The sequence below is a fragment of the Monodelphis domestica genome, chromosome 2, assembly GCF_027887165.1.
Source record: "Monodelphis domestica isolate mMonDom1 chromosome 2, mMonDom1.pri, whole genome shotgun sequence".
Taxonomy (NCBI): Eukaryota; Metazoa; Chordata; class Mammalia; order Didelphimorphia; family Didelphidae; genus Monodelphis; species Monodelphis domestica.
Genome location: NC_077228.1, coordinates 134,584,818 through 134,728,996, shown reverse-complemented (window position 1 = coordinate 134,728,996; position 144,179 = coordinate 134,584,818). Strand labels below are relative to the sequence as shown.

The window sequence follows — 144,179 nt, the reverse complement described above, 5'->3', positions numbered from 1 at the left end:
TTAGAGCATTTTTTTATGTACCTACATATAGCTTTGATTTCTTCTTCCAAAAACTGTTCATATATTTTACCTATTTATCAGTTGAAAGATGACTCTTATTCTTGTAAATTTTACAAAGTTCTCTCTATATTTTCAACATGAGACCTCTATAAGACTTTGAAAAAATTTCCCCAAATTTTCTGTTTTCTTTCTAATTTTGGCAACATCTGTTTTATTTAATCAGAAAATGTCTAATTTAATGTACTTGAAATTATTCATTTTTTATCTCATAGTGCTCTTCATCTCTTGTTTACTCACAAATTCCTCTCCTATCCATAAACCTAATAGGTAATATTTTCCCTGTTCTAGTAGTAGTAGTAGTAGTAGTCTCTCGGTAACTGAGAATGACGATTGTCTTTGTGCATTATCATCTATTGATGTACCCTCATGTGGCTTTGGAGTCCAAAGGCTGAGGCGCACAGTTTGTGGCACATGGAGCATGGGACGCCAGTTGTTACGGGAGGTGCGGTTGTGGCCTGGTGTCAGCATTCACGCGCAGCAGCAAGACGTCGACGTCGCTCATCTTCAAAGGTGGTAGCAGCATGGTGAATGTGGGTTCGCCAGCTGCTTCTATCAGAGGCAGCGAGTTCTAGTTGCTTTGGTGTAATGCCAGCCCACTTCAAGTTTGACTTTAGCTGATCCTTGAATCTTTTCTTTGGTCGGCCTTGTTTCCTGAGTCCAGCTGACAGCTCACCATAGAATACCTGTCTTGGTATTCGCTGTGGGTCCATGCGGATGACGTGTCCCGACCATCATAGCTGGGTTTTGAGGACCAGGACTTCGATGCTGGTGGAGTTGGCTCTGTCGAGGACTTCCTGGTTGGTGATTCGGTCCTGCCATCGGATCCTCATGATTGACCGGAGGGAGCGTTGGTGGAATTGCTCCAGCTGTTCATGTGCTTCCGGTACCGTGTCCATGTCTCGCAACCGTACAGGAGCGAGCTGAGGAACACTGCGTTATACACTTTGAGTTTTGTCGCAGTGCTTACACCGCTGTGTTGGAGGACTTTGGAGTGCAGCCACTCGAGTGCCTGGCTGGCCTTTTGGATCCTGGCATTAATCTCGTGGTCTAGGGACCCGTCGTTGGCGATGGTGCTGCCCAGGTACTTGAAAGTGTTGATATTAGAAAGCTGCATGCTGTCGATTGTAATGCATGGCTGGTTGGTTGGCCTCCCTGGTGCAGGTTGGAACAGCACCTCTGTTTTGCTGAGGCTGATAGTCAGGCCAAACAGTTTTGTTGTGGTAGAGAACCTATCCACAATGATTTGGAGATGATTTTCTTGGTGGGCCATGAGAGCACAGTCATCTGCAAAGAGAGCTTCCAGGATGAGTCTCTCTGTTGTCTTTGTTTTTGCAGTCAGGCGGCGAAGGTCGAATAGTGAGCCATCCAGTTGGTATTTGATATAGACGCCCAGGTCTAGATCCATCACAGTATGTCATAATACTTGGGTGAAAAATAGGTTGAATAGTACCGGAGTGAGGACACAGCCTTGTTTCACACCATTGGAGATGGTGAAGTGATCGGAAGTCTCTCCACCAGATAGGACTTCCCCTGTCATGTCAACATGAAAGAGCTGGATCAGTTTGACGAATTTTGCTGGGCAACCGAGCTTGCTAAGGATCACCCTCAATGCATCCCTGTTTACTGTGTCAAACACCTTCATCAAGTCTATGAAGACAATGTAGAGACTTGGGTTCTGCTCAAGGCATTTTTCCTGCATTTGCCTCACCGTGAAGACCATGTCGATGGTGCTGCGATCTGGTCAGAAGCCACATTGTGATTCAGGCAGGTTCTGCTCTGAAACAGATGACAGGAGTCTGTTGAGTATAACACGGGCGAGGATCTTTCCAGCAGTGGAGAGTAGTGAGATGCCTCTGTAGTTGTCACAGGCTGCTCGTGAGCCTTTGTTCTTGTATAGGGCTACGATGGAGGCATCTCTGAGTTCTGGGGGCATGTCTTTCTCTTCCCATATGCTGGTCAGCACTATGTGGAATGCCTGGAGCGCCTTTCCATTTAAGGCCTTGTACACCTTGGTTGGGATCCCATCTTTACCCGGGTGCCTTGCCTGCACTCATTTGTTGAATGGCTTTTTGGACTTCCTCTATTGAAGGAGGGACATCAAGTTGTTCAATGGTGAGGTTTTGGGGGATCTGGTCAAGGGTGCTTTGGTCGACTGAAGAAGGTTGGTTGAGAAGCTGACTGAAGTGTTCTTTCCACCTGTTGCTGATGCCTTTTTTATCTTTTATGAGAGTGTCACTGTCAGAGGATAGTAAGGGGGCGGTGGTGGGTTTTAATGGCCCATAGACAGTCTTGAGGGCACTGAAAAATTGTAGTCCCTGTTCTAATTTACTTATAACATCCCCTTTTATGTCTACATCATGTATTCCTTTTGATATTATTTTAGTGAATGGTACAAGATAATTGATTTCTGCTAAACTACTTTCCAGGTGTTCTAGCAATTTTTACCAAATAGTGATTTTTTTATCTCAATAGCCTGCCTATAACCTCTTAATTGCCTGGTCTAATGAGTTTTTCTCATTCCTCACCTTTCTTGATCTTTCTTCAGGATTAGACATTTGAAACCACCCTCTCCTGTTTGATCCTCTCTTCTCTCTGATTTTTTTGTGGCATTAATGAGTCTCTCTTGGTTCTCCTCAGTGCAGGTCTGACCATATCACTCCTCTTTCCAATAAATTCCAATGACTCCCTATCACCCTTAGGATCAAATGTAAGCTCTTTTGTTTTTCATTTAAAATATAGAGATACCTTGACACTCCAGTTAATTCATTCCTTGGCCAAGCTTATAATTCAGTTTGCTCATGTGTCAAATCAAAATTCCCCATTTAAATTAATAAAAATGCAATTAATCCATTCCAGCCCCCAAAAACCACATGATTTTTTTGTTTTATATGCTTTTAAATACAAAATGTACTTTATAAATAACAAATAAATATATTTATAGATAATAAGAAAGAATGTAAAGAAATAAACTTGCTTATGAAATGTTATTTAACTACAAGGACAGGCAAAGATGCTGATAGAGACGGTTTTCATTTGGTGCACTCTCAACTTAATATAATTTACTCTTTACGCATGTAATGCTATAATTTAAATGCAAAATTGACCGTATACATTACTTATGATATATAACTTTATTGCTAAACTTAATAGCTATTTTTTAAATTTACTTAATTATCATCATTTTCTTCATTGAATTTTGGCTATTTTGCCACACTTTCCTCTATTTCACTTAAAGGCTGTTTCAACAAAAACCTTTCCATGGAAGTTTGTTTCTTCCTCCCTTTCAGAACATTTCCACAATGTGTGAAAAAGTTTCCTTATACAGCTCCAACCCAAAACCAGTTGCAGCTTTTTCTGGGTGTCTTTTTTTTTTAATCGCCGAACTTTATTTGGGTTGTAACTATCACACAAGCCAGCCACCTAAACCACTGTGTGACAACCCCACCCTGCTCCTTCCTTTTCAGCCCCTCCAGAGGAGACTGAGCACTCTCTCCCTTCAGGCCCCACTTCTTGTCTTCCTCTTTCTTCTCCTTTTTGCCATCCTCAGCAGCCTATAAGGCCAGGAGCCCATGGCATTCCATAGGCCTCATTGTTGGAGTCCAAGTCTGGAAGATATAACCTCTAACGACCCCTTCTGCTTCAAAATCGTACATACGATTGATGTTTTCCGATCATATTCCTTCGCCAAGTCAGAAACATGCACACCTTGCTCATGTTTTTCGATAATTTCTCGCTTTAATTTAATGGACGTCATCCTTCTCTTCTCAGCACTACGCTTGACATTTATTTTCTTAGGACCCATGGTTAAAAGTTATGAAATTTGCCCCAAAAACTGATAATAAAGACAAAAATAAAGAAGATCGCAAAAGCAATTCAATACAGATGCTCGCACAGCCAGATAAACACTGAACAAAACAAGACAGCCTCCTGTAAACCGAACTTGTGAAACCGAATGTTTGTTGGGCAGGCTCTGGTGGAAGGAGGCAGAAGCTCGTGATTCAAATATCCGCTTGTGACTTAAAGCAGAATGTCCCTATCCTGCCGGCTCATATCTCAAATTGCTTGTGGCTTAAGGTGGTCATGTATCAATGTACCACTGTATTTTATAATCTCTTCCTAGAGGTAACTTATAACCTGCCTTTTCTGGCTAATTAAATATTGCATCCCTCTACATATATTATGATTTAATTCAACTGAGTTTGCCTGGTCATCCTTGGTGCAATATTGCATTTCCTGGCCCTCAAAAAAAAAGTGCAGTTCAAAGAAATATTTTCTGATGCTTCCCCTCTCCCAATTGTTCATGCCTTCTCTCAAAGTCATCATATCTATTTGCCATAAATTTTGAATGTGTCTGTATATATATGCCTATATAACATATATATATATATATATATATATATATATCAGTATAGATAATATATATACATACACAATTCTCTCAGGGCAGGAACTGTTTCACTTTTGTCTTTGTATCCCTGTGTGAGATTTAAAATTAGGTTTGACTAAATATGAAAGTTATAAAAGTAAGATTGTGGTAGCAGTTTATAAAATTTTAACCCTTAAGTCAGAAAAACTGTTAGCTTTTATTTACAACAAGGTAAAGATATTAAAGGGAGAAACATAGGACGGAGGTAGAGAATTGTCTGGCCTACCAGCCTAAGTGCTGAAACGATGAAGTTCAGCTCATCCCCCAGCAAGGGCTCCCTCAAGTTCTGATCTCCACATGGAAGTCCTTGTGTTGTCTTCAGCCAGAAATCCACCAACACAAGCCTCTTCCTTCAGCCCAAGTCACTCACCCAGCAAGCCTCTCCCGAAGCAAATTCTCTAGCCCAGCACAGGTCCAGGAAAAATGACTGGCTCCAAGAGTCTCCCTTCTTCCTGGCTCATCAAGGCAGAGTGAATGAATGAATGCTCAGGCTGGCCTTTTTAAAGCAGCTTTCTCAATGACACTTCCTGTCGCTCCCCCACTTCACGGGAACCAATCATAGCCTCTCAATTTGCCTAGCACTGGGGGGAGGGGATAGGAGGAGAAATTGGCCTTTGGAGTGTGAGCTTTCTCTAGTAAGTGACTAGTGAACTCTCTTACTTAATGGTTAGCTAGGTTAGCTAGGTCCTTAATAGGAGTACTTTAAGTTCTTGATTTGATTAAATTAAAGGTTGCTGATTGATTATATTAAAAATAAACTAAGAGAGTCTAATTCTCTCTTCACACCTGGTATCTTGCATAGTGCCTGGCTCAGTATAGCAGCCTAATAAATGATTGTTGATTGATTGAAACAACTTTGGTGAGTATGTCTCCCTGTTTTCTGCCTTGCCTAATAATAATGGCCAACATGTTGCTGGACAAAGTTCTCTCTGTTAGTATATCTTTCTGGGAATTTTGAATATTTGGGATACATGTAGCCTTTATAAATTTTGAGGATCCTTATTCCAAATTCCACTTGAATTGGAGAATTAGTTATCCCAGAGCAAGGGTAAATATAATTCCTTTAGGGGTACCCGTAAAGGGTCAGTGGTATTATTCGAATACTAATAGGTTGAGCTTTCAATTCTGTGTATTGTCCTTATTATCTTAGCCAGTTACAATTAGTATCTTCCTTATCTCATTGATCTAGTGATTAGCATGTTAGGGTCCAGTTCTTCGCCTACCACCAAGGGAGACCCATAGACAATGCAATCAAGCAAAAGGGTCGTTTATTGACCTGGTGCACACCAGAGGGAGCTCAGCAGAAGGGTTCCGCCTGTAGCTTGTGAGTGCAGAGGTTTTTATACCCATCGCCTGCCAGTATATCATCCATCAGCATACATGGCCCACAAGTTCTTCCTGGAATCTACGGCTAGGGCATCAACACATTTACGTTCTCTACTGGGGGTCTGTTTCTCAGATGTTTCACAATGATATGTAGTACTATAACTGATCAGTTCCCTGCTTGGGCCTCCTTCATTCCCTACTTCTTTTTCTCTTAGGGGGCAGAGGGAAGGCCTGTCCGTGGGGGCAGCTTATCTCCCTCGGCCCGGGGCTCAATTGTGGCTAGGGGTTGGTACTGTTGTCAGAGGGCCAACACCTGGATGATATCCAGGCGATCTTTCACGAACTGAACAAGGTGGTTGAGAAAGCAGGGGCCAAATGTTAAGAGTAGGATAAAAATTATAAGGGGCCCTATGAGGGGCGTGACTAGGGTAGTGAGCCAAGGAGAAGAGTTAAAAAGGTGGGCGTACCAGGGGACAGCAGCTTCTTTCTCCCTCCCCCGGACTACTAGACCCTCTTGTAGCTTGCTCAGGGAGTCCCTGATAATCCCTGAACGGTTAACATAGAAGCAGCATTCTTCTCCCAAGGCTACACAGAGGTCTCCTTCCTTAAGGAAGAGGAGGTCCAGGCCTCATCGATTTTGAAGGGCAACCTCAGCTAAGGAGGCATGGGACCTCTCAAGGAAGTTAATAGAGGATTCTAGCCTAGCTATATCCTCATCAACTGCCTTACGGAGGTGGTGGTACCTCTGTGTCTGCATGGCGAGGGTGGCGATGCCCATCCCTGCCCCTGTCGCTGCTAAGAGGGTGGCTACGGTGACGGCAATAGTAACGGGTTCTGTGAATCTTAAAATTTCTCAGACTTGTTAATGTTAAAAATTCTCAGACTCTACCTTAGAATATTTGGTTAAGACCATTCCCCATTTTAAACAATGAAGGTACTTGATCAGGAATGTGAGAACTCTAACATTACTCCACCCATACTTAAGCATACTTTAGGGGAAGATAAAGTTGTAAACTCCTTTCTGAACAATGAAAAGTACTTAACTCATACTTATAGTGAGGCAAAAGCCCTTAAACTAAGTCTATTTTTAGATCTAATACAAAAAGGTGCTAAGTAACTATGAAGGTCAAATTAATCACTAAAAGGTCAGGCAACTTGCAAACTTGCAAGGGACAAGCTTAACAAAAGAGGTGTGAAGTTTTAGTCTACCCAGAGAAGTTGAGAACTAAAGAAGATGTGAATTAAGAATGGTCAGTCCTATGAAAACGTCTACTGTGATTGGTAGATGTGAAAATTTAAGGAAGGTGACAAGGGAGAAAATTCTCTTTAAAAAGAGATTAGAAAGGCCTCTGAGGAAGTCAGCTTGCCAAAGCTGGATTGGAGGGCTTGGTGGCTGAACTTAGTTGAGCTGAGGAGCTGAACTGGTGGATCTCTCTGAACACTAGAATCTTGCTTGGGACAAATCTTGTGGTGAGTGGATTAAAGATTGACTGATCTCTCTCTTAAGGCTTAAGCCTAGGCTGGCCTAGCTCTTTTCTCATTATTTCCTCTTACTTTCTCTCTCCCTTTCATTAATTCCTTAATTTGTATTAATTAAAATCTCTATAAAACCCAGCTGACTTGCGTATATTTAATATTTGGGAATTTTCCCATGGCGACCACTATATTTTTTTTAGTTTGAAACCATATTTTCACATTCACAATTTAAGGCAACTACTCTTTTAACTGTTACAGTTCTCTCTTCCATCACCTGGACGATATGCGATCCTATGTTTGAAGGAGGTCCTGATTGGTATAATAGGTCACCCAGGGGACTATAGTTGTGAGAACACAGAATTCAAGGCTGTCATTAAGGGAGGCGGGAGAAACGCAAGGCTGGAGACCAGAGCAAGAACACAGCCATCGCATCCCTTGAGGGGGGATGAGATAGTTACTTCCCAGGAGGAGGACAGTAGTCGAGCAGAGGTAGGGATCTGGGCGGCTGGAATTGCCTGCCACACAGGTGCCATTCCCAATGACTGAGGAGAAGGTCAGGCCAGGGACCAAGTCACCAGGGGACGAGTCATCCCATCGGCACTGGGATGGGCTTTCCTCTCAAGAGGTGGTATAGGAGGTATTCAGGCCAAAGGCCTCATAATAGGGTGGGGATGCAATTAGGCAAAGCCAACATCGTTCAGCAAGGTTGGGGGAGGAAGGGTTAAGGGCCAAAAAGGAGGCTTGTAGTAGGGAAAAAAGGGGGTTGTCACTTACAGGATGGTGGTGAGGGGGAACTTGGGCGGTCAGGGTGGAGAATAGGGGCTGCAAAATGGTGGTCCCTTGCGGGGAGGGAAAAATGGTGGTCTCTGCAAGGGAGGGAAGACTTTTAGGGGAAGGCGGCTTGAGGGACCTGACCGAACTGGGGTTAAGTACCAGATTGGGTCCTACCGGTATGGGTGGGGGCAAAGTGGGCTCTTTCCGAAGCATGAACAGGTCTCCCAAATGTGGCCCATCATCGTGGGATCACCACACACACACACACACACACACACACACACACACACACACACACACACACTTGGCTCACCTGAAGGTCTGGTCCAAGGCAGTGCCTTTGGCCCTTCTGTCAAGGAGTTCTGTGGTGGGGATGAGGCAGATGAGCCCCCAAATGTTAGGGTCCAATTCATTGCTCACCACCAAGGAAGACCCATAGACAATGCAATCAAGCAAAACAGTCGTTTATTGATCTGGTGAGCACCTGAGGGAGCTCAGCAGAAGAGTTCACCCTGTAGCTTGTAAGTGCAGAGGTTTTTATACCCATCGCCTGCCAGCATATCACCCGTCAGCATGCATGGCCCACAAGTTCTTCCTGGAATCTACAGCTAGGGTGTCAACACATTTACGTTCTCTGCCGGGGGTCTGTTTGTCAGATGTTCCACAATGATACGTGCTGCCATGACCAAGCCGTTCCCTGCTTGGGTCTCCTTCAAGCACAGCACCCCATTATCATTAAATCAATTAGCAAAACATAAAATAGTTGCTACAAAACATTTACTGAACTAAATTCACTTCCAAGTACAGTACAGACAAAATCATTCACTAGGCTGCAGAAACCAGCATCTCCATTGTGTATTAATGTGAATAAGAAACAATCATAGAATGCTCTGAAATCCACATGAGGGACTGAATGAGGTCAGTTACCTGTTACATAGGTATGAAAGACACCCGGCTGGAGAAAAGATTTTATTTTAAAGTGGGCTTTTGTTCTTCCAAATCACATCAATTAATTGGCAAGCATTTACTAACAATAATATAGCTAACATTTTTATGGCACTTTAAAGTTTGCAAATATATAAATATAGAGACAGAGTGTCAGGCCCCCTTCCCCACCCCACCACCCAGAATGAGGGTCATGCCTCTCCCCCCATGCCCCACTCACCCCCCTTTGCCCCACAAAGGGGAGGGAGAAAGCACTCCCATTGGGCTGCTAGGCAAAGGCATGGGTAAAGTGAGGAATGTCCTCAGCCAGTGTCAAGAGGGGGAGGGGAGTAGCCTGAGCTCTCCACTCCCCTCCAGCTCTGCTGCCTGTGAGCTGCCCACCTTACCTGTGTGTTCCCATTGGGCTGCTGGGCAAAGGGGTAGGGGATGTGAAAAAATGTCATCAGGCACTGTGGAGAAGGGGAGGGGAGCAGCTCTGCATGAGCTCTGCCTTTCTAATAAACTCTCGGGGGTGGGGTACTTAGGGGTTGGGGAGGGAGAATGGCCAGGTGCCCACAGAGAGTATTCTGCATGCCGTCTTTGGCATACTGCCATAGGTTCGCCATCACTGGCCTAAGCTTTACATCCTTTCTGTCTTGGAACTGATACTTAGTACTAATTCTAAGACAGAAGGTAAAAGTTTCCAAAAAGAACTGGTACTAAGTGGCATATACTGTGTCAAGAAGCAGGGATACAAAAAAAAATGAAACAGTCCCTGCCTCTGTGACAAGGAAATCACTTAAAAGACTGATAAATATTAATTTAAGGTCACCAAGGAATTCAGCTATGAAATTCCTAAATGAAAACTCAAGTCAGCAGTCAACTTTTTATGGAGTTTAATTACAAACAGGAGGAAGAAAGGTATTAGACAGACAGACAGAGAGAGAGAGAGAGAGAGAGAGAGAGAGAGAGAGAGAGAGAAAGGGGAGAGAAGGGAATAGGGCTTAAATACCCCCTCTGTTTAGGCTGGGCCAAAAGGCCCAAGCCCTTAGATAGCTGAGGCAAAGAAAAGAGATCACTCCCTATCACTCACGTGACCAAAATGGAGAAACAGTCTCAGGGGCCTCCACCTCCAGCTTCCTTCAGAGCCAGCATTCTCAGAGCACTACCTCTCAGAGCAAAACCTCTCCAACCACACCTTAGTCCTCAGACCCCGCTATCCTTAAGGAAAACATCCAACTTCCCTCCCCTCAGTTCTCACATCTACCAATCACTGTCCATGTCTTTCCTGTGCCAATGGTGGCTCTAGCTTAACCCCAGGACCACCCAGAGGTCTGTGGCTTTGCACATGTCTATTGAAGGTCATATTCTCAAATAATTAAATCTTGATCCTTTGCTACAGCCCTTCCTAAATCCTGTTACCCTGAGCAGGGTGGAGATTGGAATAATTAAATTTTGATCTATGCTGCAGCCCTTTCCATTGTTCAGCAAAAGGTTTCTGTCCTAAAGTAATCTTAAGAAGGGAGGAGGAGGAACCTCCCATGTCAATGGGGTTCACATTCCAATAGAGTTCCCACTATCAGTAGTAAATTTTTCAAGTATGAAATTTCCCAATGGTGAAATTTCCAACATTTATAAGTCTAAGAATTTTTAAGGTTTACACCTCTAAGGAGCTTCTATTCTATCAGAAGAAACAACATACCCATATACTAGCTTATATTTAAATAAATACAAGATGATGGAGGTGATATTTACTAGATGCTATGGAGATCAATAAAAGTTTAATGAAGAAAGTGGAGCATGAGCTGCATCTTAAAAGAAAAGAGTGTTTTTAAAAGTTGAAGGAAAATGTAACCCAGGCATGAGGCATGAGGGACAGTCAGTGCAAAGACACGGAGATAGTATATATATATATATATATATATATATTTGTTTTTTAATGTATACTAGCATTCTGTATACTCTATTCTTTTAAATTCTAAACTTAACAAACACCAAATAAATGGACAATTCCATTTGCATAATAGAACAGAAAAGACCAGCTGAACTAATCCTCTCCCCTTTTTCTCATTTTTCAAGATCAATAACTGGTTACAATAGATCACATTGGGATTATATTTATTGCATACCTTATCTTTTTTCTTATTTTTACTTTTCTTATGAATTTATATTGATTTTTATCTAGTCAGTCTGAGTGTACATATGAATTGGGGAATTTAGCTGATTTTGGAATGATCCATATCAGTTACAAATCAATTTCCTTTCTGTTAAAATAGATTCAGTTTCATTTTTTGTGATTTTATTGGATGTCAGTTATATCCAGTCATTCCCAAGTCATTTCTCAAGGAAAATATTCATGATGTAGGGGCATGAGGCTTTTGTACATTCTGAAAGTCTTTGGCTTCCATCATTCCTTATTCCTGATCCATATTTTCCAGGCTACTTCTTGCCATTCTCACTTATTCCCAGTTTTGCATTGAAGTCACTCAGTATTAAAGTATGTGATAATTTAGTTTGGAGATTCAACTATTTTGGGGAATAATTTAGTCCAAGTAGTTAGTGCTGAGAACCTGAAAGACAACAGGGAATACAAAATAGCAACTTGGAGAGAGAAGCCCCTTTTTCTTCCTCCATCTCCTATCTCCTAGAGCAGAGATGTTGAACCTTTTAAAGGAGTGCAGGGCCCCGCCCCTATTCCACCCCCAAGACTGAATGCCCATGCCTGCCCCCCCCAAGTTTTGGGTGGACTCTATCCCTCTTACCCCACACAGAGGAGGGAGAAAGCACTCCCCTTGGGCTGTTGGGCAGAGGGGTGGGTGGTGTGAAAAATTTCATCAGGCTTGGTGGAGAGCGAGAGGTGAGCAGCTGGACCCAAGTCTCTGGGGATGGGGGGAAGGCGCAGCCTTGTGCCCACAGAGGGTGTTCTGCATGCCATCCTTGGTACCCATGCCATAGGTTTGCCATCACTGTCCTAGGGAAATATTTTGAGAAAGGACTTAAAAGAGAAGAATCTCCTAAATATTGTCATAAGGGATTTCTTTCATAATATACATATTATTTTCATAATATACATATACGAATATACATTCAGCTTCTTTAAAGTCACCCCATTAGTAAAACCATGTTGGTTTTTGATGTTGCTTCATTTGACAGGCACACTATTTTGGTGATAAGAACTTTCTTTCCCAGGTCTTTAGTAGTTAAAACTGATGAGGAGAAGGCCTGGTTAGAAGCAGAGACCTGGGGATGAGATGCAACTATTCTAAGGTCTCAGGCTTATCTTCCCATCCACAGAAGTCTGTTATCAGTTGGTATTGATAGTGATAGAGATGATGAGTTGGCTTTCCTGATAGCTGCCCAGACTAGATTTGGAAGTAAGGTTAGTGATCTGGGGGACATTGCTGTTTCTAAGGCTCTAAGGTTAACCGCCTCATGGGTAGCAACTGGCCAGCAGGTGATTGATATAAATGGCAGCAAGCCTCTTTTCCACAAGGGTTGCTTCTTCTAATGATTGCTTTGGAGTTTAAGCTGGAAGCAATGCTGGTGGTCTAGGAGGCATTGCATAACATAGTCTGAACAACAGACATTATTCATCTATTTGATTTTTCCTGTGTAAATAGTTAGGCAAAATGCTTTTTTAAGTTTCAGATTTCATCCAAGAAATGTGTAGTGGTCTGGGTCACCAGCACAATGTACTTTTCAAATAGGAGTATTGCATACAGGGGTATCTAGAGAACCATACTATCTATAAGTGTGGCCCTCTTCCACACTCCCTGTTTTACCCCTTTCCCGATAGTAATCATCAGACCATTGAATAAGGTAATGTTCATTGTTATATATCTATAATGGGGGATTTAACCAATGAGTCTAGTCCCTATTAACCTGTTTAGTGTGTATCAGCATGCCTAGCTTGAGGCAATTCCCCATGTGGAAAAAGCTGAGAACCCTGCTTCTGAGAAAATTATAATGATGTGCAATGGAAATGCCTTGGAGAGAGAGACATTGGATAATGTGCAAGTGTTCTGTAACTGGTTCTGATCCACTAATCACACAATGGACAGCAGCTTCTTTGATTAACTGCAGTTGTACAATCATATCTGTGGGTGCTTTAAAAAATTTTAGTCAGCTTCAGTTTAGCCTTTTCTTGAGGGATTCACTTAGGTCTAACTCACTTACTGATGAAAGGCTATGCTTTGAGGAAAGAAGCCTTGGGGCTCTGCCACCTCAGTAAAAATATCATATGCCTCAGTTCTTTGCCTGCTTTGGGATTTGTCTCTTTGTTTAAGATGAAGGAAATTAATTTGCAGGCAGAATGACTTTATGGATTTCCAAGCTGTCCAGACAGTCCAGTAAAGTGAGTCAATCCCATGTAGGGTTTTACTTAGGGGAGGTGATATAGGAGAAAATTCCCTTTAAAAGGAGGTCAAAAAGGAGGTCTTGGAGGATTCAGCTGGGAAAAGCTGAATTGGAGGAGGCAGCTGGTCTCTCTCAAGCTGTCTCAGAAGAAGTCTCTCTGGAGATGGAGCTGGCCAAAGCTGAACTGGTGTCTCTCTGAACACTAGAATCTTGCTTGGACATATCTTGTGGTGAGTGGATAAAAGACTGACTGATCTCTCTCTTGGGGTTTTCAGCCTAGGCTGGCTCATGCTGGCCCAGGCTGGTCTAGCCCTTTTTCTCATAATTTCCTTTTTTTCTCTCTCTCCCTTTATTTAATTCCTCATTTGTATTAATTAAAATCTCTATAAAACCCAGTTGACTTGGGTATATTTCATATTTGGGAATTTTTCCCTGGCGACCACTTTATATTTTGATTTAAAACAAGACACTGTCTTGAAACCATATTTCTGCAGTCACAATTTAAGCCAAGCCACTCTTTTATCTGCTACAGTTTGTGTCTTCCACTATTTTAATTATTACAAAAATGTAATAACCCAACTCTGGAATAGGGAGCCCAGAAAGAGGACTTGCAACATATTTCTCTAGTAATATGGAATAATTTTGATGTGCATGGAAGATAGCTAGTTGGAGAAAAGCCTTTGTTTTAAGGCACTATTTTGCCTTACCAAAGTACCTTCCTATTTAGCCAACAAACAATAAATTTACCAGGATTTTGTATTTTTCTATATAATCTTTCAATTATATGGTAGGAGATATGCGATCTCTTGTGGAATATCACTGAAGAAAGCCTACCTATTTCTTATTAATGCTTTCAATAAGAAGGCCCTTGATTTTGGTGGAGATTAAAAAAAAAACCTTCTCTAGAGGAAAAAGGAGAGATTAGGTTAGTATTTGTTAATATTTTCTTAGTCACCCCCCCATTACAAATAAAATCTAAAGTTTTGTCTGTGCCTTTAGTGTCTTCAACTTCTTCAGAAACCTATGGATGTATCTCTCAGCACCATCTCAATTATGTCACATCCAAATGTCCTCTTGGCCTAAATCAACTTCATTCCCATCTTTGCACTGTGTCAATTTTTTCTTCTCTAAACAATCCGAGATTGATGTTAGAGTTCAAAAGCAGTGAATTCACTGATTTTGATGGTAAAGAGTTTGTCATTAAAAAAAAAAAAAACATTGTAAACATACATATTCACACACACATATACACACAGTTCATTTTGATTATGAAGGGACAGCTTTTTGAAGGTAGCAGAACTGAAGAGTAGAAGCTGAAATATGCCTCTACCATTAGATGGAGCTGTTCAGTTGAAGTCTGAAGAAAGTTTCTCAAAGTACAACTGCCTTCATTTTGGTTCAGTATTTCCTAGATTCTGGCAATTGCTTTGACACTGGTCTTCCTGCCTCTGTCTCTCCACACCCAAGCCATCCTTCCTCCTGTATCTTTTCCCTGTTTACATGCCTAAAATAACTTCCATCATCTCTCAAAGTCTATGTTCCTTCTTGTGAATCAAAGCTTTCTTTGATATCTCCTTTTGAGCCTTATTATACACTCTCTCCTTACAGTTTCTCCTATCTTCAAGATAATCTGAATTCACTGGTCTTTGAACATGTTAAATGTTTTCCTGCCTGTGCATGTGCTGTTTCTCCTCTGTCATACACTACCTCAAGTTGCCGCAAATCAAACCCATTCTTCAAAGTCTATTTCAAGTATTGTGATGAAGAATGAATGGTTTGCAAAAAACTGAGAGGTGCAAACATCAGGGTGAGTGATTGCCAGGAACATGTGACTCAGAGTCACATGGGAGCCTAAGGCTGGAGATCTGGGATAAGATTCTATGCGCAGCAGTCAAACATCTTTTTCTCTCCTGAAGGACCTTGGAAAACAGGTATTCTACTTCTCCAAACACCAGCTAAAAAAGGAAATCTTTGAATCTAGCTGCTAGCAGCTTGAGGAAAGGAAGATTGAAGGCATACATCCTGGCCTTTTGATTGGACTCCTTGTGTGAGATTTGGCTATTGGGGAAAATTACTGTTTAGCTTAGAAAGATAGTTTTAGATAGTTTATAAACATTAGATCCTCTTAGATTAGATTAGGTCTAGTCAGCAGATTCTTCATGAGCCTCAATTCCAAAGAATGAAGAACTGTCTCTCACAGGAAGTTCAATTTCAAGTAGAACTCCAAGTAAAACTGCCCTCAGGATGTTGTAACTCCCTTTTAAAGATATTTCTGTATATGGTGGCATAGAGGCAGCAAAAGTTGAGAACTCTGAAAATTCTTCCTTACGAATCACAAACTAAATGCTCCTAGGTGACTGAAAATCAAAACTAACAATAAGACAGAACAAAGAACCCTCATGCTGGACTCAATTTAAAAGGTATGCCCCAAAAGCCTGAATTTGAGTACACTTGGGTTTAAGGGGAATGAAGAAGGAAAGTACCAGGACCCCTTCCCCACCTACAGCGCTTAACCTCCAGCAGTAGCTGGAACTTCTGAGTGGACAAGGGTGCTGATCTGGAGGGAGCACCTTGCTGGCAAAGCAGGGCTAGGTTCAGAGCATTGAACACAGGGGTGGGTAGGCAGAGAAGAAGCATAGAGTGGGCAGCTTAGTTGCAGCAGTGGAGACACTCCATATTGTCCCTCCCCCCATGAGGTTTTGGCCTCAGGGAACATCCAGCTCTGCCACTCAGCTGGGATTAATCTCATGAAAGCTTTTAGAGGACAGGGAAGCTCAAGCTCCAACACCCCTCCCTCACAGACTGCGCTGTGAGATTTCCTGACAAATTTCCAAGGGTGAAGGCTGTGAGATTTAAAATGGTTGAGGTCTTAAACTGTAGTGATTAAAATAGGGGAAGATATAAATTCTGATAGATATAAGAGAGGGTGAGTAAATTTGACCGCAGAAATATGTTTCACTACAGTGTCTTGGGTTTTTAAATCAAATATAAGGTGGTCGCCAGGGAAATATTCCCAATTATTCAAATACCCAAGTCAATTGGGTTTTATAGAGATTTTAATTAACAATACAATGAGTAATCAAAGAAAGAGAGAGAGTAAGAAAGGAATAAGTATGAAGGGCCTCAAGCCAATATGGCCTAGACCTGAGTCTTAAAAGAGAAATCAGTCAGTTTTTTAACACTCAACACAAGTTCTGACTAAACAAGGATTCTAGTAACACCAGGCCAGCATCCTTCCTCAAAGAGTCTTCCAGCCAGAGATTGTTTCAAAGGGCCTCTCTCAAGAGCCTCCAGAGTTCCTACCCCAGAGGGACAGAGCCCCTCAGAGGAGCTCCTCAAGGAACTCTCCTTCAGAATGAGAGTCAGAAATCGTGATCCTCAATGAGATCCAAGCTCTTATTTTTAAGGGCAAAATTTCCTCTGTCACCTCCCCTAAGTCCTTACATCTACCAATCACTGTAGATGTTTCTAAAGGACCGCCCATTTTGAATTCACAGCTGAGTAGTTTTAATCTCTTTAGTAAGTCAGGAAAAAAAATGCTGCTGTGTTGACAAATTTCATTAAGAAAAAACCTCTGGATAAGTTATCACCCTTTTAGGTTTAAATAGTTTACAAGTTGCCCCACCTTTATAGGTACTTAGTATCCCATAGTGTCAATTCTAAAACAGTCATGACTCAAAGAGCTTCCTGTCCCTTCCATAAGCATGGATCAAAGTACTTTCATTGTTCTCAAGGAGCTCTCTGTCCTAAAGCAGTCCTAAGTAGGGTGGAGTAGGGATATTCCCAAGGCAAGGAGCCCCCACACTCAAGTAGAGTTCTCACCATCTGCTAGGGAATTTTTTTAAGTAGAAGATTCCCCAATGGGGGAAACCCCTAACATTCATAAGTCTAAAGAAATTTTGAGGTTTACAAGGCTGACAGAAAAGGCTGATAAAAAAATGAGAGGAGCTAAAGCTCAGGCAACTGCAGAGAGTAAAGAAGGGGATAAATATTAGCAAACAACCGAAAACGAAAAAAGAAATTACAATCAACAGCTTCTATACAGGCAATGAACAAAGAGCAAACAGAACAGAGAAGGAGGGAATGTCAAGCAAAAAAGCAGAAAACCCAGCAAATTGGATACAGGCTCTGGAAGAACTCAAAATACAATTGAAAACACAATTAAGAGAGACTGAAGACAATTGTGAAAAGAACTTAAAAAGTAAAATAAGCCATCTGGGAACAGAAAACAGTGCCTTGAAAGTCAAAATTTACCAGCTTGAAAATGAGGCAAAGGAGATGAAAGATGAGGCAAAGACGATGAAAGATGACCTCCAAAGAATTTCAGACCAGAAGGAGAAGGATGACCAAAAATCCAGGGATGAAATCCAGTCTTTAAGAACCAGAATACAACTAGAATCAAGTGACTTCACAAGGCAGCAGGACACTATAAAACAAAATCAAAAGAATGAAAAAATCGAGGAAAATATAAAGCACCTCATTCACAAAATAGAAGATTTAGAAAATCATTCCAGGAGAGACAACTTAAGAATTACTGTTTTGCCGGAAGACCATGACAAAAGAAAAAGCCTGGACCTCATCCTACAGGAAATTATCCAAGAAAACTGCCCCAATATTCTAGAACAAGAGGGAAAAATGGAGATTCAAAGAATCCACAGATCACCTCTTGTACTTAATTTCCAACTGACAATACCCAGGAATGTTATAGCCAAATTCAAGAACTATTAGACCAAGGAAAAAATATTAAAAGCTAAGAAGAAGTCATTCAGATACAATGGAACCACAGTGACGATAACACAGGATCTGGCTGCATCTACACTGAAGGACCAAAAGGCATGGAATATGATATTCCAGAAAGCAAGGGCACTAGGTCTACAATCAAGAATCAATTACCCAGCAAAATTGACTATATACTTACAGGGGAAAGTGTGGTCATTTAACAAAATAGAAGAATTCCAAGCATTTGTAAAGAAAAGACCAGACCTGAACAGAAAATTTGATGCCCAAGCACAGAACTCAAGATAATCTTCAGAAGGTAATTAAAAAAGACGGAAAAAGAAAAACAAAACAAAATTAAAAAACAAACAAAACGAAACTTTTTTTAAAGAGACCCAATAAGTTAAAATGATATGTATCCCTATAAGAAAAGAGGTCATTGGTAACTCTTAAAAATTGTTATTATCACTTGGGCAGCTAGAAGAATGACACTTAGAAGGAACAGTGACAAAATGTATAGGATGAAATGTCACAAAATGAATATGTATATAGATATATGCATGCATAAATACATATATGTGTGTGTGTGTATATATATATATATATATATATATATATATATATATATATATATACAACTAGAGCTAAAAAAGGAGGTTAATACTAAAAGAAATGGGAAAAGAAACAGAAGGGAATAAATTTATATGTCACAAAGAAGCTTATGGTGGGAGGGAGGAGAATATCAATACACTGGAAGGGTAAAGAGATTGGAGATAGGAAATACTCAACTCTTACATGCATTGAAATTGCCTCAAAGAGGAAAGAACCATCCAATCCATTGGGGCAGAGAATTGATTTGCACCCTATAGGGAAGTAGAAGGGTAACAAACAGACTGGTGGGGAGGGAAGCAGCACAGGGGAGGGAGAGGGTGGGGAGTAGTTTAAAAAGACTGTAAAGAAAATAAGGGAGGAATAAGAAGGGAGGGGGACAGAAAAGGAAGTAACATAAGGGTGGGAATTAGGGGTACTGATTAAAAACAAAACATTGGTGTAAAAGGAAATAGTGAAAGAAGAAAAGGCAGGACTAGGAGTAGAAATCAAAATGCTGGGAAATAAATAGCTGGTAATCATAACTCTGAATGTGAATGGAATGAACTCACCCATAAAACACAAGGGGATAGCAGAGCACATTATAATCCAAAACCCTACCATATGCTGTCTATAAGAAACACACATGAGTAAGGTAGATACACATAGGGTAAAAGTAAGGACGGAGCCAAGTCTATTGGGCATCAACTGATAAAAAGAGGACAGGAGTCGCAATTGTGATATCTGACAAAGCCAAAGTAAAAATAGAACTAGTTAAAAGAAATAAGGAAGGTTATTACATCCTGATAAAAGGCAGTATAGACAATGAGGAAGTATCAGTACTTAACATGTAGGAACCAAATGGAATAGCATTCAAATTTCTAAAGGAGAAACTAGTGGAGCTCAAGGATGAAATAGATAGTGTGAAGATTGGATTTAGCTATCTCCTAATTATAACAATGAAGATACTTAGTCGAACACAATCAGGAATGGATTGTGAACTTTAAGATTATGCCACCCTACTTAGTCTAACAAAATCAGGAATATCTTGTGAACTTTACATTACTCCACCCTACTTAGTCTAACAAAATCAAGAATGTCTACCCCCATACTTAAGGATTAAGTATTTAGGAGGATGGCCTATGACAGATATGGGCTAGGAAATGTCAAATCAGAAACAGCTGACAGACCCCTGGGCTGTCCTAAGGCAAGCTTAAACTACTATTGATACAGATGAGATGCAGGAAAGTGATGTAAAACTGTCTATATATTTCGCGTCACTTCCTCTCTTTGGCCTCTTTCCCAGGAGAGGTGGCTCTGGCTGATCACTTCCTGCGAGCAGGCCTGGGAGCCAGTTCAATCCTGGAACTTGAGCCTGGAGGAGCTCCCTCAGACAGCTTCCTTGAGACGGTCACATGGTGAGTGATAAGACTGACTCCCTTTTCCTTTGACTCTCCGGAGAGGCCCCCTTGGCCAAGGCCTTGAACTCCTGCCTGGCTCAGCCTAAGCCAGAGCAGTTTAAATTAACTCTTTTCCTCTCTTTCTTTCTTAATTTCTTTCCTCTATATTAATTAAAATCACCATCATAAGTTTCCAGCTGACTTGGGTATTTTATTTGGGACATCCCCTGGCGACCAATAGTTAATTTGGTTTAGGTCACAACCATAAAATTATGCTTTACAATAGAAAAATTATACTAGTGGGAGACCTGAACCTTCCTCTATCCAAACTAGATAAATCAAACCAAAAAATAAATAAGAAAGAGGTAAGAGAAGTGAATGAAATCTTAGAAAAATTAGAGTTAGTAGATATGAAGAAAAAAATATATAGGGACAGAAAGGAATACACCTTCTTTTCAGCAGCACATGGTACATTCACAAATATTGACCATGTATTAGAGCATAAAAACATTGTAAACAAGTGCAAAAGATCAGAAATAATAAATGCAACCTTCTCAGATCACAATGTAATGAAAATAATAATTAGTAAGGGTACATGGAGAGGCAAATAAAAATTAATTGGAAATTAAACAATATGATTCTCCAAAATCTGTTAAAGAACAAATCATAGAACCAATTAATAACTTCATTGAAGAAAATGACAATCCTTTCAAAATCCACAGGATGCAGCCAAAGCAGTACTCAGGGGGAAATTCATATCCTTGAGTTCATATATTAACAAATTAGTGAGGGCAGAGTTCAATGAATTGGGCATGCAAATTAAAAAACTAGAAAGTGAACAAATTAAAGATCCTCAGATGAAGACTAAATTAGAGATCCTAAAAATCAAAGGAGAAATTAATTAAATTGCAAGTCAAAGAACTATTGATTTAATAAATAAGACTAGGAGTTGGTACTTTGAAAAAACAAATAAAATAGACAAAGTACTGGTCAATCTAATTTAAAAAAGGAAAGAAGTAACCCAAATTGATAGTATCCAAGATGAAAAGGGAGACCTCACCTCTAATGAAGAGGAAATTAAGGCAATCATTAAAAATTATTATGTCTAATTATATGGCAATAAATATGGCAATCTAGGTGATATGGATGAATATTTACAAAAATATAAATTGCCTAGATTAACAGAGGAAAAAATAGATTACCTAAACAATCCCATATCAGAAAAAGAAATTGAACAAGCCATCAAAGAACTCCCTAAGAAAAAATCCCCAGGTCCAGATGGATTCACAAGTGAATTCTATCAAACATTCAAAGAACAAATAATCCCAATATTATACAAACTATTTGACAGAATAAGCAAAGAAGGAGTTCTACCAAATTCCTTTTATGACCCAAATATAGTACTGATTCCAAAGTCAGGCAGATCAAAAACAGAAGAAAAAAAACTACAGGTCAATCTCCTTAATGAATATAAATGCAAAAATCTTAAATAGAATACTAGCAAAAGACTGTAGCAAGTGATCACAAGGATTATTCATTATGATTATGTGGGATTTACACCAGGAATGCAAGGATGGTTCAATAGGAAAACCATCCACATAATTGACCATATTAACAAGCAAACCAACAAAAATCACATGATTATCTCAATAAATGCAAAAAAAGTCTATGACAAAATACAACACTCATTCCTATTGAAAACACTAGAAAGCATATGAATAGAAAGGCCTTTCCTAAAAATAATAAACAGTATATATCTAAAACCATCAGCCAACATCATCTGCAATGGGGACAAACTAGAAGCCTTCCCAATAAGATCAGGAGTGAAACAAGGATGCCCATTATCACCTCTATTATTTAACATTGTACTAGAAACACTAGCTGTATCAATTAGAGAAGAAAAAGAAATTGAAGGTATTAAAATAAACACTGAGGAGACCAAGCTATTACTATTTGCAGATGATATGATGGTCTACTTAAAAAGCCCCAGAGAATCAACCAAAAAGCTAGTGGAAATGATCAACAACTTTAGAAAAGCTGCAGGATGCAAAATAAACCACATAATTTATCAGCATTTCTATATATCTCCAACACATCTCAGTAGCAAGAATTAGAAAGAGAAATTCCATTTAAAATCACCCTAGACAAAATAAAATACTTAGGAATCTATCTGCTGAGACAAACACAGGAACTATATGAACACAACTACAAAACACTCTCCACACAATTAGAACTAGATCTAAACAATTGGAAAAACATTGACAGCTCATGGGTAGGACAAGCTAACATAATAAAAATGACAATCCTACCCAAATTGATTTACTTATTTAGTGCCATAACCATTGAACTACCAAAAAACTTTTTTTACTGAATTGGAAAAAAAAACATAACAAAGTTCATTTGGAAGAACAAAAGAGCAAGGATATCCAGGGAAATCATGAAAAAAAAATGCGAAGGAAGGAAGTCTTGCACTCCCAGATCTCAAACTATCCTTTAAAGTAGTGGTCATCAAAACAATTAGGTAATGGCTAAGAGAGAGAAAGGAGGATCAGTGGAACAGACTTGGGGTAAGTGACCTCAGCAAGACAGTCTATGACAAGCCCAAAGATCCCAGCTTTTGAGACAAAAACCCACTATTTGATAAAAACTGCTGGGAAAATTGGAAGACAGTATGGGAGAGATTAGATTTGGATCAACATCTTATACCATACACCAAGATAAACTCAGAATGGGTGAATTACTTGAATATAAAGAAGGAAATTATAAGCAAATTAGGTGAACACAGAATACTATACATGTCAGATCTTTGGGAAAGGAAAGACTTTAAAACCAAGCAAGAGCTAGGAAAAAAATCACAAAATGTAAAATCAATAATTTTGATTACATCAAATTAAAAAGTTTTTGTACAAACAAAACTAATGCATCCAAAATTAGAAGGGAAGCAACAAATTGGGAAACAATCTTCATAACAAAACCTCTGACGAAGGTCTAATTACTGAAATTTATAAAGAGCTAAACCAGTTGTACAAAAAATCAAGCCATTCTCCAATTGATAATTTGATAAATGGGCAAGGTAAATGGATAGGTAATTTTCAGTTAAAGAAATCAAAACTATTAATAAGCACATAAAAAATAATTCTAAATCTTTGTATTCAGAGAAATGCAAATCAAAACACCTCACACCTAGCAGATTGGCTAACATGACAACAAAAGAAAGTAATGAATGCTGATGGGGATGTGGCAAAATTGGGACATTATTGCATTGCTGGTGGAGTTATGAATTGATCCAACCATCATGGAGGGCAATTTGGAACTATGCCCAAAGGGCGACAAAAGACTGTCTGCCCTTTGATCCAGCCATAGCACTGCTGGGTTTGTACCCCAAAGAGATAATAAGGAAAAAGACTTGTACAAGAATATTCATAGCTGCGCTCTTTGTGGTGGCCAAAAATTGGAAAATGAGGGGATGCTCTTCAATTGGGGAATGGCTGAACAAATTGTGATATATGTTGGTGATGGAATACTATTGTGCTCAAAGGAATAATAAAGTGGAGGAATTCCATGGGGACTGGAATGACCTTCAGGAATTGATGCAGAGCGAGAGGAGCAGAACCAGGAGAACATTGTATACAGAGACCAATACACTGTGGTACAATCGAATGTAATGGACTTCTCCACTAGAGACAATACAGTGATCCTGAACAACTTGGAGGGATCTATGAGAAACAACACTATCCACAATCAGAGGAAAAATTTGTGAGTAGAAACACAGAAGAAAAACAACTACTTGAACACATGGGTCGAGGGGATGTGGCTGGGGATGTAGACTTTAAATGAACATCCTAGTGCAAACACCAACTACATGGAAATAGGTTCTGATCAAGGACACATGTAATACTCAATGAAATTGCAGGGTGTGGGAAGGGTGGGAGTAGGGGAGGAAAATAGTGTGATTATTTCTTGTAACCAAGGAATAATGTTCTTAATTGACTAAATAAATTAATTTTTAAAAAACACTTTCTTTTGTGTCAGTTCTGCTGCCTTCCCCTAATTTTATGTATACTAATAACAGTTGAAGCTTTGCTTTAGGATTGCCCAGGAGCAGTCGGTTTAATTCTGATTTGCCAGGCACTAAAGCACACATGGGTCACAGACCTCTCCCACTCAAGTGTGAATGGGGTGTTTACACCTTTGGTGATTAAATCTAAAAATGGGCAGGGGAGTTAATTTCATTTTCACAATCAGGAGAGAGTTAAATTTAATCTTTTAAAAAATCTTTTAAAGAGGAGATTTAAAAAAGGAGCAGTTCCACCAGTGTCCCTCTGTCTTTCTAGTAACTACCTCTGGTGGATGACAGTGTGACAGACCACAGAGAAGTCTCTGCGTGTCCTCTTTGGCACACATGCCATAGGTTCACCATCATGGGTCTAGACAAATGGGGTTAAGTGACTTGCCCAGGGGCACACAGCTAGGAAGTGCCTAAGTTAATATTTGAACACACATCCCTCTATCTCCAGGTTTGGTGCTCTGTTAACTGTGCCACCTAGCTGTCCCTGTACATGTCTTTTAAACATCTAAGTTCCTTATTGAACTCCCTATACATTTTATAGGAATCATTTGATATTTTTACTTCCAAATTTCCTTCCTGAGAGCTTTCCATTTCTCTGGACTGCTTTCACCCTTCAGAATTTTAGTCTAGGTGATCCCACCTCATCATTCTCTGAATGCTATGAAACCTATCCTTCTAAAAGTTATGGTATAAACAATTGTCAGTTTTCTTTTCCTCCATTCCAAATTCTAAGATGGCATAGTATTTTAATATTAAAGTTTCTATAATTTCCTCCCCGAACTAATTCCTCTTTGTTGACAAGAATCAAATCCAAAATAGAACTTTTATTTTTGGCTTTTCCATCTTTTGAAGAATGAAATTATCAAGGTAAATTGAAATAGTATTAGCTGCTCTGCTTTAGGCAATGAAAATGAACTACAGCAAGTATACTTATGAGCTTCTTACTAGACATTTTTGTACAGTCCTATTCAATCAGAAGATAATGCTCCTTGTCAGACAAAAATTGCCTCCTCCAAACCTTTTCAGAGGCTGATAATATGGAGATAAAGGAAGCTGCACTGTCAACTGACTAGTTCACTACAGATGTTTTATTTAATCTCAAAGGCATTATAACATTTATTCTTCACTAACTGATTCCTTAACCTACTCCCCACAGAAGTTATTCCAAACCTTTTCTTCTCTTCTCTCCTCAAATTTCCCCTATACACCCCTCCTTACCCTCTAAATTAAGGACCTTATATCTTACCTGATCTACAATAGAGTCCAGAAGCAACTACTGCTGGTACTCAGGGTAACTCCCTGCTTCCTGCTCTATACCTAGCCATGCATTTGTTCATTGGGTTTATTGCACTAGTATTGCCTAACTTCTCAATAAGAGATTTATTCTCCCTAGTTCTTTATTCTACCCTTGACTCAGAATTCCAAGGAAAATTCCATTTACAGAAATAGTTATAGGCTCAGTCAAAATCCAAAGTTTTCCAAGTAATTTTATTCCCCATCTCCATTTTCCAGCTTCAGCTCTGTTTGGTTTCAACTAAGCTTAGTAATTAGTATCCTTGGGCGTTCCCTCTTGCTCTCTGGACTTCTCCAATTGTTTTCAGCTTCCTTTTGTGTGTTGTCTTCCCCCTTAGAATGTAAGCATTTTGAGAGAAAGACTGTCTTACTATTTGAAACCCAACTTAGCACAATGCTTGGCACAAAGTAGGTATTTAATATTTTTGTTTATTGTTTTGATATTTAATTGAATAGGATTGAAAAGAGAAAGCTAACCAATAAGGCAATTGATAAAGATTAATTAACTAATTAAAACAGAATTCAGTAACTGCATTTAATCCAATCAGTTGGAGGGGGGGCTAATACTTAAGCCTTATTGAAACACAGGGTTTTTACAAGGCTGCCAACTATAGCCATTCTACATTTCACTAATCTTAGATACTTTCTCCTCTTGGGTTTCTTGTATCATTATTCTCTCCTAAGTCTCCTCTTACTTGACTGACTGCCCCTGTTGAGTCTTCTCTGCTGGTTCAACTTCTATATTAAATCCTCTAACCATGGTGACATCCCCAAGACTCTTATCTCTGGCCCTCTTTTGTTTTTTCTTTCTCTACAATCTCTCACTTGGCGACTTCCATCATCTCCCAATTAATTATGATCTATAATAGATGACAGAATTTTATGTCCAATCTTAGTCTCTGTCCCAAGATCCATTGCTATTAGATAAAAGCAAATACCTATTAAATATTTCAAAGTGGATATTCTGTACTCAAATCATACTCAACATGTTGAAAATAGAATTTATATCATATATTTTTGTAAAACTTATGTGGAAATTTGTTCTTAAAATAAAAAATTTTAATTAAAAAAGAGAAACCAGACTACACAAGTTAAAAAAAATTGAATTTTTTTCTCTTCTTCCAAGCTTCCTATTTCTGATGAAGGAACCATCATTCTTCCAGTTTCAAGGTTTGTAAATTCGGTATTATCTTTAACTCCTTACTTTCCTTTATCCTTAGACCCTTTTCCCAATAAGTTACAAAATCTCACTGTTTTTACCTCTACAACATCTCTCATATCCATTTCCTTCCCTCTATTCATATAACCACAACTTTAGCTCAGGCATTTTTGCATAGTGCAGTACTTGACATAATGTGGGTAACTGTGTGGAAAGAAGGTTGACTTGGCATCATAAAGACTCACGTTCAAATCCTTCCTGAGATACTCACTAATTATATTACTTTAGACAAGTCATTTAACTTCTCAGCCTCATTTTTCTTGTCTATTATATGGGATAGTAATAGCACCTACTTCTTCAGGTTATTAGAATTAATCTAAATGATAACTGAAAATTGCTTTGCAAATCTTAAAGCAATATATAAATGTTGGCTGTCATTATGAAGGCAGTTATTATTCAGTTGTTTTTCAGTCATATCTGACTCTTTTTTAGCCCCATTGGGGTTTCTTGGCAAAGATACTGGAATGGTTTGCCATTTCCTTCTCCAGCCCATTTTAAAACTGAGTAAGCTGAAGTAAAGAGGATTAAGTGACTTGTCCAGGGTCAGAGAGCTAGTAAGTGTCTGAAGTCAGATATGAATCTTCCTGACTCCAAGGTGAGGTGCCCTATCCATTGGTCTACTTAGCTACCCATTATGAAGACAGAGAAGCCAACTAAAAGTAACACAAATCCAAAGATGTGTAAAACATGTATAATCCAGATTGATTTGCTTGCCAACTCTAGGAGCATGGAGGGAAAGAGGAAAGAAGACAATTTGGATTATATAACTTCAGAAAACTTATGTGGAAATTTATTACATGTAATTGGTAAAAATAAATAAATTAAAAAAGGAGCGTAGGACAGTAAGAAATTAAGAAATGGCTATGCAGGATACCTTCCTTAAACTGAGACTTTAGGAGTGACTCTTCACTCCACCCTTCAATCAAAGGGGCAGACAGTCCTGAGTATACTGATGAAGCATTGAAGACCAAGGCCAATACAATCTTACAGGATAATGAGGTTCCTGGAGTGACTCTTAGATTGTTCCTTAGACAATTCAGGGAATAGATGAACAAATTATATTTATGAATGGTGAAAAATTACCGAACTATAATAATGAGACTATAGATGATTTGAGAAAATCCTGGGTAGTATGAACTAACACTCAGAGTGAAGTGAGCAGAGCCAGAATAATTTACATAAGGACAAAGATACTATAAAAAAATAATAAAACTTAAAGGGTGGTTAGATGGCACAATGAATAGCTAGGCGCAGGGTCGGGAGGCCCTGAGTTCAAATCCAAATTCAGATACTTCCTAGCTGTATGACCCTGGGCAAGTCAGAATTGATACTAATTCAGAAGGTAAGGGTTTTTAAAAAGAAAGAATGCTTTTTTTGTGATTTGCTATGTATGTGGGAAAGTTGCTTTGTTTTGGCACTTGAGTTAAAAAAAAAATTGAAGACCTTGTGCCCAGTAGCTATGTGGGACTACTAGAGACCTATGGAATAAATGCCACAACCAGGTGAACACAGGACTAGTGACAAAAATATGATGATATTTTTAGAACATATAAGTGGTTTTGCTGCATCAGATTTTGTCCATGTTCCCCACCTATGTCTCTTATTTATCTTTTCTATGTGTATTTACTGAGCCCATTGATAGAATATATATTTGTGGAAGACTATGCCAGAGGTTTGTTTTTTTTTAATCAATTAAATTAATTTAGAATATTTTTTCATGGTTACATGACTCATATTCTTTCCTACCCCTCCTCCTTCCCCCTTCCCATAGCCAAGGAGCAATTCAACTGAGTTTTACATGTATCATTGGTCAAGACCTGTTTCCATATTATTAATAATTGCAATAAAGTGATCATTTGGAGTCTTCCCCAATCATGTCCCCATTGAATCATGTGATCAAGGAAATGTTTTTCTTCTGCGGTTCTACTCCCACATTTCTTTCTCTGTATGTGGATAGTGTTCTTTCTCACATATAATTGTCCTGTATTGTTGCATTTCTGCTAGCAGAGAATTCCATTACATTCGATTTTGCCATAGTGTATCAGTCTCTGTGTACAATGTTCTCCGGTTGTGCTCCCTTAACTCTGCATCAATTTCTAGAGGTCTTTCCAGTTCACATGGAAATTTCTCCAGTTTATTATTCCTTTTAGCATAATAGTATTCCATCACCAAGAACCACAATTTGTTCAGCCATTTCCCAATCAAAGGGCATTCCCTCATTTTCCAATTTTTTGCCAGCACAAAGAGCAGGTATGCCAGAAGTTTATGGGGAGTTCTATTGTTAATTTTTTTACTATCCTATTCCATTAAAGATCTTTGTTTTGTGGGGCAGCTAGGTGGCTCAGTGGATTGAGAGCCAGGTCTAGAGACTAGAGGTCCTAGGTTCAAATCTGGTCCCATAGACACGTCCTAACTGTGTGACTCTGGGCAAGTCATTTAACTTCCACTGCCTTATTAAAAATAAAATCTTTGTTTTGGACTAATAGTGTTCAGGGTACTGTAGGAGTCCTTATCCATTAAAAATTCAAGTGCCTCACTTGTATTTTTCTTTAGTATTTACAGACTCAGTTCTTCACGACTTCCAGATTAGTTCTTTATCCAGTAGGCTCCAGATGCTCACTGACAATAAGAAACAAAGAACTTACTTTCTCAATATATCTCCCTCTTTTCCCAAACAAATAAATGGAAGAGGGGTGGGGGTTGAAAGGTGAGTACAGGCAATTATCCTTGTGATTTCAATCTAAATAATAAGGAAGAAAAGCAAGAGTAATTACTACCTTGAATTATCTGATTAAACTGACTTTAAGCCTGTATCTGGTTTGTTTACGAATTTCTGCGCTGACTAATGCCCGTTATTGGAGTACGACTATAAACATGAAAAAAGTAAAATATAAACTAAGGAATCAGAAGGGCACACAGAATCAAGTAATGCATGAAAGAAAACATTAGTCTCCACGTGTCTTCCAGAACACGCAAGTTCCTGTTTGACAACCAATATGCTTAAGCCATTCCAAAGGGTCCTTACATTCAGGGTACTTAAACGAAAGCCTTACAGAAGAAAAATAATTAGAATCTACTGTATGACTATGTAGTGTTGGATTTACACTCCTCCCTTGATGATTGCATTTTTATCATTCTCGATATAAAAACATTTATTATGAAGAAGGGCGAGAGCGATCACGTCTAACAGCCTGTCAGACCAATCAGGCATTTTCTAGGGCGGCTCCACCGGCGAGGACCCCAACTTCCTGTTGGAGACCTCGGCCCCTCGGTTTAGAGATTTCTTCAGACATGAAACCTCGAGTTGTGACCTATATAGACCGAAAGCTAAAAAGGCGCATTGTGCAGGTAAGACCCGTGGGCCGACCCGTTCGCTCTCGCTCCGGAACGGCCCTATGCCTCTCCGCTCCATCCATATTCCTTCAGCTCTTGTGCCTCTGGCCCCTTTGCTTCTCCGCGCACGCCCCCTTTTATTTCGGAGAGTATCGGGGCACCTTCACTTCCTCAGCTGGTCCCTCTGACACTCGTCCTGGAGATTTCACCTCTAAAGTGGGAGGGGGGAGGGGAGAAAAGAGGGGTGAGGCTGCACCACGTGGAGAGAGTACATCAGCCTGCACCCTTTCCCCCCTCCCACAGGGCCTGTGCATTCTCAAGTGGGTCACTGCCGCCCTACCGGTGATAGTAGGAAGAGAAAAGATTGAGTCAGGAAACCAGGGTCCGAGACCTCTAACTCCTCTGATTCACCCATATCTTCCTTTGTAGAATGGGGGGTGGGGGTGGGGGAATCCAGAACTTAACCCCACTTTTTTTTAAGGACACGTTCTATGCATTCCTTTTTGTCCAAGTGATGTCTCCAGTTCTTTTCCTTCACTATAATTCTTTGCTAATCTGGCTTCTGATCTCATTGTTCCAACTGTTAGATTTTCAGGGTAAGGTCTGCACACTCTGAGTGTCGTTTTTATTGTTCGTGAACTCTTATCCATCTCTTCTCAAAACACAAGCCCTTGATTGTCCCCCATTTATCATTTTTGCTCTCAAGGCCCCTTAATGCTCTTAAAGATTATTAAGGAGTCCAAAAATCTTTCATCTATTACTACAGTTTTTGGTGAAGGGGTGGCTATCTTCCTGGTCAAGGCTAAAGCTACATGTATCCTTGATCCCATTCCTTTCTGTCTTCTCCAACAGATTTCTTAAATTATCCTACTCATCTGTCTCTAATATTAATTTCTCTTCACCTATTGATTTTTTCCTACTCATACAAACATGTCTATTTTTTCTACCACTTTGAAAAAAATTAATATATATTTTTTAGACTCTAACCTATCTTAGCACTGGTTCCAATATAGGAGTGGTAGGCAATAGGGATTATGGGTCACATAGTTAGGAAGTGTCCGAGGCCAGATTTGAATTTAGGACCTCTGGAGCTCCAACTATTGAGATACCTAGCTGCCCCTTTCCCCATTACAAAACAAAACAGCACAACTATCACTAGATCCTACCATCTCTGAAAATGATTTCTCTGTATCTCTTCTCTTTCTCTGCCAAACTTCTAAAAATCCATCCATTTTTGTCATTTCTGTTTCACTCTTTTCTAAGCCCTCTTCAATCAGGCTTTTCTGGCTTCACTTCCCAGAAACAGTTCTCTCCAAAATTAGCTCTGATCTTTTAGTTCCTTTCTTTTTTTTCCCTCCACTCTTTTTGCTACATTGGACAAGAGATTGATCTGAGGCCCTCTGAAATTCTAAATTTTAGGATTCAGAGTCTATCAGAAATATTTGCAATTTTTAGTTATCTGTCAATAGTGAAAATGTGGACGGCAGATTATAAAACAATTTTAATAGCAACCTCACATTTTGTAAGGAACTTCCCAGTTTTCAACCTCCACAGAAGTTTTGCTTCAGTACATAACTGTTTGGAAGTAAAACCTGAGTCTTTCTAGGTCATTAGATATTATGTAGCATAAATTATGAATATTATAAATGAGGAAATCATTACCCAAGAAAATTAAGGAGAGAAAAGAAAGACTTGCCCAAATAAAGTCATACCATTTGGAGGTAGTCAAGACTCAGACCTAGGCCTTTAAATTCCAGGTAGTAAACACTTTATACCATGCCATATTATGATGATCCCTTATAATGTTTGTGAATTTTAATTATTGAAGGAGGATCACATGTTTCTATTTTTGAAATTTTGTGTTTTAGTATCTGAGCAGTAATGAATGTGGAAAATATGTGGACATTGGTGCCTTAGCATCCAATTTGCAAGAGATGTACAGGTAAGCAATATACAGTTAGCAAGGGAAGGAGGCACTAAGCATTTATATAGTACTTACTATGTATCAAACACTATGCTAAATTCTTTTTACAAATGATATCTCATTTGATCCTTATTGTAACCCTTTGAGGTAGATGCTATTATTACTCCTATTTTACCATGAAGGAAACTGATGTAAACAAGTGACTTTCCCAAGGTCACACAGCTAATAAGTGCCTGAGGTGGGATTTAAATTCAGGGTTTCCTGACCCCAGATCCAGTGCTCTATCCTTTGTACCACCTAGCTGTCTTGATTATCATTCTCTGCATTCTCTAGCTTTCCAACAAAATTGTAACTGATAGCAATACTCACTATCCTAATTAGTCTCTCTATCTTAAAGATTCAAGTATTTATTTTTTCCTGTAAATAATCTTTTCTTATTCTGAACTTATAAACACCAGCAAACTGAACATTTCAATATACAAAGAACAACACATAAAAACACACAAAAAAATTTTATATATGAAATTATGAAATCTATTTGTAAAGTCTTTAGCATGATACCAAGCACATGTTAGACACTATATAGTAGATGCTAGTCGTCATTGTTATTTTATTCTTTTTATTCTTATTCTTACATAAGTATGCAATAAATCCAATGTTAGTTTTTTAAAAGCCCTTAACCTTCTATATTAGAATCAATACTGTTTATTGGTTCTAAGGCAAAAGAGCTGTAAGGCATAGGCAGTGAGAGTTAAGTGAATTACCCAGGGTCACATAGCTTGGAAGGGTCTGAGGCCAGCTTTAAATCCAGGAACTCACATATCTTGGTCTAGCTCTCAAGCCACAGAGCCACCCATGTGCCTCCTCAACTGTCTTATTGGTCTTACTGAATGATTTTCTATCCCCATTTCTGCATATGACCTTTTTTCTTTTCTCTTTTGATATCATTAATTATCTCCCGTTCCCACCCCCAAACAATGCTTATACTAAAGAAATAGACTAGCAGAACAAATCCACACTAAGTCTAAGTCTGAAAACATTTATCTCCAGAGAAAGGACTTTTGGAGTCGACAGATGTGGATCAAGTGTACTATCTTTCACATCAGTGTATTTATGGTTTTATTTTGAGGTTTTGGTTTTGTTTGAGTGTGCTCTCATAATAATGACCAATATGGAAATGTGTTTTGCATAATAATAAAAATGAGATTAAATTAAAAAATAATTGAAAGAAGCTCAGAATATTAAAAGAAAGCAAGAAAGAAAATATTATCAAGACCATCACTTCTCTTTCAAATGCAGGGTCACTTACTAGCCATTTTAACTTTGGATCAGTCAAATTTAACCACTGTCTCAGTTTCCTCATATGCAAAATGAGCATAATAATAGCACCTACCTCCCAGAGTTACTATGACAATAAAATAAGATGATGTTCCTAAAGTGTTTTGTAAACCTTAAAGTTCTGTTTAAATACCAGCTATTGTTATTTTTAAGAGCATGATTCATCTTCATTGCTTCTTAAGAGTTGTTGGTCATTGTATTGATGAGCTTCGGTCATTCTTGAATCTTATGCTCATAATCCTTACATTGTATTCATGCTGCTGCTTTTTTAATGAACCTTAGACCTGGTTATATATTTTACCAGAATCACGGCCAAAGATTGTGCATTAGTCACTTTAGACTTGAACAAGTACAACTATGATTCATTTCCAATTTTACTACCTTTAACCTTATCCCTTTACAACTTGTCTGTTTTAGTCCAAGTAAAAATTCCAGCCTATGATACATTTCTCCTTTTATTTGCATTTCAGATCTTTTTATCCTTCAAACCTTGAGTGCCAACTCCTCTATAAAGCTTTCTTTGATTGCCCCAGATAAAAGTCTCTTCAAATCTTCCCAGAGTAGCACTTTGGATTTTTCCTTGGCCCCCATCCCCTTTTCTCATATTACAAACCAATATCAACATAAGTTCTTTGAAGACAGATATTTTAAAAAAAAAAAACAACTTTGTAACTTTTGTACCTTGTTTAATACTCCAAGTAGTTGGCAAGACTTTGTTAATGTTAAGTTTTCATAAGTTTTTATTGATATTATCTATTATTTATATCATCATAGCATTTCTTGCCTTCAAGAAAGGCATATTACTTTTTTAAAGGAAAAAAAAATAGTATGTTTGATTAATACATTTAAAAAGCCCCAAAACGTATGAGTAACACCTCTAGACATCTCATCTCCACTGAGAGAGATTCTTTTCATTCGTGTCATACTTGATCTCTATAATGCTGTTACATTTAATTTTGAATTTTTGAATGTGGGTTTCTTTTCATCTGCATGGTTGTAATATAAGTTATTTTATGTGTATTTGTCTCTGCTTGCTTTCCTCTGCATCAGTTTGTCTAGATCTTGCTTTTCTGGGTTCACACATCAATTTTTATACATTATATTCCATTATATTCATGTACCAGTTTGTGTTTCCAATTCTTTACAATCACAAAAAATACTATTGTAAATATGGTGTATATTATGACTTATCTTCTTGATTTTCTTGGTACATATGCTCAGTAATAGAATCTTTAGTTCAAAGGGTAATAAGGACATGTTCCTTTAATTGTGTAATCCATATTACTTTCCAAAATAGTCATACCATTTTACAAGTCCACCAACAATGCATTAATATGCCTATCATCCCCTAATCCCTCCAATATTAACTATTGCCATTTTTTGGTCATCTTTGTCCATTTGCAAGATGGGGAGATGAATTTACCTCAGAATTGTTCTGATTTGCATTTCTCTTATTAATGATTTGGAGCATTCTTTCATGTGGTTGTGAATACTTCACAGTTTTTTAAAGAATTATTTATACATGGCTTTTGCTTATCTTTTAGGGAGTAGTCATTGATCTTTTTTATTTTTATATATCTTGATTATCAAGTTAAATTTTTAAAGAATAGATCTCTTAACAATATCAATAAAGTAGTATTTAAAAAGCCCAGCAGTTTTTGGTAATCATCTATATAAGTGATGTTATACATTCACTTAATAATAGGTGCCATAATGGTCAAGTTTTACAGAATCTCTTCACAAAAGCCTTAGATGCTGTTATCTTATTTTGCATATAAGTAAACTGATGTTCAGAGAGTTTAAGTGATAGGCCTCTTGCTGCAGTCTTAAATGTACAAGGTAGAATTTAAATTTCGTACTCAACAATTCTCAATACCACTCTCATGTGAAGATTAGTTTGAACTTAAACAATAGCATATTTTCTTCAAAAATAATATTTTTATGACAACAAAGGAAAGTAATAAATGTTGGAGGAGATGTGGCAAGATTAGGAAATTAATGCATGGCTGGTGGAGTTGTGAATTGATCCAACCATTCTGCATGGCAATTTGGAACTATGCCCAAATGGTGTTAAAAGACTGCCTGCCCTTTGATCCAGCCCTATCGCTGCTGGTTTATACCCCAAAGAGATCATAAGGAAAAAGACTTGTACAAAAATATTTATAGCCACGCTCTTTGTTATGGCAAAAAATTGGAAAATGAGGGGATGGCCTTTGATTGGGGAATGACTGAAAAAATTGTGGTATCTGTTGGTGATGGAATGCTATTGTGCTGAAAGGAATAATGAACTGGAGGAATTCCATGTGAACTGGAACAACCTCCAGGAATTGATGCAGAGTGAAAGGAGCAGAACCAGGAGAACATTGTACACAAGAGACGGATATACTATAGCACAGCGGTTCTCAACCTCTCAATTTGTAGCAATGAGAATACATAATGCATATCAGGTATTTACATTCCGAATCATAACTGTAGCAATATTACAGAGAAAGGTTGAGAACCACTGCTATAGCACAATCAAATGTAATAGACTTCTCTGCTAGCAGCAATGCAATTATCCAGGACAATTTTGAGGGACTTACGAGAAAGAATGCTATTCACATCCAGAGAAAGAATTGTGGAAGTAGAAACACAGAAGAAAAACAACTACTTGATCACATGGATTGATGGGGATATGATTGGGGATGTAGACTCTTTTTTTATTATTTTTAATTGGCCAATTTCAAACATTATTCATTGAATACAAAAATAATTTTCTTTTCCTCCCTCCCCTCTCGCCACCCCTTCCATAACCGATGCACGATTCCACTGGGTATTGGGGATGTAGACTCTTAAGTGATCACCCTAATGCAAATTTTTTTTTAAACCCTTACCCTCTGCAGAAGAGTGGTAAGGACTAGGCAATGGGAGTTAAGTGACTTGCCCAGGGTCACACAGCTAGGGTATGTCCGAGGCCAGATTTGAACCTAGGACTTTCAGAGAGAGAGAGAGAGAGAGAGAGAGAGAGAGAGAGAGAGAGAGAGAGAGAGAGAGAGAGAGAGAGAGAGAGAGAGAGAGAGAGAGAGAGAGAGAGAGAGAGAGAGAGAGAGAGAGAGAGAGAGAGAGAGCTTCTGAGCCAGATAGAAATTCTAAGGCTTCACTCCAAGTCCAAGTGTCTGTCCTCTGTGTATCTCCAATCTTCATAATCAAGGAAGAGCTAAGTACCTTCATTGTTACAATCAGGGGAGAGCCAAATCCAATCTTCACAAAATTAATTAAATAAAAGTTTTCAATTAAAAAAAGAATAAGAATTTTAAGTGAAAATTGATCTCTAGTCTTCCCAAAACAATTCAATTGCTCTTATTGATCTCTAATATAGAATTTTAGAGTCTTAGTCAGAAAGGTCCTTTGAAATTATATAGTCCAATTCACTGCTTCTTAGTAATTTTACTGACATTTATCCAACTAGTTCCAGTAGACTTCCACTAAGAGTCTTGCTCAATAACAAGTTTATATTATTCTTGTAGGGCCTTGACTTTTAGAAAAATTTGGTATTGAACTGAAATTGGCTACCTTAGATTTCCATCCATTAGTTTTATTTCTGTTCCTTGAAGGTACAGTGTCTAATTTCACATACTTGAAGATGGCATTAATTTTTTCATTACATATTCTCTTTTCTATATTAAATATACTCACTTCCTTTGTTTCTCTTTTTGACTTTTAAGAAAAACCTCATTTCTTAATTTGTTGCCTTTATATGCACTCCAGTTTGTCTCAAAAATGTAGAGCCTAGAACTGAATATGATAACTCTAGATTTGGTTTGAACAGAACATAAGATGTTTACTCTGGACAGTCAGCTTCTATTAATGTTTTACAATTATTATTATTACATTTACTTGCTGGGTAACTAAGTTGCATTGTTTTATCTTAAACATTTTTATTTGGCCAATTTCAAACATTATTCATTGAATACAAAAATCATTTTCTTTTCCTTTCTCCCCTCCCGCCACCCCTCCCATAGCCGATGTGTGATTCCACTGGGTATCACATGAGTCCTTGATCCAAACCCATTTCCATGTTGTTGGTATTTGCGCTAGGATGTTCATTTAGAGTCTACATCCCCAATCATATCCCCTCAGCCCCTGTAGTCAAGCAGTTGCCTTTCTTCGGTGTTTTTGTTGCCACCATTTGTCTTCTGCTTGTGGATAGTGTTTTTTCTCATAGATCCCTGCAGGTTGTTCAGGGGCATTGCATTGACACTAATAGGGAAGTCCATTACGTTCGATTGTACCACAGTGTATCAGTCTCTGTGTACGATGTTTTCCTGGTTCTGCGCCTTTCTCTCTGCATCACTTCCTGGAGGTTGTTTCAGTCCCCATAGAATTCCTCCACTTTATTTATTAATTTTTTTTAATTTGACTTTTTTTTGTTTTTTTTCCTTTTAAACATTATTTTATTTGGTCATTTTCAAACATTATTCATTGGAAACAAAGATAATTTTCTTTTTCTCTCCCCGCCACCCCTCCCATAACCAACCTGTGATTCCTCTGGGTATCACATGTGTCCTTGATCTGAACCCATTTCCATGTTGTTGGTATTTGCATTGGAGTGTTCATTTAAAGTCTCTCCTCAGTCATATCTCCTCAACCCTTGTAGTCAAACAGTTGCCTTTCTTCATTTTTACTCCCACCATTTATCCTTTGTTTGTGGGTAGTGTTTTTTCTCCTAGATCCCTGCAGATTGTTCAGGGACATTGCATTGACACTAATGGAGAAGTCCATTACGTTCGATTGAACCACGTGTATTGGTCTCTGTACAATGTTCTCTTGGTTCTGCTCCTTTTGCTCTGCATCACTTCCTGGAGGTTGTTCCAGTCTCCATGGAATTCTTCCACTTTATTATTCCTTTTAGCACAATAGTATTCCATCACCAACATATACCACAATTTGTTCAGCCATTCCTCAATTGAAGGGCATCCCCTCATTTTCCAATTTTTTGCCACCACAAAGAGTGCAGCTATGAATATTTTTGTTCATGTCTTTTTCCTTATTATCTCTTTGGGATACAAACCCAGCAGTGCTATGGCTGGGTCAAAAGGTAGGCAGTCTTTTAGCACCCTTTGGGCATAATTCCAAACTGCCCTCCAGAATGGTTGGATCAATTCACAACTCCACCAGCAATGAATTAATGTCCCAATTTTGCCACATCTCCTCCAAAATTCATTACTTTCCATAGCTGTCATGTTAGCCAATCTGCTAGGTGTACCTCTCTGGTACCTCAGAGTTGTTTTGATTTGCATCTCTGATTATCAGAGATTTAGAACACTTTTTCATGTGCTTATTAATAGTTTTGATTTCTTTAACTGAAAACTGCCTATTCATGTCCCTTGCCCATTTATCAATTGGAGAATGGCTTGATTTTTTTGTATAATTGATTTAGCTCTTTGTAAATTTGAGTAATTAAACCTTTATCAGAGGTTTTTGTTATGAAGATTGTTTCCCAATTTGTTGTTTCACTTCTGATTTTAGTTACATTGGTTTTGTTTGTACAAAACCTTTTTAATTTGATGTAATCAAAATGATTTATTTTACACTTTGTGACTCTTTCTAAGTCATGCTTGGTTTTAAAATCTTTCCCTTCCCAAAAGTCTGACATGTATACTATTCTGTGTTCACATACTTTACTTATTGTTTCCTTCTTTACGTTCAAGTCGTTCACCCATTCTGAGTTTATCTTGGTGTAGGGTGTGAGGTGTTGATCCAAACCTAATCTCTCCCATACTGTCTTCCACTTTTCCCAGCAGTTTTTATCAAATGGTGGATTTTTGTCCCAAAAGCTGGGTCTTTGGGTTTGTCATAGACTATGTTGCTGAGGTCACTTACCCCATGTCTATTCCACTGATCCTCCTTTCTGTCTCTTAGCCAGTACCAAATTGTTTTGATGACCACTGCTTTATAATATAGTTTGAGATCTGGGACTGTAAGGCCACCTTTCTTTGTATTATTTTTTTCATGATTTCCCTGGATATCCTTGATCTTTTGTTCTTCCAAATGAACTTTGTTATGGTTTTTTCTAGTTCAGTAAAAAAGTTTTTTGGAAGTTCAGTGGGTAATGGCACTAAATAGATAGATAAATTTGGGTAGGATGGTCATTTTTATTATATTAGCTCATCCTACCCATGAGCAGTTAATGCTTTTCCAATTGCTCAAATCTAGTGTTAGTTGTGTGGAAAGTGTTTTGTAGTTGTGTTCATATAGTTCCTGTGTTTGTCTTGGCAGATAGATTCCTAAGTATTTTATATTGTTTAAGGTGATTTCCCTTCTTGTTTTTTTTTTAGGATCTGTTAAGTTCCCTCCTCCCTCTCCTTCCCTACCTTTTTTTTTTTTTTGAGCTCCCTCCTCTTAGTTTTCCCTTCTTCCTTACCCTGTAGGATAAGATAGACTTCAGGATCTCAATGGATCTAGATGCTCTTCCCTCTCAGAGTTGATTGCACTGAGAGTAATATTCGGTATTACCTATTAGCACTCTCTTCCTCTCCCTCTTATAAGACTATTCTTCCCCTCCCCCTCCCATGTGTATCTTTGTGTGACAAAGATTATTCTATTTATTATATTTCTTCAGGTACCTCTTAGTACCATCATTGATTCCCCCTCACCCCTTTTATATATCATTTTATATCCTTTAATGCCCCAATCTTTTCCTATGAATGATTATTCTATTTACTATAATAATGAAAACATTTTTGAGAGTTACAAATAACATTTCCCTATATATTAATATATATAATTTGATCTGATTTTAGCCCTTAAAGAAGAGAGTTTGAATTTTAAAAAAGAAAAAAAATTCTCCTTTTCCCTCTCTTTCATATTTACCTTTTCATGTTTCTCTTGATCTTTGTGTTGGATATCAAACTTTCCATTTAGTTCTGGTCTTTTCCTTACAAATACATGGAAATCTTCTATTTTGTTGAAAGCTCATACTTTCCCCTGGAAGTATATAGTCAGTTTTGATGGACAGGTGATTCTTGGTTGAAGGCCCAGTTCTCTTGCCTTTCTGAATATCGTGTTCCAGGCTTTGCGGTCTTTTAGTGTTGAAGCTGCCAGGTCTTGTGTGATCCTGATACGTGCTCCTTTGTATCTGAATTGTTTCTTTTTGGCTTCTTGTAGGATTTTCTCATTATAGCTTGAAAGCTCTCGAATTTGGCAATTACATTTCAGGGAGTTGTTTTTTGGGGGTTTAGTGTAGAGGGTGTTCTATGAGCTCTTTCAATATCTATTTTGCCCCCTTGTTCCAGAACTTCACGGCAGTTTTCTTGGATGATCTCTTGTAGTATGGTGACAAGGTTTCTGTTTATTTCTGGCTTTTCAGGTAGACCAATGATTCTCAAATTGTCTCTCCTTCCTCTGTTTTCCTGATGTCACCTTGTCAGTGAGATAATTTATGTTTTCTTCTATTTTGTCAGTCTTTTGACTTTGCTTTATTAATTCTTGCTATTTTGCAAGATTATTGGTTTCCACTTGCTCAATTCTGGTCCTTAAGGCCTGGTTTTCTGTTATAATCTTTTTGTTTTCTGCTTTAACCTTTTGGTATTCAGCTATGATTTCTTCATTTTTTTTAACCATTTCCCACTTCTCTTTCCAGAAGGCTTCCATCTTTTTGATAAGCTCCTTTTGATATTCTTCCAGGTCTTGTGGACAATTTCTGTTTTTTTGTTTTGTTTGAGTTTCATCTAGTATTTCCTCTGTAGGCTGGGTTTTTCCTCCGTAAAAATTCTCGAGGGTTACAGCCTTCTTTTTAGGTTTTTTGGAAGGATTTTGAGGCTTCTGTGCATGATTAGCCATTTTTCTGGATGTTTTCCCTTCCCTCTTTAGTCAGAAATCTTATTCCCTTTTCCTTCTCTCTTTTCCTTAATTCCTTCCCTCTATATTAATCCTATTTGAACTTTGAACTTGCTCTACTTTTAGCAAAAAACAAAACACTTCCAATATTCCAATAGTTTGATAACTAAGTATTCTATTATTCTATTGGAATATTGGAAGTGTTTTGTTTTTTGCTAAAAGTAGAGCAAGTTCAAAGTTCAAATAGTATTGTATGGGGTAAATTTAGGAGTTTTGACTAATATATTATCATTATGGTTGCCAGGGATTAATTCAAATCCCAATAAAAATACTCAAGTCAGTTTAGGAATTTTATGTTGGTTTAATTAATATAGAGGGAAGGAATTAAGGAGAAGAGAGAAGGAAAAGGGAATAAGATTTCTCCTGCCTAGCCTGAGCCAAGGGGAGTTCAGAGACCTTCTAGCCACGAGGCCTCCTCTGAGATGAGGGACCTTCTAGGAGGATGGCATTTTTAGGAAAGGTAAAGGAAAAAAAAAGAATCAACCTGAACTCCAAGAGAGTTCAGTGAAGACACCTCACCTGACCGACGATATTAAGCTTTTCCCATTTACTGTATCAAGGATGCTCACCGCCAAATCCTGGCAATAGTATAGCTGCAGCCACTCCAAGATGCTCAGCACGCTGCCACTTAGCCACCTCTCCGCGAAAAGAGGCCGGAGAGAGGAAGTGATGTGAAATATATAGACTGTTTTTTACATCACTTCGTACATCTCATATGTACCAATGGTAGCGTAAGCTTGACTTAGGACAGCCCAGGGGGTCTGTCAATTGTTTCTGATTTGACATTTGCTAGCACATGTCTGTCATAGGCCATCCTTCTCAACACTTAATCCTTAAGTAGGGGTGTAGACATTCCTGTTTTGTTAGACCAAGAAGGATAGAGTAAATCTAAAATTCACAGGATTTTGGTCTGGAAGAGACCTGGGGGATCATCTCGTCCAGTGGTATCAAACTCAAATAGAAATAGGCCATATTACTTACAAAACCACAAATTAATATCTATGTTGTATAATATTTCCATTTATTATCTATTCTATATCTCTTCTATTTATAGTCTTGGTTACATTTTTTTTAAACCCTTACTTTTTTGTCTTAAAATTAGTACTGTGTATTGGTTCTAAGGCAGAAAAGTGGTAAGAACTAGGCAATAGGAGTTAAGTGTCTTGCCCAGGGTCACACAGCTAGGAAGTGTCTTGAGGCCATATTTGAACCCAGGACCTCTCATCTCTGGGCCTGGCTCTCAATCCACTGAGCCAGCTAGTCGTGCGCCCCCCCCCCCCCTTAGTTTCATTTTAAAGCCATTCCTGATCATGAGTTTGACACCTCTGATCTAGTCAAACCTACCTTCCCCCCCCCCCCCCCCCTTAAATGAAGAAACATTTTCCATCAGAGATGGAAAATGATTTTCTAAAGTTACAAAGCTATGAAGTATTAGAGCCAGGATTTGAACTTCACACAGTGTTCTATTATATCATTGCATTTCACTGATAATTTCATCTTCAGAAGATCACACTACAAAGGGAGACTGTTGTGTTGGACCCTAATTGGACCTGATAGGAGATATCATTTGGTGAAGTGGAAATGACTGCAATATTGGGATAACCATGGCAACCATTTGAGTTTGTGTTAAAGGATACTAGGTATAATAAAACTTACCAATGGTTCTGAGAGAACTGATTTCAGAGTTTAGATAGATTAAGTATAATCCCATTGCTTGTTGGCCTAAGAGGAATGAGAAGCTCCCAGGAACAAGATTGTACCACATAAATGTGGATTATTTTGATAAGTGTATAAATGGAGATTTTGAGCCTTTGGACTTCATCCCCCAGAAGTCCCTTAGTATTTCCCAAAATTCCCTTTTCCTGCATCCCTGTGTTTTGCATGATTATATTTAGGTGACTGTAACTCCTCCCTCTCCCTCTTTTTTTGGACCTGCAACCAGGCTGCATTCAGGCAGTTCTTTTGCCCTAGTTATTATTAATAAAACTTTTAAAATATAATAGTTATTGAATATTAATTTTAAAACTAATTTAAGTGAGGAGTTGGGGTGTCAGGTAGATCTGGTTAATTCCACAGTTAAATCTGGATTTTAGTTACTCTGATAGAAACTTTCATGAGGTCCTGACATGGAAAATGCCTTAGATAATTGAATGGTTAGTTTGATTTGGAATTGGTTGAATGATAATTAATCCATGTGGAGTGTCACAGGGCTCTTTATGCCTTTGGGTCCTAGTTATCTTAACAGATTAATAATTTACTTGGCTGATGTTAACATTCTATTATATTTGCAAATTACATGTTATGGGGGGGGTACCTGAAATATTCGATGACTGAATTAAGAGTTAGAAAAACGTTAACAGGCTAGAATAGAAAATCTAAAATTATTTTTTCCTATTAAATTTTGAGATAGTGTCCAGAATCATACTAATGCTAAGTATTCTGATTCAGATCAAGTCTGAAATAGTATGTTCAATTCGCTTCCAAATTTTAGAAAGGATGTTGGCAATCTAGAGTCATCCAATTAGGTAGAATAGGTGCAGCAAAGATTATGAGGAAACTTGGTTATGCTATGTGAGAAAACTGGTTAAAATGAGCAGAAATATTTAGTTTAGAGAAGAAAAAGACTTATTAGTAGGACTTGTTTCATTATTTGAAGAGTCATTGTATAGAAGAAATTTATTCATTTTGTCCTTAAGAGAAGAACGAGTGTAACTGAATAGAAATTATAAGAAGGCAGATTTTAGCTGGCTGTTAAAAAAGTACTCCTTGTTGACTAGAGTAATGGGCCATATTGGCAGTTAGTGAGTTGATGATTGACTAGAAAAGTGGATTGTAGTCAGGTTTGAAGTCAGGTTTATATGCCAAAAAGTTAGTATTGTGACCTTTAAGAATTGTAGGCTCAGGGGAGTCTAAACGTTTTTGAGCAATAAGTGACATGATCAGTCTTGCACAAGATTATAAGGACTAATTTGGCATAGTTATAAGGGATGAATTGGAAGAAGAGGTGAGAGAGAAAAAATTGGTTAGGAAACAATTATAATATAATAGTTGGGAGAGAATGAGAACTTGAACTACAGTGGTGGCAATGGTCAGAGAACAGGAACATTTGGATATGAGATGTTGCTGAAGTAGAATTACCAATTTGGCAAATAGTGTCCTCCTTCTCCCATCTCCAAAGGAATCTGGTCATCCCATTTTATAATGAAAAATATTTAGGCTAAAGCCCAAAAGGTTAAGTGATTTTTGCCAAGTTCATAAGGGCAAAATTCAGATCTGAACCCAGGTCTGTTGACCTTTACTTTTGAATTTCATTTACTTCAGATGTTCTCTTTCCATTGTACCAAAGTGCTACTTAGGAAAATGATCATTCAGATTTGAACTTGAGTGACTAAGATAATGGTGCTGTCATCAACAGAAGTTTAGAATAGAAAGTTTAGAGTAAGGAAGATAGCAAATTCAGTTTTAGAGAAGTTGCATAGTGATGACCATGTGATGATATGTAGACTAATGCCCAACATGCAATTTGAAATACACAATTGACTCATGGGAAATCTTAACCTTGGAAATAACCCAGTTGGAGATAACTCAAATGATAGTCGAATCCCTTAAGATGAGTTCATCATTTGGGAAAACAGAAGGGAGGGAAAAGGACCAAGGACAAATTTAGGGAAGAAAAAATGAAGAGAAATTCCTTTAAAGAAGACAGAGAAGGCACTTTTGGAAAAGGAGAAGGAAGAATAGAAGAAAGAATTTAAGTAGCAAAACAAGGGGAAATAGAAGAAAATACACAAATAATATTTATAATTGGCCGTTAGTAGGAGTTACTCATAAAATGGAAGAGAATAGAATGACCTAGGAGGCAGAATCTGACAGTGTTATTTATAAGAAACTATTGAAACATAAAGATTCAGAGTTAAAATGAAGAGCTGGAACAAAATTTATTATCTTCAGCTATACTCAGATAAAGAAGTATTAACAATCTACTTAGGGGACAGCTAGGTAGCTCAGTAGATAGAGATCCAGTCCCAAAGATGGGAGGTCCTGGCTTCAAATCCACCCTCAGACTCTTCCTAGCTGTGTAACCCTGGGCAAATCACTTCACCCCCCCCCCCCCCCCCCATTACCTAGCCCTTATTGCTCTTCTGCCTTGGAACCAATATACAGTATTGATTCCAAGATGGAAGGTAAAACTTTAAAAAACAATCTACTTAAAAGCACCACAGACACTAAATCAATATCATTACTATATATATATATATATATGCATATATATATATATAGACACACACACCTAATAGTATAGCATCTAAATCAAACTTAATTAAAAATTAAACTTAAAAGAAAAAATCAAATTAGAAGGAAAATAGATAGGAAAACTGTAATAATGAGGAACCAATTTATCCTTACACAAATTTAACCAAAAGATAAACAAGAAATAATTAAGGAACATGAATTGAATATCAGAAAATTTAGAGATACCTGATGATTACTGAATAGGAAAAGGAAGAAATTTACTTATTTAGCTATATGGGACCTTTACAGCTGTTGACTGTGTATAAGGACATAAAGACCTCACCAAAAGATGTAGAGAAGCAAAAATATTAAACACAATTACTAATCACAAAGAAAAAAGTTTTAAAGGTAATTGGAGATTAACATTCTAAAAACTGGTCGGTCAAAGGACGAATTATAGAAGCAATTTAAAAATTAAAAGAAAGTAATAATAATGAACAACATTTAAATATTACAACCAAAGCAATTCTGAGGGGAAGATTTTTGTCTCTAAAATAACTTCAACAAAGGAAAGAATAAATCAGTTCAGCATTCAGTTAAAAGATTTTGAATAAATTCTCGGGATTATAGAAGACATTAATAAAATTGAAAGCATTGAGTTGATATGTAAAACTAAGGTTTTTGTTTTTTAAGGTAATTAAATAAACAGCTAATCTAATTTAAAAGGAGAGGCAAATCAATTTGGTCATTGGTGAGAATACTCACATAAAAGCAATTTCCAAAATAAACAAAGTGAAAAATAGTATGCTTCAGTCTGCATTCAGATTCCATCAGTTCTTTCTCTGGAGCATTCTTCATCATAAGTCCTTCAGAATTGTTATGGTTTTATATTTATATTGCTGAGAATAGCTAAGTCTTTCTTAGTTGATCATCATACAGTATTGTTGTTATTGTGTACAGTTTTTTCCTGGTTTTCTGTTTACTTCTCTCTGCATCAATTCATGTAGGTTTTACCAGCTTTTCCTGAGATTATCCTGCTCATTTCTTATAGCACAATAGTATTCCATCACAATCACTTGCCACAATTTGTTAGCCATTTCCCAGTTGATGGTCATCTCTTCAGTTTCCAATTCTTTCACACCATAAAAAGGAGCTACTTATGAATCTTTTTGTACAAATAGGTTCTTTTCCCTTTAAAAAAAAAATCTTCAGGATACAGACCTATTAGTGGTATTACTAGATCAAAGACTATGCAGTTTTCTAGTCTTTTGGACATAGTACAAGTTACTCCCCAGAATGGTTAGATTTCATCTCCCAGTTTTGCCCCATCTCCTCCAACATTTACCATTTTTCCTTTACTGTCATATTAACCAATCTGATAGGTGTGAGGTGGCCCTTCATAGTTGTTTCAGTTTGCAATTCTCTAATCAAGAATGATTTAGAGCATTTTTCAAATGACTAAAGACAGCTTTAATTTCTTCTGAAAACTTTCTGTTCATATCCTTTGACCATTTGTCAATTGGGGAATGACTTGTGTTCTTAGAAGTTTGACTCATTTCTCTATATGTTTGATAAATTGGGGCCTCTCCTTAGATTTTAAGCTTTTTAGGGGCTAGTCTCTGATTTTAAAGTTTTCCTTAGTGCTTTTGTTACCTGATCCAAATAATAGAGTTGGAAGATATCGTGGAAGTTTATTTAATCTAATTCTATCAAGGTATGATGTGTTATTTGTGTATAGTGTTCTATGAATGTATGGTGAATTTCTTGAACAAATAACATACAAATTAAAAAGATAGTGATCTTGTTTATTTATAGTGGTATACTTTTCTACTTAAACAACTTTCTGGGCAGATTGTTCCCAATGTAAACCTTGTTCTAAATCCTGACTTTTCCTGAAGCAAGAAAAGCCAAACATTGTCCTCAAGAACCTGCCACTTTAATAGAGCAGGACTGTACATAAAAATAGAGAGCTGAGAAACTGGAAAGGGGGTGGAAATGAAGATGAAGGTACCAGGAAGGCATTATAATACCTTGTAATAATGGCTGTTTCAGACTGTCAAATTGGCAAGGGGTTATCTTTGCACTCTTTCTTTCTTGCCTTTGAAAGTTAAACCTAACTAAGCCTGTTGGAATAGTGTAGGAGGAGTAACTGATTTCTTTTGTGTTTAAAATCTAAGATATAAGGAATCTTTTCATTTCCTCTCCCAGATTTGGATCGAGTAGTTAACAAGTCTGAGAATGGGGCTCTATAAAGTTGTAGCTGCAGCCTGTCAATTTTTTTTTTTAGAAATTTTCAGTTTTGCATTTTGTATGGTATTGAGTGAATTTAGTAAAAAATAAAATAAGGCAAGCTTAATAGTTTAATCAAATCAGGTATTAAAAGCTTTTATTAACTAGTAAAATGAACCACTGAACTATATAATTTAGAGAAAGTTGAACTAGGCATTTGATGAGCTATTTTATATTTTCTTGGTTTTTTTCCTTTCCTTTGATTTTGCTTTATTGTTACTTGGTGTCTAATGAAGTCATTAGCTTCTATTTGCCCAGTTCTAATTTTTTTTTTTTACTCTGTATTGGTTCCAATGTAGAAGAGTGGTAAGGGCTAGGCAATGGGGGTTAAGTGACTTGCCCAGAGTCATGCATCTAGGAAGGATCTGAATCCAGATTTGAACCTCCCATCTGTAGCCCTTATGATTTAGATCTCTAGACTCTTTTTCATTGGATTTTTGTGCCTCTTTTTTTCATTTGAACAATTTTGTTTTTTAATTTATTTTCATTTTGCATTACATTTCTTTTTCCAATTTTTCTTTGACCAGATTTATTTATTTTTTTAATTCCTCTGTGAGTTCTTCTAGAGGCTGAGACCAATTCTCATTTTGCTTTGAATTTTCATGGATTTCACAGTCCCCTGTTGATTCTGTGCTTTGCTCTTCATCTCCATAGAAATTTTCTAGGGTTAGGTATTTCTTTTGCTGTTTGTTCATTTTTCCAGCCTTTTTCTTTTTCTTTTCCTGTGGACAGAGAGTTTTGAAAGCTGCTGATTCTGTCTCCTCTGCTGATGGCTTGCAGGTCTCAGAGCTATTATTGCTACAACACAGTCTTGAAAGTGCCAAGTGCTATGGACTTCTGGGGCCTCATTGCACTTGTGACAGGGCCTGGAACTTCAAGGGGTAGGTGTGGGATGTGTCAGTGTAGGCAGAGTTCTGGGATCCCAAAGTTGGCCTATTCCCAGGCTCAGAATCTGGCGCAGTCCGTGGGGAGTGGTTGTTCAGCATTCCTCTGTGTGCTTCCAATTCACCCCATCCTGTGAAAATCAACTCTCTCTGCCTACCTTTCAATTTGTATGGAATGGGAGAGCCAAACACCCCCCCCCCCCCCCAATTTGATGTTGGTTTTTGACTCCTGTTGTTTTGAGGCACCTTTTAAAAATTGATTTGGAAGAATTGTCAGAGCAGTTTCAGCTTTAATTGCTACTAAGCTGCCATCTTGGCTCTGCCCAACCTGAACTAGACATTTGAAAGATTTAGAATTTCAGTGTTTTTTGCTGCTACCTTTTGCCAAAGAAGCTATTACTCATTTAGACTTCTAGGCTTAGTTTTGAAGCAAGGTCATAATTTTTGGTGGAAAGAAAATAGGCTCCTTTTCCATTTGTTTCTAGTGAATGTATTTTGGGGCTTACAAAACATAAACAGTGGTAGAACTGAACCCTGGCCTTCAACTTCTTATTCTTTAAGATGTTCTCTGTTCTGAGGATTATAGCTATTGATATATCTCATTCCCCTAATAGATTTCAAACTCAGCAAGTCCAGAATGAACCTTCCTTATGTAAACTGTAAACTTCTTCAATACTCTATAAAATGTAAAATTCTTAAAGGTAGAGATTATTTAATTTTTGTTTGTATATTATAGCATAGTGCCTAGGACATGTCATGTTTAATAAATGTTAGCTTGATTGGTAAATATAGAATCAAATCATCACTTTAAAATCTCTATTCTCTTTAAGTCACTCTGTTGAAGATGGTCTCCATGTTTGGGAAGAGACTTCATTCCTCTCCAGATTGTATTACTTTAAAAAAACTTTTTTTAATATTTCATTCATTCATTCATTCATTTATTTATTGGGGTATTCTTCCATGAATTGCTTGTTGGCTCTGGGAAGGGGAAGGGGAAAGGGGTGGGTGGGAGGGAAACGTGAGTCATGTAACCATGGAAAAATACTTTAAAATAAAAATTGTAAAAATAGCATATTTTTCCATAGTTACATGATTCACATCCCCTCTACACCTGTAGTCTCTCCCTGTGAATTACCAGTTTATGTCAGAATCTTCATTTTAAGAGGCCCGGCCACCTATTTTCATTCCTTTTCAGGCTGCACGCCTTACTCTTCTCATGACTTTCTTTGCCATGCCTTTCTGAAGAGTACCTTCTTCTCCACCATCCTCCCTCCCAGTTTTTCAGCTCTCTATTTTTATGTATGGTCTTACTTCATCAGAGTGGCAGGTTCTTGAGGGCAGAGATCGCCTTTCTGTTTATCATTTAGCATATAGTAATCCTGACACATATTAAGCACTTTAAAATGCTTGTTGATTGACTGACAGCATATACTCTGTTAAATTTATTTATATTGTTTTTCAGTGTAGACTATGGCCGGAGGAAGAGAAATGCTTTTAGAATTCAGGTGGAAAAAGGTGAGTTTCCTGGTATGTGTTAAACTGTTAACAAACATTGTAGAAAGCATTCTTACTTAATGGAAACTTTTGTTTCTAGTTTTTAACATAATCAGGAGAGAGAAAGAACTTGAAGACCTACCTGAGTTAGAAGATGAGCACCGGGCAAAAAGAGCAAGACAAAGTCAAGAGTTTAATGAGTGAGTATTAGAAGATAGGTGATTGGAGGCAAGTGGCTCAGTGAATTGAGAGTCAGGCCTAAAGACAGGAAGTCCTGGCTTCAAATAATGACCTCACACATCCTAACTATGTGACTCTGGACAAGTCACTAAACTCCCATTGCCTAGTCCTTGCCACTTTTCTGCATTGGAATCAATATATAGTATTGATTCTAAAAATGAAAGGTATGGATTTTTTTAAAAAAGAAGATAAATGATCTTATTTATTAATTGTTCATTTTGAAAATAGAGATCATTTTTATGTTCATAGCAAAACCAAAGAAAAGTAGATTATATTTTAGAAAATGAACCTACTTTGCATACTGCTTGCCTTTTAAAAAAATATATAATTCCATGTGTTACTTTATTTTATTTCTTTATTTTTTAAACCCTTACCTTCTGTGTATTGATTCCAATGCAGAAGAGTGGTAAGGGCTAGGCAATGGGGGTCAAATGACTTGCCCAGGGTCACACAGCTGGGAAGTGTCTGAGGCCAGATTTGAACCTAGGACCTTCCATCTCTAGACCTGGCTCTCAATCCACTGAGCTACCCAGCTGCCCCCTCCATGTGTTACTTTAAAAATTGTCTTGCTTATATGTTTTTCCTCCTAAATGTCCTTCTGTTTCCCTTTGTGCGTTTAAAAAAATTAATTTCAATAACTGTCCCATTTGTAGCACAATTGTTAACCCGTTTCCCCTCTCTTCCAATTAAAAGCTATGGGGGAAAAAACACTGGTAAGATAATCATAGCCAATCAAAATTAACCTACACTACTATCTTGTCCAAAGATAGTGTTTCTACACCACAAATCCGTTACCTCTCTGTCTTTTGGTGAGTATGGTAATAGTATTTATAATGGTGTACTTTTATACTTTTAAGGTCTTCGATAGTTGGTCATTGGATCAGTGGATCAAAAAGATAGATTTTTCAAAGTTGTTTTTTCTTTACAATGTTATTATATTTGTACGAAGTGATTTAGTTATTTTCATTTCACTGTTCATCTATTAATAATACCTAAGATTCATGGAAATAATGATTTTATATAGAGTCTACCTAGTATGTATGCAGAATGCTTTTTATAAACCCATAGACATGTTAGGAGGCCAGATTTTTTGCCCATTTTATACATGAGGAAACTAAGGCACAGAGAAGTTAGATGACTTGCCCAAGGTCAAAAAGCTAGTATAATGTCTGAGATCAGATTTAAACTCAGGTCTTCCTGACTCCATTGTGCTACCTAGCCTTCTCAGAAGAAAATCCTTCTCTTTTGTTATTTCTTGCTTTATTATTCTTTCGATTAGTTAATTTGGAGCATAATAACACTTCAAAAAAGAGATATGCCGGATGACTCTTGGTCAGGCTATTCATTTCATATATTAATTTTAGTAATGTAGAAATCTTTTTTCAAGAATGTTACCCTTAATAAATTAAGCACAAACAAAACAATTGCAACCAAGATTAGAAGAGAAGCAGAAAACTGAGGGAAAAAATTTACAGTATATATCTTTGATAAAAGTTTCATTTTTCAAATATGTAATGAACAGTCAAACTTATAAAAATACAAGTCATTCTCCAATTGACAAATGATCAAAGAATATGAACAGGTAATTTTCTAACAAAGAAATCAAGGTTATCTAGAATCATATTAAAAAAATGTTCCAAAAACAACTCTAAGGTACAACCTAACACCTGTTAGATTGGTTTATATTACAGAAAATGATAACTGTTGGAGAGGATTTGGAGAAATTGAGACATTGATATAATGTTGGTATAGTTACGAACTGATCTAGCCATTCTGGAAAGCAATTTGGAACTATGCCCAAAGGGCTTTAAAACTGCCTACCCTTTGGCTTAGCAATACTGCTACTAGGTCTATATCCCAGAAATCCCCAAAAAGGGAAAAGTACCAATTTATACAAAAATATTTGTGGCAGCTTTTTGTATGGGAGCAAAAAATTAAAAATTGCTATCCATCAATTGGGAAATGACTGAACAATATATGATTGTAATAGGAAACTATGCTATAAGAAATGATGAACAGAGTGATCTCAGGAAAATCAGGATAATTCTATATAAACTGATTCAAAGTGAGTAGAACCAGGAGAATGTTGAACAAAGGAACAGGAATATTGTATGATGAACAATCATAAATGACTTCACTATTCTTAGTAATACGGTTATCTAAGATAATCCTTGATGATGAAAAATGCTGTCTTCTCCAGAGAAAAAATTGATGGAATCTGAATACAGACCAAAATTAATTATTTCACTTTTTTGTTCTTGGAGTTCTCTTCCACAAAATGACTGATATGGAAAACTGTTTTATGTGATTACATATATAAAATCTGTATCAGATTGTTTGTCCTCTTCAGGAGAGAAGAGGGAAAGACAGCGGGAGAGAATTTGGATCAAATTTTCAAGGGAAGCAAAAAAGGAAAGTTAAAACTTGTTTGTACCTGTAATTGAGGGGAAAAAAATATTTTAAAAAAACACAAATATTGCCCTATCAGTAATTTTATTAAAAATATTTCACTTTTTCCTTTCTTTACTTAAGATATATAGGAAACAAAACAGATGATGATGATTCAGATGTGGATGATTTCCCAGATCAACAGGTGAGCCAAATAGTTTAGGTACCATATTTTTAAAAAATTATAAAGCTTTGCAAGCATTATTATTGACAGATGTTTATTGAATATTATTTTGCTAGATGCTTTCTTAGCATACATCAGATTATTTATACTACTATGTGTGTTTATATCCAAAATTCAGAAGGCAAGAAGAGAAGTATTTGAGTGTAGAACAGAGCTGAACTGTTTTACTGCCAGGAAGAGATAAGGAAGGGAGGGAGACTGAAGCCAACTACAGGGGTTATGACCTAGGAAAAGACTAAATTGGAGAGAGATTGGAGAAAATAACAGTCCTAGGAAGAACAGGTCTAGGGGGTCACAAGTCAAAGGAACAGAAATCAAGAGCTTTAAATTTCAAATTCTGGGGCCATAGGGACAGAGGGATCCTCTAGGTTAAAAGGCTGATTGTGACATGGTAGCTAAAGAAGTTAGTCAAGAGTGGGCTCTAAAAAGGAATGAAGGAATGATAAAAGGATTCTGATGGAAAAAATGAATTTCAGAATTCATGAATATCAAAGTCAAGATCTTATGAGATATGGGATATGACAGTCTTTGCATATAGCAGAGTTTTGGAGAAATAGATCCTGGGAAAAGAGTAGTTGAAAGTTATTTAGTCCAGCCCTCTCATTTTACCAGGAGGGAACTGAAGTCCCCAAAAGACATTTGCCTAAGGTTCCATATGTTAAAGTAAGTGACATAGGAAAGAACTTTATAACTTAGAGTGACTGGGTTATTAGTAATAATATGTAATATTAATATGTTGCTACTTTAAAAAACATTGATAAAGCGAGTTTCTTCACTTTTACTTGAACTTAAATTACTATCTTCAGAGATCTTGTTATTTTACTGGGTCTTTTTTTTTCCCCCGCCTTTTTTTAAATATGACTAACTTTGTCAATTCCATAAAATACATCAAACCTTTAATTTTATGTTACTTTTCTGTTAAAAGCTAATTTTCTCACTTCAGTTAGAGGAACTTAATTTGTATGCTCTTAAAAAATGATGCTTCTTACTAATTCAGTTATATGGACCCAATTTACTTTATATCAAACATAAAGTCAGAGCTTTGATGTGGTTCCTAGAGTTGAAAAGCTTTAGATTTATTTGGTTGACTGACATTAAGTGATAAAGGAAGGAATTTTTATTGTAAGCTACTTGTTTGTTAAATCACTCTATTTTAATATTTTAATATAAACAGAAGTATCATGCCAATGTAAGACCATTGTTAATATAGTTGATCATATATATCTGAATGTTCATGGATTCATTTATGTAATATGTTTTTTGCAGTCTGCAAATCACATGAACAACTCTCTGCTGTCTTTGTACCGGAAAGGAAATCCTGACATTTTACCAGAAAGTCCTGCAATTGAACAAGAAAAAAATAGTCTCTCTGTGCCAAAGAATGCCTTCCCTTTGATAGCATCAGCTTTTACCAGGGTTTCTGAAGGTGGATGGTTTATTGACAAAAATCCAATTGGAAAAAAAGAGAATGCTTTTTTAGACCTTTCAGATGAGCAAATTAACAATAAGAAGCCAATTTTTGAGGTACAGTTATGTTCATTTTAATAAGTTAGTCCTATTTTCTAGTAGCATGCTACTGTCCTCTGAATCCCTATCCTTCAGTGGATGCTTTTTCAGTTGTGTGTATATATATGTTTTTAACCCTTACCTTCCGTCTTGGAACCAATATTCCAAGGCAGAAGAGTGATAAGAACTAGGCAATGGGGGTTAAGTGACTTGCCCAGGGTCACACAGCTGGGACGTGTCTGAGGGCAGATTTGAACCCAAGATCTCCTGTTGCTAGTCCTGGCTCTTAATCCACTGAGCCACCCAGCTGCCCCCTTAGGTAGATATTTCTGCTGTGTAAAAGAAACAGGAGTTTTTTATATTGCCTTTAGCATGTCAAGGTTTAGAGAGTACTTAGGGTCAAGTTCTAGCGGTATCGTCTTTTATTGATTGCTAATTAATCATGTGGAAAGTTATTGACTGTGAAACCATGCTTTGTTGAATAGTAATTTTTAGTTTTCAATAATCCTATATAAATGATGTATTGAGAAAATGGCTTGAATGAATATCACTGTAATCTGATTCTTCATAATGTCAGATGAAATGATGTTAAAGAAATGTATCACTAGCCTTTATTGAGTCTAGTATGCTGAAGGTGATTTCAGACAAGGGCTAAGCAATTGGAGTTAAATGACTTGCCCATGATCACACAGCTAGGAACTGTCTGGGGACAAATTTGAACCCAGGACCTCCCATCTCTAAGCCTTACTCTCTAATGATCTACCTTGCTGCCTTCATTTAACTTTTCCTTTAAGAATTTAGATGCGATGTCATTACATACATACACACACACACATACATACATACACACATACATACATACATACATACACACACATACACACATACATATATACACACATGCATATATATACACCTATGTATATTTAGTATTGATATTCATTCATCATCTGTGATGCCTTTTAGTAATGTAGTTTCCTTGTTTATCTCTTTATTTAGGTCTACTTTTGCTTTTGCTTCATTTGAAGACAACCCTGCCTTTTTTACTTCTGTTGAACCATAATAGATTCTGCTTCATCCCTTACTTTAACTCTGTATCACCTCCATTCTCTGATGAGGAATTAGATAGGATGCTATGGAAGTTCAACAATATTATAATTTTTAAAATATTTTAAAATATTTCTTAGTATAAAAGAACACATGAATTTTAAGGTAACTTGTTAAGTGAAACATAGGTAGCAAAGTAGCATTTAACTACAATGAGGAAACATGACAAGACCTAGAAAGTAATGGGATCAGTGTCTGTCAGCCCAGAATTTGTAGCATATATCATAGGAATCTCTATAAACTGAAATTAAATTAGGCTGGTGAACTAAGAACTATGGTTTTAGGTCCAGAAGGAGCCTAGATGAGGAACAAGGAGGTCAGAAAGCATGGAAAGTATACCTCTGTTAGGAACATTTGGAGAGGTAAGATCTATTAAGATGTAATAGAACTAAATAGATTGGATGCTTGAATTTTAGCTTGCTTTGTTCTCTTCTTACTTATTTGAATATAACCAGGAACTCTTGAAGTCTGAGAGAAAAAATGTGAGAGGCAGGAACAAATAAAATTATTCTCAGTACTGTTCTTTAAAGATATCAAGACTTTAAGAGGGCAGCTGGGAGGCCCAGTGGATTGAGAGCGAGGCCTCTAAATGAGGGGTCCTGGGTTCAAATTTGGCCTTAGACACTTCCTAACTGTGTGACTCTGGTCAAGTCATTTAACCTCCATTGTCTAGCTCTTACTCTCCTTCTGCCTTGGAAACAATACATAATATTGATTGTAAGACAAAAGGTAAGGATTTTTAAAAATCATGCATATTTTGAGGAGTAAATGAGAATCAATCAAATGAAATAACCTGCTTGAAATGCTTTGGAAGCAGTAAAAACTTTATATAAATGTTAAATAAATTATCTCATTTGGTGTCTCTCTAGGATCCAAAAGATAATTCTTTTCCAGTGGACGAAGGAAAAAGAAAAAACAGATTTAAGAAAGCCAAGAAGAAAACTGAGGATCTTCAGAAAGTAGACAGAGAGATAAAAGATGTTTTGCAAAAAAAAGGTTAGACTGAATGAATAGTTTACATTTGTATGGGTGTGGTAAGTAGTAATACTGTATACTTAGCATGATATTTCAGAAACTAGCTTGGGAGAGGTAGAGAGACCCTGGGATTTTAGGTTTTTGGGGTTGGAGTAAAGTATAAGGAAGCCTACACTAGAAAATATTTCTTAAATATAGTAATATACATAGTAGAGGTTATTAAATAGAATTAGGTAATTAGGTATTCCTTTTGACTTGCTCTGAATTCTTCATGCTTCTCCTTTTCTGCTTGTAGCCAGACTTCAATCATTGGAGCTGCAGATTCCACCTGTGAGGTTCGAAGATGTTGGGGGCAATGATATGACCCTGAAGGTAGGTTACTAAATTACTTGATCCTGTTGTGCTGCTAGTGATAGAAGGAATTTTTTGCCTCTGTGAAATATGTATCCATAGCAAATAAGAACTTGAGTTAGTCAACCTACCCTTTGCTTTTTTAGAGGCAAAAGTAAGTGATATAAAACACAACCTTGATTTAGGGTCATTTGAATTATAGTTTGACAGAGACTACTTATTTTAAAAATAGGACATTTAATTTAACTTAAATGTATTTTTTCCTTTGGTTATTTTTTAAAAATTCTTACCTTCCATCTTAGGCAGAAGAGAAATAAGAACTAGGCAATTGGGGTTAAGTGACTTGCCCAGAGTCACACAACTAGAAAGGGTCTGAAGCCAGATTTGAACTTGGGACCTCTGGTCTCCAGGCCTGATGAGCCACTTAGCTGCTCCTCCCTTTGGTTGTCTTAGTGAAGGCTGTGATATATAAGAAAGAGTATCGACGTTAGTCAGTGAGGTTGGAATTTAAATTCCATCTTGGATCCTTTATTTGTTGTATTATTAGGGGCAAATCACTTAACCTCCTGCATCTGAAAATTTTCATACCTGTAGTGCATACCTTACAAGGTTGTTATGCTAATCAAATAAGAACTTATGTAAAGTCCTTTACATGACAGTATTATTTCCTTCTTTTCTCTTGACAGGAAATATGCAAGATGCTTATCCATATGCGTCACCCTGAAGTATATCGTTACCTTGGTGTAGTACCACCTAGAGGATTTCTTTTACATGGACCTCCAGGTTGTGGAAAAACATTACTTGCACAAGCAATTGCTGGGGTACAGAATGTTGATACTTGCTATTTCTTGCTTTGAACTTCTTTAATTTGTTAAATGATGGTATCAAGAAAAGGACAATTAGAAATGAACTTTTTTTAAAAATTATTTTAAAATTCACTGAATTTCTGATAATTTGTAAGAGGCATTCCAGTTTAGCTTTCACATTTTTTATATACCCTTAGCACCCAAACTGAAGACCAAAATTGTCATCTGACTGCTTTATCCTCTGGATGAATTTCTGAGTAAAAAAATTATCTGAGTAGAAAAGTTCCACTTTCTAGTAGGACAGTGATCAGTGAAATTATGTCACCTTTAAGGTGATCATAATTACCCTATTTTTTGCCAGTGGTACAATGACTTCATATAGCTTCCCTTTCTCTCTTCTCACCTGAATCCCTAAATTTGTTTGTTAAAAGTGAGCAGTTTTGAGGGTGTGCCTTATCATATCAATCTCCTGTTCCTATTCTCTAATGTAACAATTAAATTTAGGTTTTGACTAAATGTGAGAGTTATAAAAGTGAGATTGTTGTGGTCACAGTTTACAAAAATAATTAACTTCTTAAGTAAAAAAAAATGTTAGTAGCTCTTAATAAATTAATATAACATGAATACAGCAAAATAGAGAAATGTAAGAACTAGAAATAGAAAATATTTCCTAGCTAAATATCCTAGCCAAATACCTTATAATTGTTGACCTGAAGAAATTCAGCTCAACTCCAAAAAAAGCTCCCTCAGCTTCCAGTCTCCATGTGTAAGTCCAATAACCTCTTCAATATGGGTCTCACCAGTATAAGCCTCTTCCTTCAGTTCCAGTCATCCAGAAAACCTCCAGCACAGAATCATGCAGAATACTCCTTACCCAGAAGAGTCTCCTTGTGGAAGAGCCAAGGAATGAATGAATGACTCTTCTCCTCCTTCTCACCTTTCATATTCCTTTTAACATGTCACTTCCTATCTCTCCCACTTCACAGGAACCAGTCACAGCTTCCAAATTGCCTAGCACTGCCCATGGGGAAGTTCCTGTGGGATCTACTTCCCATCCTCTGAGGGTGCAAACTCTTATCTAGGGGATTCACAAGTTCCTGACTGATTGAGTTTAAAGGGTGGGGCACTCCAGCATACTTGATAAGTTAAGATAAAGAAATTCCCTTTCACACTAGACAAATGATATTTTAGTATATGTTAGCCAGCCTAGAGTTTGGGAAAGATTATAGCTCCTTTGGTTTCAGACCAGCTTTTCTGGGGGATGAAAACAATCTGCCAGTGGTAGAATTAAAAACAAATTTAGGCACTGTCTAAAAAATATGAATAAAAATATTACTAATTATAGCATTTCATTTGCATTGGGCCAGTATAGTTTATTTCTTTTGACTGGGTGAGAAGGAAATAATTTGTTTTACAACTTATTAATTTCTTTATTCTTTTGTATTTATATGCAGGAACTTGAGCTGCCAATTCTTAAAGTAGCTGCTACCGAGATTGTGTCTGGATTGTCAGGGGAATCTGAACAGCAGCTGAGAGCACTCTTTGAACAGGCTGTGGTAAGTTACTCTATATCTTATTTTGGATTTCATAGGGAAAGAAAGCAAAATGCAAACCGTCTCATGCCTAGTAGTATTTAAAACAACTGAGGAATATGACAGATACATAAGAATAATTATTTGTATTCAATTAAAGTTTGTTCCTATATTTGGCTATTTCATTTTTAAACCATTACAGTTATTCATTCTTGAATGGAAATTGGGGACAAGTAAACTTTTTTCTTCATTATTTGAAAAAATGAAAATTTATATCTAATGAGTATGTCCAGCCTAACTGGAAGTACTATGTTATGAATGGAATTGAGAAAGGAAGATATAGGAGAGTTGGCAGTTTACTAGATTTGATGGAAAATTCGCATTAAATATGGAGGAGGCAGTAGTACAAGGTACAACCACACAAGAAGGTGCGGTTAAAATGATTGTATTACTCAGGCCCTTGAACTGATAAGTAGGAAGAATGTGGTCAGTTATTTTTCTGACATGACTTGTATTTGTATAACAATTTAAGGTAGAATTGAAATATTTATATAGAGAGAGGCAAATGAAATTTCAAGGTTTCCATTCTTCTTGGTTGAGTTTTTTATCTTATGAGAGTTGCAATGATCCTTGTTTAATAAGATCAGTTACTATGACTGATTGTTTTTTTTTCCCAGTAGCATAACTATACTTGTCCTTTCATTTTTCTGTGTCAGTTTTGATTCTGTCTCATATCTTCTATTATTTCTTCTCCCTCTTTCATTTTCCATGTAACTGAGCAGAAACTTGATATACTAGGCTTATAAAGATTCTATTCTGATGATATAATCTCATGTAGTGAATTGATTATTGGGCATGGAATAAAGAAGACCTGAATTTGAATCCTGCCTGGGATTTTACTAGAAGTCACCCAACTTAGCTGAAGTTTCCATCTTTGTGTGTGAAATATTGGTAATAGAAGAGAACTAGACAACAAATAGCAAGGCTTTTATTTTAAATAAGATGTGTCCTATTTGTGATTTTTGTATTTACTAATTACTTCTCTGTTTCAGGCACTGGGCTAACATTGTTATCCACAAACCCTCTTCTATCTTTAACCTATTGCAGCTACCACCTCCCACCTTTAGGCCTAGTATTAATAATTAAATATTAGCTTTGCACAGCAAATTTCAATTTTATATACCTTTTCTCTCTAAAATGAGACCCATGAACTCAAATATACTTTATATTTATTTTGTACCTATTTATGTAGATTGTCTTCTCTTTTGGGTCATTGTTTTTTTTTTAATCTTTAACTGTGCTTATCACATAGTAGGTGCTTAATAAAAGTTTATTTTATTGAAATCTAGTTTTTTGGTTTTTTTTAACTATATCTGCTTGTATTCCTTTTTAAGTTTCTTCAGAACCATCTAGAATCCCTTTGGGTCAAAGATACTGGTATTAATGTTAGATCTTAAAACTTTTAAATTTTTAATGATATGAGTTTTTACAAATTGTTATAGTATACCTTTGTATGACTGATTTCTTCATTAAATGATGGCATTCTTATTTTTAGTCAAATGCACCTTGCATCCTTTTTATTGATGAAATTGATGCTATCACTCCCAAAAGAGAAGTTGCTTCAAAAGACATGGAACGGAGAATTGTGGCCCAGCTCCTAGTCTGCATGGATGGTAAGTTTTAAATAAATATTTACTTGAAAGATATTTTTTAAAGATATAAATTTTTACTATTACTAGATAATCCCCATTCTGATATAGCTTTGTGTGATTTTAAAAGAGTGGATCTTGCTAACTTTTTTTTTTTGGATTACCTGTTTCCTGTGTTCTTTTGGCTTTTAAATCTTAACACATCTTTCTGAAGAGAGTTTACTCTTAAGATTCCATACTGGGAATCATTAAGACTATAGTTCGTAATTATAGTGCTGCACACAATATCAAAATACATTAAATTATAATAATTGATTCTCAATAACTCTCTGAAGGTGGTTTTTTTACTAGTGTTATCTTCATTTTTATCCATCACAAAAACTGAAACTTAAAGAAATGAAGTGATTTGCCCAGTTATACTACTAGTCATCTGTATAATAAGGTCTTAAACCCAGTTTTTGTGACTTCAAATCCATTTATCTTTATTTATCTTTTCCATTAGACATGACAGCATAAGGCATATCACTTAAAAAGTCTAGCATCTCTGAACCTCAATCAATTTTCAAAGTATACTTTTAAGCTGATCAGAAAATTATACAATTTAAAAAATTAAGTAGAACCTTCTTTTACATGAACTCAACACACAATTGGCAATCAGGGGGAAAAAGGCAGAAAAATATGTAAGATAAAAATTTTCAGTTACTCACTAAATCTGCACCATGTTGCCAGACAGCATAAAAGTCTCACAGCAGTTCACCCAATCATGCTCATTTTCTTTCTTAGAAGGGATAGTATGACTCTTTACATTGTTTTGTGCCAGACATAAGTCCCTTCATCAATATTTGCCTGGAATTCTTCCTTGTGAGAAGTCATATCTGTGTTAGACTACTGCTTCTCTTTGTTTCATGAACATTTATTAATAATGGCCCTAAAGTACAAGAATAGTAATTCTGGTAGCTTTGGTAAGCTTAAGTCATATAGTATGTACATATGTTTGTATAAGAAATCCTTATTAAATTCTGAGGTTTGTTATTATGCATGGAGAAGGAATGAGAGTGTGTTAAATAATAGGTTGACGAGTAGAATAAGGTATATATGAGAGAAGTTCTCGCACTTGATAAGAGTAAGAATGAATATGATTTGACTTCCAGGAGGATTTAAGAGACTGTTCCTCAATGATGTTTTAATGTAGATTTTGATCCGTTGAACTGTCTACGTTTCTGAGTAACTTTTCCCTTCATCCCCCCACCCCCACCCCATTCCCAAAATAATCAGCCCTGAGCCTTTTTGCATTGTGTAACCTTTGGCAAAACCTAGACGGAATGTAGCTCTATTCCTGGTCATGTGGCACCCGTGATTGTTATATTCAGCTAGGCATTTTGGCAGTGGGGGTGTGAGAGAATGATAAAATGCCATGTTCCTGGTACTTGAAGAAACTTGACCAATTTTAGTGATCTGGTCCTTCAGTACCTGAACCAGTTTTATTCGTGTCTCTAAGCACTTTTCTCTCCTGTGTCCTGATGGACATACCATTTATTTGCCTATTAAAATTTTAGTTGGAATATCCAAGTAATTTGATTATTATAGTAAATTACATTTTTGTTTTACTTTTCTATTCATATTATGGATGAATCCTCAAGTAATATGACTTTGAAGGCAAGGACTATATGATTCTTTTTTCAATCTTCATTGCCTATTAATATCTTCACATAAGTTAATAATAAATATTTGTTGGGGTAGCTAGGTGGCTCGGGATAGAGCACCAGGCCTGGAGTCAGAAGGACCTGGGTTCAAATATGGCCTCAGACACATTCTAGCTATGTGACTCTGGGCAAATCACTAAGCCCCAATTGCCTAGTCCATTACTGCTCTTCTGCCTTGGAACTGACCCTTAATATTGATTCTAAGAAAGAAGATAAGGGTTTTGGATTTTTTTTTTAATTGAATGTTGAATTGAATTGAGGAGAGATAATCATATATGTAGAAGAACTAGAAGGTGTGTCAGAATGCCTTAAAAGAAGAGCCTGTCTTAGGAGGAGGTTCCAGTCAATGATGGCAAATGCTAGTTAGGTTAGGAGGATGAGGAGAGTGCAAAGGCCCAAGTACTTTTGGTGATATTTTTAGTGGAGAATACTTAAATACTTTAAAAAAGTTATCTTTGTTTTCAAGTACTTAGAGTACCCTTTTGTTTATGTTAATTTCAAATAGTTTTTTATTAATTAAAACAGATCTCCCTGATATTTCTGCTGTTTGGTTAACTAACTTCGATACTGTTTCAGAAAGCAGTAAAGCTTTATTTTGTTCCAAAATATTTCATAAATCAAACTAGCCTTAATCTGAAATCAGTTTTGAGAAAAATATAAAATTTTTTCCTCTAAAAATGTGAAGAAACTAAAGCCAAATCCCAATTCTATTTGATTTCCTTACCCCTAATTTTATTTCTTTTAGAAGAATGAGGGTGATAATGATGTTTAAAGGAGTACCTTTGTTTTTGTTTTTCCATATTTTTTTGATATCTAATTTTTATATTGCCTGTAAGTATGGCTCTATCCCTCTATCCACCCTTTTAACAAAGATTAAAAAAATAAAGAGGAGGGTAGAGGGAAAGCAGTTCAGTAAAAGTAATCAACCTGTCTTCGTGCCCCACAGCCAATGTATTATTCTGGACCAAGAGAGGGGGGCATTTTCCTCAACTCTTTTCAGAGCAAGCTGGAGTGTCTTGGTGTAAAGGTCTTTTTATGCTAGTGATTAAATAAATTGTTGAACTTCCTGATTAATCATTATAAAGCATAGCAAACTTCCTGATCAAATCATTATAAAGCATAGCACTAGTAAATTGAAGATTCAAGAAAAACAAATGAAGTAAAATATATAAATCTTATCTTCATGCTTACTACTACCTAACCTCACAATCTAGTGCAAGATAAAATGTGAAATAATAAGCACATTGCAAAAATGTCAAATTATCATATATGAGAATTCCCACTGTTTGGAAGGAAAGGCTCACTACTGGACTTAGAACTGTATCATTTAACCTCTCTGCTTTAGGTTTTCTAGAAATGGGAATAATAGCTGCACATTTCTACACAGATATTGTGAAGATGGATGAAGTAATGTAGTTAGGTGAAATCTCTATAGAATGGTCAAGGTTAAATAATGAAAAACAACATTGTTTCCTGGAATCAGAAGGCTCTTTCTGGACCAGCCTCACTTGTTTATTTTGAAACAAAATCTTTCAGGTAAATCCAAAAGGTTATTGTTTTCCCCAGTTCCTTGACTATTTCTTTTTCTTTTAGACCTGAATAATCTGGCTGATACAGCTCAAGTCCTAGTCATTGGAGCTACCAATAGACCAGACTCACTGGACCCAGCATTGAGACGAGCAGGAAGGTTTGACAGAGAAATTTGTTTGGGTATTCCAGATGAAGCATCCAGAGAAAGGTTAGTTTTTTAAATTAAATTTTTTTCTAATTATAAAAACATTAATTTTTTTATATGTCAGGTTCTGAATTCTCTCCCCTCTTCATCCATTATGAAGGCAAGAAATATAATATCAGTTTCACATGTGAAATCATGCAAAACATTTCCATATTAGCCATGTTGCAAAAAAAGGTGAAAATTTATGCTTCAGTCTGCATTCAGACACCATCATTTCTCTAGAAGTAGATACCATTTTTTAAATATTAAGTCCTTCAAGAATTTTCTTGAAACATTGTATTGATCAAAGTAGCTAAGAAATTCACATTCATCATACAATATTGCTGTTACTACGTATAATCTCCTGGTTCTCTCGTTTCACTTTATATCAGTTTATGTAAACCTTCCCAGGTATTTTTTTTTAAGCTATCCTTCTCATCATTTTTTATAGCACAGTAGTATTCCATCAGGTTGTTCAACCTTTTCCCCAAATGATGAGCATACTTTCAATTTCCAACTCTTACCACCACAAAAAGAACTACTATAAATGTTTTTGTACTATTAAATGTCAGAATGTATGGACAGTTTTATAGTTCTTTGGGCATAGTTCCAAGTTGCTCTCTCATTAGTGGTAGTCTCTCGGTGACCGAGAATGACAATTGTCTTTGTGCATTATCATCTATTGATGTACCCTCATGTGGCTTTGAAGTCCAAAGACTGAGGCGCAGTGTTTGTGGCACATGGAGCATGGGATGCCAGTTGTTACGGGAGGTGCAGTTGTGGCCTGGTGTCGGTGTTCACGTGCAGTGGCAAGATGTCGACGTCGTTCATCTTCAAAGGTGGTGGCGGCATGGTTAATGTGGGTTCGCCAGGTGCTTCTGACAGAGGCAGCAAGTTCTAGTTGCTTTGGTGTAATGCCAACCCACTTCAAGTTGGACTTTAGCTGATCCTTGAATCTTTTCTTTGGTCGGCCTTGTTTCCTGAGTCCAGCTGACAGTTCACCATAGAATACCTGTCTTGGTATTTGCTGTGGGTCCATGCGGATGACATGTCCAGACCATCACAGCTGGGTTGTGAGGACCAGGACTTCGATGCTGGTGGAGTTGGCTCTGTCGAGGACTTCCTGGTTGGTGATTCGGTCCTGCCATCGGATCCTCATGATTGACAGGAGGGAGCGTTGGTGGAATTGCTTCAGCTGTTTCATGTGCTTCTGGTACAGTGTCCATGTTTCACAACCGTACAGGAGCGAGCTGAGGACCACTGTGTTATACACTTTGAGTTTTGTCGCAGTGCTTACACCGCTGTGTTGGAGGACTTTGGAGTGCAGCCACCCGAGTGCCTGGCTGGCCTTTTGGATCCTGGCATTAATCTCGTGGGCTAGGGACCCGTCGTTGGCGATGGTGCTGCCCAGGTACTTGAAAGTTTTGATGTTAGAAAGCTGCGTGCTGTCGATTGTAATGCACAGCTGGTTAGTTGGCCTCCCTGGTGCGGGTTGGAACAGCACCTCTGTTTTGCCGAGGCTGATAGTCAGGCCAAACAGTTTTGTTGCAGTAGAGAACCTGTCCACAATGGTTTGAAGATGATTTTCTTGGTGGGCCATGAGAGCACAGTCATCTGCAAAGAGAGCTTCCAGGATGAGTCTCTCTGTTGTCTTTGTTTTTGCAGTCAGGCGGCGAAGGTCAAATAGTGAGCCATCCAGTCGGTATTTGATGTGGACGCCCAGGTCTAGATCCATCACAGTATGTCATAATACTTGGGTGAAAAATAGGTTGAATAGTACCGGAGTGAGGACACAGCCTTGTTTCACACCATTGGAGATGGTGAAGTGATCGGAAGTCTCTCCACCAGATAGGTCTTCCCCTGTCATGTCAACATGAAAGAGCTGGATCAGTTTGACAAATTTTGCTGGGCAACCGAGCTTGCTAAGGATCACCCACAATGCATCCCTGCTCACTGTGTCGAAAGCCTTTGTTAGGTCTATGAAGACAATGTAGAGACTTGGGTTCTGCTCAAGGCATTTTTCCTGCATTTGCCTCACCGTGAAGACCATGTCAATGGTGCTGCGATCTGGTCAGAAGCCACATTGTGATTCAGGCAGGTTCTGCTCTGAAACAGATGACAGGAGTCTGTTGAGTATTAACACGGGCGAGGATCTTTCCAGCTGTGGAGAGTAGTGAGATGCCTCTGTAGTTGTCACAGGCTGCTCGTGCTCCTTTGTTCTTGTATAGGGCTACAATGGAGGCATCTCTCAGTTCTGGGGGCATGTCTTCCTCTTCCCATATGCTGGTCAGCACTATGTGGAATGCCTGGAGCGCCTTTCCATTTAAGGCCTTGTACACCTCGGTTGGGATCCCATCTTTACCCGGGTACCTTGCCTGCACTCATTTGTTGAATGGCTTTTTGGACTTCCTCTATTGAAGAAGGGATGTCAAGTTGTTCAATGGTGCGGTTTTGGGGGATCTGGTCAAGGGCACTTTGGTCGACTGAAGAGGGTCGGTTGAGAAGCTGACTGAAGTGTTCTTTCTACCTCTTGCTGATGCCTTTTTTTATCTTTTATGAGAGTGTCACTGTCAGAGGATAGCAAGGGATTGGTGGTGGGTTTTAATGGCCCATAGACAGTCTTGAGGGCACTGAAAAATTTTTTGTAGTTTTCGTATCAGCAAAACGCTGGATTTCTTCTGCCTTTTTTCCCCACCATCAGTCTTGCATCTTCCTGATCTCACGCTGCGCCGTGGCTTGGAGAGACTTGAATCTGTCCTTTTTAGGAGCAGAGTTTGGGTTATTTTGCCACTCCATAAAGGCTTTGTTCTTTTTGCTCAATAGGTTTTCAATAGCAGTGTTGTTCTCGTTGAACCAGTCCTGGTGGTTGCATTGTTTGGAGCCTAGGACTGCCTTTGATGTTTTGTTCACTGCGTCTCTGAACTGGTTCCATTTCTCGGTTGAGCTTCCAGTGAGTGGTCCCTTGGCAGACAGCTTGTCGTCCAGGAAGGACTGGAATGTTTGCAAATAAGATGGATCTCTAAGAAGACTCACGCTGTAAAATACACGAAATGTCTGGGCACATTTTGGATGGCGAGGCGCAATGCATATTTGAAGAGTCGCTCTAACCAATCGGTGGTCTGTCCAGCATTCAGCTCTTCTCATGGCTCTGGTGATCTTTACATCCTGGATATCTCGCCGGTGTACAATGATGTAGTCAATGAGATGCCACTGTTTTGTTCATGGGTGTATCCACGTTGTTTTATATTTGTTCACCATTCTGAACACAGTGTTTGTGATGGTGAGTTCGAACTCTGAGCATTTGCTGAGTAGTAGTAGGTCGTTGTTGTTCATTTTGCCCACGCCATGTTTGCCGAGCACTCCTTTCCATCTTTCATGGTCTTGGCCAAGGTGGGCGTTGAAGTCTCCCAGTAGTATCAGCTTGTCATTTGTGGGCACTGAGTGCAGGATGGCACTCAGGTCAGAGTAGAACTGCTCGATGATCTCCTCTGTGCTGGTCAGTGTTGGAGCATATGCACTGATGATTGTGGCATACCGGTCTTTGCTGAGAGGCAAACGGATCTTCATGAGCCTCTCGTTGATGCCCACAGGCAAGTCTGGCAGTTGTTTGAGCAAACTGGTCTTGATAGCCAGGCCAACACCATGGATTCTGTCTTCATTTGAGGCTCTACCTTTCCAGAAGAAGGTGTATCCAGTGGTGGGTTCGCTGAGTGAACCCTCTTCTGGTAAGTGTGTTTCACTTAATGCTGCGATGTCGATGTTATATTGCGCCAGTTCTTTACCGATTAGAGCTGTTCTTCTCTCAGGGCTTGGGGTATTCTCTCTTTCAAGTAATGTTCTGATGTTCCATGCTCCTAGTAGGAGTTTCTTTGTATTTTGTTTCTTTTGATTTCGACCGCTTAAAGGGATGACCTGCCAGCCACGTTGTGCTGACCGGGTGTTTGTAGGGCAGGCAATGTTTGGGACACCTTTTCTAGTCCCCTCCCTTGATTAGGGTGAGCAGTGCTGTCCTAGAGAGGGCTGCTCAGTTGCCCAGGATGCTGCCGAACGTCCCTGCTGCCCTACAGGGCCGAGTGACCACTGGTTCATGGGCCGCCTACGTGCAGGATCGTGACAACTGCCAGTGGTCACCTCCACCTGTTGCGTCGCCACTCCCCCATCGCCGCAGGTCTTGAATAGGGTGGATGGGATTAGGATAGATGAGTGTGCACAAAGATACTTGTGCGTGAAGGAGATTTAAGTGGAAAAGCCGATGCACAGAGACTCTCTCGGCGTTGGAAGCCTGGGTCCAGTGGCACGAAAAATTGTTTCACCTGGAGACTTCCTCAGCTGCATTGGATGGCCGTGTTGTCTTTTGTGTTCCAACATGCCCTAAGCACTCCACAGTGCCTTGCTGCGTCACCATCTCAGCCGTTGAACCTTCTTAATGGTTTCTTCCACCTGTTCTGCTGAAGCAGTCTTCACATGCTGGGTGAGCAAAGCCCTGGTTCACCAGGGGTCGATGTTTAGCCGGCCTGTCGAAGCCATTGCCTGTGGTGTCGCCGCTGCAGCATGCTAGCAGCTACTGGGAGCCACAAGTGAGAACTGGGTGTCAGATGGGGGTCAGAGGCTGGAGAGCTGCCCTAGGAGGGCATGACAAGCCCTCCATACCAGAGATACTACCCCTCCCTGAACACCCCATACACCCCACTCTAGAATGGTTGAATACCAGTAGTACATTAATATCTCAGTTTTTCAACTTTCCCTCCTACATTTGTCATTTCCCTTTCCTATCATATTAGCCATTCTGACAGGTATGTATGAAGTGGTATCTCATACTTGTTTTAATGTGCATTTCTCTAATCAGTATGATTTACAGCATTTTTTTCATATGACTATAGATAGCTTTGTTTTCTGTTACTAAGAAATGCCTATTCATACAATTTGACCATTTGTCAATTGGGGGGTGATGTCCTAGTTCATAAATTAGACTAAATTCTATATGTATTTAAGAATTAATAAGACCTTTATTAGAAAAACTTGGCATAAAAATATTTCCCCCCCAATTTCCTGTTTTCCTTCTAATCTTGGCTGCATTAGCCTTGTTCATAAAAATTTTTAAATATTGAATGTAATCAAAATTAAACATTTACTATCTTGTAATCCTTGCTATCTCTTGTTTGGTCATAAATTCTTCTCTTGTCTGTTGATCTGTTATAAGTAAAAATTAATGTACAGGCTTATTACTAGTTTTATAAACATTTATTAGTAAAGAGAAAGAGAGAAATAGGTTTCTGCCTTTTAACTTTAGGTAAAAAAAAATCTAATCCTCCAGGTCAAGCCAGCACTCCGGGCCTTGACAATCTCTAGATATGTGCTGTCTTAACAGTTACAGTCAGCCCAGCCAGAGAGTTGAGAGCAAAAGAGGCTCCCTCCACTTCCCAGGTTGGCTTTTCAAAACTTCCACTCCTTCCTCTTGGCCCTGGATCTTTCCATAGGCCAATGGCTTGCCATCTGGCTTCTGTCACACTGGTACATTGATGCTGACTGGACCAGGATGCTGGCTCCATGACTCCTCTATGTTGAGTCTTTCCAAGATGGACTGAGGCAAAGGTACCCTAAATATTTACTTACACAGTTTTAAAAATAAATTTTGGGGGGGCAGCTGGGTAGCTCAGTGGACTGAGAGCCAGACCTAGAGATGGGAGGGCCTAGGTTCAAACCTGTCCTCAGACACTTCCCAGCTGAGTGACCCTGGGCAAGTCACTTAACCCCATTGCCTAGCCCTTACCACTCTTCTACCTTGGAACCAATACTATGTATTGGTTCCAAGATGGAAGGTAAGGGCCCTAAAACAAACAAACAAACAAAAAAGCAAATAAATGAATGAATGAATGAATGAATGAATGAATGAATGAATGAATGAATGAATGAATGAATGAATGAATGAAAATAAAAAGAAATTTTTGCAAGATGACTTTGATACTTTTAATTGTAATCCAGAATTTAAAAAAACTTTTCTATTTCTTGGTTGCCAGATTCCTTTGAAAAGGATCACAGAATCTTAGAATTGGAAAGGGTTTTTGAAGTCATCAACTCCAAAGTCACAAGCTACTTGTATGTAAAATATTCCTACCGGCAGCTAGGTGGCTCAGTGGATTGAGAGCCAGTCCTAGAGTCAGGAGGACCTGGGATTCCAATCTGGCCTCAGATGTTTCCTAGCTGTGTGACCTTAGGCAAGTCACTTAACCCCAACTGCCTAGCGTCTTTCTGCTCTTCTGTCTTGGAACCAATAACTTATAGTGATTTTTTTTTTAATTTTATAATATTTTATTTGATCATTTCCAAGCATTATTCATTAAAGACAAAGATCATTTTCTTTTCCTCCCCCCCCCCCCCCCACCCTCCATAGCCGACGCGTGATTCCCCTCGGTATCACATGTGTTCTTGATTCGAACCCATTGCCATGTTGTTAATATTTGCATTAGAGTGTTCGTTTAGAGTCTCTCCTCTGTCATGTCCCCTCAACCACTGTAGTCAGGCAGTAACTTATAGTGATTCTAAGACAGATAAGGGTTTAAAAAATTACTTTTAGGCACTCATGTTAAAGATACTTTGGAATTAATGGAAGAAAAGATTTTTATTTTTTGGACAAATATCCAAAGATTATGTACAGCAAATGATGTAACTCAAAATAGAAATAGATCCCTATAGGCTATGTACTGAAAATTACAAAGTAACATTATCTTTGTTTTATTGTATTTTTATTTAGTTGGTTTTAAACATTTTCCAATTACATTTTAATCTGGTTCAGGCTATTATCTCTGCTATACAATATTAAAAAGAATGTTGTAGGTGACATTCCTGGCCTACCATCAGTAGAGCAAGTACTTCTAGTGAGGTTAGGGACAGTCAGACTATGAAAAAAAATCAAATAACTAACCAGCCTACATGTGACTTCAGTATTGTTATCATGAATATCATTCATTTGGTCATTCAACAAGTATTTGTTAAATTATTTTTGTAGATAATGTACTGTGTATTCAGAATATTTTTCCCAACCAATATTATGCCACAGAACATTGCTAATATCTCCGTAATAGATATTTGAGAAACATGTACAGACTAATAATACACTGTCCTTGAATAATAAGACATGATTCCTGTTACTACAGCAGTTTACTTGGAGTTTAGCAATTGTATTGTAATCACTTGCACTGATGGCTACATTAGCAGTCAGTAAATATTTGTTGAGCACCTACTATGTGTCAATCACTGTGTTGCATCCTGGGGTTACAAAAGGTAGTCCTTGCCTAACAGGAGCTCATAGTCTAAGGGGGAAGAGAAGAATGATGCTAAAGGTTGAACACAGGGCCTGGAGTATGGTAGACCTGAGTTCAGATTCCACCTTAGATACTTAATAATGGTGTGATCCCTGTCTGTCTCCTCTTCCTCTTTTGTAAAATGAGAGTGATATATAACACCCATTCCTATCTAAAACACCAGAGAGCTTAGAAATAAATGGGTCATTCCTTAAAATAAGTAGTATCTATCTAAAACCTTTAGTGGTATCATCTGCAATGGGGATGTTAGAAGCTTTCCCAAAAAGATCAGGGGTAAAGCAAAGATGCCATTATCACCACTATTATTTAATATTGTATTAGAAATGCTAGTTTTATCAATAAGGAAAGAAAAAAATTGAAGGAATTAAAGTAGGCAATGAAAAAACTAAATTATCACTCTTTGCAGATGATATGATGATATACTTGGAGAATCAACTAAAAAACTAGTTTAAATAACTAATACTTTTAGTAAAATTGCAAGATACAAATAATCCTTTTTTTTTTTTACAAATTTACAATTTACAAAATAAATCCATGTAAATCCCTACCAACAAAGTCCAGCAGCAAGAGTTAGAAAGAAAAATTCCATTTAAAAATCACTCTAAACAATATAAAATACCTGGGAATCTATTTGCCAAGTCAAACAAAAGAATTATATGAACACAATTACAAAACATTTTTCACACAGGTCTAAGTAATTGGAAATATATTAATTGCTTATGGGTAGGCAGTGCTAGTATAATAAAAATAACAATTCTCCCTAAATTAATTTCTCTATTCAGTGCCATACCAATCAAACCACAAAATAATTATCTTATAGAAGTAAAAAATGTAATAACAAAATTCATCTGCAACAATAAAAAGTCAAAAACAGAGGGAACTAATGAAAAAAAATGTGAAGGAAGAAGACCTAGCAGTACTAGATCTGAAACTCTACTTTAAAGCAGCAGTCATCAAAACATTCTGTGACTGGCTAGGAAATAGAATGGTAGATCAATGGAGTAGATTAGATACATAATATACAAGGATAAATAACCATAGCAGTCTAATGATGATAGCAACCCAAAGATCACAGCTTTTGAAATAAGAACTCCAAAAACTGCTGGAAAAATTGGAAAACAGTATGGCAGAAGCTAGATATAGACTAGTATTCACACCCTATACCAAGATACAGGCAAAATGGGTATATGATTTAGAAATAGAGTGATACCATAACTAAATTAGGGGAACACAGAATAGTTTACCTGGCAGATTTTTGGAGAAGGGAAGAATTTATGACCAAACAAGAGATAGAGAGTATCATAATCAAATGTAATGGACTTCTCTTTTAGCAGCAATGCAGTGATCCAGGATAATTATGAGCGACTTGTGAGAAAAAATGCTATTCACATCCAGAGAAACGCAGAAGAAAAACATATGATTGATCACATGGTTTGATGGGAATATGATTAGGAATGTTGACTTTAAATGATCACTCTATCGCAAATATTGATAATATGGAAATAGGTTTTGATAAATGATACATGTAAAACCTAGTGGAATTGCTCAGCAGCTCCAGGAGTGGCAAGGGAGGAGGGGAGGGAAAAGAACATGAACCATGGGAAAATATTCTTAATTAATGAAATTTCAAAAAGAAAATGCTCTGTAACATATTAAGGAAATAGAATGAGGAGTAATAAAGTTGGTATTGTAATAAATGAAGAACTGGATTTAGAGTGAGGAAAATCTATGTTCAAATTTAGTCTCAAACTTAGCAGCTATGTAATCCTGGGCAAGCCACGTAACCTCTATCTGCCTCACTTTTCTCTACTATAATGATAATATTGAATAATGAGATAATAATGAATCCTACTTTCCAAGATTGTTGTGAGCATCAAATGAGATAATATATATAAAAGCTTTACAAACTTAAAAATACTACATAAATTCTAGCTATTGTTTATATTATTGTTGTTTTAAAGTTATCATTCTCTAAATTTTGGAGAAGGAGGTGGTAATGATATCTGATGTCAATTATGTCATCACAAGGACATCAGATTCAATGCCTTTAGTTTTTCAGGAAAATTGTTTGCTCATACTTATGTAACAAGGAAGATTATAATGAATCACTATGCACCCTTAGTGCTGTACTCTAGGTACCAAATTAGATTTAAAGAAGGAATGATTCCAGCTAAAATTTTCCAAGCTTCATGAGTCATTTAATGCTTTTTTCTAATGGATTTGTCAGGCTATTTCTAGCACTTAGATACTAGTTTCTGATTCCTAATTGCATGTTAGAGTTTCTCCTTCCCTCCCTGCTCTTCTACCTTCTCGTACCACAGTGTAGGCTCTTTACAAGAAGAGATCCTGTCAGTGCCGGGTACATAATAGGTGCTTAATTAACAGTTGTTTTCTCTATCTACTAATTTAGGTACTGTTTGAATTGTTCTGTCCATAGAATTTTGGAACATGTCTGATTGGTTTTTTTTTCCCTCTCTATCATGAATTCCAAGATCTAATAGTTATTTTCTTCAAGGTTCCTATCATTTCTACATCATGAACTACCATCTACCTTACATACTTCCTCCCTCCCAAGTTCTTCTGGGCCTTTTCATCTAACCTGCCTCTATACTATGAAGACTCCTGGCATTGTGACTGTAAGGATAATTTAGGGTCGTGACCTAATCTAAATTTACTTTTTGGTCGCCAAGGGATATCCCAAATAAAATATCCAAGTCAGTTTGGAAATATATGGTGTTCTAATCAATATATAGGGAAGAAATCAAGGAGAAGAGAGAGGGAAAAGTATAGGATTTCTCCCACTCAGCCTGTGCTGGGGGAGTTCAAAGTTCTCCGCCACGAGGTCTTTGAAGATTAGAGGCTTTCTCTAAGAGGATAGTGTTTGGAAGGTAAAGGAGAGAAAATTCAGCCTACCTCTGAGAGATCTCAGAGAAGAAGCCTCACCTGAACTAGGTTGGTTACTAGGCTTCCTCCAATATGGTATCAAGGAAAACTCACCACTAAACCCAGACAGTAGCAGCCTCCAAGATGCCAACACACTCAGCAAGCTGCCGCCAGCCACCTCTTTGCCATCAAAGAGGCCGGAGAGAGGAAGTGACGCGAAATATTTAGACTGTTTTACATCACTTTCTTGCATCTCATATGTACCAATGGTATCTTAGGCTTGACTTAGGATAGCCCAGGGGTCTGTCAGTTGTTTCTGATTTGTTATTTGATAGCATATGTCTGTATTAGGCCATCCTCCTAAATACTTAAGTCTTAAGTATGGGTGTAGACATTCCTGATTTTGTTAGACTAAGTAGGGGAGGGAGTAATCCAAAATCACAATCCCCCATGATGATGGTTGGGAGACTAGTTTCTCCAGTTGATCACTAAACATAATCATCCTGCACCTTCAAATTTTCTAACTGCAGGTGCATACATAATTTCACCTTTTAAGAGGAAATTACAATAGTTAGATAGAAGAGGGAAATATAAGAAAGACAGACAGCAAAACCAATGTTTGCTGGGCACATTGACAGAAACCAATTAGGGGGCAGCCCCCTTTTGGCATAGGAGTATACATTCAAATAAATGTTCAATCAAACTTCAGTTCAATCAACCACACCCAAACTTCGTTCTGGATCTTCTTGATGTAGTTTAGGTTTTCTGACATCTTCCTGCATCGTCCCCTAACCTACTGGTATAACCTAAGGATACTCTGACCTTTCCATCTATCCTGTCTCCTTTTTTTCTGTAGTGTTTCCCCCAAAGTGTGAGTGTAAGAGACTGTCTTACTTTTTCTATTCGTATCCCTTGCATTTAACACATTTGCTTTTTTCCAAGGATGACATTATTATTAAGGCAAGCCATAAATTTATTAGTTACTCAAATTTTAACATAGTATTCCAGAAGTTTTCTTCATAGTTCCAAGTCCTCATTACCACTATTTCAACTACTCATCTACTTTCTCAATCAATTAACAATCACTTATTATGCATATATACTGTGTGGGGGATAATGTGGTAAACACTACCTTGTTTAGTGTCTTTCTATACATAGAAAGAATGAAACAGTTCCTATCAGGGAGCTTACCTTCTAACAGGGGAGACATGCATATATAAGTATAAACAGAATAAATATATAGACATAGAGATAGGAACCAGGCCTGTGATTTCATTAGTATAAAGCAGCATTGGCAAATGTTTTCAAGATCCTAAACTCAAACTGCACCTTCAGACTGCCTGTGAACCCCCTCCTACTCCACCCACATTACTCCAGCCATTGAAGGGAGGAAGTGCTTGCATTATGCAGCTGGGCGGAGGGGCAAGGCATACAAAAAAATGCTGGTGCTGTGGAGAGCCTGGTGCCATGACTGCAGTAACATGGGTATAAGGAATTCTCAGATGAGGAAACTTTTTTAACCAGTGCAGCACTTTTTCTGAAACTTACAGGTTTAGAGTTTCCTAGAAGCTTGGCCAGGGTTGTATAGTTTGTATATGCCAAAGGACATACTTGAATCCTAGTCTTATGACTTTGAGGCTTGCTCCCTATCCACTATGCCATTTTCACTCTCATAAAATTAAAAAAAAAATCAAAACATATCAGAAGTTAGGACTATCCTCAGAAGTTTCATTTAACTGATACACTGTGGTACAATCAAATATAATGGACTTCTCTATCAGCAGCAATACAATGATCCAGAACAATTTGCAGGAACTTATGAGAAAGAAAACTATCCACATCCAGAGAAAGAACTGTGGGAGTAGAAAGATAGGAGAAAAACAACTGCTTAATCACATGGATTGATGGGGATATGATTGGGAATATAGACTCTGACGATTGCCCTAGTGCAAATAATATGGAAGTAAGTCTTGATCAATGACACATGTAAAACCCAATGGAATTGTGCATCAGCTATGGGAGGGGGTTTGTGGGATGGGGAAGGAAAGAACATGAATGTTGTAATCATGGAAAAATATTCTAAATTAAGTAATTAAATAAAATTAAAATTAAAAAATAAAATAAATGATTCAATAACTTGGGGTTAATGATGCCGTGGTACTATGATGTTTTGCTATGGGAAGTGAGGAGGAAGGAAGTACCTGTGGAGGTCAGGGTCCAGCACTCAGTTTAAGGATACATGGAGTCCTGCCTGGAACCAAAAGGAAGAACATGCAGAGATCAGACACTTGTGGGGACCAGATATGGACACAGACAAGAGCAGACGTGGGGGTGGAAGACAGACATGCAGCCAGACATGAGGGCATGTAGACAGAGTAGGGCAAAGGTCCACTTTTTCAAAGGTTCTCAAGCCAAGTCCCTGATCCACAGTGCCCAGCGTCAGTGACAGGTTTCTCTACCTCTATTCTGCTTTCACTTGGAAGGAGTTTTCTTAGTGTTATGGGTTTTTTTGGTTGGCTGTTTGTGAGGGTGAGTGGAAGGCACTGAACTGAGCAGCAGGATTGGAGAGAAACAGTAATACTGTACAATACTGTACAGGAGAGTTAATATAGGTGTTTTTTGGATTGTTGATTTCTTGCAGAATTCCTTAGGTTAAGTGGAATTGCATAATGCAATTTATATAAAGCCAGAACTGTTTGCATATAGCACTTAGATGTTTTGCAGAGTGCTTTATAAACAACTCAATTGAGTTTCATAGTAACCCTATGAGTTAGGTAGTGTTATTATCCCCAGTTTACAGATATAGAAATTGAGACTTAAAGAGGTTAAGTTACTGGCCTATCAGGTTTTGAGGGAAGACTCAAACTTAGATCTTCTAGACTCCAAGTCCCAGGAAAAAAAGGAAACATATGACTCTTCCCTCACAGAAGTCACATTTTATGAATGAAACAATGCACAAACTATGTACATAAAGATAGATATGGAGTAAACTCATAGCTATCTCATCAGGTCAGAACTAGTAGTGGAGGACACTAGGTGGCTTGAAAGAAGCCAGTAGGTGGAGATGAGGGAGAACATTTCAGGCATGGGAGACAATCAGTGAAACTATCAAAATAGTAGATGAACTCTTTCATATATTCCTTTCCCTTCTGCTGTTCCTTGATTGTAGATTAGGCAAAAAAAAAAAAACAGATTATAAACTCTTCAGAGGAAGGAAGGGGTTTTTTAGTTCCATTATGTCATCAGTTTCTCATAAAGCTTTGGAATCATAAGTGCTCATTAAATATTTGGATTATATTGAGTGAATTTGATTTTTTGCTCTTCTAGCATCTTATATATTAATTTTGACAGATCATTTTAAATTTTCACCTGTGGTTTCTCCTCATAACAGAATTCTTCGGACTTTGTGTAGAAAGATGAAGCTACCGGAGACTTTTGATTTTCATCACTTAGCCCACCTGACACCAGGCTATGTTGGTGCTGATCTAATGGCACTACGCCAGGAGGCAGTCAACTGTGCCATTGACAGGATCCTGTTAAAGCTGAACATGCCAAAGCATAAAAATAGTCCATCTGAAGGTGTGACAAGTGAGGGAAGCCTGGGAGAGCTGATGGAAACAGAAGATGGTTCGAAACCACAAGACCTTTCTGTAAAGGTATTATGGATAGACATATATACACACCTTCTTCCTTGGGCTCTTTATCTTTTTATTCTTTAAAATCCTTACCTTCTGTCTTAGAATCAATACTGTGTATTGGTTCCAAGGCAGAAGAGTAGTAAGGGCTAGGCAGTGGGGATTCCTGTGACTTACCCAAGGTCACATAACTAAGATGTTTCTGAGGCCAAATGTAAGCCTTTATTTTAAATAGGTAAAGCCATCTTATGTTTTTGAGCTCTATTCATTGGCATAGTTGCATAGAAGCAATTAGACAATTGTTTACATAAGAATTGTAGGAAAGTCTCTTACTCTAAAAACCTTAGTTATTTCTTTCCGGTTTATGTTAGGTAGATTGGGTCCATAGTAAAATGGATACAACTCTACAGCTTTTAAGCAATAGACTTATGGTTGATTTAAGATAATATTTCCTTCCAACATAACTATACTACTTGTTTCGTGTCAGGTACAGTTCTGGAATTCACTCAAATTATTCTCAGAAGAATCTGTATCCGGCAAAAACCTCTTAAAGAATAATACTTCATGAAAAATTTGAAAGCAGTTATTTTGGGTCTAGATTTAGACTAGAATGGGTCCTTAGAGGTTGTGAACCCTTTATTTTATAGCCAATGAAAGCCCTGGAGTTAAATAGCAAACTGGCAGAGCTTAGATTTCAGCCCAAAACTTCCACCTCCAAATCCAACCTTTATTAGCCATTTTGTCTCTGTTTAGTTCTTATTGGGAACTAGTTCTTATTGGGAACTCCATTTTAAGTGATTTAATTTAACCATTATTTATTAAACAAGAAATTAGTTATTGGGAATATGTCCATATACAGATTCATTCAGTCTAGAGTTAGTGAAGTGAGGGTAAAGAAGAGAGCTGATGAAATTTGAGGAGAACATTTGAAAATCTAGATAATTTTAAGGAAATTTCAGTGAGAAGAATGAAGGAATGGAAGTGATAGTTGGTTTGAATTTTGAAGAGGGATAAGCTTTCAGAATTCTTACTGAGCAAAGATTAGGTGACCAGTTAATTAGTAGCTGGGGATATTGTAGGGATCCTTATTCAGGTATGATTTAGATTAGAATATGAGTTCTTAGGCCATCTAACTCTTAAATATGTAAAAGTTAATTATTATAATTATTTAATATATATATATTATATAATTATAAATTGAACCACATTTAAAATTTACTGGGAGAGAACTGTTTTAAAGAAGCCCATGGTATGTTCTTTTTTTTTTTTAATTCCTCCTTTCCTCCTAACACCATAAAATGAGTATGTTCTTTTATAATGCACAGAATCCTCTTTATTTTTCTTTGTTAAATTTTTAAACATTATTTTATTTGGTCATTTTCATACATTATTAATTGGAAACAGAGATAATTTTCTTTTCCTCCCACCCTCACCCTTCCCCTAGCCGACACGCGATTCCACTGGGTATCACACGTGTCCTTGCTCCCAACCCATTTCCTTGTTGTTGGTATTTTCATTAGGGTGCTCATTTAGCACCCCTCCTAAATCATATCCCCTCCGCCCCTGTAGTCAAGCAATTGCCTTTCCTCGGTGTTTTTACTCCCACAGTTTGTCCTCTGCTTAAGGATAGTGTTCTTTCTCATAGATCCCTGCAGATTGTTCAGTGACATTGCATTGCCATTAATGGAGAAGTCCATTACGTTCGATTGTACCACAGTGTCTCAGTCACTGTGTACAATGTTCTCCTGGTTCTGCTCCTTTCGCTCTGCAAATATTCCTGGAGGTCATTCCAGTTCACATGGAATTCCTCCAGTTCATTATTCCTTTGATCACAATAGTATTCCATTACCAACATATACCACAATTTGTTCAGCCATTCCCCAATTGAAGAGCATCCCCTCATTTTCCAATTTTTGGCCACCACAAAGAGCGCAGCTATGAATATTCTTGTACAAGTCTTTTTTCCTTATTATCTCTTTGGGGTACAAACCCCAACAGTGCTATGGCTGGATCAAAGGGCAGACAGTCTTTTATCACCCTTTGGGCATAGTTCTAAATTGCCCTCCAGAATGGTTGGATCAATTCACAACTCCACCAGCAATGCATTAATGTCCCAACTTTGCCATACCCCCTCCAGCATTCATTACTTCCCTTTGCTGTCATGTTAGCCAATTTGCTAGGTGTGAGGTGATACCTCAGAGTTGTTTTGATTTGCATTTATCTGATTATGAGAGATTTAGAATACTTTTTCATGTGCTTATTGGTACTTTTGATTTCTTTACCTTAAAATTGCCTATTCATGTCCCTTGCCCATTTATCAATTGGAGAATGGCTTGATTTTTTGTACAATTGGTTTAGTTCTTTATAAATTTGAGTAATTAGACCTTTGTCAGAGGTTTTAGTAATGAAGATTGTTTCTCAATTTGTTGCTTCCCTTCTAATTTTGGATGCATTAGTTCTGTTTTTAATTTGATGTAATCAAAATTATTGATTGTACATTTTGTGGCTTTTTTCCTAGCTCTTGCTTGGTTTTAAAGGATTTCCTTTCCCAAAGATCTGACATGTATACTATTCTGTGTTCACCTAATTTGCTTGTAGTTTCCTTTTTTATATTCAGGTCATTCGCCCATTCTGAGTTTATCTTGGTGTATAGGGTGTGAGATGTTGATCCAAACCTAATCTCTCCCATACTGTCTTCCTATTTTCCAAGCAGTTTTTATCAAATAGTGGTTTCTGGGATCTTTGGGCTTATCATAGACTGTCTTGCTGAGGTCATTTGCCCCAAGTCTATTCCACTGATCCTCCTTTCTGTCTCTTAGCCAGTACCATGTTGTTTTGATGACCACTGCTTTATAGTATAGTTTGAGATCTAGGACTGCAAGTCCTCCTTCCTTCGCATTTTTTTTCATAATTTCTCTGGATATCCTTGATCTTTTGTTCTTCCAAATGAACTTTGTTATGGTTTTTTCTAATTCAGTGAAAATGTTTTATGGTAGTTCAATGGTTATGGCACTAAATAAGTAAATTAACTTGAGTAGGATTGTCATTTTTATTATGTTAGCTCATCCTACCCATGAGCAATCAAATGTTTTTCTAGTTGTTTAGATCTAGTTTTAATTGTGTGGAGAGTGTTTTGTAGTTATGTTCATATAGTTCTTGTTTTTGTCTTGGCACAGATCCCTAGGTATTTTATATTGTTTAGGGTGATTTTAAATGTAATTTCTCTTTTCCAGTTCTTACTGCTGAGATGTATTGGAAATATATAGAAATCCTGATGACTTATGTGGATTTATTTTGCATCCTGCAACTTTGCTAAAGTTGTTGATTATTTTCACTAGATTTTTGGTTGATTCTCTAGTGTTTTCATTAGAAATGAGTGTTGTATTTTGTCAGAGGCTTTTTCTGCATCTATTGAGATAATCATGTGATTTTTGTTAGTTTACTTGTTAATATGGTCAATTATGTGGATGGTTTTCCTAATATTAAACCCTCCTTGCATTCCTGGTATGAATCCTACCTGTTCATAGTGAATAACCCTCGTGATAACTTGCTGTAGTCTTTTTGCTAGTATCCTATTTACGATTTTTGCATCTATATTCATTAAGGAGATTGGTCTATAGTTTTCTTTCTCTGTTTTTGTCCTGCTTGGTTTTGGAATCAGTACCATATTTGTGTCATAAAAGGAATTTGGTAGAACTTCTTTGCTTATTCTGTCAAATAGTCTGTATAAAATTGGGATTAGTTGTTCTTTGAATGTTTGATAGAATTAATTTGTGAATCCATCTGGACCTGGGGATTTTTTCTTAGGGAGTTCTTTGATGGCTTGTTCAATTTCTTTTTCTGATATGGGGTTGTTTGTAAGTATTCATCCATATCACTAAGATTGCTATATTTGTTTCCATATAATTGAGCATAATAGTTTTTAATGATTGTCTTAATTTCCTCTACATTAGAGGTGAGGTCTCCCTTTTCATCTTGAATACTGTCAATTTGGTTTTCTTCTTTCATTTTTTAAATTAGATTTACCGGTACTTTGTCTATTTTATTTTTTTCAAAGTACCAGCTTCTAATCTTATTATTAAATCAATAGTTCTTTAACTTTCAATTTTATTAATTTCTCCTTTGATTTTTAGGATCCCTAATTTAGTCTTCATCTGAGAATCTTTAATTTATTCACTTTCTAGTTTTTTAATTTGCATGCCCAATTCATTGACCTCTGTATGAATTCAAGGATATAAATTTCCCCCGACTACTGCTTTGGCTGCATCCCATAGGTTTTGAAAGGATGTCTCATCATTGTCATTTTCTTCAATGAAATTATTGTTTCTGTGATTTGTTCTTTAACCGGTTTCAGAGAATCGTATTGTTTAATTTCCAGTTAATTTTTATTTACCTCTCCATGTACCCTTACTAATTATTATTTTCATTGCATTGTGATCTGAGACGGTTGTATTTATTATTTCTGCTCTTTTGCACTTGTTTGCAATGTTTTTATGCCCTAATACATGGTCAATTTTTTTGAATGTACCATGTGCTGCTGAAAAGGTGTATTCCTTATCCCTATTTATTTTTCTCCACATATCTACTAACTCTAATTTTTCTAAGATTTCATTCACTTTTCTTACCTCTTTCTTATTTATTTTATAGTTTGATTTCTCTAGTTCGGATAGAGGATGGTTCAGGTCTTCCACTAGTATAGTTTTTCTATCTATTTCATCCTTGAGCTCCACTAGTTTCTCTTTTAGAAATTTGGATGCTATGCCATTTGGTGCCTACATGTTAAGTACTGATACTTCCTCATTGTCTATACTGCCTTTTATCAGGATGTAATTACCTTCCCTATCCCTTTTAATCAGATCTATTTTTACTTTGACTTTGTCAGATATCATGATTGTGATTCCTGCCTTCTTTTAATCAGCTGATGCCCAGTAGATTTGTCTCCATCCTTACTTTTACCCCATACATATTTACCTTCCTGATGTGTGTTTCTTGTAGACAGCATATGATAGGATTTGGGATTCTAATCCACTCTGCTATTTGCTTGCATTTTATGGGTGAGTTCATTCCATTCACATTCAGAGTTATGATTACCAGCTGTTTATTTCCCAGCATTTTGATTTCTACTCCTAGTTCTGCCTTTTCTTCTTTCACTATTTCCTTCTATACCAATGTTTGTTTTTAATCAGTCCCCCTAGTTCCCACCCTTATGTTACATCCGTTTCTACCCCCCTCCCTTCTTATTCCCCCTCTAATTTTCTTTGCAGTCTTTTTAAACTGCCCCCCCACCCTCTCCCTCCCTTGTACTGCTTCCCTCCCCACCAGTCCGTTTGTTACCCTTTTACTTCTCTATAGGGTGCAAATCTATTCTCTGCCCCAATGGACTGGATTGTTCTTCCCTCTATGGGTCAATTTCAATGCATGTAGGAGTTGAGTATTTCCTATAGCTAACCTCTTTATGTTCTCCCCCCTCCCACCATGAGCTTCTTTGTGACATATAAATTTATCCGCTTTTGTTTCTTTTCCCATTTCTTTTAGTATTAAACCTCTTTTTTTAGCTATAGTTATATAAATATTTATATATACATGTATATGTATTTATGCATACATATATCTATGTACCTATTTATGTCTTGTCATTTAATCCTATACAGTTTTTCATTGTTCCCTCTAAGTGTCATTCTTCTAGCTGCCGATAATAACAATTTTTAAGAGTTACCAATGACTTCTTTTCTTATAGGGATACATATCATTTTAACTTACTGGGTCTTTTAAAAAGTTTTTGTTTGTTTGTTTGTTTGTTTTTGTTTTTTCTTTCTTTTTAAATTACCTTTTAATGATTCTCTTGATTCAATCTCCACTTTTTCCTCTTGTTTTAGAATATTGGGGCATTTTTCTTGGATAATTTCCTGTAGGATGAGGTCCAGGCTTTTTCTTTTGTCATGGTCTTCTGGTAGACCAATGATTCTTAAGTTTTCTCTCCTGGAACGATTTTCTAAATCCTCTGTTTTGTGAATGAGATGCTCCATATTTTCCTCAATTTTTTTATTCTTTTGATTTTGTTTTATAGCGTCCTGCTACCTTGTGAAGTCACTTGATTTTAGTTGTTGTATTCTGGTTCTTAAAGACTGGATTTCTTCCCTGGCTTTTTGGTCATTCTTCTCTTTCTGTTCTGATTTTCTTTGGAGATCATCTTAAAGTACTTTTCCCAATTGTCTTCAGCCTCTCTTAATTGTTTTTTGAGTTCTTCCAAAGCCTGTATCCAATTCTCTGGGTTTTCTGTTTTATTGCTTGATGTTCCCTCCTCCTTCTCTGTTTGCTCTTTGTTCATTGCCTGTATAGAAGTTGTGGATTGTAATTTCTTTTTTCTTTTTCTGTTGTTTGCTCATATTTACCCCTTCTTTACTCCTTGCAGTTGTCTGTGCTGTTGCTCCTCTCATATTTTTTTTTGGTTTGGGGTTTTTCTGTCCATTTCCCCTCTTGGAGCTTTGTTAGGCGATCTCTCAGTGTAGTCTGTTTGGGAGGCGTGTTGGAGCTTGAGCTTTCCTGTCCTCTGGAGGCTGTGATTGGATTAAAGTCCAACAGTCTTTGGGGGAGAGGTGCTGGAACTTGAGCTTCCCTGACCTCTGAAGAGGTTTGATGAGATTAAGTTCAACTGGGTTCGGCTGGATGTGCCCTGAGTAATATGGAGGGTCTTTGCCACTGTGACCAGGCTGCCCTCTCCAGCTCCTTCCCTCCACCTATGTTCGGTACTATGAGCGTGGCACAATTCTGCCCACAAGGTACTCCCTCCAGACCAGTGCCTTTGCCTACCCAGAGGTTCTCACTGCCGTTGGAGACTTAGCCCTCTAGGTGGGGGAGGGTCCTGGGACCTTCCTTCTTCCTTCCCCTTAAACCCGAGTGTTCTTGAATTCTGGCTTTTGGGGGGGATGGTGTACCTTTTGAATTGAGTCCAGCAGGAGGGTTTCTTGGCTCTGTCTTGTTGTTAGGTTTGATTTTCAGTCCCCTAGCAGCATTTAGTTTGTAATTGATAAGGAAGGGTTTTCAGAGATCTGAACTTTTGCTGCCTCTATGTCTCCATCTTGACTCTGCCTCAACATCCTTACTTTCAAAATGAATATTTTTTTTCCTAATTCTTTATGTGTGGTTTTTTAATGTCATTACATTTGTTTGTAGTGTTTAATACATACTGTATACTTTTTTAACAAGAATTTAACAATAATTAAAGAGAGGTTCACTATTCCAGTTTTTTAAAATAATTCATTGATTTGTAAGGCAGTTTGACTTACATTTTTGTTTCTAAGATATAGAACTTTGACTTATTTGATTTTGTTGTGCATTTTCCTTCCAAAATACCTGATATCATCCAAGATATTTCCCATCTTCAATATGTCATATTTCTAGAACTTGTTCAAATAGTACATTAAATGAAAAGTCAGAACTTTATGTCTTCCTTTATTAAAAATAAAAAAAAAGCAAAAAAACCCTTCTTATTTGGTAAACCTAAACCACCCCTTCCTAATAAGTAATTTGGTTTTTAACTTTTGAAATGTTATCATCTCCTCAGTACTTTCAGCTCCTTAAATAGGAAGTAATGAAGTTGTTATAGAAATATTGTTCTGAAGACTGAACATTGCTGGGTATATGGCTTTTATTTCATTTGTTATCCTTGTATTTAGTAAATGATTGTTTAATTATATGAAAAATTAATGCTGACGTATTTCATTGTAGTATATGTAACCTTAATTGGCACCAAGTCAAATTTAAAATAATGTCAATTCTGAAAGTTTTTTGTTTGTAAAAAAGCTTATTCACTCAACAATAGATGTCTTCAGAAGGGGAAAAATATAAGTTTCACCATATAGATGCAAACTTTTCATTAAACTCTAAATGATATCTGATTTTCTCTCCTTTTCCTGTCTCCCCCATACCTCCTATCTTGAAGAATGAATTGCTGAGGCTACTAGAGTTGTTAAAGGACCAAAATTCCATCCCAGAAGAACATCTGAAAATGCTGTGCATAGAAATGAATGATTTCATTGTTGCTCTGTCCAAAGTACAGCCTTCTGCTAAAAGAGAAGGCTTTGTCACTGTTCCTAATGTTACATGGTCAGATATTGGAGCCCTGGAAGATATTCGAGAAGAGCTCACCATGGCAATATTGGTAGGTATACCAGATGTTAAATCATGGAAAACAATTAGAGACTAGGATTTGTGTTACTGTGTTCTATTGTGTTGATAGCTGTATTTACTGTATTTTTTTTTATACATTCTAATTGAAATGAACTCTTCAGGAGTAGTGTGTGCTTTTGAGGTCTTCATTTTTATTTGTGGGTATACTAGCAGTGAGTGAACCAAAGACCAAGTTTCATTTTGAGACCAAATTGGTTTTTTATATTTTTTCCAATTACACATAAAAACAATTTGTTTTTTACAGTTTTGAGTTCCAAATTCTCTCCTTTCCCTTCCCTCTCATTGAGATAAATGGCGTGTACAGACATGGAAAACACATTTTCATATTAGCCTTATTTTGAAAGAAAAAAAAGAGACAAAAAAACTGAAGAATAAGAAACGTGGTTTTTTTGTTGTTGTTTTTTTTTTTGTTGTTTTTAAACTTATGCTTTGATTATCATTCAGACTCCATTAGTTCTTCCTTTGGAAGTAGGTAGCATTTTTCATGTTAGGGCTTTCAGAATTGTTTTGGATCTTTGTATTGCTTAGTACAATTAAATCATTCACAGTTGATCTTTGTGCAGTATTGCTATTATTTTGTACAATATTCTCCTGGTTCTGCTCACTTCACTTTGTATCAGTTTGTGTAAGTTTTTCCAGGCTTTTTTGAAGGATCCTACTCAGCATTTCTTCAAGCACAATAATATTCCATCACAATCATATACCACAGTTTATTTAGTCATTCCCTTATTGATGAGTATTCCCTCAGTTTCCAGTTCTTTGCCACAAAGAGCTGCTATAAATATTTTTCTATCTACAGCACTTGTGCTCTCTCTCTCTCTCTCTTTCTCTCTCTCTCTCTCTCTCTCTCTCTCTCTCTCTCTCTCTCTCTCTCTTCTCTCTCTCTCTCTCTCTCTCTCTCTCTCTCTCTCTCTCTCTCTCTCTCTCTCTCTGTCTCTTTTCTCTCTCACACACACACACACACTCACACTCACACTCAAACAAAAAAAAGTGCTATTGCTGGGTCAACAAATATGCACAATTTAATACATCTTGGTGCATAGTTCCAAATTGCTCTCTAGAATAGTTGGATGCATTCACAATTCCACCAACAGTGCAACAGTGTTCCCCCAGTTTTCCCTTATCCACTCCAACATTCATCATTTTCCTTTTATATCATATTGACCAATTTGATAGATGTCAAGTGGTATCTCGTTGTTTTTTTGATTTTGCATTTCTCTAATCAGTAATGATTTAGAGCATTTTTTTTCATATGACTATCTATCTTTGATTTCTTTTTCTTTAAACTGCCTTTTGATATTCTTTGACCATTTATTAATTGTGAAATGACCTCATGTCCTTGTAAATTTGACTCTGTTTTCTGTGTATCTGAGTGATGAGGCCTTTATCAGAGAAACTTCCTGAAAATTCCCCCACCCCTCCCCAGTTTTCTGATTTCCTTTTAATCTTGACTGTATTGGTTTTGTTGTGCAAAAACTTTTCTTATTTCCTGTAATGTTCATCTCTTGTTTGGTCATAAATTTTTCCCTTATCCACAGATCTGACAGGCAAATTATTCCATGCTCCACTAATTTGCTTATGGTAGAAGCCTTCATGTCTAAATCATGTACTCAGTGTGACCTTATCTTAGTAGGCAGTGTTAGATGTTGGTCTATACATAATTGATCTATACCTGTTTTCTAGTTTTCCAAGCGGTTCCCCCCCCCCCCCCCCCCCCCAGATAGTGAGTTCTTGCCCTAAAAATTTGGATCTTTGCAGTTCTCAACACAAGATTATTATGGTCACTTTTTTTAAAACGAATTTACGCTTATTTAATTAATTAATTGAGAGCTTTTTTTCCCTGGTTACATGAATCATGTTCTTTCCCTTCCCTCCTCCCACCCCTCTCCCGTAGCCAACCAGCAATTACATTGGGTTTTACATGTGTAAAAGACCTATTTCCATATTATTGATATTTGCACTAGGATGATCATTAGAGTCTACATCCCTAATCATATCCCCATAGACCCATGTTATCAAGCAGTTGTTTTTCTTCTGTGTTTCTACTTCCACAGTTCTTTCTCTGGATGTGGATAGTGCTCTTTCTCATAAGTCCCTCAGAATTGTCTTAGATCATTGCATTGCTGCTAGTAGAGAAGTCTGTCATACTCAATTATGCCACGGTGTATCCGTCTCTGTGTATTATGTTCTCCTGCTTCTCCTTTCACTCTGTATCAATTCCTGGAGGTCGTTCCAGTTCACATGGAATTCCTCCAGTTCATTATTCCTTTGAGCACAATAATATTTCCATCACCAACATACACCATAATTTGTTTGGTCTTTCCTCAATCAAAGGGCATCCCCTCATTTTCCAATTAGCATGGCTATAAACATTTTTGTACAAGTCTTTTTCCTTTTGATCTCTTTGGGATATAAACCCAGCAGTGCTATGTCTGGATTAAAGGGCAGTGAGTCTTTTAAAGTCCTTTGGGCATAGTTCCAAATTGTATTATGGTCACTTCTTACTGTGTGTTGTGTACTTAATCTTTTCTACTGACCCATCACTTTATTTCTTAGCCACTACCAGATTGGTTTTTTAAATTGCTACTTTCTAAAACAGTATCTGGTGAAAAATGAGATCTGGTGCAATTGGCCACCTTCACCCCCACCCCCACCCCCCAATTCTGTCTTAGAGTATCAGTTTCAGAAGAACAATAAGTGATAGGTGATTGGGATTAAGTGACTTGCCCAAGGTTACATAGCTAGGAAGTGTTTAATGCCAGATTTGAACCAGAACTTCCTGTCTCCAGGCCTGCTTCTTTATCTACTGAGCCACTTAGCTGCTCCCACTTTTTATTTCATTAATTCCAGTGTAATTATTCTTTCAACCTTATAAAATAATTTTTTCATGGTTTGATTGGTATGACTGAATAATTATATTAATTTAGGTAGAATTGTCATTTTTATTATATTGGTTCAGTCTACCCTCAAGCAATTACTCTTTTTTCAGTTGTTTAGATCTGAATTTATTCGTGTGAAGATTATTTTGTAATTGTATTTATATAGTTCCTGGGTTTGTTTTTGCAAGCAAATCTCCAAATATTTTATGTTATCTACAGTTATTTTAAATTGAATTTCTTTTTCTGCCTTCTGAGGCTGGACTTCATTGGTAATATATAGAAATGTGGGTTTATTTTATATCTTGTGACTTTAATAAAGTTGTTAAATATTTCAACTAGTTTTTAATTGGTTCTCTGAGATTCTCCAAATACATTATCATATCATCTACAAAGAATGATAGTTTGGTTTCTTTATTTCAATTCCTTCCATTTCTTTTTCTCCTCATTGCTATAACTAGATTTCTAGTACAATATTTTGATGATGATGATGATGATGATGATGATGATGGGATGGCTCCTAATTTTTTTCTGTTACAGATAATATTTGTTTTTGGTTTTAGATAAATACTACTTAAAATTTTAAGAAAAGCTCCATGTATCCCTATGCTTTCTAGAGGCTGAGACCAAGTTCTTTAGTCAGTGTTCCTGAAATTGAGTACATTTAAAAATAAAATTAATAATAATTTTAACTCAAACTTTTAATTTTGTGTGAAATTTGTTTCTACTCTTATTAGTCAATTTTAATAAAAATTGAAATCAACTCTTGTTAAAATATACACTTACTAAAAAGAAAGGTGAGTTATGGATAGCAATTTGTATTGCAGGGAGTATATTGGATAGCCCTCTACTATTTTGATTTGCATGAAATTTACGTTTTCCAAAAACCTGAACTATTTCCCAAAATTTTTGTGACAAATATTTTTATGTTCGGTGCCTTTATAGATACTTGATACATTTGAATTCATGTATTCAGGTGCCCATTTAACAAGATCTTTTGTACTTTTGATGAGAATAACAAGACTGAAAAACACAAGTTACATGTTTAGGTCATGTTGAAAAATTAATAGATAATTAAAATATGTTGGGCTTTTTGTTTCTAGGCCCCATTGCATTATCCAGAGCAGGTTAAAGCTCTTGGATTGATGACTCCAGCTGGTATTCTTCTTGCTGGGCCACCTGGCTGTGGCAAGACGCTTCTGGCAAAGGTAGGTACTCAGCTATATATATTTAAAATATTTGTACCACACAGTAGGTTAAATTTTAAGTGTGATCAACAGAAATATGGTTTTCTCAGAAGTGTCCAAGTAAAAGGAATAAACTCATCATAGCACTTTTACTAAGTACCATGATAACTTGGAAGCCATTGTCTTATTTTAGCTATTTCACCTTCAAGAACTTGTACCTGATTCTTTCAGGACTCTTCTGGGTACTACAAGAAAGGGTTTTGCGAACTTAGAGAGACCTTTTTGAGGCTGAAGTTATGTAGCAGTGGATCTGTAAATCCCATATTTCTCTGGTCATAGTTGCATTTAGGACTTTTAAACAAATGCTATGAAGGCATGGTTGCTTTATTTTACATATACTAAATTCTGTATAAGCTTTTTTTGAAAATTACTGATAATTATATTAATAGTCAGCTGGCATAAATAATTTATAATCCATAATTTTTAAAAACCTCATTTTAACCTATACCTTGACATTTTTTATTTAATCACATCTTTGTTTAATCTACTAACTTTTTTTATTTACTTCTTAACCACCAAACAAATATTCAGCAGTCTCAGTTTGAAACTTAGAAATAAGAGAAGTCAAGAGGTATCAGTATGCTAGGCCCTGTGCTAAGCACTACAAAACAAAAGAAAAAAGTTAATCTTGGCTCTTAAGAAGTTCACACTAATGGAAAAAGCCTCAAGTCGCAGAGTAAAATAGTCCTAGTGAAGACCAAGTACTTTGCTCCATGGAAAGACATGGACAGGGCATCTAATTGGTCCAGTGGATTGAGAGCCAGGCCTAGATAGAGATGGGCTTGCTCTCAAATAATAGCCAGTCTTAAATTGTTAGCACAGGAGACAGTGAATCTTTTCAAAACTAGTTGAACTCGTAAGAACTTGTGCAGAGGCTTTTAAATCATTCCATTCCTCCCCAAGGAAGAATGAGACTTAGAACTAAAATGAAATGTTTTGAATTTCACTTTCTTAAGCCAGGTTAGTCAAAGAAAATAAAATGCAGCAAGAAATATGTAATTATGGATCTTTAGATAAGGAAAAAACCTTGGAAATTGCCTAATCCAACACCTCATTGTACAAATAAGAAAATTGAAGCCCAGAAAGGATACATATCTTGCTCTTTCAGACCTCTTTCATTCTGTTGCCTTATACCAGTGATGGCGAACCTTTTAGACACTGAGTGCCAGACTTCACCCGCTAGACCAAGTGCTGTGTTGCTCCCCCTGTTCAAACCCCCCCCCCATTGTGTCCCAGGCTCCCCCCTTCCCCCGAGACTGAATGCTGCGTTTCATGCCCCTTTACCCCAGATGGACAGAGTAAGCACTTCCATTGGGCTTCTGTGCAGAGGGTCAGGTGATGAGAAGTGCATGTGGAGAGGGAGAGGGGAGTCAAATGAGCACTCTATTCCCCTCCAGCTCTGCTGCCTGTGAACCGCCCACCTTATTCCCTTTGTGCCCTCATTGGGCTGCTGGGCAAAGGGGCAAGGGATTTAAAGAAATGTCATCAGGCATAGTGGAAAGGGGTGAAGGAGCAGCTCCACCCTCTGCCTTTCTAGTAAGGAACTCAGGATGTGGAGGTGGGGGGCCTGCATGCCCACAGAGAGTTCTTTATGTGCCATCAGTTCGCCATTGCTGCTTTATACAGTTCTCCGGTTGTCTTGTATGTCTTGGAGGTATAAATCTCTAGGAATTAAATAAATCACTGTGCCAAAGTTCTCATTAAATCTAGTCAGCAACATTTGTTTCTATGTATGGATTCTGGTTCCTGGCTTATTCATCTGTTCTTAATATCCTTGTGTTATCCTTCAGTTTTGAATCTTATATAGCTTTTTTTTTTTAACTTTTGTCAAAATTATGTTTTAATTTTATACTCATTGCCATTTGGGTAGTTTTTAATTCCCATTTAAAAAAAAAAAGTCATAAAAGTGCTTGAAATGCAAAGCTACCTCCCTGAAAAGAAAACTTTTTAAAAAAGAAACATTTATTACCCCTTGAATAAATACTAATACAATTTTCCCTAAGGGTCACATCCAACTTTGTAAGTGAAGCAAGGAGTATTGTTATTTCACTTATATAGTCTGTATTATTTGAATATAGTTCATAGGTTGTATAGATGAACATTTTGTTACTGCCTTCCTTTGATTTGGTTCTGACTTATTTCTTCCTTTTCACTCAAGGTGATTTACCAGGAATCCCTGAAGATGAGAGAGATAAACAGAACCATGAAAAGGGTTTGGGAAAAATAATAAGGGTCTCAAAAAATGTTTCCATGCAATAAACAGTATTCAACTTATTTATTTCCCTTTCATTTTATAGGCTGTTGCAAATGAATGTGGGCTGAATTTCATTTCTGTGAAGGGCCCTGAATTGTTAAATATGGTGAGTATGTTAGTAGCATTAGCCATTGATTAAGATGTCTTTAATTATTACCATAAGAAAAGTAAAAGTATTTGTAATTATAGCACAAAGTAACTGAATTTCTCACACACAGAATTCTTCATTTTTAATACCCTTACTACATAATAATCCATTGTGTTCATATGCCAAAGAGGTTTTTTAAATTCTTTTATGTGTCCTATCATTCCAGTTCTTTGTAAATGCTTCTGTAAATATTTTGGTGTATGGCAGACCTTTCTTTTTCTTTTGTTATTTATCCAGTAATAGTGTCTCTGGGTCCATGATTGTAGACGTTTTAGTCACTTTGTATATTTCCAGATTGATATCCAGAATACTTTGGCTTTTTGATAGCACTTTCATCAGGGCATCAATGTGCCTGTTTTTCTATAGCCTTTCCAACACTGATTATTCCCATTTTTTTTATCATCTTCTATATAGTTTTGGAGGTTGAGGAATTGTGTGGTCAGTGATAGAAGTATTAATGTGATTGTTGATGTTACTTAGGATTGTGACATGGGATGTAATGGAGAGAAAGATTATGTGAGTCAAATGTTAATGCCATTAAGAAATTTAAGAGAATGATCTATAGATAGGGTATATGAAAACTTTGGAGGAAAAACCCAAATAATTCCCTGCCATGTGTGGATCTTGCTTGAAGATGGCTTGCTTAGAAATGCCATTTCTGTTATACTTAGGCGTACATCTTAAATGTTGTTTTTTTTTTAATTAATGTAGTATGTGTGTGAATCATGATTTATCAATTCAGATTCATAATGTATATGGAAAATCAGCTATAATTTAGTTTCTGTTTTTTAGACTTTTAAAATTCTTTTAAAGGAATTTATTGTTTTAATTTTTATTGATATCTTTATTTTTACCTTGTCTTCATTTTCAAATCTCTCCTTCCCTCTCTTTAATTAGTGTACCCTCCCTTGTGACAACATATATTCTGCCCCTTAAGAATTTTAAAACCATTTCTGATAGAATGTCTTAACTAGAGAAAAAGCAATTAATAAATGTTTATTATTTGAAATAGAGATGTCATTTACCTTCTCAGCAAGTTGTTTCAGCTCTATAATGCAGATTATCTTTAAAGACTTTAAAGACATTTCTGTTTCATCCTTAGTAGAAATGAGTTCTCCATGGGGCAGCTAGGTGGCTTAGTGGATTGAGAGCTAGGTCTAGACCCGGAAGGTCCTGGGTTCAAATCTAGCCTTAGACACTTCCTTAGCTGTGTTACCCTGGGCAAGTCACTTAACCCCCATTGTCTAGCCCTTACCACTCTTCTTCCTTAGAACCGATATACAGTATCGATTCTAAGAAGGTAAGGGTTTTTTAAAAAATGAATTCTCCAGTAATCAAGTATATTCAAGTGATTCCTGGAATAGCCTATAAATTTTTCTTGGGCAAGCCTCAGACTAACCCAGGTAAGGGAAGAGTACCAGATGAATTAGTGTTTTCTTCCATTAAATCTCCATAAACTGATTTCCCATCAAGCTGTCCTCCTTTGGATTTCTCTGTCATGACCACAGAAATCTCATCCAGCAAGATCACATCAGCTTTGGTTCTCAGACTTCATCAATTTCTTCTGCCCCTGGTACCTCTTTGATTGTAAAGTGGAGTGGAAAACTCACAAACTCTCCTTTTAAGGAGAGCAGTCAGGCCAGCCATCTCTCCAGCTGCACTCCTTTGCCTTTTCCTTCTGCTCCCCCTTTTTTGGTATTCCCAGTATGGTGCCTGGCACATAGAAAATGTTTAAATGTTTATTGATTGATCTGTATTGATTTTACTTTTCTTATTGTTTTTATGCGTAGATAATCATTCTGTTTCACTATTAATCTATACAAATAGGGTATTGAATATATGTGTCATGGGTTGCCATCTAGTAATAATAGCAAACACTAATAAGGAATCATTTATTATTCACCTATGTCCCTGGCTTTGAGCTAAGTGCTTTATAATTATTATCTAATTTTATCCTGACAACATCCCTAAGAAAACTACTATTTTAGGAAATTAAAGCAAATAGAGGTTAAATGACTTGTCCAGAATCACTCAGCTAATGCTGTCTAAGGTAATATTTTAACTCAGATTTCCCCTATTGGCCAATCTTCTAGAAGAAACAAGACTGCTGAATTGTAGACTTTTTAGCATTGTGTAACCTTCTTGAGCTTGCATTCTCCAGGTATAGCCTTTGAGACCTCAGGGTCACTGCCATACCAGGATGAATCATTCAAGTAGAACTTTATTAGGGAGAAAATAACCAAAGTTATTGGAGTAAGTAGTATATAATGTTATTTTAAAGCAGGATTATATAGTTTATTGTACAAAGTGTGTCACATTAATAGTGTGAGCATTAAGTGCTATAGGATTTCAGAGGACTAAGAGATTTATTCTAACTTACCTTCTGACACACTCCTGTTCTCTTAACAACAACAATAATAAAAATATATTAATCTCAACTGTAAGTTTTTCAACTGTGGCATGTGCTTTTCATCTGGGCCAAAAAAAAAATACTCATTTATATCAGTTGGGGGCTTTCATCTCCTTTCTTATCATAGACACAAATTCATTCTTAACTACATTATTCTGTCCTTTCTAGTCTGGTAGTTTTCTCTTTTTAATGGAAGAAATTAAATCCAAATTGTTGAATAGCTTAGTTTCTCCCAGCCTTATATTAAAATTTTACCAAGTCTCCCAAACAGTAAACCTTATTTTGTTTTTGCCCAGAACTTAGCTAAAAAGGTTCTTCTATTGTTCTTGCCATTTTTCAAGCTTTTATGGGCATGGTGTAGGCTTCTGTCTTTTTAGTGCCATTCTTGAAGGTCTCTGCTACTTTAGAATCTGCCCTTTCCCCCCCCTAATCCTTACTTTTTGTCTTAGAATCAATACCAAGTAATGATTCCAAGGTAGAAGAATAACAGTAAAGGCTAGGCAGTTGGGGATGAAATGACTTATCCAGCATCACACAGCTAGGAAGTGTCTGAGGCCGGCTTCAAACCAAGTACTTCCATCTCGTGGCCTGGCTGTCTACTGAGAAACCTAGCTGCTCCTCCAGTATCTGTCTTTAGTTTCATTTTCCTCCTTCAGAGCTTCTCTTTTTATATTGAATCCTCCCTTGTAGATTCTCAAGACACAGAACTTATGCCTATGATTTTGCAAAGTCAAGGTTGTAGCTTAGATATTATGAATTCTAAGATGTCATAGTAATCTTTTATTTTTCTCAAATTTTTCTTGCTGGGGAGAATAATTTCCGTTGTTACTTTGTTGTCCTCTGAGAACTGAAATAACCAGTATAGGTGGTTAGCCACAACCTAAGTTCTTGTGGTTACCATCACCTTCCAGAGTTCATCTCTCCCTAGATCTTTATGGTTTCTTTGTGCTGTATCTTCAGGGTCATTGCCAGTGTCTCAGCTCAGGGATGGTGACCCTAAAGAACCTAGGCATAGGCTATTATGGTCTGAATGCTTGAGCACCATACTAATTGTGTAACTACTCACCCAAGGCTTTCAGATTCCCCAACCAGGGTCTTTCTAACAAGTATGGGGTTTTATCAGGAGAACTTTGTCCTCTTGCTTCCTCTAAACACAGAAAGTTGCTGGCTGTATATGTGCAATTTCTGATCATGTTGGCATGGGAGGGGGATAGGGTAAGATGGTGGGAAGGGGGTGATTGAAGAATTTTTTCTTTTCCTATAGGTTAGCTACCAATTCTAGTTTCTCTTTGGATTTCTTATTCATTTTCAGAGTTTTGCTGCAATTGATATGGAAAGAGCTGGGCAGCCTGTTTCACATTCAAATAGTCATCTTGGCAGGATACTATTAGTATTGGTTTTTTTTTTAACCCCACTCAACTTGATCTATCTCCTTTTTTATCATACATATTTAGTATGTTGGACAGAGTGAGTCAGCTGTGCGACAGGTTTTCCAGCGTGCCAGAAATTCAGCTCCATGTGTTATCTTCTTTGATGAATTGGATGGATTATGCCCTCAAAGAGCTAAAGTGGAGGTAAGTCTCACAGGTGATAAATTTCTATGTATTTGTATCTCATTTTAAAAGGATTTTCTTATTTTAGAAGATCAGTTTTTCAGATCTTAGCTTTCTCTGGAGTGCATTACACAGACCCATGATTCTTTTCTCATAGTGTCCTTCTCCACATTAAAACAAAGGTGGGAGAGAGTAGGGGAGTTGGGGAATTAAGCTTTGAATTCTCACATTCTACATAATTTCATGCCACCTTGGGGGCTCTAGAGAAAGAAGGCTTCCAGTCTTCCCTGACCACATAAAGCCAGAAGTGGACTTTTTTTTTTTTAATGCTGCAACCCAGTAAATCCTAAGGTGCTAAATTTCTAAGTAAAGCTTCAAGAGACTCCCTTAAAAGTGGGATTAATAAAGGAGTGGTTCAGAGAACCATATTTGGCTGTCTGTTTATTTTTCTAGCTGAACTATCAGACTGGACTTTGGCTCCAGCTCTCTGAGTTAAACCAGTTTTAGAGAGTCTCAAACTGTTCTGATCATTCACTCTTGAGCCAGTTTGAATAATAACCTCTGCCCTTTCCATTTCTTTCACATTTATCATTTACATTTTCTCAGAAATAGAGACATTTTGGGTTGAATGTATCCTTTTAAAAAAACAACCCAATTTTAAGTCTTCTTAAAGATTTGCTTTTAATTTGGTATAGGAAAAATCCAAATCATATTTCATTTCTCTTTTCCCTTTGAAAAACAATATGGGGGAGCAGCTGGGTGGCTGAATGGATTGAGATCCAGGCCTAGAGATAAGAGATCCTAGGTTCAAATCTGGCCTCAGGCAGAAGGTAAGGGTTTAAGAAAAAAAAAGAAAAGAAAAACAATCTGGAATTAAGCTACCTTTTTGTCAAAGACTTGGACAGATATTAAAAAAATAAAATTCTATAGATGATTATATTTTTCATTTACTTAATGTTCAAATAAAATTTTTGTGATGAGGTAAAAAAAGAAAAAATATATTTGAATGGCAGATTGCTTCAAATGTAATGAGTATGTTGGGGCAGTGTAGTGTAAGGAGAGAGGCTGCCTCTTTTAGAGGCATGAAAATTTCAGTTCAGGCCTGTCTCTGATCTTTACTAACTATGACCCTGAGTATTCGGAGGCCCACTAGGGCTTCATACTTGGACGGCTTCAGTACTAAAGTATAAACTTAGTTTGCAATCTGGATTAGTAATATGCATTTCCCTCTGTGTACTCTTTGGTATTATATCCTGTGGAACCATGTTATGTATGATTTAACCGCTTTTGTGTCGTGGATCCCAGCAGTCTCTTGAAGACAGTGAACCCCTTCTCCAAAAAAAGTTTTTAGAAAGTGAAAAGGCAACATGAGTAATTTCAATTATTTGTAATTGTAATTTCAGGTTTTGTGTATTAGAAAAATAAAGCTTCATACTGGGATAAGTTCAATTTTTGTTCCATACAATATCTTGTGGTCTAACAAACAAAGAGTTCAGTGCAGGGTACCCCAGACTGATTTTTTTTCCCTGCAGCCAATATAATACATCTGGTTCTAAATCCTGCCTTCATCAGCATTTCTATATACTTCCAACTCATCCCAGCAGCAAGAGTTAGAGAAATTCCATTTAAAATCACCCTAGACGATATAAAATAGTTAGGAATATATCTTCCAAGACAAATACAGGAACTATATGAACACAACTACAAAGCACTTTCCACACAATTAAAACTAGATCTAAATAATTGGAAAAACATTAATTGCTCATGTGTAGGATGAGCTAATGTAATAAAAAAGACCATCCTACCCAAACTAATCTGCTTATTTAGTGCCATACCCATCAAACTACCAAAAAACATTTTTACTGGATTAGGAAAAAAACCATAACAAAGTTCATTTGGAAGAACAAAAGGTCATGACTATCAAGGGAAATAATGGGGGGAAAATGTGTAGGAAGATGACTAGCAGTACCAGAACTTAAACTGTACTATAAAGCAGTGGTCATCAAAACAACATGGTACTGACTAAGAGACAGAAGAGAGGATCAGTGGAATAGACTTGGGGTAAGTGACCTCCTCAAAATAGTCTATGATAAACCCAAAGATCCTAGCTTTTGGGACAAAAATCCACTATTTGACAAAAACTGCTTGGAAAACTGTAAAAAAGTATGGGAGAGATTAGATAAACATCTCATACCCTACACCGAGATAAGCTCAGAATGGGTGAATGACCTGAATATAATGAAGGAAACTATAAGTAAATTAGGGGAACACAGAATAGTATACTTGTCAGATCTTTGGGAAAAGAAAGGTTTTAAAATGAAGCAAAAGTTAGAAAAAATTACAAAATGCAAAATAAATAAATTTTATTACATTAAATTAAAAATGTTTTGTACAAACCAATGCAACCAAAATTAAAAGGGAAGGTACAAATTGGGAAATATTATTTATAACAAAAACCTCTGACAAAGGTCTAATTACTCGAATATATAAGGAGCTAAATCAATTGTACAAAAAAATCAAGCCATTCCCCAATCAATAAATGGGCAAAAGACATGAATAGGCAATTTTAAGGTAAAGAAATCAAAACTATTAATAAGCACATGAAAAAGTATTCTAAGTCTCTGGTAATCTGAGAAATGCAAATCAAAACAACTCTGAGGTACCACCTCACACCTAGCAGATTGGCTAAAATGATAGCAAAGGAAAGTAATGAATGCTGGAGGGGATGTGTCAAAATTGGGGCATTAATATGTTGCTGGTGAAGTTGTGAATTGATCCAACCATTCTGGATGGCAATTTGGAACTGTGCCCAAAGGGTGATAAAAGATTGTCTGCCCTTTGATCCAGCCATAGCACTGCTGGATTTGTGCCCCAAAGAGATCATAAGGAAAAAGACTTGTACAACAATATTCATAGCTGTGCTGTTTGTGGTGGCAAAAAATTGAAAAAATATGGGGATGCCCTTCAATTGGGGAATGACTGAACAAATTGTATTTGTTAGTGATGGAATACTGTTGTGCTGAAAGGAATAATGAACTGGAGGAATTCCATGTAAACTAGAATGATCTCCAGGCATTGATGCAGAAAGGAGTAGAACCAAGAGAAAATTGTACACAGAGACTGATAACACTGTGGCACAATTGAATGTAATGGACTTTTCTATTAGCAGGAATGCAATGATCTGAGACAATTCTAAGGGACTTATGAGAAAACATTATCCACATTCAGAGGAAAAACTGTGGGAGTAGAAACACAGAAGAAAAACAACTAATTGATCACATGTGTTGATGGGGATATAGACTCTAAACGATCACCCTAGTGCAAATATCAATAATATGGAAATAGATCTTGATCAAAGACACATATAAAAAACCCAGTGGAATTGTGCATCAGTTACTGGAGGGGTTGGGGGAAGGGGAGGGAAAGAACATGAATATTCCATAATAAATAACCATAGAAAAATATTCTAAATTAATTTAAAAATATTTTAAGGATATTCATTTAGCGCAAAGAGTAAATTTTAAAAGATCAACAACTAAACTTTAAGAGATATTCATTTAGTGCAAAGAGTTCCTTTTGGACAGCTGTTTCCCCTATTCTAAAAGATATACCATTTTGTATATCTTCTTGACTTAAAAAGCATCCATTCCAATGAACTCTTTTCTCTGGTGGAATTCATTGGCTGGTAAACATAGATGAATCTTTTTTTTTTTTTGCTCATACCAGCCAGAACTCAGAGGCCACATACAATGAGTCAAAACAAGAACTAAGTGTCATAGGGTAAAAGTGTGTAGATGATTTTTCTTTGACTTAGTTGTGTAGAAAGGAAGAGGGGCAAGCAGCCCATCTAATCCCCACATCAGGGCTCTGTCAGGCAGAAACTCAGAAAAGAAAAGGATTTTTGAGCCACCTCAGACTGTGAAGCAGCCAAGCCAGTAGAAACTCCTTTTTCTTCCTCCTGCTCTAGAGCCTTGTGGAAACAGCAGAGGAAAGAGGAGAGGTAGCATCAGTGATTACAGCATTTTGGTGCTCCCAGACCCTTCAATGAGCCTGCTACCACAGTGAGGTATAGCCCAGGCATACCTCTTATATCGATTTAGGTCTTTAATCAGTACTGGTAGGATCCCAGTTTCTGTCAATCCTTCCTTAAATGTTTAATTTAATCTCTTTAGCAATAAAATGAATTGCTAAGACATATTATTTAAAGTAGTCCTGTAAGCATTTGTATCTGAGTAGGGTCAGAGCTGTAGAGGGGGCAGAGCCAAGTTGGTGGAGAAAATACAGAGACCCATCTGATCTCTACCAAATTACCCACACCTTAGAACAAATTCTGGAGCAATATAACTCACAAAAATATGGGATGAAGTAATTTTTCATCCCAACACAATTTAGAAAGCCAACACAAGGCATCTAGTACTCTGCAGTGGAGGTTGTGAACAAAGCAGCACACCAGTACAGATCCCACTGTCGCAATAGGTCCTGGGCACAGCTGAAGCTGCAGCAAAGGCTTCTGGAGCCTTCACCTACAGTAAATATGGTGGGATCAGACAGCTGCTCAGAAGGTGATTACAGGGGTCACTTTACTGGCTCTGGAGCAAGACACTTGTTGCATTGCCCATACCCAGTTCCAGGTTGCTGTCCTAGGGCAAAGTTTCAGAGTGAGGAAGAGAACTAGCACATACAGTACTTGTGGGCACTGGGGAACTGGGAATTCCAAGAGGTAAAAAAAAAAGTGCTTATGGTTACTCACAGACCAGAGTACTGGGCAGGAGAGTATTAATCATACTTCCCCTTACATCATACTACCTTGGATGAACTGAAAGCAGATAGATCCCCCGAGCCAGCTCTGAAGTCAGCTGCACAAAGAACCTGAAGCTTGGAACTGTGCTCATTTCACCACGGTTACAGAGTCTTACTTTTAACAGTTGTGTTTTTTTTTTTTAATTAAAAGGAAAGAGAAAGGCTGGAAAGTGAGCAGTAAAAGAAAGTCAACATAGAAAATTATTTCAGTGACAGAAAAAAACAAAACACAAACTTACAAGAAAACAAATTCATAACTGCTGTATCCAAAGCTTCCAAGAAAAATATGAATTACTCTTGAGCTCAAAAAGGATTTTAAAAATCAGAGATGTAGGTGAAAAATAGGGAACAGAAATGAGAATGATACAGGAAAATCATGGGGGGGAAAGTCAACAACATAAAGGAGACACAAAAAATACTGAAGAAATTAATATCTTAAAAAACAGAATAGGCCAATTTACAAAAATGACACAAAAACCCAATGAAGAGAAGAATTTCTTTAAAAGTTAAGATTTGACTATATGGAAAAATAGGTACATAAATTTACTGAGGAAAAGAACACTTTACAAAAAGGAGGTACAAAAGCTCATAAGTAAATCATGCCTTAAAAGTTAGATTTGGGTAAATGGAAGCTAGAGATTCCTTGAAACAAAGAAATAACGTTTTTAAAAAATAAAAGAAAATGTGAAATAGTTCACTGTAAAAACAACTGATCTGGAAAATAAATCTGGGAGAGATAACCTAAAAAGTATTGGACTACCTGAAGGCCATAATCAATAAAAAGCCATTATCTTTCAAGAAATTATGAAGGAAAATTTCCCTGATATTCTAGAAATAGAGGACAAAATAGAAATTGAAAGAATCCACCAATCACCTCCTAACAGAGATCCCAAAAGAATCCCCCTCAGGAATATTATGGTCAAGTTCCAGACCATCCGGGTCAAGGAGAAAATATTTCAAGCAGCCAGAAAGCCAGTCAGGATTACACAAGATTTAGCAGCTTCTACATTAAAGGATTGGAGGACCTGGAATATGATATTTCATAGAATAAAGGAGCTAAAACTTGATCTAAGAATCACTTACTCAGCAAACTGAAGGGAAATAAGTATTTATAAGACTCCTACTATGTATTAGCCAGTGTGCTAAGTGCCTTTATAAATATTTTATCCTCACAACTACCCTATAAGGTAGGTACTGTTATTACCCCTATTTTGATAGTTGGGGAAACTGAAGCAAATATACTAAGTGACTTGCCCAGGTTTACCAAGCTAGAAAGTATCTGAGGCTGATTTGAATTTAGGTCTTCCTCACTCCAGGCTCAAAGCTCTATCCACTGTCCCACTTGCTTCCTTTATATCTTTTTATACATCTCTATATCTATCTACATGTAGCTGCTTTGCATCTTATCTTACCTCTTAGACACTGCAATGGAACAGCCTACACTTTTGTCTAAAGAGCATAAGAAAAACGTGTACAAATTTTTGTTGAAAGATAAGAAAACTCTAAAATTAAGATTTTAATATGTTTGAAAATTTTAGATTATCCAGAGTTTTTCATAATAATCTTAGGTTAAACTTCCCCCAAAAAAGATCCTTCTTTATGAATGGTGCATATTGCTTTGGTGTGCCTAGCCTAGATTTCCTACTACAAAAGTTGTTAATCACAATTTAACAAACATACTGTTTGATAGAGGATTTTTCTGTATTAGTTAAATAAAATTTTTGCTTATGTTTTTGTGTTTTCTTGTGTTTAATGAATGCCCATTTCCTTTTTCAGTCAGCTGTCAGTGACCGGGTAGTGAGTCAACTTCTTACAGAAATGGATGGAGTAGAATCACGGCAGCAGGTTTACATCCTGGCAGCCACCAACAGACCAGGTGAGAAACTTGAATCTAAAATGAGACAAAAGAGCTTACAGAACTTATATTTCTAGAACTTAAAAATTTTGGGTAAATACAGATAAATTTAAGTAGCATGTTCAATTCAACTCCTTAACTATTTACTGAGTGCTGAGTAAATAAAAGGAAAGCATTGTACTATGTACTGGAAGAGAAATTCCTGCCTTCAAAGAATTTGAAAATAAGACCTGAACTTTTATGTATTATGGAAAAAAGAAATAACTCATTTAAGATTATGATTTTTTTTCTGACTTGTCTTGGTTCTTACTGCCACTGGGTATTATTATATACCTTTGATCTATTATCATGTTTCAATAAACATTCTCAGAGTAGAATGCCTTGTATTTTTTTCTCAAGTATATAGAAACATAAATGAGAGAAATCCTTCCTGCTCTGTCTGATCATTTATGTATGACAAGTTTGTATCCTAGGACTATGACAGCTTCTAACTATGTTCTGGTTCAGTCTTGTCCTATTTATGCTGAACATAGACACATGGTTTATGAAGTAGTTGTTGCCAGGGCTGGGCAGGCAGAGGGACAACAGAATATAATGTTTTACAAGAACTGAATTGTAGTTTAAAAAAAAATCTACATGGGGGTGGGGGGATATCTAGGTAGCTTAATGGATTGAGAACCAAGCCTGGATACAGGAGGTTCTGGGTTCAAATATGGCCTCAGATACTTTCTAGCTGTGTGACCCTGGGCAAGTTACTTGACTCTATTTGCCTAGCCCTTTAAAAAAACTTTACATAGGCTGAGCCTTTTTCAAATGTGCCGCCCACTTACCTCTCTCTGCCACTGTTCTCTATCTGCTCCAGGCTCCAATATTTATAGTAACTATATGTGGATTCCTTTTTGTGAATCTCAAAACAGAGCTCAGTAAGCACTATTAAGTTTTATCAGTGAGAATAAATGCCATATAGTGCTGAGATTTGTCCTGTTTGTACATTTTATTTTTGTGCTTTTTTTCCCCCTTACCAATCAATTAGTTGGCATTTATTAAGTTCCTTGTGTGTGTCAGGCACTGTGCTATATGCTGAGGGTACCAGTATAAATCATGAAAACAATCCTGTATCTGGGAACTTTCATTCTGAGATGATGAGTACATGTATGTGTATATGTAGAATTAATATAGGAAAATGATTACCAAAAAATCTTATGTAAAGATCTTTTGTACAAAGTTTTACATAAAGTCTTATGTAAAAGATAGTGCTCAAACTGTGTCTTGAATGAAGAGAGGGATTCTTGGGTGTGGAGGTGAGAAGAGAATGCATCTCATTCATAGTTGGGATTGGGGAGGAAATGACAAATGCAGACATGGAAATGGGAAGTGGAGTGTAAAGGACAGATTGCCATTTTGGCTGGATCACAGGAGGAGGAGTAACGGACAAATTGGAAGTTTAGGTTGGCACCAGGTTGCAAAGGCCTTTTAAAAGTTAAATAAAGCAGTTTATATTTTATCCTAAGGAGTTGAGGGGAGGTACAAGGTCAGATAAGATAATTACTTGGCAGCCATTTTGGAGGATGGAGTGCAGTGGAGAGTTTGGTGAAGCAGGAATACCAATTAGGAGGCCATTTCAATAGTCTAGATGAAATTTGGGAGAGGGAATGGGTCAGATGCAAAATATGTGTGTGGAAGGTAGAAACTTAACAGATTTGACAACTGATAGCAGAGTAAGGGAGAGAGGATAATGTTGAGGTTGCAAATAGAGGATACTGAAAGAATGATGGTGGTACTTTCTGCAAAAACGGGTAAATTTGGAAGATAGATTTTGGGGAGGATGAGAGAGAATGCTTTCTGCTTTGGACATAGATTTTGAGATGTCTCTAGGACATCCAGTTTGAGTCCCAATTCCATATAAGCAATTATGATGTGGGACTGAAGTTCAAGGGAGAGGTTTGAGCTGGACACATACATTTGTGAGTCCTAAACTCCAGACTTCTTGTTGCCAAAAATGTAAGATTAAAATTAATATCAATAATTTCAAGTATTATATTTTGTAAGATTTATTAGTGATCACTTGAAGTAGAAGAAAAAATAGAAGTACAAAGCTTAAGTATGACCACATGAGTAAACTTTCCGCCAAGCTCTACCCCCAGCCTCCACGGCCGTGTTCTAGGAAGAAGTGTAAGAACTTAAATTTAAGTCTTATACTAAATATGATGGTTATAAAGGAATATTGTGGTCACCAATTTAAAAATATAGCTTCAGTCAAAATTACTTTTAGCAGCTTTGTTTACAAAGAGGTGGAAAGAGTGAAAGTGGAAAAATGTAGATAAAGAGACAGATTCTAATAATCCTACCAGCTCTTCTCCAGTAAAGTGAGACTCAGCCCCACAGGGGCTTCCCCACATTCTTTGTCCCACTGTGGATTCCCCAGTAATCCTCAGTCAGAGGTCCTGGTGGTGTCTTCAGCCAAGGTTCAACCAGCGTAGCCTCCTCCAAAGCCAAGGCAGGAATCTCAGTCACTCACCCAGCAAGCTGACAAAGGATCTAGGGAAAAGTTCTCCTTCAAGCCAGGAAAGAAATCTCCAGAACCAATCTCTGTGAATGCCAGGAAAGGAAGAATCTCCAGAGCCAATCTCTCCAGAAGCCAGGAAAAGGAAGAATGCTTATACCCTTTTTTTCCATGTCACTTCCTGTCACTCTTTAACAGAAACCAATGACAATCTTTCCATTTACCTAATACTGCTGAGGGGTGGGGGTGGGGGGAGGACGTGGCCTTTGGAGTTGTCACTCTGGTAAATTGTGAACTCTCATACTTAATGGTAAGTAGGGGCACTTTTAAATTCTTGATTTGATTAATTAAAACTCAAGACAAGGGGAGAGTTAATCCTATCTTCACACACACACACCTGTGATTCTTTGGGAGACTAGTCTCCCCAATGAATCAGTTAACACAACTAGCTTATACCTCTAAAGATCTTCTAGCTAAAGGTGCATACAATATTGCACTTTCTAAGAGGAAACTACAATAGTTGAAGATGAGGGAAATAGAAAAGAGAGCAAAACCAATGTTTGCTAGGTGCATTGACAAAAAGGCAATTAGGGGGCAGTTCCCTTTGGTATAAGAGTTTACATTCAGAATAAATGTGTTCAAACCCCTTCAGTTCAATCAATTATATCCCAAAGTTCATTCTGGATCTTCTGATGCAGTGTAGATTTCTTTATGGCACCTTCTCCAAACAGTTCATTTTCTTGATTCGGGGAGTTAACGATCTTCTTTTCCTGAAGTTTTTTCTCAAAAAAAATTTAAAGTCCAGTTTTTATGAAAATTATACAGAAGAGAAGAGGGGCAGGGTTACATCAAAATATATCCTCCCTACATTAACATTGTTAGAGCAGGTTGCAAGAGGAAAAGATGGAGCTTTGAAGGAAGAGTGAGTTACAGCAGAGACTGTTAAGGAACAAAGGATGCTGGGAGAGAAGATGGGACTTGAGAGAGCTCCATGAAGAACTCTGGGGGCTTTGAGCTGAGACCTCAAACTGGCAGGAAGCATTTCCTTTCTAGGAATCTTTGCCATAGAGGATTTCCTCTGTGAGTGTCAAGAAAGTACTCCCATCAAGTTACTTCTACAAATTAATGACATCTCAACAGAAGAATCTAAACTCTTCTGATAATGAGGGGCTGAGGACTCTTTGTCAGAGAGCCTGGCACTCCCCCCTTGCTCTTTGCGCCTGCTCTATCCTTTCCTTAGCCCTATAGTATTATAAATATGATTTAGAGATTAGTGTGGAAGTTTGGTGAAACTCAAGTTGACTGGATAGTTGCTTGCGGGAAGAACCAAGTAGCAGGGAATAAATTAGGGAAACCATTCCAACTCCCCAACTCTCATTACCATTATTCATAGACCATTTTATACACAGTTTAAGATTTATTGCTGGGAGCAAAAAGGGAAGAGTATCTGTTGTGCCACAACAGAGTGCTAACCAAGATCCCTCCCCTGCTGAGTCAAAGGGGGAGGCTTATCTTAGTAACATCTTGCTGGGGAAATCTGGGGTGCCTCTAGTATCTTCTGAAAGGGAAGACCTTCCTCTGTCTTCCCATCAGCCTCACACAACAGGGGACCCCTTATTTCCTGTGCAACACCCTAACAGCATCATCTAAGAAGAGTGAAGGAGAACAGGATCTTACACATCAAGGCACCTACCCCACAACATTCTGCTGCCTTCATAAAAATCTCCCTTTAAGACATTGTTTAACCATCACTATAACATCTAAAGTATAGTGAATATACCATTCTTATAACATGTAGCATAAGGACACAAATGGGATGCTAGATAATAAGATAGTTCTGGGGAGCAAATTCCATCTACACAACACAAAGATGACAATTAAATTCATGGGAGCTGATAAGGCCCCCAGTAGCAAGAATGTAGAGAGACAGAAGAATGCCCAGGACTGAGCTTTAGATGATGAACCAATAAAGGACACTGAAAAGAAGCAATAATACAAATGGGAGAACCAGGAGAGAATAATGACTTAAAAGACCAGAGAGAAAACATTCAGGAGGAAAGAATGAGCAACAGTATCAGATATATCAGAGAAGGTGGAAGGGATGCCATCTGAGAAAAGACAGAGAACAGAGCCAAGATGGTATGGTGAAGCAAGACTATTCTGAACTCTTCCCAACTCACCTCCCAAAACAGCTAAAAAACATGTGCAGAAACAGGCTAACCAATAAAAAGTTGTAATGAGTCATTTTTTTTTCAACCCATGACAGCTTAGGAGGGAAGGAAAAGATCTTCGGGCTGCCCAGGAACATGGCTGTGGGCTTTGGAGACAGTGGCAGCAGAAGCACCCAGGTACAGAAAGAATCAGAAAGAGATTACAGAGGGATTCCTGTGCTAGCACTTAATCCAAAATCAGGCACCATTTGGCAGCACTGTTGCCATTAGCAGTTGTAGATGGCATTTCCAGGACATAGAGGAATGATAGCAGTTTTGAGGGACCAAGAGCTGTACCTACAAAAGGACAAGAGCAAAGACCAGGAGTATGACCAGAACTCTTCCCAGATCATGCCACTGTGGAAGCACTGAGAACTTATAGGCCCTCCAGATCTCACTGTGAAAGCAATAGGACATAAAAATACGATGATGAAGCTAAACATTCCCCATCCTCCAAAAGCTGAGCAGAACCCAGCTCTAGTCCAATCTAGACAAGTAGGTAGTCATTGTACCACAGTGTTTTACTCTTAGGTTTAGCTTCTTTTTTTTATTATCTTTGATTTAATTCTCCAAATTTTGTTGGCTTCAAAGAAGAAAAATCTTTATAGAAAGTACTTAATAAAACATGACACAGCGTATTTTTAAAATTAACTTTTCTAAACCCTTTTCAAATATTTAAATTAGCCCACATATTTCTCTGGTGAAGGAAATCATAGATGCATAGTTAAATCTTCATTTTCAGCTAAAGAAACAAAAGTGTGTGATTTAAAATTTTTAATCATTAGCCATGTATTGGACTAAAAAAAAAAAATCAGACTGCTTGGCTTCCTTTGTCATGTTCTGTCAAGTAAATCATATTTTGTCCTCTTGCTTTGTCTTGTGATTAGGACAATGGCTCCTTCCCTACTCCCCGGCACCAACCACTCCCCCTTCCATACCTTAAATTCTTAAGAAGAATCTTAGCAAATTGAATCTGGTGAAAAAACAATTCATTACAGTTGTATATATAGATACTTCAGAGAAGTTATTTGGTAGGCACAAAAGGTACAGAAGTGGACTTAAATCTTTTATCCAACTTGATTCGTCGTAGTAGAGCTCTGGATCAGATGAGTACTAAGTTCTAAGACAGGTTCCCTGACTTCAAATTCAGTTCATAAGAGGGAGTTGTACTCTCTTGTACACGCCATCAAATATATCTTTTTTTTGGCCAAGAACAAGTCAAACATTGGATATATCTCTTGTGGATAGGTCTTTTAGGAATTATGTTGGATTTGCTAGTCATACCAGAGTGAGGTGTTCATACACATAATTTTAATGCAAATAATTTTTTGCTTTAAAAGCTAATAGATGGCCTAGTTGTGTGACCCTGGTCAAGTCACTTGACTCCCATTGCCTAGTCCTTACCATTCTTCTGCCTTGGAACCAATACACAGTGTTGATTCTAAGACAGAAGGTAAGAGTTAAAAAAAAAAAAGTTAATAGAGGGGCAGCTAGGTAGCATATGGTATGCAGTGCCAGACCTAGATAGAGTCAGGAGAACCAGCGTTCAAACCTGGCCTCAGACACTTCCTAGTTGTGAGACCCTGCTCTGTACTATTGCCAAACTGGAATTATTCTTTGTACGTGCTTTACGTTTTATTGTCTTCATGCATGACGTTTCTTATGCCTTGAATATCCTTCACATAGTCTCCACCGTCATCACCACCAGCTTTTAAATTTTTTATCCTTCCTTTAAAGTTCTATGCAAATGCCATCTCTTTTAGGAAGCCTGCTGTAAACTCCCCATACTCTCCCTTTCTCAAACTTCACATAAGACTGTGCTTCTATTTTTCTGAGTACAAGAGAGTACAACTCCCTCTTATGAACTGAATTTGAAGTCAGGGAACCTGTCTTAGAACTTAGTACTCATCTGATCCAGTGATTGTCCTGGGCCTTAATATGTAAAATTAAGGGATTTGATGACCTCTAAGATCCCTTTCAACCTTAAAACTTTGATCCTATGGCATACTTTTCATATAACTTTTAAAGATATTTTTAATATAACTTGTATATTTGTCCTACCCCTGTTAGACAATAAACTCCCTGAGGGCAGAGACGATGTCTTATTCAAATTTTGTATCTCTTTATACTGTGAGTATTTAATAAATAAATTCAATAAATAATGTGCTGAAGTTTACTGTTATTAAGTAAAACAAAGTATTAAACTCACCACCTAAACTCTTCATCCTTTCCTTATTCCATTTATCTCTTCCTTTTTCTTTGTCTCCTTCTAAATGGTATGTAAAAGTTTTAACTGTCAAAGTAATTTTAAAAGAATATTCTATTAATGCTTTTTATTTCTTACACAAAAGACATTTCCCCACTATCTCCTGTTAAAGCATTTTCACTTACTTAAATTTATCTGATTTTTACAACAACCCTGTACATTAGACATAAATTTGTAGAATAGGAAACTAAAGTTTTTCCAGCTTCTGTATCTTTTGCAAAGTCAATTGGTAAGTGGTAGACATACCTCTGATTTTTTTTTTTTGATTACTGAATCCAGTGCTCTTTGTACATTGCCAACACTGCCCTTTGCCTCTTTAGTCCTACCTCTTTTGATTATGAATTCCTAGAATCTCAAGAGTCAAAAATAACTAGTCATCCTGTATTTACTTAGGAACCCTTTTACTACTTCCTGACTCTGATGTAAGACCTCTGCTGATAAGGAACTCTCCAGTTCCTGTGAAGCCAATTCCACTTTTAAAAAGCTCTGCTTTGGAAGTTTTGCTTTAAGGAATTAAAATTTGCCTCTTTGCTTTCCAATTATTGTCACCAGTTCTACCATTTAGGACAGTGTTTCTTTTTTAAGAGAACTATATGTTGTTTTCTAATTCAGTTATATTTTTAGTTCCACATTTTCTTCCTCTCATTCCCTTCTCCTGCATTGAAAAAGCAAGGAAGGAAAGAACATAGTTACAAACATGTACAGTCACAAAACAAGTTCCTTCATTAGCTGTGTCAAAAAGAAAAAAGAATACTTCCCAATCTGCACTTTTGAATCCAGTATCTTTCTATCTGGAGATGGTTAGCATATTTCGTTTTGCATCCTTTGGAATTGTGGTTAATCCTTGTGCTAATCAGAATTCTCAAGCCTTTCACATTTGTCTTACATGATTGTGTTTATTATGTAAATTGTTTTCCTAGATCTGTTCACTTCACTTTGCATACAAGTTCATACAATTCTTCACAGATTTCTCTGAATTTATCATCTTCATTAATATTCTGTTGGCTTCATAAAGCATCATTTGTTCAGGCCTCCCTCAAATGGCAGGTATCCTTTCAGTTTCCAGTTCTTCACTACCATGAGAGCTGCTATAAATATTTTGTACGTTATTGTGTTGTTCCGTCATTTCTGTCATATCCAACTCTTTGTAACCCTATTTGGGGTTTTCTTGACAAAGATACTGAAGTGGTTTGCCATTTCCTTCTCCAGCTCATTTAAGGAAATAAGGAATAAGGAAACCAAGGTAAACAGAGTTAAGTGATTTGCCTGGGGTTTCACAGCTAGTAAATATCTAAAGCCATTTTGAACTAGGATCCTACCCATAAGTCCTAGTGCTCTATCCATCCACTGTACTACCTAACTGTCCATTTCTGTACTTTTTTTTTCTCTCTTTTGACCTAGTAGCAGTATCATTAGGGCAAAGAATATGCACATTTAATGGCCTGTTGGCATAGTGATAAATTGCTTTTCAGAATGGCTGTACCAGTTCATAGTTCTATCAATAGTATATTAATTTACCTGTTTCCCATAGCCACTTCAAAATTTGTTATTTTTCTTTTTTGTCAACATAATTAATTTGATAGGTGTGTAATTACTGCTCAGGGTTGTTTAATTTGCATTTCTCAAGTTATTAATGATTTAGAACATTTTCTTTTTCATATGACTTGATAGCTTATATTTCTCTTTGTGGTTGTTATTAATTATGAAAAGTATTTTATTCAACAGAACAAAATGGCAGCATATAGTAGGTTCGTAATTATTGCTCGGGGTTGTTTAATTTGCATTTCTCTAGTTATTAATGATTTAGAACATTTTCATATGACTTGATAGCTTATATTTCTCTTTATTGTTGTTGTTAATTATGAAAAGTATTTTATTCAACAGAACAAAATGGCAGCATATAGTAGGTTCTCTTATAACAAGGCATCTTTCATCCACACATCAAAATCACACAAGATTTGTTGATAATATAACCGTAGGAAATAATCCTGTGATAGCTTATATTTCTTCCTTGAAAAATGATATTCATATCCTTTGACTGTCATTTAGGGATGACTCTTATTTTAAATTAAACTCATTTCCCATTATATCTTTAAAATATGATCACAAAAATAAATAAATAAAATGAGATCTTAATCAGAAAATCTTGCTATAAATATTTTCCCCCCTATTTTCTGCTTCTCTTCTAATTTTAGCTGAACTGTTTTGTTTGGATTATGCAAAAGCTTTAATTTTATTTTATTAAAATTATTCATTTTGCCTGCTATGATATCTAGCTTATTTTGTTCATGAACTATTACCCTATCCTTAGTTAAATCTAATAGATAATTTTTTCCTTAATTCTACAATTTGTTTATGATGTCTTTATGTTTAAATTGTTTGCCCATTTAGGGCTCTGGGTGATACTCTTACTGAGGAATCAGGATTTTAATGATAAACTTCTAATGTGCCACCCATTCCTATCCCTCCTGAATAATAAACTCCCACATGCACAGGAAATCAGTTCTTCTTGTGAATTTTATCTCCATGCTATAATTTATAAAATATAAGAAGTTATAGCCAGAAACATTTATAGTGAATAAGGAACCTCATGTTTGTCAGATATTTATACAAGACCTGAAGTCCAAGAATGAATCTCCATAAGTATTGTTGTAGTGGACCAGCCTAAGAGACTGTTTCTGAATTAGCTCTGAAATTGTGGTTGCCTTCCACAATATTCTCCTCATAGAACTAGTGCTGAAAAAAACTATGAGGCGTCATTAACTGCCATTAAATTCACTAAAATGACTAAAAATCAGAAAACCTCTTGTTGGATACATTGCCCTTCTCTCTCTTTCTCACACATTTCAGTTCATCCTTTTAACAATATAAACTTGTTTTTAAAAAAAAAAAAGTTAATGTTGGGGGCACCTAGGTGGCTCAGTAGATCAAGAGCCAGACCTAGAGACAGGATGGCGTGGGTTAAAATCTGGCCTGCCTAGCTGTGTGATTCAGGGCAAGTCACTTAATTCCTACTGCCTAGCCCTTATTGCTCTTCTGCAAATACATACTACCAATCAATATAGTATTGATCCTAAGACTGAGGGTAAGAGTTTAATTTTTTTTAAAAGGTGTGGGATTAATGTTGTACAACAAATATCCAAAGAAAAGTTTCTAAATATTTCAAACCCTAGCTACTACACATTGAAATATATACTTAGTCTTCTGAACTGACATGGGTAGATTGTGTCTAAAAAAATACATCTTCCATGCAAATTGTTTTTAGAAGAACTTGCATTTTCTAGTTGTTTTTCTTTTCTTAATAGATTCTATTGACCGGGCCATCTTGCGGCCTGGCCGGCTAGATAAAACCCTTTTTGTGGGCCTGCCATCTCCTGCCGATCGTTTTGCCATTTTGAAAACTATCACCAAGGTGAGTTAAGGAAATCATGTTTACCATCTGCTAATGGCCTATGTTTTAGGTATATCATCATGATTTAAGCAGTAATGGAATTAATAAAGTGGTTGTAAAGAAGCATCCAAACTTTTTCTTTTTATAACTCTGTTTAGCTTGGAGCTTGAAGTATTTTTCAGACTTGAGAGAGTTTAAATTATTCCCATTTTCCATGCTCCAAATCAGCTAATCAAATTAGGATGATTAGGTAACTTATTGTTTAGATTTTAATGCTTGGTTAATAATATTATCTAAACAGAATTTTTTAAAAACTTTTTTTACATATTGTTTATTTTGCAAAGTTTCACTATAATGTATTATGCATATTATCTTACTATGTCTGAGTTTAATAGCATTTTTGTAGACTAAAAGGGTGGTAGAATTAGACTCCTCAGGGGCAGCTGGGTGGCTCAGTGGATTGAGAGCCAGGCCTAGAGAAAGGAGGTCCTAGGTTCAAATCTGGCCTCAGACACTTCCCAGCTGTGTGACCCTGGGCAAATTACTTGACCCCCATTACCTAGCCCTTACCACTCTTCTGCCTTGGAGTCAATACACAGTATTGACTCCAAGATGGAAGGTAAGGGTTTAAAACAAAAAAAAGAGAGAGAGAGAGAATTAGACTTCTCATAAATATCTGGAGTTTTACTCTACAAAGAATTTTAAATGCTATTGTTAAATGTTGCCTTTCAACATCAGAACTAAATACCTAGTTTTATAACATGTTTTTGCATAGTAGTATTCTTTATTTTAATTAATGTCTTTTACATCCCAAAGTCATTAATAAAGTAAATGGATCCATTTATACCAAAATATTTGTCATAGCATTTATAATAGCAAAGAACTGGAAGCAAATAGAGATCTATTGATTGCAGAGTTTTTCAAACAAATAGTGGTATTTGGAATATAATTTGTTGTAAATAACAAAATAAATATTAAAAAATCAGGGAAAGATTTACATAACCTGTTGCAGAGTAAATTAACTAGAGCCAAGTAAACAATTGTGCAATAACTTCAGTAGTAATAAGTAGAAAAAATATAAGATCAGAATTTTTTGATTTATTGCTGGTTTGGTTTTTTCCCATATTTGGTTATAGGGAATCATTCTCTGAATGAGTTCTAAAGGTGTCAGCAACGTAAAAACATGACATCAGTAAAATATCTGTCACTTTAAGGTTTACTAAGTGTTTTTACATTTATTATCTGAGCTTTACAACAATCCTATGAATAATATACACAAGATAGAGCTTTTATAGATTAGGAAACAACCACAGGGAAATTAAATGCCTCCCCTTGCCTCTCTACTCAGACAGCTAGTATAAAGATAGAAGTGGGGCATAAACCCAAGTTTTTCTGAGTCCCAGTTTAACACTCTTGTCATTATTCTATGCTGGTAATACCAAATTTAGCCATAAAGAGAAAATGCATGCCTGTTTTTACTTATGGTTAGAATTGTGTTTTTTCCCTTGAATAACATTAAAATTCTTTAATATTCACTAATGTGGATATTATTATTTCTCATAGTATAGACTGTGCAGATTTCATCATCCATTTCTGAACCATGTGTCTTTTGAGCTGGAATATATTAGGTACCATTAGTAATCAGTTACCATTATACAATCAGTCATAGTGCCTATGCTTAAATGAACATTCCATCAAAACTCCACTGAAAAAAATCTCCATTTCTTTCTTCCCCCATTTTAGAATGGAACCACACCTCCTTTAGATGTTTCTGTTAGCCTAGAGGCCATTGCTTATGACTCTCGATGTGATTACTTTTCGTAAGTGTTTACTCTTTCCTCCAATTTAAAAAAAAGGAATATTCTTGATGAAATGATGAAATATGTAGTATTGTGAATGAGTTTTCATCTTCTAACCTTTAATTCCTAAATGGCCTTTTCATTTTTCCCCCTCTACACATTCTTTTGTCCAATTTATTCTTACTAACAAGGTATAAAAGCAGATATGAATAATTGCCAACTTGTTCAAGTTGATAGGAATACTGAAAATTTTCGTGAACAATGGGCTTACTGTTGGATGAATTATTTGCCAAATAGGATTAGCTAATGGATTTCTCTCTCATGATTTGAAAGTTTTCTAAGTAGTCTTTTGCAAATGAAATGACTGCTCTACTGACAAAACATAGTTGTTTTCAAGTATTGGGGATACGCTTCTCTGTTCTGTCTTTGTATCTTTTCCCCTACTTGACTGCATTTGGCAAAGCTGAGCAGAATTTTGGTGCCATAACAAAATCTTTGTTTCTTTGCACCTAAACTTTATAGGAGCCAACCTAGCCCTCAACCTTCACTTTAACACTAGGCTTTAGCTAATTCAGTAAACCAACCTAGACAAGCAGAGTTAAATGATCTTAGAAGCCTTACAAGAGCGCATTTATTCCTACTTCTTTTCAGAAATAAATATTTTGAAGACAAAGGGAAACTTTTATGAGTTTATTTGGTTAAGATTTTAGCTTTTAATTTGCTAATAGCATAAAGCAAAACCTTCCCATGAAACATGATTTTTTTCCCATAAATTTATGTTATGTAAGTAATGTTCATGACCAGGAATGTGAAAAGTTTCCTAACAAGTAGCTAAGGTAGTCTTGATGATGGATAATAACTGCTATTTACAGAAAAGTTGGAGGTAGGAATAAAAAAGCCAGTATATTATTAGAATCATAAAATTCTTTAATTGTACTTCCTCAAATTAATATTTCTTAGTCATTTTGATGGTCTTTTAGCTTTATATAGTAAATAAGTTTTGTGTCTAAAGTGAAGTTCTTTTTCATCCAGAGATCAAAATGCTACAAGGGAGAACTCTGGAGTCTTTCAGTAACTAAGCTCTTTTTTTTTTTTCAAAACAACCATTCCTTCCTAAGTTTTGCAAGTTTTTTTAAAACCTGTAATACAGGCAAAGCAGTATTTGCTGCTTCCATTGGCCAGGAGCATTCAATTGAGTATAACAAGTTAATCTTGTACCAGAGCATTTTGTTAAAGTAATAAAATAGGCCAAGTCTCATCAGCTTTCTGTATCTTGCTTAATAGTTGATGGTGTATCCACTTGAGATTCCTTTTGCATGAACAGAGTACACGAGAGGTTTCTTGGTTATATTCTCTCCATTTGAAACATGTGGTACACATGTCATTTTCTACATTTCATAGGTCCACCAATCATGGATTTTATGAATGAAAATATGGCAGCTAAGAACTTTAAAAATTGGTTACTTAATTTTTTTTCCAGAGTATAAAAACATTTAGATGTCAAATGTAAATATAGCTAATATAAGGTCTGTAATGAGATAGGCTGGTTTATTTATTTTCTAACTTTAAAAAGAAAATGAAAAGTATTGTGTTCCCCTGCTACACACACACACACAGAGCTTAAATTTCTTTCCTTTCAGTCTTAGCTAGTTTATTTCCTTCTCTTTGGTTGATTTCTTCCATGAGTATTTAGTTTATGATGTTTTTGATCAATGTGATTTTTGCCTCTGTTCTCTGACGTACTGAGATATTCTTCTCAATTTTGTAATCTCCAGTATATGTGATAATTTCAGGCAATAAGATGACCAAATGCCTCTGTCAGAGATATTCTTCCCAATTTTGCGATCTCCAGTGTATGTGATAATTTTAGGCAATAAGACAAATAACCACCTAAGCACCTATTTCTCTCTATGCTACAGAGGTGCTGACCTCTATCTTTTGATACGAGAAGCTTCCATTTGTGTCCTAAGACAGGAAATGGCAACTCACAAGAGTGGTAACAAAAAAGGTAAGTATATCTCTAGGCCCTTCAATTACAGCTTAATTATTTTTATTATTGGGAAATCTCTTCACAAGAAGAATTTCTGGAGGTATGGAAATTTGGCCATAATAGCTCTGTAACTATCACATTAAAATGGACATTTTTTTTGATGAGATTATTTAAAACTGCTCTAGAAGACAGTCATTTCAACAACTGATAGCTTTTATGGTAACACTTATATAGGAGTTTGCTGTCATCAGCAGCACAGAAAACTTTAGCTGTTTAGACATGATAGGCTAGTTCTTAAACCTCAAAATGGGCAATGATTACTTGCTTTTATAAAACATTTTTAGGCTTATAAAGCCTACAAATATTATCTTATTTGAGCCTCTTGACAACTCTTTTGAGCCAAGTCATGTTATCCATTGTTTTACAAATAAGAACACTTGAAACCCTTAGAGGTTTAAGAGAATTGTCCATAGTCACACCACTAATACATGTCAGAGGCAAGATTGAACCCAGATTCTATATGGTCTATACTATGCCTGGAATATGCGCTCTCTCTCTCTCTCTCTCTCTCTCTCTCTCTCTCTCTCTCTCTCTCTCTCTCTCTCTTTCTCCCCCCCCCTCCAAAAGAATACCCACATTCCCACTACAAAAAAATAGTAAAATAAATATACATACTATCTTGGCTAAGAACTTAACTAAACACATGAACTGAAAATTGTAATAAATTTTCTACCTGTTGATTCCTCTTGATTGCTGTTTTTAAAAGAGGGTATGTTTGGGACATTTATGCATTGCTGGTGGAGTTGTTAATTGATCCAACTGTTCTGGGGGGCAATTTGGAATTGTGCCCAAAAGGTTTTGAAAGAATGAATACACTTTAATCCAGGAATACCACTCAAGGTCTGTATCCCAAAGAGATAAAAAAAATGGGAAAGGGCCTGTTTGTACAAAAGTATTTATAGTTCCTCTCTTTGTGGTGGCAAAGAATTGGAAACTAAAGGGATGTCCCTCAATTGGAGAATGGCAGAACAAATGGTGGTTTATGAGTGATGGAATACTATTGTGCTATAAGGAATGATGAACAAAATTATTTCAAAAAGAGCTGGGGGGGGGGGGGGCAGCTGGGTAGCTCAGTGGATTGAGAACCAGGCCTAGAGACAGGAGGTCCTAGGTTCAAATCTAGCCTCAGCCACTTCCTAGCTGTGTGACCCTGGGCAAGTCACTTGACCCCCATTGCCTAGCCCTTACTGCTCTTCTGCCTTTGAGCCAATACATAGTATTGACTCCAAGTCGGAAGGTAAGGGTTTAAAAAAAAAAAAAAAAAGAGCTAGGAAGACCTTCCTGAACTGATGCAGAATGAAATAACAGAACCAGGAGAACATTATACACAGTAACTGAAATATTATGGAATGATCAGTTCTTTCACTATAGGTGGATAGCATACTTTTTCATAAGTCTCTCAAAATTATTCTAGATCACTGTATTGCTATTAGTAGCAAAGTCTATCTTTGCTACTAAGTCTATGTGCCATGTTTAGCCATTCCTCAATAATAAGACATCTACTTTGTTTCCAGTTTTTAGCTTTCACAAAAACTGTTGCTATAAATATTTGAGAATAACATATGGGGACTTTTTTCTTATCCAGGGCTTCCTTAGGTTATAAGCTAAGTATTGGAATCTCAGATCCAAAGAGTATAGGTATTTTAATCACTTTATTTGCATAATTTCACATTACTTTCCAGGATGGTTATATTATTTCACAGCCCCACCAAAATGTAATGGTGTGCCTTTCTTTACACAGCCCATCCAACATCTTAGTTATTTGGAACACTTTTTTCATGGTTATAAATATTTTTAAGGCTTTTTTAAGAACTCTTTGTTTATATTTTTGATGATTTTATTGAGGAATAGCCATGTGTCGATCTGTGAATTGTTTATATATCTTGAATGCCAAATCCTTATCAGAAAAATCTGATACAAAAGTCTTCCCCTGCCCTCCATTCCACTACTTCCCTTTTCATCCTAGAAGCACTATTATAGCCTTTGCAGAAGCTTTTCACTTTCAGGTCCCCTTTTCTGTTGTCAACACAGTATTATGTTCCTTAATTTACTTTGATCTTTTTTTAAAAATGACCCTGTTCCCACTCTCCCCTTCACTCAAATCCCCTTTTCTCATTTGATATTCTCCCTTCCTCTTCTCACCATCAGCAAGTATTATACCTTAGTTTTTGCATTTCTTTTTTTTACTCCCCTTTTCAGAAAGGATTTCTCTCTCTTCATTATCCATCTTCTCTGTTTATTCTATTCCTCATTCTCTGATTCATGACCCTGATAATTATCGGGTGTTTCTTCTCTATATTTTCTATTCAATCAAAGCTTCCATGATACCCATTCTTAACTCTCCCATCTAGGCCTTGTGAGATTTAAAATGGTTGAGGTCTTAAACTGTAGTGGTTAAAATAGTGGAAGATATAAATTGTGATAGATATAAGAGAGGGTGAGTAAGTTTGACCGCAGAAATATGTTTCACTACAGTGTCTTGGGTTTAAAATCAAATATAAGGTGGTCGCCAGGGAAATATTCCCAATTATTCAAATACCCAAGTCAATTGGGTTTTATAGAGATTTTAATTAACAATACAATGAGTAATCAAAGAAAAGAGAGAGAGAGTAAGAAAGGAATAAGTATGAAGGGCCTCAAAGCCAATATGGCCTAGACCTGAGTCTTAAAAGAGAAATCAGTCAGTTTTTTTTAACTCACCATAAGATCTGCCTAAGTAAGGATTTCTAATGACACTAGGCCAGCAGCATCTCAGCTGCTTTCACCAGCTCCCTCCTCCATCTGAATGTTTCAGAATCAGTCTCCTCAGAATGAGTCTCTCCAATCTGAATGTTTCAGAATGACTTCCCAGCTCTTTTCCTGAGCTCTTATTTTTAAGGGCAAAATCTTCTCTGTCACCTCCCCTAAGTCCTTACATCTACCAATCACTGTAGATGTTTCTAAAGGACTGCCCATTTTGAATTCACAGCTGAGTAGTTTTAATCTCTTTAGTAAGACAGGAAAAAAATGCTGCTGTGACAAATTTCTGTGAATAAGTTATCACCCTTTTAGGTTTAAGTAGTTTACAAGTTGCCCCACCTTTATAGGTACCTAGTATCCCATTGTATCAATTCTAAAACAGTCATGACTCAAAGAACTTCCTGTCCCTTCCATAAGCATGGATCAAAGTACTTTTCATTGTTCTCAAGGAGCTCTCTGTCCTAAAGCAGTCCTAAGTAGGGTGGAGTAGGGATATTCCCAAGGCAAGGAGCCCCCACACTCAAGTAGAGTTCTGACCATCTGCTAGGGAATTTTTTTAAGTAGAAGATTCCCCAATGGGGGAAACCCCTAACATTCATAAGTCTGAGAAATTTTGAGGTTTACAGCCTTCTTTTGACCTTTTTTTTCCCTCTACATTTACCTGGAAATCTCCCTGTGTCCATACTCTCCCATTCTTCCAGGTGCTAGCTGCCCCCAGCTCATCTCTCCTCCCACCCTAGATGATCACTAACCATCTCTCTTCACTCATGGGAGTAGAATCTCCCTCCCATCACCCCAATCTTTAATCTCTCCTCTTCACCAACTCCCCTGTAGGCTCCAGTCTTTCTGAGACTACAAAGCTCACCTTCCCCTCATTGTTAACCCTTGATTTTACCTGACACATCACTTCCTCTATATCTCATTGCACCTTTTCTCCCCTTTTATGTATCTCCCCATGCTGTAATGTCCAGAAAAAAAAAATATTGCCAGGTATTGTCCATGATACCCCATCTCCTTCCACTTCTGCCAGATTTGCACCTCCTCCCTGTCTCCTTGGGTACATTTAGAACAAAGTCTCTTACTGGTATCCATTGTCCCTCTGATGCTGTTCCTCACCTTGCATTTCCACATTCTTTGGGGTGTTCAAGAGGCAAAGAATCTGGGTTTCTTTCTTTTTTTTTTATTTAATTGATTAAGAAAAATTTTTTATGGTTACATAATTCCTGTTCTTTCCCTCCCCTCCCACCTCCTCTCATAGCCAATACGCAATTTGATCGAGTTTTACATGTGTCATTGAATCTGGGTTTCTTTCTGAAGATGTTTTAAACTCTCCTTATTTATCAAATATCTACTTTTTTGCCTGTCTGGTTAATCTCAAATCGGTGGAATAGGTCATCCTGGGCATATTTCCTTCTGTTGTTACTATTTTTCTTATTGATTTATCTGTTTATGTTCAAATTTTTTTTGAGTTTTCTTTTTCCTAGAATCTTTTCTCCTTTCAGCCTCCCTCCTTTTTTTCCCTTTTTTTTTTTAAACCCTTTCCTTCTGTCTTGGAATTGAGAGTGGTAAGGGCTAGACAGTAGGGATTAAGTGACTTGCTCAGGGTCACACAGCTAGGAAACATCTAAGGTCAGGTTTGAACCCAGGACCTCCCATCTCCAGGCCTGGCTCTCAATCTAATGAGCCACCTAGTTGTCTCTGCCCCCCACCCCCCCACCCCCATTTATCACTAATTTCCTGATTCCCCTCTGATTGTGGTTTTCTTGGCAGCTGGATCTCAAAGTATCTCAGTCTCCTTCCAGAGAGGGGGTAATTCATGGTTCACCAGCCTAGGTCTAAGACTCTGCCCCAGCTGACTTTAGGGTGGTTCACCTGTCCCCAACTTTGGCATGGTGAAGTGCTGCACATCCCCCTCCCCAGCAGTGTTCTATCCTCGCAATCGGCCCCCTTCTAGATGTTCCTCAGTTCTCTGACCCAGCACAGGCAGTTAGAGCTTCACAACACTGGTACTACCAGGTTGCTACACTGAAGGGAAATGGCCGAGCTGGCTGTAAAGGCCCAAGCATTTTCACAGCCTGGACCTGGGGTCTCCTTGGCACTGGGAAGAAGGAGAGGGGACCAGAGTGCAGGGGCAGATCTTCTAGCTAACCTTGCAGCCATAGCAGGAAATCAGGGAGGGGTTACAGAGTGAGATCAGGGTCAGTGATTGTTGCTCCTCCATTGTTGTTGTTTGCTGGAGGGAAACTGGATTACATTCTTTTGGATTCTGAGTGTCTTGGACCATGGAGACAACTGAAGTTGCTTTTTCTTTGGCCCATCATTTCTATAATGGAGAGGTTTAAGAGGTTGTGGTTATCAAAGAAAATGTTTACCATGGCATCTCATTACTCACATGGCCTGAACATCCTATAGCTACTAATTTATAGAAATTGAGATGCACGTTAGTGGAAGATATTCCTCTAGCTTTATAGTAACTTTTTGAGTAGTCTAAATAACAACCTGATTCCATTATTACTAAATCATAACTTTTCCACATCAGCTTATTTCAATATTAATCTCAAAGGTATAGGGACAGCTGAGTGGCTCAGTGAATTGAGAGCCAGGCCTAGAGACAGGAGGTCCTAGGTTCAAATCTGGCCTCAGACACTTCCCAGCTATGTGACCCTGGGCAAGTCACTTAGCCCCCATGCCTAGCCCTTACCACTCTTCTGCTTTGGAACCAATACACAGTATTGACTCCAAGACGGAAGGTGTAAGGGTTTTAATAAATAAATAAATTAGTGAAGTGAAACTGAATCTCACTAAATCTGTCTTGAAATGAAACCATCTGTAGGAGAAACTCCCCTGTCTTTCACTTAATCAGAGGGCTCAGGGCTACCTCGTTTTTATTCCACTTTCCTCTGTTCCAGCCATGGTATTGGTTCTTATCCATCCTTGGGATGAAAATTTGTTAGCCTGATGTCCAAGCTTTCATGTCAGTTTGTTATAAGAGATATACCAATAAAAAGTCATATTCTACATAGAATGTTATTTTCTTTTTAAGAAGAAGAAAACTTATGGTAAATGATGCATAAAAATATGTATGAAAGGATGCCCTTTTTAGAGTGATACTAGTGTCTCATTTAATGTTGAAATAAAATTATAGCAAAGAGATCTTTTAGGAAATGAAAAATGTAGAGATAAATTCATCAGTGACTATGTAGAAATGTTTGTTGCTTTGTGATATTCCCTTTGAATTAATCTGCTCTTAGGTATTAGATTATTCATTCAGATCCAATAAAAGAGGCAGCATAACACATTAGAAAGAGTAGTGATGTATCAATTCAGCAATCTGGGTTCCAGTCTTAACTATTCCCTTAGCTTGCTATTTGACTCTTATGTTAATTCACCTTCAGAGACCTGTTTCCTTATCTCTAAAATTAGGGGATTGACCTCTAAAATGACCTTTAAGTTCCAACATTCTGTTATTCTAAGTTAGCAGATCAAACAATGAATCAGACTCTTGTTTGCTTTCTCCATAGGAGAAGTCAAGGTTAGCCAGGAGCACTTTGAAGAAGCTTTTAAGAAAGTGAAACCTTCTACATCAAAAGAGGTAAGAAATGCCTTTTATATAAAAAGAAAGGGAACAGAATTGGTGCCATTTCTGGCCTATCTAGAGAATCCTAAACTACTGTGTAAAATGAGAAATCCACCAATGATGCTACTTCTTGTAGCAGTCAGAAGAATAAGTTATTAGCTTTGGATAAATTATGTTAGAAACTGAAGCTGAAACACATTTCATGGTAAAATAATATTCTCCAGTTATTATTGGAATTGGCAACAAATTGAAGAAAAATATTTTGTTCCTATTTTATCATCCATAAAATTATTTCTCATGTCTAGTCCAGTGCAAAAAAAAAAATTTACTCAAACTACTTGTAAAGATTTAAATAAGTATCCATCCAAGAATCCATTGAACCCCATTTCTTCTTACCTAATTTGCTTCTTATCACAGCCAGGTTTTACTGAAGTTAAGCTATGCCTTGGTTATGAAATTCTAGTGATTTACGTGATCATTCCAATGAAGTAGAAATAATATCTTCACCTTTTGATGGGAATGAGGTTAAGAAATTTCTATGATGCTTTCTTTTTCCTTCCTAATATCAGATGTCAGGTTTTAAATGTCCACTTATGATTGTTGGTGTCCTCTGTTTGTAATCAAGGAAATAGGAAGACTTGTTGTTATGAAATAAAACCAGTTCTTGTGAAGATTACAGAAGAGAAGATATCCATATACAAAGATGGATCTGAATTGGATACTGTTAGGAAATCCATGTTCACTTGAGCATCTTATTGTTTCCACACTCTTTGGATAGCATTCACAAAGTATAATGTTTCTCCAAGAGAACTTGTTTTTTTACCTGAATTGTTAATTATGTGGCAGGCAAAAGGAAGATGGTGAAGGTTTTAAAGTCATAAAGGTTTAGGTTTACACCCTGCCTCTGATACAACCATGGACAAGTCATTGGCCTTCCCTCTGGACCCCTCCCTATCCCCCAACTCCAAATAAATTGCAGAATAGCTGACAGATTATATTGGTATAGAGGAAATCTCCTCACCAAAAGTTTCCTACCCCAGTGAAATCACAGGCTCATGGTAGTCCCTACTCCTGCTTCCCCAGCCCTACCCCCTATGCACACACAAAAAGTGCTAGACACTGTACTATGAATACAAAGGATACATATACCACCAAGCAACTAAGTGAGAGTGGGCTGGGTTGAGATCTGCAAAGATACTAAGATAGAGAAGGCTTGAGGGAAGGAGGTGGTAGAATAGTTTAGGGCTGTGTTGGCAGATCTATGACACACATGCCAAAGCATGCCAGAGGGGACTGCTTCCTTCCTTCCACGTGTGCTGCCCAACAGCCCAATGGGAGCATTTCCTCCCTCCCCTATCTGGGGTAAGGTGGAGGCTCATATGTGGCCTGAGGGGTGCAGTTTGGGCACTCGGTCTCTAAAAGTGGTCTCTAAAAGCTTCACCACCACCTGTTTAGGGGAAATCAAAACAAGCAAAAAGGGCTAGTGTTGCCCTCTTCCTCTCAGCCTACAAGTGCTTTATATCCATTAAATGTTTAATAAATGTTAATTAATATATTCCCTTTCAGTAGTAAATTGTTGACTCGGATTTACCCTAGAGAGCTTTGTTGTTGTTTTTTAATCAAATAATTTGGAACTATTTTGGTTACAGGAAAATGAACATTCTCCAGTTTAGATTAGTCTTACTTGTAAAGAAGCTTTGTAAAATGACTTTCCAAAGTATTCAATGATCAACTAAGACTAATCTAAACTAGAGAATGAAGCAGACTATGTAGTTCAATGTAACAAGGACTCTAGTCTTAATTCTTCAAAAATCATATATAGATATCTGTGGTATACTACAAAACTGGACTTAATCATGGAATTTGAATTTAAATCCTAACTCTCACACTTAGTTTTGTCATCCTAAGAACCCTAAGCTTCAATTCCTCATCTATAAAATTAGAGTGAATTATATTTGTACTCTACTTTCCTCGGGTTACTGTGAAGATAGTGCTTTATAAAATTTGGAAGCTCTATATTAATTCAAGTTGTGATAATGATGGTGATGATATCATGAGGCGATAGTTTCATTAATACAGTAACCCTTTCATTCTGAGCAGTGCCCATGCTAATGAAGTACACAGTTTTTAATTTGAGCATTCTTTTTCTTTTATCATTGGACTTATTTCTTATCCATAGCTTGCCTTCTTCAGGTTCAATGCATTTCCTTTCAGATTTTTGGTTTCTCTGTTTCCAGGTTTCACACTATTGTGAACTGGGGAAATGTTCCTTCTTTCTCTAGATAACTTTCAACCTCAACTAATTCTTTCTCTCCCATGGTAAAAGTTTCCTCTTATTTCTGTGTCCTCTTATGGCATCTGTGTAACCTTGAACAATAAAGACATCTGCCTCTATGACCGTCATAGTCTATTTGGTGTATTGAGAGAGAGCTCACATGCAGAGTTGTCATTTTATTCATCAACTCCTTCATAACATTGCCATTTTGTCTACTCTAGAAGATGGACAGTAAGGCAGAGATTTTCTTCTTCTTTGCCCTTTCCTATGAATCTCATTTATGAATTTGTGAATCTCATATGAATTTGGTGGGGGTCAGGCTTTTCCAGTTTTATCTATAGGTATTTTACCATTCCTGGTAATGAATTGTTTCTCTGTGTTACAGTGACACTCCAGGATATCTTCTCAAAAGAACCCTTGACAAGCTGACTACTTATATAGTATACTTATGTTTACTTAAGTGATCCCAATCAGACCATCCTGATAGTTTAACATGTAGGATTTTTTTGGACAGATAAACTCTAACATGATTTGTCACCCTTGTTTCTTCCCACCTGTCAGATGTTCACAGTAGACATCCATTCATCTATAAAACTACTCTGGCACTAAATGTTTAGTGTAAGACTTTATCATTAATGTATAATGAAACCTACAATGAGTTTTTATCACTGACATTCACTATAGGAGCTTGGGCACACAACCTAGCTCCCCTAAAGGAGCTATATATACCTATCAGTTTCTGTAACATAACTATTAGTGTGGAAAAAAACAGCCCAATCAAAGTCATCATTTTTCCCTCTTTATTTACATACCCAGGTCCTTTATAATAAATTGCCTAAGTTTGGAAAAATTCCGCCATTCTCAAGAATCTTAAATACTCACTGGATGATGGTTTTGGGGACATACAGCCTTTCCCTGTAAAGTTTAACAACAAAGTGACTAATTTTTTTTACTAAACATGCCAGAACTTTAGTATCTAAACGAGTGATGTCAAAGTAGTGAACTTGGGAAGCTATACATATATTCCAGTGTTATTTCTGGGTTCAGAACATTTTTAGAATTCTTCTTGGGGGCTTGTATTTGAAATCTTCTAGCTCTTCTTTGGGGACACAAACTTTCCCCAAGAGTGGGTTTAAAAAAAATCATTTTCCTCTGCTGCCATAACACCTTTGCCTCCTAGCATCCCACTCCTTTGATATTCTTTTCTCTCTAGATTTTTTGGGACCCCCACTCTCTCATACCCCACTTTCCTCTGACCTATCAGATTTCATCTATCCTATCTATTATATCTATCTTTTGCTAGATCCTCTTGCAGATCATGCCCCCTAACTTTAGGTATCCTTTAGGGTTCTGTCCTGGGCTCTCTTTCCTTCTCCCTCTATACTGCTTCACTTGTGATCTCATCAGCTCCCATAGACTTAATTACTATCTCTATGCTGATGACTCTTAAATCTACCTTTCCTGCCCTAATTTCTCAGTTAGCCTCCAATCTTACATCTTGAACTGAATGTTCAGTAAATATCTTAAACTCCTTTTGTCCAAAAGAGAACCCATTTAACTTTCTCCCTAAATCCTCCCTACCTCCTACATTCCCTATTACTGTATAGGGCAACATCCTCCTCCCAGGCCCTGGGCTTGAAGCTTAGGAAGCATCCTGGATTTCTCCCTATCCCTCCCCAATCCTATGCCCTCAATATCCACACTTTTGCCAAGGTCTGTCTATTTCACCTTGGCAGCAGCTCTTCCATGTGCCCCCCCCTTCTGACACTGACTACACCGTGGAGCAGGCCCTCTTCTGCACCTCATATCTTAATTATTGAAATAGTCTTCTGTTGGATCTGGCTCTCTGGAGTCTCCTCCCACTTTAATACGTCCTCTATTCAGCCACTAAAGTGATTTTCCTAAAATTCGCAGATCAGATTATAATACCCCCACTTCCTATTGCCTTCCAAAGCAAATACAAAATACTTTATTTGGCATTCAAAGCCCTTCATAACCTTGCCCCCTTCTACCTTTCCATTCTTCTTACACCTTATTTCTGGACCCATATTTTTTGTTACAAAGACTCCGGCCTCTTGGCCCTTCTGATATTCAAAACAATCTATCTCTCAGCTTTAGGCATTCTCCTAGCAGTGTTGGTGCCGAAATATAAATGAATAGTTTAAAAGTTGTCTCCAACTTCTTCCTATGCTTCCTACACCAAGGTAGCAAAATCTCAGGACACTAAGCAGTCTCTAGATCAGACTCCCAAAAGCTAGTTGAATTCTGGGGGAAGATTGTTAGAAAACAAGATCAGATTGAATACAGCAGAAAGAAAGTAAAAACTCATCTTGATGCAGGTACACATCATTTATGACTTTAAGAAATTTATGGCTTAAAAGAATGTTCAAATGAGTTCTGTAAACACTTAAATTTGGTTATTAATAAATGGCCAGGGTCACCATTTCTGCTTTCTGTTCTAACCCTCACTTTCATCCTCGGACTCAACTGTTGACTTTCTTTAAGTCCCAGAGAAGATCCCACCTTCTACAGAAAGCCTTACCCAACCCCTCTTAATTCTACTGTTTTCCCTCTATTAATTATTTCCTCTTCATCCTGTTTGTATCTTGGTTGGTATATATTTCTATGCATGTTGTCTCCTCCATTACATTGTAAACTCCTTGAAGCCAGCAATTATTTGGCTCATTTTTCATTCTTCAGTACTTGGTACATAGTAAGCATTTAACATGTTGGTTGATTGGTGTAATTGTTGCTGGTAGGACATGGGTCCATATCTGGCCTCAGACACTTCCTAGCTGTGTGACCCCAGGCAAGTCACTTATCCCCAGTTGCCTAGCCATTGCCTCTCCTCTGTCTTAGAATGGATACTAAGCTAGAAGGTAAGGGTTTGTTTGTTTTTTTAAGGAAATGATAGACCTATATGTGCAAAAATATTTACACTAGCTCTTTTCATAATAGCAAAAACCTAGAAACTAAGGGAGTGCCTACCTGCAAGTAAAATAACTAAAAGACTTCAGAACTCTTACCAATACAATATCACACCAATATCAGAGATCAAAAATGAAACAAACTTCCCACCACCTGCATGAGGGAGAATGGACTCCAAAATGCAGAATGAGATATTGATTTTTGGACATGACAGAAGAGAGAAATGGCCTCTTTTGACTAGGCATGTGTATATAAGGGTTGTTCTTTTCTTTTTTCTTTTTTAAGGTTCCATCAGTCAGATGGGGAGGTTCTTCTAGGGAATAGGAGGGAGGGAAAAGAAATTATTAATTGGTGGGTAGGACTGTGTGTCTATCTGTCTGTTATATTAATAAGGGAATGAGAAGGACTGTGCAAATGACCCCCAGGTAAAGCAATGTGTGGAATTTGTTTTGATTTGAAAAGTTCTATACAAATAAGAATTAGTGGAATGCTTATTATTTATTCCAGGAATTTAACTTGCAATTTGTAGACTTAATTCACAGCCTACTTCCCCCCCCCCCTTTTACATTCCATAAGCCTTGCCCCATAATTTTGGTGAAAATCAGGACAGTTGCTTTTTGTAGCTCTAAAGAATTACAAGACTACTTTATTGATTGAATTTACTGAGTCTAATAGATAAATGTAATTGACATTTTAGCCCTCTGCACCCGATTGTTTTGATAGTTGCACTATCTTGAAAATTATTATAGATACAATACCTAGCCACATCTGTTTTCAAGAACCAGAAAGCAAATGTTAAAGAAAAAGAGCTGCTGCTTCCATTAGATCTGAAATACTTTGCTCCCAAATAAGCTCTAATGATTACTGCAACAGGAACCCTTATGTAAATGTCTTGCTCTTCTGCGAATCAGGTCTGCCCAACGGGCATTTTGTCATTGAAATGTACTTGAGCAGTTAAGGGGAAGAGAGAGGGGTTAGAGTTCATCATTTTCTGCCCCTGGAAATCTCTTCTATTGCTAAGGTATAGCCTTTGTATGCTCCCTGCACCAAAAGGCAAAATCCTAGAACACTAGCTACCACTGCTGCTCTCTCTCCCAAAAGCTAGTTTGTTCCATATTCTTTTGCCGGCCTGGAGTAGTTGAACTCTAGGGGGAAATTCAACACAGGATATAAGTAGAAAACAAGATCTAATTGAATGCAATTGAAAGAGAAAGCAAAAGCTCAACTCAGTTCAGGAACACACCATTTATGACTTAAAAGAATGCTCAAATGAGTTCTGTACACACTTTAATTTGGCTATTAAATATATGACCAGGGTCACCTTTTCTGAAAAAGAACCTTTAAAAAAATGGAGAGAGCCAGAGAGAACCTTTTACCACCTTATATTTTATACAAACAACTCTAAATGAAGGTCGCTTGGGATCCATGTGAAAAGACATGTGTCTGGGGTTACAGAATAAGACAAATATTGTCAGCTTCCCAATAGCAATGACCTAATGCTTTGTTTTATTTGCTCACTCTCCCCGACATCTTTAGGATCAAATGATGTATGAAAAACTTCGGCAATCCCTCAGCTGATTGTGTCACTCACACTCTGTGTGTTGTTCTGTGGAAGAAGAATGTCTTGCTTTCATATAATATTTTGGTATGGCAAAGAAGACCTTTGACAATTTGCCTTTTCAAGATGGCCCTGATTTGGCAGTGGTTTCAAATGTGAGTTGCCTAATAACAAATGGTAAACATTAACAACTGCTGAAGATCCCCTCAGTTTCTCTGGTGCAGCAAAAGTCAAACATTTCACCTTTTAAGAAAGTAAAAGAACAAAAATGAAATAAATTATACGTTTCTGCTTTGTTTCTTCAATTGAGCATATCTTACTCTTGCCAACTATAGATGTCTTCAATATGAGGATCCTGTTAGTTTTGGAACAGTTTCTCTTTTAGAAAAAGCACGGTTTTAAGATTCAGTGATCTGAGATCCTTGCTTCATTGTTAGACTTTGTCTAGACACTCAAAATTTCTCCACATCTCAATTTATTCATTCCTATAAAATTGCAGTAATTCCTGCCCTGCCTTCTTCAAATGGTTGTAATAGATCAAAAGAAATTTATCAATTCTATGAACTATTTGTATTGTTTGCATTACTATAATTAGCATTTTCCCCAAGTCTAATTTCTATGAAATTTAGATATATTTTATAATCTCACAGAATGGTTATGAAGATGATATATATATATAGTGGGAAGATGAAAAAATGATAAAGCAACTAAGACAAAAACAATGAATAAAACATCTTTGAATGGATAGAAATTTTTTTAAGTCTTAGCAAATTTATTTGTTTGTTTTAGCCCAGTGGTTCTCAACCTTTCTAATGCCGTGACCCCACAATACAGTTCCTCATGTTGCAGTAACCCCAAACCAAAAAATTATTTTGGTGGCTACTTTAAAACTGTAATTTTGCTACAGTTATGATTCAGAATGTAAATACCTGATATGCGTTATGTATTCTCATTGCTACAGATTGAGAGGTTGAGAATTGCTGTTTTAGCCCTTACCTTCTGTCTTGGAATTAATATTATGTATTGGTTCCAAGGCAGAAGAGTGGTAAGGGCTAGGCAATGGGGATTAAGTGACTTGCCCAGGGTCACACAGCTGGGAAGTGTCTGAGGACAGATTTGAACCTAGGACCTCCCGTCTCTAGGCCTGGCTCTCAATCCACTGAGCTACCCAGCTGACCCCCAAATTTATTTTCATGTGGTTATTTGTCAGTGTAAAATTATATATGTAACATGTAAATATATGTACATTTCTTTTCAAAGAGTTTTCTTCTTAGGAGAGAAGCCTTTACAATTTAGTGTTTATTTTCGTATCAGTAATCAACTTATACTACTTTATTCCCAGAAGGGAAAGGAAACCCTTCTTTGCAGATAAGAAATAAACTATGAAACATCTCTGCATATAGGTCTGTTGACTTTCAGCCATGACATCATCAGATTTCAACAATGATTAATAAAAAGATTTAAGGTGTGGACACTAGGAATTATAATATGGATTAAAGTAAAAGCTTTTTTAAAATCAGTTTTTCCTTTATAGACTTGATTAGGCTATGAACAATGTGGTGGGGGTGGAGGCGCTCCTGGTGAGAATTAAATGTAGGATTGAGCTTAAGCATTATGTAATGGGAAAGAACCTGGTATTTGGGATCAGACATCTTAAAATTGAACCTACATATTTTGGTTAAGTCTCATCCCTTCTATAGGCTTCATGTGTAAAATGGAGTTGAGGAGAAGAATTGGACTAGACTACCTCTAAAGTTCCCTCCCAGCTCAAAATTCTTTGAGTCTTTTACCACTGGCTTCAAATTAGCATGTTTGGAATAGCTTTATTTGAATACATCTTGTGTTTTTAATCTTTCCATATTTGGAAATAGATTTAAATTGTGAAATATGTGCTTCATTTGATACTTCTGTGACTATTATCTTGTTCTCCTGGATGTGTGTGTGTTTGTGTTTCTCTAAGGTAGGTGTGGGTGTCTTTAGAGGAAAAAAAAGTCATAATCTAAGGAAATTTTCTCTTATTTTTCTATCTGTGCCCAAATTAAGTCTCTGGGGTTGAATTACAACTACATCTGCTCTTTCTAAACAAATATTTCATGGGATTTTATTGTAATTTCATGACACTATCATCCCTTGGCCCTCTGAAGAGAAAGATATAGTGCTATGGGAAATAGGCTTACCCGTGCTGTTAATAGATTGGTGTGAAGCATGTCTGCCATTTCTACACCATATTTGAGTAGCCCCTAGAATAGCAACATTCACTATTCTGTTTTCTTCAGTTAGGTACAATTACTCAAGAAGTTGTTCTCAAAGTATAAATGTTAGGAAAATCAACACATCTCTTATTATAATTTGATAATCTACCCCAACATTTTTAAACAAGCAACAAAACTTGCCCTTCTGCTCCACCTAATTTAGGTTGACGTGTCAGACAATGAGTCTTTTACTTTTTATGTTCTAGAAAGCTCAAAGAATTTCAGGAGGGAGAAGAGAACAAAATCAGAGAAAATAGGTTGGGTGACTTAATGTAGTTCAGAAAGCCAAGAGAATAAAATAACACACTTGAATTATTCTGAAGGTTATAATATACATTTCATTGTAGATCTTGTAAAGATTTTGATTCCTATTCTACCAGTGAGAAAATAGGTTCAAAAAAAGCTAAGTGATTTACAGAGCTAGTAAATAATGGATCAATGACTGGAATCCAGGTCCCTTGGTCCTTGATTCATCATTCTTTCATCTGTTTATGAATACTATTTTTTCTCTTTGCTCTGCTTCATCACTCCTCTCTCATAACCTTGTTTATAAAGAAGAGAGAAGAAGGAAAGTATAAGAGAAGAGGATGAAGGAAAATACATGTGATTTTAAATTTGAGAGTGTGAAAGGGATGAAAGCAAAAAACAGAAGAGGATAGCAGAATACCTGAGAAAGGGGAAATAAACTTGTTGACAAGAAACACAAAAGAAGTTAAAGGACTGAAGTAGAATGTGTTCAGCTAAAGTAATGACCAGGGATTCTGATCAGTCCAGTGACTCACCACAATTCCAGAGGTCAGTGAAACATGCTACCTATCACCTGGCAGGTGATGAACTCAGGGTGTAGACTAAGAAATATTTTTTGGACACAGGCAATGTGAGAATTTGCTTTGCTTGATCATGCATATGTATTAAAAGAAGAGGTTTTTTTTTTCCTTTTTCATTGGAGCAGGGAAGTGGGAAGAGAAATTTTAATGCTTATTAATTGATTAAAAAGTAAATTAAATTTAGGTTAAATGCTTTAAGGGGCCCCAAACCACCCACTTAAAATAAATCATAGAGCCCTACTAATTGGCATCTTCCTTAAATACTGTTTTAGTTATTCTAATATATTTAGGCAGCAAGGCAGAATCGATGGAGTTCTGGGATTGGAGTCAGAAAAGCTAGATTCAAAATACTAATAAGTTAGGGTTTTTTATATATTCTAGTGAATTTTTTATATATTCTAGTAGTTTTGCTTTTTTTGGAAGCTGTGATTCTAGAGATCCAAATATTTTAACAAGCCAAAAATTGATGTCATTTTATTTTGCCATATTTTTATCTGGTGTCTATATACTGTTCTAGGTTCCATTCACTGTGGTAGTTTCTACAATGGGGCTGGGGATCAGCTAGTAGTCCAGTTGTGCTGAAACTCTCTCACACACACACACACACACACACATCTCTCTTTCTCTCTCTTCCTCTCTCATGTATCCTTGAAAGGAAAAAGTATATCTCAGACTCAGTTCAGATCTCCGCCGTCTGAATTTACCTCTCATTTATACTGCACTTAGCTCTTTGTATGTTGTCGCCTTCGTTAAGCTGTGACCTCTGGGTTCTGCCCACATAGTGCCTGGTATATAGTGAGTATTTAACCAATACTTGTTGAGGAGCAGCCAGGTGGCTCACTTTATAGCTAAGTGACCCGATTGCGTAGCCCCTGATGCCCTTCTGCCACAGAACCAATGCTTAGCGGCGACTCTAAGGTAAAAGCTAAAGGGTTTTTTAAAATAAATAAATAGGTGTTGGCCAACTGACCTACTTTAAAGATACTCAGCTGGTGGAATGACTATCAGATCCAACTGCTCCCGCTGATGTATTATCTAAAGTCTACCCCAGGCCACTTGGGAGTGCCGGACTCCCCGTCTGCACACTGCCCCTTCTTGAAGTCCCTTCAGCTTTGATTGCTCAAATTTCATGCTTCCTTAGGAAGGCACCATGGCGCCTCTGGAGCCTGCCATGTCAAGCCTACCATTCTTAGCTCTCTGTTTTCTTCCTAATCTAATCTGTCTCCCCTGGACCTGAGAGTTCCGTTTCCCCTAGTTCCTCTGTTGTGCCCAAACCCTCCGCTTCAGCCAGACTACTTTGTACTGACTCTCTTCAGTGTCATTCCTTAGGTTGCTCCCTCTGCCTTGTCCATTTCCTTGTATCATTCTTTTTTTTTTAAACCCTTACCTTCCATCTTACAATACTATTGGCTCCAAGGCAGAAGAGTGGTAAGGGCTAGGCAATGGTGGTCAAGTGACTTGCCCAGGGTCACACAGCTGGGAAGTATCTGAGGTCAAATTTGAACCTAGGACCTTCCGTCTCTAGGCCTGGCTCTCAATCCACTGAGCTACCCAGCTGCCCCTTCCTTGTATCATTCTTAATCCCAGCATTTCCCCAAGACCAGCAGAACTCTAAAATCCTAAATGGCAGTGGGACGGTGCTGGACACAACCCACTAGAGAGCTCACGTGGGGAAATGGGATGAGACAGGTGGAGTGATAACAAGATGAGGAAATCAAGAAACAGAGGAAGGTCCCGGCTCGCAAATGCCGAAGAGGCCATCTAGGATAAAGCTCTCCTTTTGCTCATGAGGAACCCGAGGCCCCGAGAGCGTGGCAGCAAGCTGTGGAGGCTGGGCTCGAAGGAGGCCCTGCTAGGTGCAGCACTTTTCCCCACTGTTGCCACACGCAGGGTAACCCGGTGTGGAGCAGTCAGGCCAGGCCAGCAGTGAGTCACACGAGGCAGGAACAAGAAGCGTGCGTGTTGTCACGGTCAGGACCAAGTCGTTGGTCAAAGATTAGTTACAGATGCAGGCAACTCCTGACTTAGCTTCCCAAGGAAGGCAGGTGAGTCATTCGCTTATGTATAGGAAACAGGGGTGAGGGATCAGGAAGAATGGAAAACAGACTGGGCTGTGTCTTCATTTGAAAGAAATAGAGCAGAGATACGTCGCAGATGACCCAGAGCCATCATGGCCTGGCGGGAATCAGTGAACCAAATAGAAATACATTAAAACATAAATAAATCATTCGTCATTTTCTAAGTCTAAACGCAGCCCACTAAGGATTCTTGGGGATGGGTTCGTCGATCCGGTCTCTATGTGAAGATAGCACTAATTATCTGGGTAACTGAGCCGCCACCCCCTCTTTTACTTAAAAAAAAATCCCCTTGGCTTAAAGCCACTCCCTGAGATGGATGTCGTTTTGCGGTCTGAGAGCAGAACCGGAATGAAAAGGGCCCCCCAGTTCTTGGCTTCTGCTTTGAGGACTCCAGCTGGTGTAGATTGAAGGGTACAAAGCTCCTTGCCCACATGCTCCCTCCTCCCTCCTCCTCCTTTCCCATAAACTGAAACCTGATTAGCTGGCTCTCCGGTATTTCCACATTTCAACTAAAAGTTGCTCCAGCAGGTTCCCAAAGATTCCTCCCCGAAGCCACAGGGAGTGAAGATAAGTAACGAGCCTGCGGGTGGCGCTGGGAAGGAGCCGCAGCCTTTGGGGACTGGACTCTCCGCTCCCCATTCTGGACGGCCATTAGTTGTGGGCAAGGGTTCAGGCCTCCCTCGCCGAGTGAGGACGTTCGGGTCCCTCTCTCGGGCCTGCTGGGAGAGTGTGCATTGTGACACACGAAGCCGGGGAAATGGCATTTTGCTTTCCCCTCCGCGGTCGACTAGAATCCACAAAGGAAGGAGATACTTCTTTAGGATGGAGAACGTTTTTGGATCCCACGAGAGCTCGAGATTCTTGATAACCAACCCTTGGCCGTGCTGCAGGGACGCGGTCAGTCACTGCGCAGCTCCTTCCAGAGGTGGGCGGAGCTCGGAGGGTCCAGGTCGTCCCTCTGCCTCCTGTCTCTAAGGAGTCTTGTGGAGGCAACAAAGCCCGCGGGAGGGCTCCTAAGGAAGCTTACTAAGGGAACTCCCAGAGGGAGAAACTCTGGCTGAGGACGCATCCGACAGCCACTGGTGTAAGTGGAACCCGAATCCGGGCCTTCCCGACACCAGCACGCTCGTCCTCCCTGAGACGTCGCCTCTTGTCACGCAGCGGCAAAGTATCTCATGCCATATTGGTTTTACAGACAAAATAAGTGCCAACGCGCCAAAGGGGAAGGGCGGAAATAAACAAGCTATTTAAGTGCTTACTATGTGCCAGGCACTGTGCTAAGCACGCTACATTATTATTTTTTAAACCCTTACCTTCTCCTTTAGCATCAGTTCCAAGGCAGAAGAGCCATATGGGCTGGGCAATGGGCGTTAAGTGACTTGCCCAGGGTCACACGGCTAGAAAGGGACTGAGGTCAGATTTGAACCCAGGACCTCCTGTCTCTAGATATGACTATTCTCTGCACTCCCTAGCTGCCCCTACATCATTTCTTCCTCACAACTCTCCTGGGAAATGGGTGCTATTCTAGCTTCCATTTTATCATTGGGGTCTGGCCTTCTGCCCGCTGTGCTACTTCACAGTCTAGCCAGGGGAAGGGGTTATAGATGGTCAGGAAAGGCTTCCCGATGAGAGCTGGGATAGGAGCGAGGCTTTGAAAGACCCTTAAATGAAGAAGAGTTTTCAATGACGTTTTTGAGGTTAAAATCTAATCACATCAGCCATAGAATCCTATAATCAGGGATCAATAAATCAATTTGTTAAGCTCTACGTGACAGGCATTTGGACCTTACAAGTCAAATACGGGCAGCAAGGGACCCTCGAAGAAGACGGCGTGAGAGAACCTGGGTTCAAGTCCTTGTCCTTCCCCTTGTATTTTAAAATATAAAACTGTTTCATGTTTAACTTGAAGGCCATACAAAAACAGGCATTTGGTCCCGTTTAGCCCTCATTCCTAATTTGCCAACTCCTGTCATGGAACAAAAAATGGCAAATAACAAAAATAAAGTTGAAAATTAAAACCAAAAAAATTTTAATAGCTAAAGATCATTCATGGAACTCTGCCCAGGAATTCCCTCACCTTGGGAAAATTCAGGTTAGAGGGGAATAGAATATAAAGGGAATCTGTACCAGTTGGGTGAAGTCACACCCAGAGCGGGGAGGGGGGGGGCAGCTCACCCCCAGAGATGCCCCAGCCCTGATGCACCACAGGGTGGGCACAGAGTAGTCAGGCAGCTTTCAGGGTAAGTGTGGGAGGCAGACAGCCTAGCCACCAGGGGGGTAGATGCCCATACTGTCCCCTGGATTTCGGCTCCCGGTTAAGTCCCTGTAGCCTTGCGCCTAGATAGAGATCTGACAATGCAAAACTAAATTACAAACCCACAAAGCAAATGGGAAAGGTAAAGATAAAATCTTAGTGTAAATTCTATTCCAGAGGATATAATCCACATAGAAAGAACCCAGATTCTATTTTTTATTGTTGTCGTTCAGTAATATTTTCTCCCCAGTTCCATGTAAAAATAATTTTTATATTTATTTCCTGACATTTTGAGTTCCCAGTTCTTTCCCTCACCTCCTCCTCTGCCCACTCCCTGACACAATAATCAATTAGAAAGAGGTCATAGTATTCTACCAAGTTCAAGAAATCACCTACTCACTTCCAGAGAACAATGTTCTCTAAACAAAACGGACATACAAAGTTCCATTTAAAAAACATGTAAATTTTAAATCTCCAAAGTACATTATTGAAAGTAGCTTATGGGCTTTGGAGTCAACAGAACCTAGATTCAAAATATTGTTCTGGGTTTCCAAAATGCTGGAGGGGTTGTGTAAAGATAGACATTGTTGGTGGAATTGTGAAATGGTATGACCCTTTTAGAAAGCAATTTGAAATTATGCAAATAAAGTGATTAAAATGTTTATACCCTTTGAATCTGGGTCTGTTACTGGACTTATATCCCAAGGAAGCCATCAACTAGAAAAAAGTCCCCACATATTCCCAAATATAGCAGTACTTTTGGTGACACTTAAGAATTGGAAATAAGGTAGATGCCCATCAGTTGGGAAATGGCTAAATAACTGTGGTACATGAATGCAATGCAATCTTACTGTGTTGTGAGAAATGATATGTGATATAAGTATGGAAGGATCAACATGAACTAATAGAAAATGAAGTAAGCAGAGCCAAGAAAACTATTGACTGCGACCACAACAATGTAGAACAATGGCGAACCTCCCAAAATGAAAAGTAAATTTTTTTAAAAAAATTATAAAAATCAAGTGGGACTCTCATGAAGAGATTTGAGAAGACATCCCCCAACCTGCCCCTTCTTGGAGATGGAAGGTCCACAGGGTTTAGACATTGCCCATGTTTTCAGAATTGATCAATATAGCAATCAGTTTGCTGACTTTTTGTTTCCTAAAAATATATATATTTTTTAAGTATTTGTCTTGCCTTGTGGAGAAAGAGAAGGGAAGGGTTAACATCCTCAAATAAATCAATAAACATTTATTTTAAAATACTGTGAATTTCTAAATTGAGGAAAATAAATGATTACAGCTAGAGGATATGATGCATATTAAGGGTTTTTTTTCTCCATTTCTCTGTGTAACACTCTTCCACTCTTCAACTTTGCAGTACTGGTCTCTTCTCCACCTCAGATCACTTGATTGTGAAGGCACACTTTTACCCCATTGATATTGAGCATATTTAGTTAATTGCCCATAGATTTTCTTTTTTCCCCACTGTCCTCAACAATAGAAAGGATGGCTTTCTTAATTTACTTTGTCTTCTCCAAGAGGGAAATCACCCTCCACCTAAAATACAAATAATAATGACTTGGCAGTGGCAGAAATTCTCTGCAAATCACTCTAAACCTTCCCTGTTTTCCATATTTGTTGAGATTTGCAACTATGCTTTTTTTCTCTGAAAAGAAAGTGAAGATGCTTATGGCTACCCTGATAAAATTTGTTAGCAAATTAACTCCTCTTTATAAATTAACAACCCCAATAATAAAGGTATACCTCCTCTTGTTTTCTCCTGTTAATAACTTCCTCTTTTTTCTGCCAACTTGCCTCACCCACCAATCCAGTCTTTCAATTTTTTTTAATCCTCCAGCTGTTTCACTTTCTTTTCCTTACCTTCTTATTTTGTCTTCTCAACTATTTCCCCCTCATTTCATTCTTACATCTTCCTTTTCAGGTTAATAATTTAATCTACTTTGTCCTTTTTCTTCAGTTTTTTTTTTTCATAGAAATCAGTCACCATGAATTTATTAAATGCCTCCTATATGGCAAAAGGGCAGTTAGGTGGCATGGTGGATAGAGTACTGAGCCTGGCTGTAATAACTGGGATACTCTGGCTTGACTAGAGAGATGCTAGGGGATACCTCAGGATACCTAGTTGTGAATGGAGATAGAGGTATTTCTTCAGAGAGAGATAATGAGATATAGAGAGATGCTGCTAGAGGGGTTCCTCTGGGGTTGCCTATAGATCACTATTGATGATCAATATTTTTCCTACCACTCTTCCTCCCTCACTCCCTCCCTTTTGCACCCTCTCCTTCCTGCCTCCCTTCCCCTCCCCCCGTTAGTCACCTTTCTATATAACTCAAAGGTGAATTTAGAGGTTTAGAGAAGATACTCTTGTTCACTTTCTCAGGTAAGGAGGTTTATTGGGAAAGATAGGACAGGCTGGAAATTGAGGTGAGAGGGATGAGGGTATCCCTAATCTATAAGGAGAATTAGGAGGATTATGGAAAATGTCAGTACTGTCACAACTGTGACTCAGAGACAGTCAGAGAGATGGAGGACAACTGTTAAATCTTCTTTCTTCCAATTACACAAAGCCACCAACAAAAGTTAATTTCTTCTCAAATTAAGTCCAGAAGCCCCACCCTCCAACCCAAGGGTCTCTCTCTGCCTAGATCAGAAAAAGTCAGTCTCTTTCTTGATCAAAAACCCCAGAGAAAAAGTCTCTCCCTTCCCCAGAGAAGAAAATTTTCAGTTCATCTATTCTGGCCAAGCTCCCAACTGCCTTTCCTGGGAATATTCCTTTTGGAATCTTCACCTTGATTGACAGATCAGGTCCTTTACTTTGGTTTGCATGCTTGGCTTGGCTTGTAAATCCTCTTTCTTAATACCTCTTCCACAGGAGGAAAATTCATCTTTCTGAATTCAAATGTGACCAAACAATTCTTAAGGACTTGCTCTATGCCAGACACTGTTGTGCAACAGCTCCAAAGACAAAAGCCATAAAGTACCTGCCCTTAAAAAGCTTACATTCTAATGTGGGAGAAAATATGTAAATGTCTAATTATGGACTTAATATTTACAAAGTGTTTATGGAAGGAAGGGCATACCGGGATCAGGTAAAGATTCATGTTAAAGTTGCATCTTAAAGGAAACCCAATGGAAAGACAATTTAAAAATTAATTGGAAACTAAACAATTCTTCAAAATGAGTGGATCAAAGAACAAATCATAGAAACAGTCACTGATTTCATTAAAGAGAATGACGATTATTCTGTGAATTTTAGATGTACTCCACCCTGCTTAGTCTAACAAACAGGAATGTCTACATCCCTACTTAAGGATTAAGTTTTGAGAAGGATGGCCTATGACAGACATGTGGTAGCAAATGACAAATCAGAAACAACTGACAGACCCCCTGGACTGTCCTAAGTCAAGCTTAAGCTACCATTGGTACATGTGAGACACAGGAAGTGATATAACAACCGGTCTATATATTTCGCGTCACTTCCTCTCTCTGGGTTCTTTTCTCAGAGAGGTGGCTCTCTTTTTTGCGGTGGAGATGTGGCTGGTGGCAGAGTGCTAGGCATCTTGGCGTGGCTGCAGCTTTTTTCCAGGTTTGATGGTGAGCGTCCTTGATGCGGTGACTAGGAGAAGCTTAGTAGAATGGTTCAGGTGAGGCGTCTTCCCTGAGCTCTTGGAGTTTAGGCTGATTCCTTTTTTATCCTTTACCTTTCCTAAAATGTCATCCCCCTAAGAGGCCCCTCATCTTGGAGGAGGCCTCATGGCTGGAAGGTCTCTGAACTCCCCTTGGCTCAGGCTAGGCCGGAGAAATCTTATAGCTTTTTTCCCTCTCTCTTCTTCTTAATTCCTTCCCTCTATATTAATTAAACCACCATAAAATTCCCAAACTGACTTGAGTATTTTTATTGGGATTTGAATTAATCCCTGGTGACCAACTAAATTTATATTCAGTTTTTAAAAAACCCTAAATTTATCCCTTACAGTCTGGCTAATCCACGAAGGTCCTCCCTGTCCAAGCTCCTAACACCAACTCCCGTCTCGCTCTCTCCACAGGAAGTGAGCGAATTTCAGAGGCTGTTCCCTACCTTACTTCCTATGTCTCACAAGTGCCAATGGTTGGCTCTAGCTTGGCTTAGGACAGCCCAGGTGGGCAGTTAGTTATTTCTGATTTGTCATTGACTAGCACATGCCCGTGTAGTGTGGGTGTGCACAATTTTTTTTGGTGCTATACCAAGATGGAGACTTTTAAAATTCACAATAGCCTCTGGTATAACTACTATAGCCTCTAAAGTGTATACAGCCTGCTCTACCTGCCAAGCATAAAACCAACATGCCTTTCATGGCAAAGCCATTGGTGGGCATCCTCTGGCTTACATACCTTTTGAGCGCCTACAAATAGATTTCATAACAATGCCAAAGGCTGGACAATATAAATTTTGTCTAGTCATAGGAGACCAACTGGCTGGAAGCATTTCCTGCAACCCAAGCCACAGCAGCTTTTGTTACTAAGGTGCGTTTAAAGGAGATTATTCCTCGGTTTGGTCTGCTAGCATGTATTGATTCAGATAGAGGAAGTCATTTTACTGATTCTGTTCTAAATCATATATATTCATGCTTGGGGATAACTCCCAAATTCCATGTTCCATATCATCCCCAGAGATTGGGTCAAGTTGAAAGAATGAACAGAGAACTTAAAACTATGATTGGCAAATTATGCACTGAGACCCATTTAAAATGGCCTGAAAATCTATCTGCCGAGACAAACACAGGAACTATATGAACACAACGACAAAACACTAAAACTAGATCTGAGCAATTGGAAAACATTAACTGCTCATGGGTAGGACGAGCTAACATAATAAAACTGACAATCCTACCCAAATTTATCTATTTATTTAGTGCCATACCCATCAAACTACCAAAAAACTTTTTTACTGAATTAGAAAAAAACCATAACAACGTTCATTTGGAAGAACAAAAGATCAAGTATATCCAGGGAAATAATGAAAAAAAATGCAAAGGAAGGTGGCCTTGCAGTACCAGATCTCAAACTATACTATAAAGCAGTGGTTATCAAAACAATTTGGTACTGGCTAAGAGACAGAAAGGAGGATCAGTGGAACACACTTGGGGTAAGTGACCTCAGCAAGACAGTATATGACAAACCCAAATATCCCAGCTTTTGGGACAAAAATCCACTATTTGATAAAAACTGCTGGGAAAATTGGAAGACAGCGTGGGAGAGATTACGCTTGGATCAACACCTCACACCCTACACCAAGATAAACTCAGAATGGGTGAATGACTTGAACATAAAGAAGGAAACTATAATTAAATTATGTGAACACAGAATAGTATACATGTCAGACCTTTGGGAAGGGAAAGATTTTAAAACCAAGCAAGACTTAGAAAGAGTCACAAAATGTAAAATAAACAATTTTGATTACATCAAATTAAAAAGGTTTTGTACAAATAAAATCAATGTAACCAAAATTAGAAGGGAAGCAACAAACTGGGAAACAACCTTTATAATAAAAACCTTTTACAAAGGTCTAATCACTCAAATTTGTAAGGAGCTAATTCAATTGTACAAAAAATCAAGCCATTCCCCATATAATATGATAAATGGGCAAGGGACATGAATAGGCAATTTTCAGTCAAAGAAATCAAAATTATTAATAAGCACATGAAAAAGTGTTCTAAATCTCTTATAATCAGAGAAATACAAATCAAAATAACTCTGAGGTATCACCTCAAACCTAGCAGATTGGCTAACATGACAGAAAAGGAAAGTAATGAATGCTGGAGAGGGTGTGGCCAAGTTTGGACATTAATTCATTGCTGGTGGAGTTGTGAATTAATCCAACCATTCTGGAGGGCAATTTGGAACTATGTCCAAAGGGCGCTAAAAAGACTGTCAAAGACCAAAGGTTGGGGAGTGGTAGGTCTTGTCAGAATAGTGGTCAGCCACAGGGAATGTCAAAGGAAACAAAAGAGTCAATTTTTAATTGCTTTGGACAATCTCCACCTTCCTTGAGCATTTCTTGGCAAGGTCTGTTCCTACCTAG

General features: G+C 37.4%; 1 protein-coding gene across 4 annotated transcripts; it reads left to right on the top strand.

The window, feature by feature from the left end:
• The first annotated feature begins 29,754 nt into the window (after positions 1-29,754).
• On the top strand, positions 29,755-130,989 carry NVL (nuclear VCP like). Of its 4 annotated transcripts, XM_007481469.3 has the most exons (23): positions 29,755-29,975; positions 31,829-31,902; positions 49,969-50,021; positions 50,101-50,200; positions 52,773-52,833; positions 54,139-54,396; positions 56,355-56,481; positions 56,756-56,832; positions 57,498-57,632; positions 59,072-59,173; positions 60,705-60,822; positions 64,095-64,239; positions 77,812-78,076; positions 85,998-86,216; positions 90,225-90,329; positions 92,666-92,728; positions 96,635-96,754; positions 103,310-103,409; positions 113,673-113,779; positions 115,502-115,578; positions 117,477-117,565; positions 123,868-123,938; positions 130,663-130,989. In XM_007481469.3, the coding sequence occupies exons 1-23, from the start codon at positions 29,919-29,921 to the stop codon at positions 130,702-130,704; spliced, it is 2,565 nt and encodes an 854-aa protein (XP_007481531.1). In that variant the 5' UTR covers positions 29,755-29,918; the 3' UTR covers positions 130,705-130,989. The 4 variants fall into 4 exon arrangements, with proteins under 4 accessions (XP_007481531.1, XP_056671971.1, XP_007481532.1 ...); XM_056815993.1 differs by lacking the exon at positions 54,139-54,396 and having other exon boundaries at positions 29,822-29,975; XM_007481470.3 differs by lacking the exons at positions 113,673-113,779; positions 115,502-115,578; positions 117,477-117,565 and having other exon boundaries at positions 29,822-29,975.
• The last annotated feature ends 13,190 nt before the right edge of the window (positions 130,990-144,179 follow it).

What these genes read in the sequence shown, in the direction of transcription:
- NVL (XM_007481469.3), top strand. Translation starts at nt 29,919, where the DNA reads ATGAAACCTCGAGTTGTGACCTATATAGACCGAAAGCTAAAAAGGCGC. An exon ending in GCCCTGAATTGTTAAATATG is followed by an intron (nt 92,729 to 96,634) that starts GTGAGTATGTTA and finishes ATACATATTTAG; the next exon opens with TATGTTGGACAGAGTGAGTC. An exon ending in GGCAGCCACCAACAGACCAG is followed by an intron (nt 103,410 to 113,672) that starts GTGAGAAACTTG and finishes TTTTCTTAATAG; the next exon opens with ATTCTATTGACCGGGCCATC.